Source organism: Benincasa hispida, chromosome 7 (assembly GCF_027475165.1).
Source record: "Benincasa hispida cultivar pf3 chromosome 7, pf3_genome.v1.1, whole genome shotgun sequence".
In the NCBI taxonomy this organism is placed as follows: domain Eukaryota; kingdom Viridiplantae; phylum Streptophyta; class Magnoliopsida; order Cucurbitales; family Cucurbitaceae; genus Benincasa; species Benincasa hispida.
Genome location: NC_143484.1, coordinates 20807905 through 20952083, shown reverse-complemented (window position 1 = coordinate 20952083; position 144179 = coordinate 20807905). Strand labels below are relative to the sequence as shown.

At 36.0% G+C, this 144179-nt stretch overlaps 3 protein-coding genes, 1 long non-coding RNA gene and 1 pseudogene across 10 annotated transcripts; 3 read left to right on the top strand and 2 right to left on the bottom strand.

The window, feature by feature from the left end:
- Nucleotides 1-45636: 45636 nt before the first annotated feature.
- LOC150035023 (uncharacterized) lies at nt 45637-64199 on the bottom strand. 3 transcript variants are annotated; one of them, XM_090315123.1, is made up of 9 exons: nt 63849-64155; nt 63195-63283; nt 62855-63041; nt 62585-62677; nt 62229-62373; nt 62008-62118; nt 61846-61928; nt 61679-61736; nt 61104-61451 (listed from the first exon to the last, which is right to left on the bottom strand). In XM_090315123.1, exons 3-9 carry the CDS (start codon nt 63023-63025, stop codon nt 61372-61374), a joined length of 741 nt encoding a protein of 246 aa, XP_090171249.1. In that variant the 5' UTR covers nt 63026-63041; nt 63195-63283; nt 63849-64155; the 3' UTR covers nt 61104-61371. The 3 variants fall into 3 exon arrangements, with proteins under 3 accessions (XP_090171250.1, XP_090171249.1, XP_090171248.1); XM_090315122.1 differs by lacking the exon at nt 63195-63283 and having other exon boundaries at nt 63849-64199; XM_090315124.1 differs by lacking the exons at nt 61104-61451; nt 61679-61736; nt 63195-63283 and adding an exon at nt 45637-45891.
- Nucleotides 51079-55688, top strand: LOC150035024 (uncharacterized). 4 transcript variants are annotated; one of them, XM_090315410.1, is made up of 10 exons: nt 51079-51122; nt 51194-51308; nt 51403-51509; nt 51811-52048; nt 52252-52344; nt 54372-54516; nt 54591-54701; nt 54780-54862; nt 54956-55010; nt 55392-55688. In XM_090315410.1, exons 4-10 carry the CDS (start codon nt 51836-51838, stop codon nt 55445-55447), a joined length of 756 nt encoding a protein of 251 aa, XP_090171536.1. In that variant the 5' UTR covers nt 51079-51122; nt 51194-51308; nt 51403-51509; nt 51811-51835; the 3' UTR covers nt 55448-55688. The 4 variants fall into 4 exon arrangements, with proteins under 4 accessions (XP_090171536.1, XP_090171535.1, XP_090171538.1 ...); XM_090315409.1 differs by having other exon boundaries at nt 55356-55688; XM_090315412.1 differs by lacking the exon at nt 52252-52344 and having other exon boundaries at nt 51104-51122.
- An 11579-nt stretch (nt 64200-75778) lies between the features above and the next one.
- LOC150035022 (uncharacterized) lies at nt 75779-85737 on the top strand (annotated as a pseudogene).
- A 14075-nt stretch (nt 85738-99812) lies between these two features.
- LOC150035021 (uncharacterized) lies at nt 99813-101311 on the top strand. The gene is made up of 4 exons (XR_016530834.1): nt 99813-100551; nt 100667-100770; nt 100905-100962; nt 101134-101311. It is a non-coding gene; the product is annotated as an uncharacterized LOC150035021 (long non-coding RNA).
- A 30294-nt stretch (nt 101312-131605) lies between these two features.
- On the bottom strand, nt 131606-134648 carry LOC150035020 (uncharacterized). Of its 2 annotated transcripts, none has more exons than XM_090315752.1 (8): nt 134342-134648; nt 133349-133535; nt 133079-133171; nt 132714-132858; nt 132493-132603; nt 132331-132413; nt 132164-132221; nt 131606-131936 (listed from the first exon to the last, which is right to left on the bottom strand). In XM_090315752.1, the coding sequence occupies exons 2-8, from the start codon at nt 133517-133519 to the stop codon at nt 131857-131859; spliced, it is 741 nt and encodes a 246-aa protein (XP_090171878.1). In that variant the 5' UTR covers nt 133520-133535; nt 134342-134648; the 3' UTR covers nt 131606-131856. The 2 variants fall into 2 exon arrangements, with proteins under 2 accessions (XP_090171878.1, XP_090171879.1); XM_090315753.1 differs by having other exon boundaries at nt 133688-134615.
- Nucleotides 134649-144179: the final 9531 nt, after the last annotated feature.

The window sequence follows — 144179 nt, the reverse complement described above, 5'->3', positions numbered from 1 at the left end:
TCTTGATTAGTTTTAATAATGGTGAACAACACTCAAAGATTCAAGAACAATTCAAAATAGAGAGAAAACGGAGAAAAACACACAAATGAAATAGATTAAAATACCTTAAACACAACCATCAAGGAAATTATCCTAAACATAATCCATCAAACACAATTATGAAAAGAGAACAAAGAAACCTTATTTTCACCATTAAAATCCCTAAACAAACCCTTATTTCACCATCAAAATACCTTAAACACAGCCATGAAAGAGAGAGAGATTACCTGAAACTGATTGACGACAGTGCAGTTTTCGATGACGTTCAACGACTCGACGCTGATCAATGTTTTAAGGGGAGAATCGTTCGAGCATATGGGAAAGGAAAAAGAAGAAAGGGGATTCCATGGAAGAAAAAGGCGATTTCAAATCTGATTGATTTCATATCTGATATTAGGGTTACTAACTCCCGACGCCTAAAATTACTCGTCAGGAGATATGCATAACGCCTAACGTCTTTATTGAATCGTCCGCGTCAGGAGATACTTATCTTTAAACTCGATGTCTCGTGAAACATATCTCTCAACAACGTAAAATTAACATCAAGAGTTATGCCATATTCAATCTCAATTCCCACCTATATCTCCCGACGATGAGGAAGAGTTGTCGAAAATTATGCATAACTCTCGACAGGTTAATTAACCCGTTGGGAGTTAGGTCAGATTGTACCAAAACTCTTGACGTTGGGTTAACTTCATCGAGAGTTACTTATAATTCCCAACGATTGTTGTACGGTGTCTGGAAATATTATATCTCCTGACAGTGGGTTTTAGCGTCGGGAGATCGTCTTTTTCTTGTAGTGTTTTGCATGGTTTAGATTTTTTTGCATGAATTAGAGTGATTTTGCAAGGTTTACCTTATTTGCACGATATTGCATGATTTTTTTTACTTTCACTAATTTAATTTCAAGTGAATGGTAATTAATTATATGAGATTAAAACTTAATTTATTTTTATTTTTTTTTAAATTATTGATTTCCCATTATTTTCCATTGACTTGGGATTATTGTGCTTGTTTGTATGATTTTGCATGGCTTTGGATTTGTTTTGCATGAATTAGAGTGATTTTGCAATGTTTTCCTTATTTGCACGATCTTGCATGATTTTTTTTCACTAATTCAGTCTCAAGTGAATGGTAATTAATTTTATAAGATTAAAAACTTAATTTCTTTTTCTTTTTTGTTTAAATTATTGATTAAAAAACTTATTTGCATGATCTTGCATTGACTTGGGATTATTGTGCTGCTTGTGATACGAAAGCATCTCGACTTAGATTCCACCGATCTATTGGAAGATTCTTGTACTCCATAACCCCACCAGTAGTGAGTAGATGGGGAAATTTTCGACATACCATCCTCAGCTCATGTTCCAAGTCTGCATTTGAGTGTCGTGAAACCAGTGAAGCGTACACAATTAACTCTTAGGCCTCAAAGTTTGCACATAGAAGTATCGAGTGAATCCCAGAAAGGTTGAAAGGTAACAAGCATAACGTGATTCATGAACTCCATCTCCTCGTCGGTTACCACAAGCTCTGGGTGTGATAATTGTCTACAACGAAAATAGAACAGTATTCATAAAGAAGCGGGGCACCCGTACCTCGCCTAGCCTCAGGCAACCCACTTTTGAGCCCTGGTACACTTCCAATTGAGGAGAGACCAGGTAACCCTCACCTCCCCCATCGCTAGGTCCCAACCTAACCTTAATGCCCAGTCCATACCCGGCCAGAGCTTGTACTGGGAAAATTCCCCAGTCCATACTTGCCCAAGGTAGACCGGAGAGCGTCATCGTCTCTTTGTTTACTCGCCTTTATCATGGCCCGGTTTGGCTTACATGAAGCCTGACTAGGTATTCATCATTTTCCAGAGATTAAAGGTTGGATTTTTATGTGAAAAAATCAAAATTTTTAGTCAATATCTTTTTAGAGAATGCCAAAAATGATATATAAATGCAAAAAGATTATGAAATCAAAGAAATTTCACTCGAAACCCTAAAAATCTGAGAACTTCTCGGAAACAAACAAAAATGAGGAAAAAAAAGGTTTGAACTAAACCTGTGAAGATGATGGAACTCAATCGATCCAGTCGAAAATGTGGAAGATGAAAATGGATGAAAAAAAATCGATTCAAAGTCGGTGAAAGAGGAAGATGAGAACTAAGAAGGGAAATGAGGAAACCGGGGAGAGGAGGGGAGAATGAAGAAGAAAGGGGGATTCTTAGTTTTTTTTTTTTTTTTTTGTGAATTTTTAAATCTGAAAGGTATAATTGTAATTTCTATTTTTTGAAAATTTGAAGGGACCAAAAAAACAACGTTTTTTAAAATGATCTAATTTCACAAATTCAAATATTAAAAGGGCTAAAATTTCAATTAACTCTCTCTCTCTATATATATATATATTCTCCTAAATAATTTAAGGGCTGACAATATAAGTAGCAAATTTTATAGTTTCATTAGGAAAAATGTCAAAAAGGTTTCAAAATTATAAAAATAGCAAGACGAATTATATAATAGAAAATAGTAATTAGTAAATGACAAAACTACCTTTAAACAACAAAATTAAGTACAAACAAGAATGCAAAGATACCCACTTCCAAAACAACTCGAATACCATAAATACACTACACGTGAACATTCTAGAATAGCAAATACACAATATCTTAACATTTCATTGGCAGAAATTAAAAATCACTCAATATGGTCCTTAATGCTTCCAGCTACCTATAGAACGCATTTATGCGAGGAAGAAGACGACCAGGCAATGAAGGTCATTAAAAACTTGTGGATGCCTACAATGATGGATTTCCTCTAAGGTGAGAAAGACCAAAGTTGATTGCACTAGGTAAAGTTGATGTTTGCAACTGAGTATTTGAAGGAATTGCAACACTAGTAAAGTTGTTGTTGGCAATTGAGTATTTGAAGGAATTGCAACTTCGAAACTTTGTGACTATTGAAAATATGATCACCTTTGACACCAAACCAGTTGTAGGGAGTTTCATCTTCTTCATTTCATGTGACCATTTTGCTCAAAGGATCTTGAAAACCAACTTTAAACATTATCAATCCTAGAATGTCATTGTTGAAAATGATATTCAAAATAGGAACAAAAGCAGAAAACATATGTGCGAGCGAAAAAGATCGGCGACCTGACGAGGGTGGTCATCAAAAGTTAGCGAAGATGATGAAATTCAAGAAAAGGGTTGTTGAACCAACAATCTCAGACATGAGATTGAGAACGAGAAAAAGAGATTTTGTGAGGCGACTAATTAAAGAAGATGAGATTTAGGGTTTTTTTGTTATCTAATAATGATAGTTATAATATTAATAATAAAGTGAACCACACACATGTTTCAAACATTTAAAGCTTAATTCTCATTTATATGTTTCTTTTTAACAAGCCATTTTTTTTTGTGTTCTATATGAAAAATTGAAAACATCGAAAATATGAAAAAAAAAAAAAACCAAATTAATTTGATACCAATATGTATAAAATAATGAAAAAAAACATTTAGATACAATTGAATTTATAACAAACATTTAAACAAAATTGAATGTTTGTTAGAAAATCAAATTTGATAATAAAAGATAAACTCAAATATAAATTGGAGAGAAAAATAAGGAAATTTTTGTTTATTGTGATTAATTTGATAAGTAGTTAGATAAAATCTAATTTGATAATAAAATATAAATTGAAATATAATTTGGGAGAGAAAAACAAGGAAGGGAGCTTTTTTATTTATAATTATACTATATGCATAATTCTATTCTCATCTTAGTTTCTACAATTACACTGTATTTATAACTCTATCAACCACAAAACCAAGAAGCCTAACTCGTTGTACAGGAATATAAAAAACAACAAAAGTGAATACTTATTTATTTGTCAAAAAGATAAATTAATGGTATATTAATATAATAAAGATGATAATGAATAAAAGAGGATCAAAAAGTACAAAAAGATGATAAAATTTAAATATATTATATAGTTTGTTAGATGATAATATGTATGAAATATTAAATAAAACCCTAACCAGAATAAAAAAAACATTTAATTTGAATTTAAAATAATAAAAAACTAATAAAATAATGTCAAATCTAAAGATATATTATAAATAAAAATAAAAATGGCGATAAATAAATTAAAGATTGATTAATATTGAATATTTTCAAAAAGTGGTTAAATCAAATCAAAATAGATATGAAATTGTCAATTCAAATTTTAAAATGAGAGAAAAATCTGGCAACTTTATTTCTTGAATTTGTTAGGTTGAAGTCTTATAACCAACGATATTCCATTTACATTGTATTTTTATTGAGAATTGATACACAATCTCATAACAGATGATTTCAATTGCATTGGATTTCTATTGATAATTTATACACAGTACTCAAAAAAACTGTTAATTGATCATATTAGGGGCAATTTGGGGATTAAAAAATATAAGTCATGTACGCGAGACACTTTTGCCAAAAAATTTATTATTTCTATTTTTTGACAAAATCAAAAGACATCCTCGATTTTGCTATTTTCTCCAATTAATCCTAATTTAATATTGGCTTTGGCACAAAATTCAAAATTAAATGGGTGGATTAGACAAATTACCAAAATAGAATAGCATTTCTAAAAAATGACCAAAACGACTTCAGTTTAGAAAAATGGCCAAACAACTAAATCTTCTACTTTTTAGAAACTAAAAATGGACAAATATAACTTTGTTGTCCAATCCTTAAATTATGGTGTGTTTTAAACAAATCTAATAAATTAAAATAAAATATCTATTGGTCTAACTACCTGACCAAAAATCCCCTAAAATTTATAAACTTAAGATAATATACTAATTTAACAAACTAAAAAAATGATGTTTTTAATTAAAAAAAAAAAAAAATCACTTAGAGTTGGTGTCCATGATAGCCTCCAAAGACAATAAGGTAACATGCTTAAAACTAGGCTACACAAATACTTCGTAACAACTAAAATTTTGTGGTTAAGTCTTGCAAATACAATAAAAATAAAATTAATCATCGTACAGATACTCTATAATAATAAATCACATATTGTGATGGAAATACTATATTCGATAAAATGATTTTCTATTGGATAACTTAATGTATACATTAAAAGTCTCAAATATTGGAATAATAAAAGGTAAATAAATAAAGAAGACTTTAATATATTTGAAAACAAAAACATGTAAATACCTTTACACATTTAAAAATCACTTACAATCTTTTTTTCAAAAAAAAAAAAAAAAAACATTTTGTGCATGCAAATACTTGATATTTGCAACTCATCAAAATTTGGAGGATTAGAATAATAAAAAGCAAGAGAATAGTGTAAAGAAGAGTTTAATATTGAAAAAAAATGTCAATACCTAGCATTTATAACATTCAAGACGTGGATTCAGTACTTAAGATAACAATCTTTCTTCTATCTCTAAATCAAGTAGGTGTGAATTCCGACTTGCACCCTATGTCTCCAGCTATCTACCCAGTCTTACCCCCGAAATGAGAGGCTTATTGAGCCAGTGTTGTTGAGCCAACCCTCACCCATCCAAATCTAAGGATAATCCTGGATAGACAAGAGTTCATAGTTAGCTTAAGATTAAGATCGAATTACCTAGGTCATTTAAGCGAAATAGTCAGTCTTAAACAGTAAACAACGTTATAAAGTAAGAGTGACTTATTTCTTGGTCCGATCTTATACAAACTCATTGCATAGGACGCCTCCACTCCTCATGTCAATACATGAATGAATTTGGATCACTTCGTTTGTAGTATCTTTACAATAACTTGTAACAGCTACAGAGTAGACCGCATCCAATAGTGTTACTAGAATAAGGTACCCAATCTTAATCATATACTATAGACCGTTTTGGCTATTTACTCGAACGTGATCCATCTCTATATCTCTACGTAAAGTTCAAGTATTCATATAATAACCATGGATCTTAGTTTATTTGATTTAGACTTTATGAATGCAATTAATAGATTCAATACCTTTATTGAACAAATGTTGAATAACATATTTATTAATAATAGAATATGTTGTTAAGCCCCCTCCCAAATTACCCTTTTATTCTGGAAGAGGATATGACCGTGATAGTTACTAGCCCTACTGCCAGCACCCACCACCCAAGCCTTCTAATCTAAATACCAACCTACTGAAAACATTAGTAATATACGCATACAACAAACCTCCCTTAAGGTTCTACAAACATTACATAAATACATGCATACATCTAAGACATTACATTTACAGAAAAATATTCACAGATGGCCCAAACATTCCTAAAGAAGCCCTAGTCCCTCTCAAAACATGTGTACATAAATAAATCATCAACCTAAGTCTTCTTAATAAGCCGAGTCTTTCAGTGGCAAGCAGCAGCGGGAATCAACATTGAGGAAACTGACCGCTACCTGAGAAGGGAAAACATAGAGGTTCCGTGAGCTTAAAGCCTAGTGAGTGACTATAAAATAGTATAACATTATGCATTACATTACTATAAACATGTAAATATATTAATGAGTGTTTCAAGCAATTGTCTCTAAATGTAGCTTTAAACCATTCTTAGATATCCTCAAACATCATTATTCTCTAGTTGAGAACGAGCCTAAATGCTCTAGCTCCCAACGTTTATTACCGACCAAGAGACCAATATTTCGGCCTCTCATTCAGAACTGCCTACGTGTACGTGGCCATACTAAGTACCGTCATACCTTAGGTACTTCTTATCACACCCCACCCCAGATCACCCTCTTAGCCTAGAGAAGGGCGTGACTGCAGCAGTTATCAACCCTTAGGCTGACACTTACTGCCTAAAAACTCTTGTGGAATAACTCTGATACCAAATACAAATTATATGCAATGGGATGGCTGTAGGCTTATAATTTATTAACTTAGAAACTTAATATGTTTAGAGTACTTACAACATTAGATTTACAAGTCCCAAAACCCACAAACCCTAGTCCTTATATGAACAATAGTAACATGTGTACAACATTAACAGTAACCACCTAGCAACGGTTATAAGTCTTTTGGTCCTTAAGTGGCAAAGCAGATACTGAGCTGTCTTCAGAGAATTTGACTGCTATCTGGGGGGGAAAAACAAAAACATTTGAAAACGGGGTGAGCTTATGCCCAGTGGGTGACCGAGAAAACATAGTAAATTCTCATGCATAATTTCAGAAAATAGTTTTATCTGAAATATAAACTTTTGCAGCATAAATATTTTCCAAGCGTAATATATATAAAACTGTTTTAAACATAAAACAGTATAATCATTTCTCAAGTCAAAGTACTGTATATCTAGTAAAATAATCCCAACACCAACTACTAGTCCAGAGAGAACCTTTTTGCTCAATCTCTGACTTTATTCACCTGTGGCCACACTAAGTACCTTCACACATTAGGTACTATTGCTTAGATACCTTCTCCTTATACTTCAGTATCGAGCTACTAGGATACCTTCTCCAACGTACTTCAGTATCCCATTGGCTTGGTACCTTCTCAAACGTACTTCAGTACCCATAGATACCTTCTCCTTGTACTTCAGTATCTAGTTGGGTGGATGCCTTCTCCTTGTACTTCGGCATCGCATTTTACCAAAACTATTTATAAACAACTTTTCTCTTTAAAGCACGTACAGTATAACACATATACAACATGGCTTTAAAGATGGTAACACATGTTGGATAAAATCAATACATATACATATGTAAATAGTTTTTCAACAATATGCATGCGTTCAAATCACAATTCAAACTTGCTTGGAACCACTTTATAAAACTAGTAGGCATGAGAATTATTTTCGCAAACATGCTTTCTGTAAAATGTTTGCAATCAAAACAGTTTAAAAACGTTTTAGTTCGAAAACATTTTAGCCACTCACCTCGAACTCTTAGGAACTTTTCACTCTAGTAGCTCCTTGGGTCCCTTTTTCACCCCTAGAATCCAGATTCAATTTACAATTTAGATTACTTATAGTTCCGAACCTTATTTGGAAATACTTCCTTCTATAAACTTATTCTAAAATATCTTAGGAATCTTACCCTAAACTTTCAGCTCAGAATTTTTCGTGGTTTTGTTGGAATCTCAAAATCTTCAAGACTGGCCTAGACTGATCTGACAGTCTGACCCTTCTGCATTCTTCTCAACCTCCAGCCCAGTTCCTTTGCGTATTTTCCTCCGGCAGCACTACTCTGAAAACTAGACTTCTAGAGCTTTTAGATGGCTTTGAAATCACTCCAAACGCACGAGTATATTGGAAGATCTTTTGGTCCAAAGTTGACAAATTCCTCTGAACCCTCACTGCCCTCTACTTTCTCTATGAAATTTATGATTTTTGTGTGATTTGAAAATGAAATCCCAACTCCCTATTTATAGGCATTCAAATTGGTCGTGGGATTGACAGCACCTACTTGGCTGCATGGCCAAATGTTTAATCCTCCCTTTATCAACGTAAGCTGACTTCACCTTGATTTAATGTGTTCTTCCCAAACGCATCAAACACAATTTCTTAGGGTTTAAGAATTTCTCTTAATCGGACACCTAAATTTTAATTGACGTTTGCCCTTACGTCTTCAAGCTTTGTTTTATTCAAATTAGGGTTTAACATGCATAATCCACCCCAACACGTCCAAATACATTGCCCAGAAGCTTGCTCGACCATTCAATGCATAGGCGAGGCATGGGCGTGACGTTCGAATTGGACAAAGCAAGGCTAACACATAGGTGCTCTCACTCTTTCCGCTCTCGGTAGTGTCGCTCACTCCACTCTCGACAGTGTCACTCTCTCCCATTTTCTCGCTGGTCTCACTCTCTCCAGCAATCTCGCTGGTCAGCTCTCTCCAATCTCGCTCTCTCCAGCTTTAACTTTTCTTTCCACTCTCGCTCTCTTCAGCTTTCCCGCTGGTCTCGCTCTCTCCACTCTCTCTCTCTCCAGCTTTCTCGCTGGTCTCGCTCTCTCCCATCTTCTATCCAATCTCGCTCTCTCCCATTTCCTGTCCAATCTCACTGGTCTCGATCTCAATGATCTCGCTCTCAACGATCTTGCTGATCCCACTCACAACGATCTCGCTCTTAGCTACTGCGAACATTGTTCTCCGTACACGTTTGCTCACCACTTTGTGATACTTTTACACGAATCTTCCAGGATAATTCCAAAATAATATTTTCTATATTTTTCCTTAATTCCTTACTCCGTACTTCACCTAATTTTTCATACTTAGCCGTATTCTTCCCCGAATTTTCCAAACTCAATATTCATATTATTCCACATTAATTCCACATACTTAATTTCTATATTTATTCCCACTTAATATTTTTTCCCAACTTTTCCAATATTATTTTCTCCTTTCAAATCTCCATTCCTTCTTTCACCAATCACACTAACTGTTTTCAACAACCTATTTATTATACAAATTTCATTACAATTTTACCAATTAAAGCTCCTAATTGGTAATCCGTCCTTAATCCTTTATCCACTTCTTTAGCTAACTTTTGAAGATCAGAATCCTTTAATTGTTCATGTAGAATATCTTCTTCGAGCGTAGCACGTACTTGAAATAAGGCTAGTAATTCTCCTTTTCGACCTACTGATAATGCTGCCCTAGCATTATACAACTCATAAATCAGTGTACCCTTCACTGAATTGATACTAGCTCTAGCTGATCTAGTTTTTCGACTTAAGGCATCAGCTACCAATTTGCTTTACCTGGGTGATAGTAAATTGTACAGTCATAATCTTTAATCAATTCAAGCCATCTTCTCTGTCTTAAGTCTAGTTCCTTTTGATCAAAGATATGCTTTAGACTCTTATGATCTGTAAATATATGACATCGCTCACCAAACAGGTAATGTCTCCACAATTTTAGAGCTAACACAACTGCTGCTAATTCTAAGTCGTGTGTAGGGTAATTACATTCATGCTTCTTTAACTGTCGTGAAGCATAGGCTACTACTTTTCCCTCCTGCATCAGCACACATCCTAATCCTTGTCGGGATGCATCACAATAAACTTCAAACTCTTTACCTAGTGTAGGTAGAGTTAATACTGATGCTGATATTAACCTTTGTTTCAGCACTTGGAAACTATGCTCGCATTTTGGCGACCATTCAAACTTCGCATCTTTTCTTGTCAGGTTTGTCAATGAAAGGGCTATCTTAGAAAAACCCTCCACGAATCTCCTATAATAACCTACTAAACCCAGAAAACTACGTACTTCGGTTACATTCAGGGGTCATTCCCAATTAACTATTGCTTCTATCTTTTGGGAATCAACACTAACTCCATCAACTGAAACTATATGCCCAAGAAATATGACTTGATTTAACCAAAAATCACACTTACTAAATTTGGCTTATAACTTCTTTTCTCTTAAAGTTTGTAATACCATCCTTAGATGTTTTTTGTGTTTTTCCGCACTACTGGAATACACTAGTATGTCATCTATGAATACTATCACAAACTGATCCAGATAAGAATGGAATATCCTATTCATCAAGTCCATAAATACCGCAGGAGCATTTGTTAATCCAAACGGCATTACTAAGAACTCAAAATGTCCATATCTAGTTCTGAATGCAGTTTTAGGAACATCTGTGTCTTTCACCTTCAACTGGTGATAGCCTGACCTCAAATCTATCTTAGAGAACACCGTTGCTCCCTTTAACTGATCGAAGAGATCATCTATACGAGGCAATGGGTACTTATTCTTAATGGTCACCCTATTCAACTGTTTATAGTCTATGCATAATCTAAGAGTACCGTCTTTCTTCTTAACAAACAAGACTGGTGCTCCCCAAAGTGATACACTGGGTCGAATGTACCCCTTATCCACAAGTTCCTGTAATTGAACTTTTAACTCTTTCAACTCCGTTGGGGCCATCCTATATGGTGCTTGGGATATAGGTACAGTACCAGGAATTACCTCAATAGTAATTTTCACTTCCTTATCAGGCGGTAAGCCTAGTAATTCTTCAGAGAACACATCTAAGAATTCTTGTACTACAGGTACATCCTCAGGTTTTAGTTTCTTATCTTGGGAAACTACTACAGATGCTAATAAGCTTCACATCCTTTACTCAACAGTTTTCTAGCTTTTACCGCTGATATTAAACTTCCTGGGAGTATTCTTTTACTTCCTACCAAAGATATTTCTTTTTCCCCAGGTTTCCTAAACACTATTTCTCTTCTAAAGCAATCCATAGTGGAATAGTGTTTACTTAGGAAATCCATACCTAAGATAACATCAAACTCTAATAATTCTAATGGAATTAAGTCGACCCAAAAACTTTGGTCTCCAAGAATTACTTCACAATTCCTATAATACTCATGTACCACTAGAGTATCTCCTACAGGCGTAGAGATAAATAATTCCTCATCCATACATTCAGGTATTTTATCTATATGTAATGCACACATACTAGATATGAATGAGTATGTAGCACTAGGATCAAATAATTCATAAGCGGATTGATTACATAAAGTTATCGTACCAGTTACGACATCTGGAGCTTCTTCCACTTACTGGTGTGTCATAGTGTACATTCTACCCTGCTGCTGCTGCAGTTGCTGTTGGGGTCATCCAGCTACCCCTTTCTGCTTAGCTACACCGGGTCCTTCACCTCTAGTTCTGATTGTTCTAGGCTGGTTCCTCATCTGTGTTACTTGTCTTTGTTCATTTTGTGTTCCACGACTTAGCTGAGGACAATCTCTTTTGAAATGCCCAGCTTGTCCGCACTTGAAACAAACATTCCTATTACCATAGCATACCTCTGTATGAGGCCTACCACAGTTTACACAAAGTGGTTTCCTCCCCGTACTAGCCACCGACTCACTAGCACGACTTGATGCTGATCTATCACTTTGTTTAGCTACAGGTCTGGACTTCTTTCGACTCAAACTTTGTTGGCTCATGCCCCCAAAATTCCTTATCACCGACTGTCCAGAGAACGAGGATCTAAATTTTTTACTTCTTGTTTCTCCAGGCACTCTAAACTATCCTTCTCTTGGTTGAAGTTCATCCTCCTTCGCTACACTCTGCTCTACTCGGATAGCGGTCTCAACTAACTGAATGAAATTCACCCAATTAGATGTAGAGGTAACAGGTGTACGTATTTTCTTCTTAGGCCACTCTCAAATCTCCTACACCTCTTCTTCTCTTCCGCGATGATCGGGAGGGCATACTGAGATAACTCAGTAAATTTTTGCTCATACTCAGCAACCGTCATTACTTCTTGAGTTAGCCTAAGGAATTCCTCCCTCTTCGCATCTCTAAAAGAACTAGGGTAGTATTTATCCTCAAATACTTGTCTAAACTCAGACCAAGTCATAGTTTCTGAACTACTCCTTCTAGCCTCTATCACTTTCCACCATTTCTCAACCCCTTTTTACAGCAAGAATACCACTAACTCGACCTTACGGTCCTCAGGGCATCTCATAACTTTAAAACACTTTTCAATCAAATCCAACCAGATTTCAGCATCTAATGGATCTGTGGCTCCATCGAACATCGTGGCTCATAAAGCTTTCAGCCTCTCGACGTCGAATTTCTTTTCTGGATCATTTTGAATCGATTCTACACTCGCCGCTAGTCTTTGAGTGATTCTATCGAACACTCGATCTTCCATCTCAGGATCTACACCTACCTTTGGTGTACTAGACTCGTTTTCAGAAGTTGCCTCCTGCTCTATTGAGTCTCTAACTTTTTTCCCCTTCGAATATGGGTCTGACGAGACCTCAGGACCTCCACTGGTAGGGTCAATATTCCTCTTCTCAGTCTGCTTGCTCGGTCTGCCTCTTTTCGTGAGCATCTTTGCCTAATTATTAGGTACACATGTTCGGAACTTATCTATGGGACTTAATCTAATGCATGAACTCTCTCTTTCACCCAAAGTATTATGTTTTAGTACTAAGCTAGCTTAAATCTTTCCCAAACTTACGTATAACCCATCCTTTAATACCAAGCTGGTATCAACTAATTCCTCAATTGTCCCAAAAACTTATGCTCTGATACCAAACTGTCACACCCCCACCCAGATCACCCTTTTAGCCTAGAGAAGGGTGTGACTGCAGCAGTTATCAACCCTTAGGCTAACACTTACTGCCTAAAAACTCTTGCGGAATAACTCTGATACCAAATACAAATTATATGCAATGGGACGGCTGTAGGCCCATAATTTATTAACTTAGAAACTTAATATGTTTAGAGTATTTACAACATTAGATTTACAAGTCCCAAAACCCACAAACCCTAGTCCTTATATGAACAATAGTAACATGTGTACAACATTAACAGTAACCACCTAGGAACGGTTACAAGTCTTTTAGTGGTTATTAGAGATAAAACAGAAAATAGCTTAAGTGAGTGACCGAGAAAACATAGTAAATTCTCATGCATAATTTCAGAAAATAGTTTTATCTGAAAGCATAAATATTTTCTGTATATCTAGTAAAATAATCCCAACACCAACTACTAGTCTAGAGAGAACCCTTTTGCTCAATCTCTGATTTTATTCACCTGTGGCCACACTAAGTACCTTCACACATCAGGTACTACTGCTCAGATACCTTCTCCTTGTACTTCAGTATCGAGCTACTAGGATACCTTCTCCAACGTACTTTAGTATCCCGTTGGCTTGGTACCTTCTCAAATGTACTTCAGTACTAATAGATACCTTCTCCTTGTACTTCAGTATCTAGTTGGGTGGATGCCTTCTCCTTCTACTTCGACATCGCATTTTACCAAAACTATTTATATACAAATTTTCTCTTTAAAGCATGTACAGTATAACACATATACAACATGGCTTTAAAGATGGTAATGCATGTTGGATAAAATCAATACATATACATATGTAAATAGTTTTTCAACAATATGCATGCGTTCAAATCACAATTCAAACTTGCTTGGAACCACTTTATAAAACTAGTAGGCATGAGAATTATTTTCGCAAACATGCTTTCTATAAAACGTTTGCAATCAAAATAGTTTTAAAACGTTTTAGTTCGAAAACATTTTAGCCACTCACCTCGAACTCTTAGGAACTTTTCACTCTAGTAGCTCCTCGGGTCCCTTTTTCACCCCTAGAATCCAGATTCAATTTACAATTTATATTACTTATAGTTCCAAACCTTATTTGGAAATACTTTCTTCTACAAACTTATTCTAAAATGTCTTAGGAATCTTACCCTAAACTTTCAGCTCAGAACTCCTCGTTTTTTTGCCGGAATCTCAAAATCTTCAAGACTGGCCTAGACTGATCTGACAGTCTGACCCTTCTACATTCTTCTCAACCTCCAGCCCAGTTCCTTTGCGTTTTTTCCTCCGGCAGCACTATTCTGAAAACTAGACTTCTAGAGCTTTCAGATGGCTTTGAAATCACTCCAAACGCACGAGTATATTGGAAGATCTTCTCGTCCAAAGTTGACAAATTCCTCTGAATCCTCACTGCCCTCTACTTTCTCTACGAAATTTATGATTTTTGTGTGATTTGAAAATGAAATCCCAACTCCCTATTTATAGGCGTTCAAATTGCTCGTGGGATTGACAACACCTATTTGGCTGCATGGCCAAATGTTTAATTCTCCCTCTATCAATGTAAGCTGACTTCACCTTGATTCAATGTGTTCTTCCCAAACGCATCCAACACAATTTCTTAGGGTTTAAGAATTTCTCTTAATCGGACACCTAGATTTTAATTGACATTTGTCCTTACGTCTTCAAGCTTTGTTTGTATTCAAATTAGGGTTTTTACATGCATAATCCACCCCAACGCGTCCAAATACATTGCCCAGAAGCTTGCTCGGCCGTTCAATGCATAGGCGAGGTGTGGGCGTGACGTTCGAATCGGACAAACCAAGGCTAACACATAGGCGCTCTCGCTCTTTCCGCTCTCGGCATGTCGCTCACTCCACTCTCGGCAGTGTCGCTCTCTCCCATTTTCTCGCTGGTCTTGCTCTCTTCACTCTCGCTCTCTCCAGCAATCTCGCTGGTCAGCTCTCTCCAATCTCGCTCTCTCCAGCTTTACTTTTCTCTCCACTCTCGCTCTCTTCAGCTTTCTCGCTGGTCTCGCTCTCTCCCATCTTCTATCCAATCTCGCTCTCTGCCATTTCCTCTCCAATCTCGCTGGTCTCAATCTCAATGATCTTGCTCTCAACGATCTCGCTGATCCCACTCTCAACGATCTCGCTCTTAGCTACTGCGAACATTGTTCTCCGTACACGTTTGCTCACCACTTTGTGATACTTTTACACGGATCTTCCAGGATAATTCCAAAATAATATTTTTTATATTTTTCCTTAATTCCTTACTTCGTACTTCACCTAATTTTTCATACTTAGCCATATTCTTCCCCAAATTTTTCAAACTCAATCTTCATATTATTCCACATTAATTCCACGTACTTAATTTCTATATTTATTCCCACTTAATATTTTCCCCAACTTTTTCAATATTATTTTCTCTTTTCAAATCTCCATTCCTTCTTTCACCAATCACACTAATTGTTTTCAACAACCTATTTATTATACAAATTTCATTACAATTTTACCAATTAAAGCTCAACTTAAATTATTCAAGGAAAATCTACTTAACACTTAGAAATTTCCTTCCCCTTAACTTAGGATTTAACTTTCACTTAGTTAATTCCTTTTATCACTTAGGATTTAACTTTCACTTAGTTAATTCCTTTTATCACTTGCTTAAGTAAGGAAAATAGAAATCCGGGTTTCACACTTCTGGTCAGATACCTTCTCAAATGTCCTTCGGTATCAAGTTGGTAGGTACCTTTTCAAATGTCCTTCGGTACCGGGGTATTTTGTATCATTAAGTTAAGTTTTGTTGCCTACCATCTGTACAAGAACTCATTCTCTCATAGCCTTCCTCTAGGAAGCATATTTTAACACTAGAACTTAACTGTTGAAATGACTACATGACATACCTTGGCCTGTGCTACACATATACAAGCTGGGGAACATGCATTAAGTTATTCTCCATCTATTTGTTGCTTGAGGAAGTATAAATTCATCACTAATGTTACTGTAACTTACTTGATCTTATATGCATAGGTACTGGAGACACTAATTCACTTAGTCACTCACCACTCGTCAAGCTCTTAATGGTTTATACGCCTCTTCTAGCTCTTCTTGGCCTGAAAGGACATAATTCTCGGTTAAACTACTTAGAATTCTTAGTAAAATACCTCAATTAATGCATTTATTAAAGGAACTTTCATCAACACAGACAACTTTACTAGCGAGATCCCCCTGAGTGAGGTCAGCGAGATCCCCCTGAGCGATGCTAGCGAGATCCTCTAGAGCGATGCTAGTGAGATCCTCTAGAGCGATGCCAACGAGATCCTCTAGAGCGATACCAGCGAGATCAAGCTTTTCTTGGCAATTTTTCATCCTAGCGATACTCACCTTACCAGTGATACTCAACCCAATTCCTAGCGAGATTTCCTTCTAGAGCAAGATTGGCGAGATTCTCTAGAGCGAGATCAGTGAGATTTCCTCTATAGGCGAGATCCTCATCCCCACATCTCGCTATAACTCCCATGGTAAACTGGTTGTTCGTTCAATCCAAGCAGCTGTCTGCTTATGCACCGATTCCCTGTTACAACTTTAAAAATTCATAACTCGAAATCTAGAGCTCTTTCCAAGAAACTTCCTTCTACAAACTTGTTTAGAATTGAGTAACTTTCTTACCTTAAAATTTCAGCCAAGAATTCCTTCTAGTTTGGCCTGGAACTTCCGATCTTCACCTCGGGCCCTGATTAACCCAAGATTCTGCCTTCGCTGTTCTTTCCTCACTTCTTGTTCTTTTCCTTGTGCAATCTTCCTCCGGAAAGACAACCTCGCAAACTAGCTTCTCTCAGTTTTCGAATGACACTGATTTTACTAAATTTGTTCATGTCAATTGCCGAAACCATGCTTTTGAAGTTCTTCCTCCAAAAGCTTCCCACCGCCTCCAGAGTTCTAGGATTAACCGCCACGTCACCCCTCATTTAGTATGTTTTTTCTTCCCTTCCATCATAACTCCTATAGACAAACATGAATTGCTACTTAATAAATATATAATATGACATTCCTTTAGCTAAACACGCTTATCTAGGAAACCTAGAGTTCGAGGTTTACATTTAATTTTTACAAACTGGGAGTTTTAGGACATAAAACCCAACACCTTGTAATGTTGTGTTGCAAAATATAAAAATTAAAATGCAGGTGAACTACATGATGAAGGTAGGGTTGAACAAGGGGCACGAGATGCAATCGTTTGGCATGGATCAAATTTACAGTCTGTGTTTGATGATTTTCCTGAAAATACTACAATAATAGGTATATTTATTTATATACATATATATATCATCAACAATTCAATTTTAATTATAATACGTCTCAATCATTTGCAATATCTGTCGGGAGAAGTGGAACATTTTATAAATGTTTTATTATTATTATTATTATTATTATTATTATTTTTTGGTATGAATATGAATATGTAGTGCTTGCTCAACTTAATGTTTATGTTTGTTTCTCTTGTTACGTACTCTTTTGTTTCAACATAAACATCTAGTGTTCTGCATTTCTCCATTTATGCATCCTTTCAAATTCATGAATTATGATGTCTTAATTTTACTTTTCTTTTTTTTATTGGATTAATGCATGTATCTTCTATATCGACATTCAATCAAGATTGATTTAAGTAAGTTAACTATATTTTTTATCCAAGTCAAACTAAAATAATAGTATAACTTGTACGTAAAACATGCAAAAAAACATTCACTCAATGCATGTGTGAATCAAGACATTAGTTAAACACTCTCGCTCTCGCTTGAAATTCCCTAGTTTGATGTGATTGATCGTCAGTGTACGAATGATTTGTCAATTTTCACGACTAAAGCCTCGATCAATAATACCTAAACACAATACAACGTTGATCTCTTTAAACTCTAAATTCCATTTCAACGGTGATTACTCCTCTGGTTTTCGACGGTGTTTTGTTGAACGGAGATTCTTCGAACAAGGATTTCCAAGAAAAAGCTTTTTCAGAACGGTATTTCATTATTTTGAGTCTATTTCATTATTTTTGTAGTATCATTTCTGGAAAGGTAGCATTACGAAATTTTGTATTGGGAGAGAGAGCGAGATTAAGAGAGAGTGAGATTAAGAGAGAGAGCAAGATTAAGAGAGATAGCAAGATTAAGAGAGAGCGAGAGTACACTTCAATTGCTTGTACAACTTAATGACAAATATTCTCTTGCTTTGTAGGATGATTGAAACGTGTCTACTTATTCAATATGGAGGTGATTGGGATGAGAATGAAAGTTCGTATATTGGGGGAGAATTGACTCGTATGAGAAATTCCTTTGGCACGTAGTTTCGTTTGATTGATGTGCCAGGCGATAAATTTAAGATTAGTTTTGAGGATTCTAAGACTGTTTACATCGAGATGCATGAGGATAAATAAGTTGATTGATTATATTTTGAAGCATGTTATGAGTGTCGACATTAACTAAGTTAATTTGTTATTATGATTTGCTAGATGAACATTAAGCATGATGATATGTATTTGCATGTTGTGGGACTATGTTTTATGATGCATGTGATGTTTATGATAGTGGTAGTTACCCCTACCCGTAATTAGATACCCACTTGAGGTGGTGATCTCCTTTGAGATTTTACCAGAGGTTTGTGTTTCCTCTAAAGGTTTGTGTTTCATTCGGGATTCACCAAAGGTGGTGATCTCCTTAGGGACTTCACCAGAGGTATTTTTTTCCTTTAGGATTCCCTAGAGGTTTGTGAGTACACCTAATCTACGGTCGAGTGGGTTCAACTAACCACTAGTTAACCATCCCATGGAAAGTAGAGGATCATGCACGTCCTACTTGAGAGTGGCATCTAGAGGACATAGATGCTTAGCCTGACCTCGTAGTTTACTTACTGTATTTTATACTAATTCTTTTTCATGTTATTTTTCAGTTAAGGGTAAGAACAGGCCGACGAATGACAAGCGGGATCCGTGATCGAGCCACTGGACCAGTCATATGCTTTCCCTCATGTTTTTAGGATTTTATGTTTCAAATTACTAGACTTGATGTTTGAACTTGAAATTTTGGTATTTGTACTTTTAAACTTTACATGAGAATTTTCTAGTTTTGTTTTATGGTTTTAAGGGTACCCTATTAAATGAATTTCAGTCATTTACTTTTAAGAAAGTTATTTATTTCATAGTATTTAGTTGGCTTTTACCAAATTATGAAAATGTGTCGATTTGAAATGTATGCATGCATGTAGTAACGACCTAGTATAAGCCCTAGGGAGTCGGGTTGTTACATCACAATTCAGATTATATAAAGTGGCTAGAATGCTTTCTTTGATCTTTTTTTTTTTTTTTTCTCTTTAGTTGTCCTTATTACCCTTTTATTTTTGCCTTGTTTTTTCCTTCTTCGTTTTATATTTCCTTATATCCTTGCCGTGGTCTCTTTTCATCCTTTGAATGAAAAGTTTTGTATCCTTTTAATAATAATAAAAAAAATAATGTCATAACAATTTATATCCAAGTATTGCTAAACACAATAGTCGTATGAAGTATACGAAAAAAAAATTTACCACCAAAATTTTCACTTAATATAAAATTTTAAGAATGACATCTTTATCATCATCACAACTATTATCATTAACAAAATTGATTTATACTACAAATATTTGACTTCGGTGTTTCTAAAGTCGCAGCAGTAAAAGTAGTCTTGGTTCAAATTGTCACAACTCAAACCTTAATATTTGTGAAGAATTAGGCAAATCACTCTTAATTTTCTAATCATTATACAAGACAGAGAATTTAAGTCTCGATGCATTTTCACAACGACATAAGCCTCTTAGTTCAACAAAAATGTAAGCCTCGAAGCTAAAATTTAGATGCTTGCCAAGAATATCTTTTTCAAACATTATTTGCAAGCCATTAAGGATAATTCATGTTCAAACCATGTTAACAATCCCACACTAAACTACAAAATTTAACTTATAGACAAGTATTAAAGGATAAATGAATTACAACAGGTTTACAAATTTGGAGCCTTAACCAGATTACACTATAATTACTAAATCATGCTCCCATCAAACTAAAGCAAGGCTTTATCTATTGAATGATGCCTACACTCTAAGAAAATTGAACAATTTGGGTAGACACGAAAGTTAGAAGGAAAAGGATAAATTGAACATTTTTTTGGATTAAATTGAACAATTTTCTTCAAAATTATTTCATTGGATGGCTTTGAGATGAAGGATTGGTAATATGGGCACGTGTTAAACCTCAAATTGATGCTGGAAATCGAAGATTGAGGCTAAAATTTAAGTTTTAAGTTGCACTAGCTTTAAAAGGGAGATGAAGAAAATAATATAATTAAGAGTTTCTGGTGGAGGAAAATTGAGCAAAACAGAGCCAAAATATCGAGGGATATGAGAGGAAGGTTGACGGGTGTTTTTATTGAAGAAATTTGGCCCAAAAAGCAAGGAAAACGAAGAAAAATAGTGGCAGTGAAAATCAGGCAGAAACAAAAGCTCTCGGTTTTTAACAAATTTGTGGATTTGTGGGTTAATTTGAAGCTCCAAATTCAAAGTTAAGCTATTTCTAAGGTCCTCTATGAAGGAAATCTAAAATGAAGATCTCTATGAGCAGCGGAAGTGGATCATTCCAGATCCCATTCAAAATGAACACAATAATCACAGTCTAATCGGAAACAAATAGATTATGTATAAACAGAAATTACAGCATGCTATAAGAGAATATAAGGGATAGAGTATGCGTACCTTTGAAGAACTATTCTTCAAGTATCCCTCGACCAGTCTCTAATGCATCCAAAGCAGCACTTGTATGCAATGAACAGACCAACCAACAACACGAACAACTTGATGCTTCTCGAACCCAATTGAGTCCAACTCAATTCACGAACATATATAGAACACCACCACAAGTGTTACCTTGATATTCTTAGTGTGAGAATCCAAGAGTTGTGGGCTCTGTATGATCTTGGATTGAGGAAGACAGGGGGTATACGATTGAGTAAGCGGGAGATATGAACATTGTCTATCGCATAGACGATGTACTCGATCGTTTAGAAGATGAAGCCTATCGCATAAACTTTGCTACTTGATCGTGTAGTAATGATCAACGAGTAACTACCGTATAGTCAACTCTTAACGATCGTGTATGCTCTCAACGGCTATTGCTTAGTAAAAAGTTTTTTTACTTGATAGCCTTTTTCCGTGAGATTTTACCAAATGAAATCAACTACTAATTTTTTGGAAAACAATTTTCCTTTTTATCTCACGGTTACCATAAAACTTCCAATAACCTCCCGCTCCAATCGGTTATTAGAGAAAAAAAATTAATTATCATATAATTAATATATTATAAATAAGTATGTTAACCAACTTATCATATTATATTTATAACCTATAGTTTTAATATTTCATCATATGAAACATAAAAACTATAATTATTTTTCTATTTTATGGTATTTAATATAAATAATATTTTATGGTACACCAATTATATCACATATAATTGAATTTCCTTTTGTTAAATTGAACCCTTCAAACTAACCTAAAATCTTATTCTTAACTTGAACCCATTGAGCTATTAAGGGGACCTCATGGACCTGTAGCTTGAAGCTCAAACGGTACGTGAATAACTGACTAAACTCTTTAGTCACGAGATCCACTGTCTGTTAACTGTTGGTCACTCCACTAAAGACCGACAACTGCACTCTTTGCACTACAGATATATTTCTGTATCCATACAACCAATCAACAGTGCGATAACCCTTCACAAATCGCTCGTAAGTACAGTTAGGCCAATCTACCATTTTGTCCCTGTAGTTACATCTAACTCTTTAAGTACCACTGATTCCTTTAATGAACAATAAGTCATAGTCCTACTATGACTGAGTCCTCTCCTCCAAAGAGAGGGTGTGTCCATTATGTTTAAGACCCAAAATCAGCCCTTAAGGGAGCAATTTATCTACTTACCCTTACTTCGGGAAAGGAGTGAATTTTGTCTTGTGTAGCTGAGTTTCCAACTCCCCAATCAGACGGATCCGTGGCAGGAGTCCCAACTCACTCAGGATTAAGGTCATGTCACCTATGGTCATTTTAGTAAAATGTAAGTCTCAATTATCAACGACATTATATAAAGAGACTAATCATCTCATGGTCTGGTCTTATACAAACTCTTTGTATAGGACACCCCGCTCGCATGTCTCCACATGAATGGTCAGGATCAGACAATTTATAGCACTTTACAACACTTGTAAAAATCTACAAAGTGGGTCGTATCTGTAGTGTCACTAGGATAAGGTATCCCTCCTTTATCCTTATACTAAAGACCATTTAGGTTATTACTTAAGACATGATCCACTTGTATGTCTCACATACATGCTTAAGTTACATGAAATAACCACGGATCATTGTCACACCCCCTCCCAGATTACCCTTTTAATTTAGATAAGGATATGACCTTGGTAGTTACTAACCCTAATGTCAGTTGCCACCACCAAAGCCTTCTAATCTAAATACCAACCTTTTTAACACATTAGTAGTATACGCATATAGCAAGCCTCCCTTAAGGTTCTACAAAGATACATAAACACATGCATACAACCATGACATAACATCTACGGAAAAATATTCACAAATGGCCCAAAACATTCCTAACAAAGCCCTAGTCCCTCTCAAAACATGTGTACATAAACAAGCCATCAACCTAAGTTCTTCTAAACAAGCCAGGCTTTTCAGTGGCAAGCAGCAGCAGGATCAACCTTGAGGAATCTGACCGCTAACTGAAAAGGAAAACATTTGAAAACGTGAGCTAGAAGCCCAGTGAGTGACTTAATAAAAACATAAATCTCATGCTTAAACTGAAAGCTCGAAAACATAATACTGGAACTAAAATATACCAAGCAAATGTGTACACAAAACCTTTAAAACCACCATTAAACATCATTATTCCTTAGTTGAGAATGAGCATACATCGCTCTAACTCCCAACGTCTGTTACCGGCCAAGAGACCCATACTTCGGCCTCCCTTTGCTGGTACATAGCCTAGAAGACCCATACTTCGGCTTCCCTTGCTGGTATATGGCCTAGGAGATCCATACTTCGACTTTCCTTTGCTGGTATATGGCCTAGGAGACCCATACTTCGACCTCCCTTTATCCTTAGTTGAGAGTGAACTACTAGATCTAACCCTTAACGTCAACCTTAGTCGGGGAGAACCATTTTGCTCAATCCCTCAACGTTAACCTTAGTCGGGGAGAACCCTTTCGCTCAATCCCTCAACATCAACCTTAGTCAGGGAGAACCCTTTTGCTCAATCCCTCGACGTCATATTACTAATGTGCACATGGTGTTTTCTATGTACCGTCAACACCTTAGGTACATTTATTCAAATACCTTCCTTACCTTTAGTATCCGGCTCACTTAAGCTATCAAGTTCTCGAAGAGCATTAAAAGAATAGTTTTCAAATATAGCATAGAAACTCTTTAGAATATCTTCCCTACCTTCAGTATCCCTTTTCATTATGTTTATGAATACCAATGTATATACTTTGACAACCTTAGGTATTTAAAGCATAGTACATCAGTACCGTCGTACCTTAGATACTTAGCTAGGATACTTTCTCATTGTCTTTCAGTATCCGTCATATAACTAGTCACAAATATTTAATTGAACACTAAGGCTTAGTGCTTAAATCATCATACCAGTTTATCATGAAAACGGAGTTACTAAAATATGCTGAAAGTATTTGGACAAGATAACATATTTAAATCGTGTCAATTTCCATGGAAAACATGCTTTACTTAGCATGAGACATAACTTCAAACATATGTTGCTTGGCACCTCATTTAAAACACTTAGCATGAGAAATAACTTCAAAGAAATCATAGTTTCTAAATCATTAAAACATTAAATCATCACATTGCCACTCACAGCTCGTTGGCCTCTTAACGGGTTATACATCTCTCCTAGCTCTTCTTGGCCTGAAAGGACATAATTCTCGGTTAACTACTTAAAATTCTTAGCAAAATACCTCAAATAGTTCATTTACTAATGGAACTTCCATCATCAAAGACAACTTTACTAGGAGATACTCATCATGAGTGCATTCTTTTCATGAGCGAGATCCTTATGAGCGAGATCCTCATGAGCGAGATCCTCCTCATGAGCAAGATCCTTCATCCTAGCGATACTCACATTTTCAGTGAGATTCAGCCCAATTTCTAGTGAGATTTCCTTCTAGAGCGAGATTCTCATCACAAAATTAGCAAGATTTCCTTCATTAGTGAGATCCTCAGCACAAAATTAGTTGTTTGCTTGTTCTTCCCAAGCAGCTGTCTGCTTATGCACAGATTCTCTATTACAACTTCAAAAATTTATAACTCAAAATCTAGATCTCTTTTGAAGAACCTTCCTTCTACAAACTTGTTTAGAATTGAGTTAACTTTTTTATCTTAAAATTTTAGCCAAAAATGCCTTATAATTTGGCCTAGAGCTTCCAATATTCACCTCGAGCCTTGATTAATCTGAGATTCTGCCTTCTCTGCACTTTCTTCACTTCTTATTCTTCTCCTCCTAAAATCTTTCTCCAGTAAGACAACCTCGAAAATTAGATTCTCCCATCTTTCAAATGACACTAATTTCACTAAATTTTCGCATGTAGTTTGCCGAAACCAAGCTTATGAATTTCATCTTTCTTTTAATCTTCCTGCCACCTCCCGAGTTCAAGGATCAACCGTCACGTCACTCCACATTTAGTGCCTCCAGCCCAAGCCAATAAATAGGCTTCCTTATTTAATATATTTTTTTTCCTTTCTCCACAACTCTTATAATTAACATGGATTTTCACTTATTAAATATTTAATATATCATAATTTTGGCTAAACATGCTTGTTTAGGAAACTTAGAATTCGGGGTTTACACTTAGCTACATAAGATCTTATTTTTTCTTGCTTCCATCCTCTATCCCTCCTAAAACATGGCTTCATTTAACTCACTAGAAGACATCACATTACTTACTCTTACTTAAAGTAATTAGGGTTTGGGTTTTACAATCATAGTTTATTGAATATGAGTAAATGCAAATAAAATAACATTTATTTTATTAATAACAATGTGTACAAAATGTTTACAAACTACGAGACCACCGAGAGAATTAGGACACCAATCCCAACACTCTAGAGTTTTATGGTCTTTGATTTGATTCTTATTAGATGTAATTGAAAATTTTAAACTCTAAATATTATACAACTTCTTGCCGGAAAATAGGAGTATCATGGAGAAATTGGTCGATTCCAGGAGTTCTAGGACATTTCGGACGTCCAAACTTTGAGGTAAACTAAATATAGTGATGGGTAAAAGGTTTATATATATTAATTAAGCTTTAAGTGGCCAAAAAAATGATGAATTTAAGTCTAAAAAGCTCACGGGAAAAATAGAGACTGAATTTGGAAATTCTGGGCTGGAGGTTGAAGATGACTCCTGCCTGTCATCTATTATCCATTATTAAAAGCTGGAAATTCAAATTCAGCTTAATTGAGGTGTTTTTAAGCATAATTTGTAGAATCTAAAGACAACACTCGAGAGAGAGAGGGGGGGAAGGAAGGGGGTGAATAGGGTTGACTACCAATTTTTTAAAAAATAATTTTATCTCCAAACAACGCTCAATAAAGTTAACTCACTAATTTGATTAAAGAAAATTTATGCAAGTCAAAACTTAAATCTTGCAAGCTATGATAACTTCAAATTTAAAGACAATTTAATCAAGGATAAATTTAAATAACACACAAGAAATTAAATCATGCAATTAGGAAAGATTAAAAAAATAACTGTGACAAGAAGCAAAAAATTGAAAACAAGAAATAAAAGAGAGAGAGGAAGAGAAAACACTGAGAATTATAGTTGTTCGGCAAATTGCCTACTCCACTCTCCAAGACTCCTTCTTGGGTATTTCACTAAGTGATCCTCTTGCAGGTGAGGACCAAACCGACACACGACCCTCTTTTTCCTAGGCTAAAGAGAAACCCAAGATCCTTTTTATTGGTTCAGGATCAAACCAATTTCTTTTTCTCACAACCCAAGGTGTACCCACACCTTAATACAATTCCCAAAAATTAAAAGAAAACCTCACAATATTACCTCTTGAAGGCTAAATACACAAGTTGAGCACTCAGAAAAAAAAAAAAAAAAACTCACAAAAATAACTCTAGGCCAATTTAGGAGCAAGGAGGACAAGAATTTGAGAGTAGAGAGAATTGAGAGCTTAAGACTTGATAGCTTTTGGTGTCTATGAAGAGTAAAATCAAGTCGAATTTATAGGCAAGGGGGATAAATTTTGGCCATTGGATATGATTACAAATGAAGGGTGGAGATTGAATAAAAATAGAAACGGAAAGGATTTGAAAAGGAATTTTGAAAGATTGGAATTATTAAGATTTGGAGAATAAAAAGGATTTGAAGGATGAAAATTTAGGAAGGAAATCAAATTTGAAAAGGCTGAAATTTAGTGAGAATTTGGAGAAAATTTGATTAGGAAATTAAAGGAAAATAAGAAAATAAAAATGAAAATAAAAAATAGTCGGATGATATGAGCACCACGCGCACAGCGGAGGAGATTAAGTGTCATGCGTCGCATTCTGTGAAGAAACTCAGGCACGTGCGGCGCATGCGCACGTCCACGCGTGAAGCTAGGTGACCGCCACTTGTCATTATCTCATTCGTCCACGGTCGCCACGTCACTACCACATCATGTGCCACGTCAGCAAAAAGTGACCGGTTGGAGTGTCACGTCATCCGCCACGTCAGCAATATTGACCGTTTGTGTGCCACGTCAATCGCCACGTCGGATGCCACATCAGCAAGGTGCCACGTGTCATTGCCATGTTGGATTTCCTCTCCAATCTTCTTTTGCTTATAACTTTCTCGTTTGAACTCCGATTTGAGCAATTCAAATTGCGTTGGAATCGTCTTTCCAAGCTCTACAAGAAGTGACTCTAAAACACTAAAAATGTTAGTACAAAAAATCTGAGATTGTTATCATCAAAATATTTGGTTTGATTGAAGCCCTAAAGCTAACATAATTAGGGGTCCAATTAGTAATGTTATGATACTTTAAACCTTAAATTAGAAGTACATGGGATCTTAAGTCAATTTTGAAGTTGATTAAGGGATTCATTTAAAGTAAACCCTAATTAGGGTTAATAGAAAAATTAGGCAAAATTGGAAAAAAAAAATTAAGGTTAATTAAGGTGTTCTTGAACATAACTGAAGTTCTAATAGATATCAATAAGATGTTTTGACCTTGGGATTAAATTAATTTAGAATCTCGGGTTAATTTTAAGATAATTTAAAGATTAAAGTGTAAGGAGAAATCCTAAAATTGGATGACATTAAGGTTTGGGGAAAAAGTAAGTGTACTCAAGCTTGATTTAAGTCCTAATTGGCATGATTAAAATACTTTGAGTTTAAATTGGATTAATTTCAGGGAATTAAGGTAATTTAAGTAATTAAAGGGACTTAATTGTGGGTAAACCCTAAATTGAGTGCAATTAGGGTTACATTGAAAGGGAAACCCTAAAATGGTCAATACTAAGGCTTAAGGAAATTTTATGTGGAATTAGTTCTTATTCGAGATTGATATTTTAGGATCTTAAGTTAATTTTAAAGTAATTAAAGGACCAAATTGCAAAGTTACATTGGATCAAATTAGGGTTTTGGGGAATTTTAAGTGAAATTGGTTGTATTTGAAGGTTAATTTTCAAATAATTGGATTATGTCATGTGGAGGATAACCAGGGGATTATCAATATGATTGCAGGATAAACGGGATTTGGAGGAACTTGAATAATTTTCAAATAATTGAATTATGTCATGTGGAGGATAAACAGAGGATTATCAATATGATTGTAGGATAAAAGGTAGTTGAAGGAACTAGAAATCTTAATTCTTCTACCCGAGAGATGGTTGTTTTCCTATGCTACTTGAATGTGTTTCAGTAGCATTGCTCAGGTGATTAGGGGGCTACCAGGGTCAGATGTGGCCAGAGTATGCCAAGAACTCCAGAGGAACGTGCCCCTATAACACCACTCAAGCTTTTAGGGGGATACTAGGGTCATATGTGGCTAGAGTATACCAGGAAGTCTAGAGTAACTTGGGTTGTGGTGTGTATCCTATATTTAGCCTTGAGGTAGCTTTGCATGCATTTATGACCTTGTTATCTGGTTTACATCGTGAGGGCATTCCTTGTCCAGAGTAACCTACCGTTGTAGATGAGTATTTGGGTATAGAGTTGGTGTTATTTTCTAATAACTCCTGAATGATTTATAATGTGCTTTCTATGAGATATAATCATGCCATTATTTTACTAGTACGTGTTTGAAATGTTATTGAATCTTATATACTTTGTCAATGATTTACTGAATGGTTTTGATAGTTTTTTTTTTATGTTTTAGAAAGAGAAAACTTGTGTTCATATTAAATTACCAGCATTAGGCTTTAGCTCATGCTGTCAATGTTTTATGTTCCCCCCCCCTCCAGGTAGCGAGAAATTTTCTGGTGCCTGTTGAGCCATCAAACGCCTCTATATTTGAGAGTATTATAGGATAGTTAAAACTTGTGAGTTGCATGTCAAGGGAGGTTCTATTAAATATAATCATTATTGTTGGTCTGTAAATCTTTTTTAACAGTAGTGTGATTTAAGCTGAGTTGAATTCTTAAACTTTGTTAACGATTGTAAACTATTTTTGAAAATTGGTTTGGAAGTCAAGGTTTGATCTTGAGTATAGGATATGTGTAACACCCCGTATTTTTTTAGTAATAATATAATTTCAGTAATTTTTATTATTTTGAGGGCATTTTTGGAATTTTGGACTTCAAGTGTAAGTGGAAGAATTTAATTGTTGGTGTGAAATTATTCAATTTAGAAATTAATGGCAGGAATTAATTTCTTTTTGAGAAGGAAAGGAATTTAATAGTATAAAGTGGAATAAGGAAAAAAAATAAAATATAGTTTATATTTATTTCCTTTTTAGTTTATTATTATTATTATTATTTTATACCGCCCCCCCAAAAAAAAATTCCCTTCTCCTTCACGCGCGACCAAACCCCCCTTCCATTTTTTTCGCCAGTCGCCGTCCTTCTTGCCGCCGACCTCGACCACCAGCTCAGATCTCCCCACCGCTCACCGCCGACCTTGACCGCCAGCCTAGATCTGAGCCGCAACCAGCCCAGATCTGACTTCGGCCTCTTCGCATCTCAACCGTTTGCGTCGCCCAGATCCAACTTCGGCCTCCCACGCCGAAGCCGCCCGCGTTCGAACCGCGAGTCCTTCCGCCGCTCGACTCGTCATGCCACCGCTTGCACCAGCTGTGACCTTGAGCGTTCCCCCTTTTCTCTTCAGCTCGTCGTCGATCGGAGCCTCCATCAGCCAGCCACATTGGTCTGACGCCACCCAACTCCTGTTGCTGCCATCGTTTCTTGTGCCATCATCAGATTTATCAACTTAGGTAAGATTTCTGTTGTTTGGGGTTGTTTTCAATTGATTCTTGACTGGCCATTTACTTTTGGCACCAATCGATTGAGGCCTTTATGTGTCAACTTTGGATTCATGTTCTTGAAGGTATTAAGGTGTTGTTAGGTGAAGTTAGAATTGTTTTAGCAGATTTGATGTGCCTCATATCACACCTTTGGTGAGTTTACCCAGATTTTTTGGCAGTACTTGGAGTATGTGTGATTAGGCCTTTGTTTTAATTTTAAAACTTGGTTGCGTTCTTATGTCAGGGTCTTACTTGGAGTTGTTGGTTTTGTTGGCTGTCTGAGATTATCTGCGGATTTTTTATTTAGGTAAAGTTAAATTGAAGATCTTTAAATAATTTGGTTAATTGTATTTAGACCCCAAAGATGAGTTTAGAACTTTGGATTTGTTATTTTTGGACCAAGGGTGCTAAATTAATATTTGTAATATATGTTATAGGGTGGATTCAAAGCCTTCCAAGAGTTGTAAGAGGGTTAATTACTTGGATTAAATTGTGACCAAATTTAAGGTAAGTAATCTTACTACTGGAACTGCCCACGGGCCAAACACTATATGTATGCTAGCATGATAGATGAATGTGATGGCAGAATGACAGCATGATAGATTGATAGTATAGTATAACCGATGATGTTCTTGTATGAGATCTGAAAGATTTATTTGTGCACGTAGATACTTGAATGCTAGCTTGAGGTGATATTTGATTCCATGAGGTTATATTTGATCTGAGGATGTTGAGATGTATATGTATGTCATAGAACCATGTTGTGATAGTTTTGATGTTAAGACTATGATAGTGTCTTTACTGATTAGTTAGATGCACACTAGAGATTGTGTCTCCTTCCGAATTCACCAGTTTGTGTTTCCTTCGGGATTCACCAGATTGTGTCTTCTTCGGGATTCACCAGATTGTGTTTCCTTCGGGATTCACCAGATTGTGTTTCCTTCGAGATTCACCAGTTTGTGTTTCCTTTGGGATTCACCAGTTTATGTTTCCTTCGGGATTCACCAGATTGCGTCTCCATCGGGATTCACCAGTTTGTGTCTCCTTCGAGATTCACCAGTTTTTGTTTCCTTCAGTATTCACCAGAGGTAGTGGGCATATTTAGCTACAGTAGGAGAGATATCAGTTTTTCATGTATGTATGTGTCTCATGAAGACTAGGACAGTTTATATGTTCCACCAGAGGTAGGCATCTAGAGGACATAGACGCCTAACCTTACCCCAGTAGTGGGGTTACTTACTGAGTATTTTATACTCATTCTTTCTCATGTTGTTGTTTTAGGTAAAGGTAAAGATGCACCGGCGATGGACAAACGGAATTCATGATCGAGCCACTAGGACTAATTTTATGCTTCCGCTCATGAGATTTAGATTTCTTTTCATGTTTTCTTAACTTTCAGCTTTGATGTTGAATCTTACTATTAAGAATCATTTTCAGACTTATTTATTATCATTTATGATTTTTTGGGTACCCTATTGTTGCTTTTAATATTTGAATTTAATGAAAGTCTTTCGAACTTACCTTATTTAATTAGTATTTATTTCACCATAAAAGAGTGTCAATTTAAGTTCCATGCATGCATGTATTTAGTAGCGGCCTAACTTAAGTCCTTGGGGGTCGGGTCATTATATTTGGTATCAGAGCCCATGTTTTGGGTTCCATAGACTGACTTACTACGTAAGTCTAGATAGTCCCTGTGGCCTAGTAACAGATCCCTCATCATCGCCAGGTATGTCATACTAATGAAAGTTTCAATGCATATATGAGATTAGTGATGTGGTGTTTTAATAGCATGATTTCTGAGAAAACCTAGAGATAGATAGTTAATTTATGAGTTCATGACAGGACATGACACCTAAACCTAGAACAAGAAAGACCGTTAGAGAAGGAGTGCAAGAAGAGGGAGCTGAGAGTAGCCAGACTATCCCGACAGCTCCAAATCCGCCTATGGCCCAAGTTGATGAGAAGGCAATGGAAGCGAGAATTAGTGAAGCTGTTGCATCCTCCCTAATGGGAAAACTACAGGAGCTGATTCGTAGCACGATGGCTGGACAGACTACCCAAACCCAAGCTTAGGAGGAACCAGTGCCACCCGAGCGGTTACAGCAGACCCGGCCACAACACAGAGACATGCCGGGTCTATCTCTTAGGCTAAGCATCTGAGGGATTTCAGGAAGTTTGACCCCCGCTCCTTTGATGGGTCGTTGGGGGACCCCACTAAAGTAGAGATGTGGTTGTCATCTATCGAGACGATTTTCTGTTTTATGAGGTGCCCAGAGGAGCACAAGCTTCAATGCGCAGTTTTCATGTTGACTGGTAACGCAGAAATCTGGTGGCGTTCAGTAGAGAAAATGATTGATACTAGAAGGGCTGAAGTCATCTTGACTTCAGAGCTAGTAGTGAGAGATTTTCCAGACGTTTTCCCAGAGGATCTTCCTAGACTGCCCTCGCAGCGGGAGATAGATTTTGCTATTGAGTTGGAGCCAGGCACAACCCGTATTTCGAAGGCTCCATACAGGATGGCCCTGACAGAGTTGAAGGAACTAAAGGTCCAATTGCAGGAGTTGTTGGACAAAGGTTTCATACGCCCTAGCGTGTCACCATTGGGTGCACCTGTTTTGTTTTTGAAAAAGAAGAATGGATCGTTACGTCTGTGCATTGATTACAGAGAGCTGAACAAGGTGATCATCAAGAACAATTATCCCCTCCCCAGGATTGATGATTTGTTTGACCAATTGCAGGGAGCTACGATATTCTCAAAGATTGATCTCCTGTCAGGATACCATCAGCTGAGAATAAAGGATAGTGACATACCCAAGACAGCTTTTCGTTCGAGGTATGGGCATTATGAGTTCATAGTGATGTCGTTCGGTCTAACGAATGCACCAGCAGTGTTCATGGATTTGATGAATAGGGTGTTCAAGGAATTCCTCGATACCTTTGTGATTGTTTTTATTGATGACATCTTGGTATATTCCAAGACAGAGGTCGAACATGAGGAGCATTTGCAAAAAATTTTGGAGACGTTGAGGGCCAATCAGCTGTATGCTAAGTTTTCTAAATGTGAATTTTGGTTGAGGCAGGTGTCCTTTGTAGGGCATGTAGTATGGAAGGAAGGTGTCTCTGTGGATCCTGCAAAGATTGAGGCAGTTACGAGTTGGGCTCGTCCAACCACAGTCAGTGAAGTATGCAGTTTCCTAGGGTTAGCAGGCTACTATAGACGATTTGTAAAGGACTTCTCTCGCATAGCCGCCCAATTGACCCAGTTGATCCAGAAGGGAGCGGCTTTTTTTTGGAATGAGGCTTGTGAATACAGTTTCCAAGACCTCAAGCAGAGGTTGGTTTCAGCCTAGTCCTTATAGTACCAGATGGATCAGGTGGCTTTGTCATTTACAGTGACGCGTCCAAGAAGGGGTTGGGATGTGTATTAATGTAGCAGGGCAGAGTAGTTGCTTACGCTTCACGTCAGTTAAAGAAGCATGAACAAAATTATCCCACTCACGACTTAGAATTAGCAGCAGTGGTTTTTGCTCTCAAGATCTGGAGGCATTACTTATATGGAGAGAAGATACAGATCTTCACCGACCACAAGATTTTAAAGTACTTTTTCATTCAGAAAGAGTTGAACATGAGGCAAAGAAGGTGGTTGGAGCTGGTGAAGGATTATGACTGTGAAATTTTGTACCACCCAGGAAAGGCAAATGTAGTGGCAGATGCTCTAAGCAGAAAGGTGGCTCATTCAATAGCCCTCATTACCAGACAAACTCATTTGTGCAGGGAGCTAGAGAGGGCAGAGATTGTAGTGGCAGTGGGAAAGATCATGACACAGTTAGCACAGTTGTCAGTGCGACCGAGTCTAAGGCAAAAGATTATTGATGCGCAACGATGTGACCCTTATCTAGAGGAGAGAGTTCGTAAGGTGGGGTTAGGCCAGGATGGCAAATTCTCAGTATCAGTGGAAGGTTGCCTTCTTTATTAGGGACGTTTGTGCGTGCCAGTAGTTAGTGATATTAAAGATGAGTTTGTTGTCAGAGGCTCATAGTTCCTTATTTTCGATACACCCCGACAACACCAAGATGTATCAGGACTTGAAACGTTACTATTGGTGGAATGATATGAAAAGAGAGATTGAAGAGTTCGTTAGTAAGTGCTTGGTGTGCCAGCAGGTGAAAGCCCTGAGGCAGAAACCAGCAGACTTGTTACAGCTATTGAGTGTACCAGAATGGAAGTGGGAGCATGTGTCTATAGACTTCATCGTGGGGTTGCCACGGATAGTCAAAGGTTTCACTGTGGTATGGGTTGTGATGGACAGACTTACAAAGTTAGCATATTTCATACCCAGGAAGTCCACCTTTTCAATAAATAAGTGGGCACAGATATAAATGAAGGAGGTGGTGAGATTGCACGAAGTGCCTGTGTCCATCATGTCGGACAAAGACCCTCGTTTCACGTCTAACTTCTGGAAAATTCTTCAGGCAGCTTTGGAGACCCGGTTAGATTTCAGTACAGCTTTCCACTCACAGACTGATGGGCAGACAAAGCGATTGAATCAGATATTGGAAGACATGTTGCGTGCCTGTGCCATAGAGTTTTTAGGAAGCTGGGATGCTCACTTGCATTTAATGGAGTTTTCTTATAATAACAGCTACCAGTCCACTATTGGGATGTCACCATTTGAGGACCTATATGGGAAGAGTTGCAGGTCCTCTGTGTGTTGGGATGAGGTTGGAGAGAGGAATTGTTAGGACATAAACCAGACCACGAATGAGGCAATACGGAAGATCAGGGCTCATATGCAAATAGCTCAGAGCAGACAGAAGAGCTATGCCGATGTAGGACGTAAGGACCTGGAATTTGAGACTTGTGTGAAAGTGTTCTTAAAAGTGGCACCCATGAAGGGTATTCTGAGGTTTGGTAGGAAGGGGAAGTTGAGTCCGAGATTCATTGGATCTTTCGAGGTCTTGGAATAAGTTGGCCCCCTAGCTTACCGTTTGACATTGCCCCCAGCACTGTCTTCAATTCATAATCTCTTCCATATTTCGATGCTAAGGAAGTATGTGACAAACCTATCCCATGTAGTTGACATCGAGCCCTTGTAGTTGAATGACAACTTGAGCAACGAAGAGAAACCTGTAGAGATCCTAGCCAGAGAAGTAAAGATATTGCGCCACCGGGAAATTGCATTTGTGAAAGTCCTGTGGCAGAATCACCAGTTCAAGGAGGCTACCAGGCTCTTTACCTTTAACTTCCATTGTTATTTTGTACTTCATTCATTTATCGAAATGGAATCTACTTCTCTATATTTGTTCACTCTTTGTTATTTACACATGAGTAGCTAAATTAGTTGAATGGGTTGAGAAGCATTTAGCTAGCACATCTAGGGAATCTTCATTCTATGCGTTTATCTTGTATTATGTTATGCTTCATTCGTCCATTAGAGATTCTCAGGAGGTTAGTCTAAGGACAGGATCTAGGCTTGGGAAGGTCGGGTTAGAATCTAGGCTTGAGAGAGTCAGATTAGACCGCATAATCAAGAGATAGAATCTTAGGAATAAGCACTATTTGTTATCAACGCATCGCATGCATCCTAGAGATAGGATATGATTATATGCGGTCACCTTGCCTTTATGCATTTTGTATCATCGCATAGGAAAAGAGTAGAGACTTAGGGATAAGCTCTATGGACACTTTTGCATTCAACACATGCGTCCTAGACTTAGAAGCATCGCATTTGCATTGGAAATGACATGATGTGCATGGTTGTAGCATGATCGCATAGTCTGACGCATTCCCAAGTAACGCTAGCTAAAGATCTCCTCAACCCGTTCATCCGCATACTCAGTGTATCTATCACACAATTGACTTTTCTCAAATCCGCCGCATTTGTTTATTTTCCATTAATGCAATCAACAACAAACCAACAATTTATTTATTTGGTCACCGCAAAGTTTTCCTAAAAATTACCAATGCAACCTGTTTTCACAAGTCCCTGAGTTCGACCCTGGACTTACCAGGAAACTCAGTGGAGTTTACACTTGGATTCTGCTGAGGAAACTTGAGTCCTTAACACAATTCCACCATCGCATATCTCCATAATTCACTTCATAAAATCAAGCATCAAGTTTTTGGCGCCGTTGCCAGGGACTTCGGCAAAATAGTGTGCTAACAGTAATTTTTCTGATTTCTTTGCAGACTCTCAATCTCTGGCGAATTACGACCCGGAGATTGAGAGGACGTTTAGACGAAGATTGAGAGACCACCAATAGCAACCACAGTCAGTAAAGAAAAGATGGTGGAGCAACCTGAAAATGGAGCACCAAATGATAAAAATGTCATGGCGAATCCAATCCTTCTGGCTAACGATCGCAATAGAACCATTAGGGACTATGCATCGCCAAACCTCTATGATTTCTCTCTAGAAATCATGAGGCCTGCCCTCGACGGAAGCAGATTCGAAATGAAACCGGTGATGCTGCAGATGATCTAGACTGTAGGACAATTCGGAAGAAGGCGTGGCGAGGACCCGCACGCCCACCTCCGAAGCTTTATTGAAATCTGCAATACTTTTGTGTTCCCAAACATCTCTGCCAAAGAAGTTCGACTAACTTTGTTCCCATTTTCTCTCTGTGATTAGGCAAGGAAATGGGCGTATTCTCTCGAGCTGGGAGAGATCACTTCATGGGAACAGGTCGTGGAGAAGTTTATGAAGAAATATTTTCCACCAACTGAGAATGCCAGACGAAGGAAACTAATTAAAATTTTTGAACAAGACATGGACGAATCACTCAGTGATGCTTGGGCAAGGTTTAAGAGGTTGGTCAGGGATTGTCCACACAATGGGTTGCCAGACTGCCTTCAAATGGAAATCTTTTATCATGGTTTGAATCCTGCTTCGCAGACTGCTGCCAATGCAGCAGCCGCTGGTGGTCTGCTTGATAAAACGTATGACAAGGTGAAGAACATCTTGGATCGCATCTCTAAGAACCATGAAGATTGGAGAGAGTGACTAGAGATTGAGACTCAAAGATAATGACACAAGTAATGGTGCTATTGCTTCACTACAAAATCAGATGACCGCAATGATGAACTTAATTCAAGGAATTGCGATCAGCCGCCCAACATCGCAAAATGGGCAAATCAACGCAATCAGTCAAAACACCGCAAGGTGTGCGACTTGCGGTGATGGGCATGCGATGGAAGATTGCTCGCAAAATCCACAGTCCATTTACTTTGTAAAGAATAACCCCTTTTCGAATACCTACAACCTCGGGTGGAGAAACCACCCCAATTTTGCTTGAAAGAATCATCAACAGAATTTTCAACCCGTGGCGCAGAAAGAAGGGCCACCAGGATTCTTCCCACGCAACAACGGTCAGACAAACAATCAAGCAAGTAGCTCAAAACTACCCCAATCCTCTTCCTTGGAAAGCCTATTGAATCAATACATAGAGAAAAACGAAACTGTGCTTCAAAGTCAGGCTACGTCCATCCGCAATCTAGAATTACAGATGGGCCAGATTGCGAGTGAGCTGAAAAGTAGACCGCGTTGAGTTCAACAGAACTCCCACGCAACCCGGGGGATCAGGTAAAGAGCAATGTAAAGTTGTGACATTGCGAAGTGGAAAGACTGTGGAGGGAGAAAAGAAGGAGCTTAGTCGGACAGCTCCCATTGCGGCTGAACATGAAATTGCAGTAACGTAAGAAGAAGAAAGAGAAAAAGAAGCAGTAGAACCAGAGGTTGCGTCGACCTCAAAGCCAACTAAGACGGGAACCGTGAAAGTGCAGTTACCCCCTTTCCCGCAAAGACTAAGGAAGAAAAAGAATGAAGAGGTGCAGTATCAACACTTCCTATTTATGTTAAAGCAATTACATATTAATATTCCTTTCAGTGAAACGATTGAGGAAATGCCTGCCTACGCAAAGTTTCTGAAGGATATGGTAACCAAGAAGAGGGGAGCTGGTAAGTTTGCCACGGTGGCACTAACACAAAGTTAAAAATCAATTATTCCACCGAAGATGAGAGATCCTGGGAGCTTTAATATTCCTTGCTCCATCGGAGGACTGTACATCGGGCAAGCCCTGTGTGACCTGGGAGCCAGCATAATTTTGATGCCTCTGTCAATCTTTAAGCAGCTGAATGTGGGGCAACTTGTGCCCACAACGGTGACTCTCCAACTGGTCGATAGATCTCTAGTTCATCCAGAGGGAAAGGTGAAGGACGTGCTTATAACCATTGACAAATTCATCCTACCAGCCGACTTCATCATTTTGGACTACGAGGCCGACAAAGATGTGCCCATCATTCTGATGCGACCATTTTTATCAACAGGTCGTGCTCAGATTGATGTGCATAAAGGGGAAATCACTTTGAGCATCAACGAACAGAAGCTCAAGTTCAATATAATTCGTGCCATGAAGTTTCCGAATGAAGAAGACCTACATGACTCAGATGATGACCAGAATTTGATTGAGGAAGAAAAGTTTGATGAAGAGAATGAAGAAGATGATGCCAGCGCATCCGTTGCTTCCTGTAATGCGATCATAACAAAAACAAACAAGGATGAAGAAATGATCGCAAATAAAAAAGAAGAGCCAACAGAAAAAGAAGAAAGAAAAACAATGCAACCATCCCTAGTAGAACCACCAACACTGGAATTAAAGACCCTGTCGAATCATTTAAAGTACGCATTTTTGGGGAAGAATGAGAAGCTGCCTGTTATTCCTCTGAGCTGAACGAAGACCAAGAGAATGCGTTGATGAGCATTCTAAGGAAACATGTGCGAGTAATTGGCTGGACGTTCGCCGACATTAGAGGAATTAGCCCATCGTACTGTATGCACTGCATTCATCTTTAAGAAGACTACAAAGCAACGATCGAACATCAACGTAGGCTCAACCCTGCGATGAAAGAGGTCGTCAAGAAGAAGATCATTAAATGGCTAGATGCGGGCATTATCTATCCTATAGCAGATAGCACGTAGGTCAACCCCGTGCAGTGTGTGCCAAAAAGGCGGCATGACGGTAGTCCCGAATGAAAACAATGAATTAATACCACAAAGAACCATCACTGGGTGGCGCATTTGCATGGACTATCGCAAGCTGAATGCGGCCACAAAGAAAGATCATTTTTCTCTGCCATTCATTGATCAAATGCTAGACCGACTAGCAGGAAATGACTTCTACTGCTTCCGGGATGGTTATGCCGAATACAACTAAATTATGATAGCTCCAGAAGACCAAGACAAGACCACAAAGAACCATCACTGGGTGGCACATTTGCATGGACTACCGCAAGCTGAATGCGGCCACAAAGAAAGATCATTTTTCTCTGCCATTCATTGATTAAATGCTAGACCGACTAGCAGGAAATGACTTCCGGGATGGTTATGCCGAATACAACTAAATTATGATAGCTTCAGAAGACCAAGACAAGACCACATTCACCTGCCCATATGGGACCTTTGCTTTTAGCTGCATGTTGTTTGGCCTCTACAATGTGCCAAGCACATTCCAAAGGTGCATGATGGCCATCTTTTCAGATTATCTTGAGGACTCTGTTGAAATCTTTATGGACGACTTCTCTGTTTATGGGAACACTTATAAAGTCTGTCTAGCCAACTTGGAGAAGATACTGAAGAGATGCGAAGAAACGAACCTGGTGCATAATTGGGAAAAATGTCATTTCATGGTGAAGGAGGGCATAGTGTTAGGACACAATATTTCCCGGGATGGGTTGGAGGTGGACAAAGAAAAAATCAAAGCAATTGAAACACTTCCACCTCCAACAAGCGTGAAGGCTGTATGAAGCTTCTTGGGGCACGCTGGATTCTACAGACTTTGTCAAAGACTTTTCCAAAATAGCACAACCATTGAGTGCATTGTTAGAGGCTCATAGAAGATTTGATTTTGATGATAACTGCCTTAATGCATTTAGGGTTTCGAAGAATGCGCTGATTACCGCACCCGTGTTAATTGCACCTGACTGGACACTTCCTTTTGAAATAATATGCGATGCAAGCGGGTATACGATGGGAGAAGCTTTGGCACAAAAGAGAAAAACAATCTTGCATCCCATCGTATATGCGAGTAAAACATTAAACCCTACTCAGACAAATTATACCACCACAGTTAAAGAGCTTCTGGCGGTAATTTTTGCGTTGGAAAAATTTCGAGCATATCTGCTGGGAAAAAGGTACTCATCCATACTGATCATTCGACAATAAAGTACTTAATGACAAAGAAGGACGCAAAGCCGAGGTTGATCAGATGGGTTCTTCTCCTTCAAGAATTTGACATAGAAATAATTGATCGGAAAGGGATAGAGAACCAGGTTGCGGATCACTTGTCTAGACTGGAAAATTCCGAGGTTGACCACAATGAGTCTGAAGTGAGTGTGGTGTTCCCGGATGAGCAGCTGTTTCATATTGAAGATTTTCCCTGGTATGCAGACATAGTCAATTATCTGGTTTGCGAGTAATTTCCTGAAGATTACACCTACCACTAACAGAAGAAGCTCAAACATGAATGCAGACATTATTATTGGGATGAGCCAAATCTGTATAAAAGAGGGGTAGACCAGATTTTTTAATTATGCGTACCAAATGCTGCTCAACAATGCATATTATCGCAATGTCACGACTCACCATATGGTGGGCACTTTGGAGGGCAGCGCATCGCAGCCAAAGTTTTATAGAGTGGATTCTTTTGGCCTACATTGTTCAAGGATGCAACTGACTACGCAATGAAGTGTGATCGGTGCCAATGCACAGGTAACATTTCATGGAAACATGCAATGCCAATGAACACCATCTTGGAGCTTGAATTGTTCGACGTATGGGGGATTGATTTCATGGGACCATTCCCTCCCTCGAATGGTAAACATTATATTTTATTAGTCGTCGATTATGTATCCAACTGGATAGAGGCAATAGCATGCGTCGTAAGTGATGCGGCGGTCATCTCCCAATTCCTTAAGAAATATATTTTCACTCGTTTTGGCACTCTCCGTGCCATCATAAGTGATGAAGGGTCCTACTTTCTCAACCATAATATCAAGGAGTTGCTACGCAAATACAACATTCTCCACAAAGTGGCCACCGCATTCCATCTGCAGAAGAATGGTCGAGTTGAAGTGTCCAATCGAGAAATTAAGTTGATACTTGAGAAGGTAGTAAGGCCTTCACGAACAGATTGGGCAACAAAGCTTGACGATGCATTATGGGCATATCGGACTGCATTTAAAACACCCATAGGTATGTCCCTATATGCGTTGGTATTTGGTAAAGCGTGTCATTTGCCTCTGGAGCTTGAATATAAGACATTGTGGGCGGTAAAGAAGCTAAACTTTTATTTGAAGAAAGCAGGAGAAGCGCGAAAAATACAATTGATGGAGCTAGAAGAATAGAGGATTAACGCATATGAGAATGCGAAGGTTTACAAAGAGCACACCAAGCACTGGCATGATAAACACATATGCGGCAAAAACACCCAAGTCGGGCAGAGGGTCTTACTCTTCAACTCACGTCTGCGGCTCTTCCCGAGAAAATTAAAATCACGCTGGTCCGAACCCTTCATCATTAAAAAAATATTCCCACATGGTGCGGTGATGCGTTATTTTATGTGGTGGAAATATGGATGATATGTGTTGATAGATTTACAGTTGTGCACTCAAGTTTCCCCAGCGAAATTCAAGTGTAAATTCCTTTGAGTTTCCTAGTAAGTCCAGGGTCACACAGGGACTTGTGAAAATAGTTTGCGTTGGTGATTTTTATGAAGACTTGCGGTAACCAGTTAAATAAATGAATCGTTGGGTTTGTTGTTTGCGTTGATGAAGAATAAATGACAAATGCGGCGGAGTTTTAAAAGAGTTTGTAAACGGGAGATGCGATGAATATGCGGTGAACGGGTTGAGAAGGGTTAGCTAACATTGCCTAGAATGCGTTCATGCTTTGCGATCATGCAACATGCATACAATAGTAAACCACCTCTCGGCGTGAATGCTACGGCTTCTAATACTAGAACGCATGTGATGTATGTGCAAAGGTATCTATAGGGCCTACACATAAACCTCTAATTCTTGTCTATGCGATGATACACAAACAAGGCGACCATGTATCATCAAACTCCCAAACTTTATTCCTTTCAAATTGATTTAATTCTTCTTGCATAACTAAAATCCAAAATTCATCATTTTCGGCATCTTTAAAACTTTTTTGTTCAATTTGAGAAACAAAAGCAAGATTATTAAACATATTAAGAGAGGAACGAGTTTTCACACCTTGTTCGGGATCACCAAGAAATAATTCTTTGGGATGGGAAGGAGCATACCTCCACTCTTTAGGCATGGATGAAGAATCAATTTCGTTCTTTTCGATTAAGCCCACCTCTTGCTTACTTGAAACAATTTCCTTGCCTTTGTCACTAACAAGTAAATATCCCAAATTTCCTTCTAAAACATCACTATAAATAGGCTCATTAGAAATAACATTGCAAGATTTATCAAATACTACATGCATAGATTCCTCAATTACTAAAGTTCTTTTATTGAAAACTTTATAAGCTTTACTAGTAGAGGAATAGCCAAGGAAAATACCAACATCTATCTTAGAATCAAATTTTCCAAATTTTTCTTTGTTATTCAAAATAAAACATTTGCAACCAAAAACTTTGAAATACCCAATATTTGGAATTTTGTTATGCCAAAGTTCATAAGGAGTTTTATCCAAAGAAGGTCTAATTAAAACTCTATTTAAAACATAACAAGCGGTGTTAACGGCTTCCACCCAAAAGTATATAGGTAAACCATACTCATGCAACATTGATCTAGCAAATTCTTGCAAAGTACGATTTTTCCTTTCAACTACACCGTTTTGTTGAGGAGTTCTTGGATCGGAGAAATTATGAGAAAAACCATTTTATTCACAAAAAGTTTCAAAAGCATTGCTATCAAATTTTCCTCCATGATCACTCCTAATTTTAGAAATCAAAAAACCTTTTTCATTTTGAACTCTTTTTGCAAAACTAGAAAAGCTTTTCAAAACATCATCCTTATGTTTTAGCATCAAAACCCAAGTAAATCTTGAAGAATCATCAACTATCAAAAAGGCATAATAGTTCCCTCCAAAACTAGCAATTCTAGAAGGGCCAGATAAGTCCATATGTAATAGTTGAAGGGGTCTAGTTGTAGAGATCACATTTTTAGATTTGAAAGAGGACTTAGTTTGCTTACCCATTTGACAAGCATCACAAACTTTGTCTTTTTCAAATTTAAATTTGGGAAGACCTCTAACCAAAGAATTCTTGGAAATATTTGAAATTAAGTGCATGCTAGCATGTCCTAGTCTTCTATGCCATAACCAAGAATCATTATGCAAAGTCGATAAACATTTATCATTAATAGGACAATCATTCAAATCAATAGTATAAACATTTTCATCTCTATTTCCAACAAATATAACTTTTCTATCACTAACATTTTCAATGATGCAATTCTTTTTATCAAACACAACTCTAAAGCCTTTATCACACAATTGACTAATACTAAGTAAATCATGCTTCAAACCATCAACCAAAAGTACATTTTCAATTAAAATAGAAGATTCATTACCTATACTACCTTTCCAATTATTTTACCTTTCTTGTTGTCACCAAAGGTTACAAGACCTCCATCCTTTTTGGAGAGAGAGACAAACTTGGATGGGTCTCCCGTCATGTGCCTCGAGCAATCACTATCCAAGTACCACTTTTTTTTTAAAGGCTTTCAAACAAACCTCATCATTTTGTCCATCCTCTTTGTCACTATGAGCCATGAAGTAAAAATTGGCCACTTCTTCATTATCACTTCCACTTTCGTTTTCATCGCTATCATCCCAAGTAGCTTTCATTGCTTTCTTCTTGGATTTCTTAGATGATTTGAGAAAAGGACAGTCGATTCTAATATGACCCGACTTCTTGCATTCATAGCATATTACCTCATCATTTTTGCTCTTTTCACCTTTTGACTCTTTTTGGTTGGAGAGATGCTTCTTGAATTGTTTCTTTCTCTTGATGAAGTTCTTATACTTACGTGAAAGATAGGCAACATCATCTTCATCAAGGTCATCTTCATCTTGGGAGTCAACTTCTAAAGAGACGGTCTTTAAAGCTATACTTCTTTCTTTTTCTTCTCATCCTCCATGTTTTTCTTGATCTTTATCTCATGCGTCAACAACGAGCCCATGAGTTCATCAATGGAGAGAGATTTGAGATCCTTTGCCTCTTGAATGGTGGTGACTTTAGGCTCCCATTGTTTAGGCAAAGACCACAATAGCTTCTTTATCTTCTCAAGATTTGAGTACTTTTTCCCAAGTCCTTCTAAAGCATTGACAATGTTAGTAAATCTAATAAACATATCGGAAATAGCTTCATTTTCATCAATTTTAAACATTTCATATTGATGAACTAACATGTCAATCTTTGTTTCTTTTACTTGACTAGTTCCTTCATGAGTAATTTCTAATTTATCCCATATCTCTTTAGCGGTTTTGCAAATAGACACTCTATTATACTCAACTTCATTCAAAGCACAAAATAAGCAATTAACAGCTTTGGCATTTAAAGAACATGCTTTCTTTTCATTTATTGACCATTATACCTTAGGTTTTATAGTGCTAACACCATCAACATCTTTTGTTGGAATTTTAAAGCATTCCTCAACAATATCCCATAAATCATAATCAATAGAAAGCAAGAAAAATCTCATTCTATTTTTCCAATAACTATAATTGGTACCATTAAAGAAATGAGGCTTTGTAATAGATTGACTATCAGTAAAAAGGATAAAACCTAAAGTTGCCATAGCTAAAAAACAATTAAGTTTATCAAGAAATAAATATTTCAAGAAAAGCAACCCGCTCTGGTACCAATTTGTTGGATCGATATGGCAACCCTAGAGGGGGTGAATAGGGTTTAATTAAACTTTTTTTTCTAAATTAACCCAATTAAACTAATTAATACACTTTTTATAGATAATAAGAAAAATTCAATTTATGCAACAAATAAGATGACAAAAAGTGTGATAATTTAATTCTATCAAATTTTAGCAAATAAATAAGAACAAACTAAAACATACAATAATTGCTTAAATTAATTGCAAAAATAAAAATGAAAGAGTTAGAGAAGAAGACACTAGTGGTTCGGTCAAACTCTACCTACTCCACTCTCCAAGCGCCTCTTGGGAATTTGAATAAAATCTTTCCGACTCTTTCCACGGATTAGAGCCCAAACGTTACACCAACGCTCCTTTTACGGGTTCAAGAGAAAACCCGATCCTTTCCACGGTTTAGGATCAAACCGTTACAAATATTGAAATTTTTTAAGAACACAATACAATTCTCACTAGAGTGGATTTACAAGTTTAAGCACTCAACAAATTTATCCTCACAATACAATAACACTCTCTCAAGAATAAGATGAAAAGAAAAAAAAATGGGAGCTTAGAGAGAGCAACAATGGAAACTTTTGAGTTTTGGAGGATTATGAAATGTAAATTTTGTTAGTTCAAAATTTGGAGAGGAAGATGGTTTATATAAAGATGGAAAAATTTTTAGAAACCACAATTAATTTAGACCATTAGATTTTGGAAAAGAAAAAACAATGGTGGAGATTTAAACTAAATTAGTCATTAGATACAAACAAGATATAATATTAAATTCTTTTTCTTTTGAAATTCATTTTCTTTTTAAAATTAATTTAAAAAATAAAAAACATACCATGTGTCAAAAACTAGCAGTTAGACAGAAACATAAAATAATATTAAATTCATTTTCCTTTTAATTCATTTTCTTTTTAAAGTCAATCCAAAAATAAAAAAAAACATACCATGTGTAAAAAAACTAGCCGTTAGACACAAATATAAAATAATATTAAACTTATTTTCCTTTTAAATTTCTTTTAAATTTTATTTTTTTAAAGTCAATCCAAAAATAAAAAAACATACCATGTGTAAAAAACTAGCCGTTAGACACAAACACAAAATAATATTAAATTTATTTTCCTTTTAAATTTCTTTTAAATTTCATTTTTTTTAAATCAATCCAAAAGTCAAAAGTTCATCATATGTTAATCTCTTGATGATCCACCTGTCAACCAATATGCTGCCACATGTCTACATGCAAATGGTCTAGTTATGCCACGTCATCCACCACGATATTTTTTCGGTCATATCGTCTTCGTTTTAGCTCCGATTTGAGTGATTCAAGAGGTGTTGGAATCATTGTTCCGAGCTCTACACTATGGACATATTAAAACACTAAAATTTTCAGTAATTAAAAATTGAGTTTGTTATCATCAAAACATTGATTAATTAATTAATTAAAATCAATTAATTTGAGATTAAGGGCCAAAAAGCCAACACATTTTAAGGGAGAAAGGGATTAAAAGTTAGATGCAAGGTCTGATTGAAGGAAGATTTTGGAGATTGGAATCTTAAGGGTGGTTGTTGCTAAGGTTTCGTTGGGGTACTGAATTCAAAGATTGATTATTGAAGACTATCGCTTGGATCGATATCTAAATCTAGTATTGAGGTAAGTAATTTTACTACTAGAACTACCCATGGGCCAAGCACAAGATATACGCTAGCATGATAGATGAATATTATGACATAACGATAGCATGATAGACGAATAGTATAGTATAACCAATGTATGTTCTTGTATGAGGATCTGAAAGATTTATTTGTGCACGTAGATACTTGCATGCTAGCATGAGATGATACTTGATTCCATGAGGTTGTATTTGATATGAGGATATTGAGGCATATATGTATGTTGTAGAGCCATGATGTTGAGGTATATATGTATGTTATAGAACCATGTTGTGATACTTGTGATGTTGAGACTGTGATAGTGTCCTTATTGATTAGTAAGATGCCCACTAGATATTGTGTTTCCTTCAGGATTCACCACATATTGTGTTTCCTTCGGGATTCACCAGATTGTGTTTCCTTCGGGATTCACCAGATATTGTGTTTCCTTCGGGATTCACCAGATTGTGTTTCCTTCGGGATTCATCAGATTGTGTTTCCTTCGAGATTCACCAGATATTGTGTTTCCTTCGGGATTCACCAGAGGTAGTGGGCATACTTAACTACAGTAGGATAGAAATCAGTTTTTCATGTATGTGTGTGCCCCATGAGGACTAGAGTAGTTTATATGTTCCACCAGAGGTAGTCATCTAGAGGACATAGATGCCTAGCCTGACCTCAGTAGTGGGGTTACTTACTGAGTATTTTATACTCATCATTTCTCATGTTGTTGTTTCAGGTAAGGTATAGACGCACCAACGATTGACAAGCAGAATTCGTGATTAGGGACCAGTTTTATGCTTCCGCTCGTGAAATTTAGATTTCTTTTCATGTTTTGCTTAACTTTCAGTTTTGATGTTTGAAACTTACTATTAAGAATTGTTTTCAGACTTATTTATTAACATTTATGATTTATGGGTACCTTATAGTTGTTTTTAATATTTGAATTTAATGAAGGGATTTTGAACTTACCTTATTTATTTAGCATTTATTTCACCATAAAAACGTGTCGTTTTAAGTTCATGCATGCATGTATTTAGTAACGGCCTAGCTTGAATCCTAGGCGGTCGGGTCGTTACACTTCCAAAACAATCAACCAAATAATTGTTCTCTATAAACACTAGAAATAGATCACCAAATAATCACCAAGTAATCAATAAATAATGGACAAAAATAAACCACAAAATTTTGGAAGACTAAAAACTAAAGAGCACACACGAATTATACGTGGAAAATCCCTTCGATATGAAGAGTAAAAACCACGGGACTTGTGAGTAGTGCACTCTTGTCAACTTCTCTTATTATGATAAAATTGGGGGAAAAAAACTCAAATTAGTCATACAAAGGTTCAATACCCACCAATACTTTCATACATAAAAGATGAACACTTGAGAGATAAAAAGAATGAAAAAACCAAGTTTAACAGGTTCTGTTTGGTAACCATTACGGACAAACTAGAGCTACAAACAACGATCCAACCGTTCAAAACGAGAGTCCCAAACAAGCTGACCAAATTTCAGCACGATCCGATGGTTCAAAATCCAATAATCGACACTTTGTGAAAGCTGCCGCTGAAAAACCGAACTGTTGTCTTCTCTCTGATTTTCTGCTTCTTTTTCCCGCTCTTAAAAGAAAACCTAAGGTTTTGAATATGGGCTTGATGGAACATGAGATATACGTAGCGGAATAAGGATCTAATTACACTCTAATTGCTTTTAATTAAAAGGAAAATAGCATGCAACCATACTTAATTAATTAGGGTTTTTTGAAAAAATTACCTTTGAAGCTCCTAAAACATTTTCATCTTCACCCGAACACGAACGGACCACCACTAGAGCTGACCTACTATCCTCTAGACTCAAAACCGGGTTGTAGGACCCGACGGATGAAGAACTCCGAGAGAGAGAAAGAGATGGAAAATAAAAGATGGATTTTTCTTTTAGGTTGGGTTTTTATTTTTTCAGCCCAATTTTAGAAACTAAAATTGGCAAAATGTCAAAAAAAAAAAATTCATCCAAATTGAAAGCCTAATTTATAGAAAAAAACTATGCAATAATTGCATGAAACAAATCCATAAAAACCTAACACCTAGAATCCACTATCTAAGTGGGCTTAATGTCTCCACTATAAGCCAACACCTAGTCCATTATTTTGTTAGTGGAATTATCCAACAAAAATTTGGATTTTCCCACTAACTTTAGTGAAAGGGCAAAATAGTCATTTTGTCAAAGTCAAACTTTGACCAAAAAGTCAACATTTTGACTTTTTATGATTTTTTCCTTGTTGACTAATTTTGACCTCCCGAGCATGAATCCGTATTCATTTTCTCGAAATTCAAATCACATTTGAATATAAGGTCGGTCAAAGTTTGACTTTTCAAAGTCAAAAGTCAACTCTTTGACTTTTTACATCTTTGACCATTTCCATTATTTCCGAGCTTTCGAATATAAACATATTCATATTCTTGATATTTAAATCACATTTAAATATTAAAGCTGTATCTCTAAACTAAAAAACCGATCACTATATCACATATACTTGTCGATTTCTCTCTCTTCACCTAATTCGAACAATTCGAATTATTCTATCATACTGTTCTAAGTTTATTCCATATGAGCTAGTAAGGGAACCTAATGGACCTATAGATCATGGGCTCCAACGATCCGAGATTAGCTGGCTAAACTCTTTAGACATAGCTAATCAGCGTTCGTTAACTAACGGGTCATTCCACTTAGTCTCGTAGTTGCACTCCCCTCACTATAGATATATTTGTGTCCATTTGATATAACCATGATTAGTAAACTAATCCTTCACAGGTTGTTCGTAATCTCGGCTGGGTCATAAAAATCGTTTTACCCCCAAGACTACATCTTGTTCCTTAAGTTTCACTGATCCTCCAATGTACAATTGGTTTAAGGTCCAACCTATAAACTGAACCCCTCTCGGGCCAAGGAGAGGGTGGGACCCCTTGTTCAAGACCTGGATTCAGTACTAAAGGAAACAACCTATCTACTATCCCTATAACGGGTAGGAGTGAATTCCGTTTTGTACCCTATATTCCTAGTTATCCACCTTATCTTACCCCTGAAATGGGAAACTTATTGGGCCAACGATAATGAGCTACCCTCACCTATACAGATCTAAGGATAATTCTGAATGAACAGGAGTTCATAGTTAGCTCAGGATTAAAATTAAGTTACCTAGGTCATCAATTAACGAAATAGTCAATTTTATACATAAAATGGCGTTTAGAACATAAAAAGTGACTATTTCATGGTTCAGCCTTATGTAAACTCTTTACATAGGATATCCCCACTTTCATGCCTCCACATGAACGATTTAGGATCACATCGTTTGTACTAACTACAAAATGGGCCGCATCCATAGTGTCCCTAGAATAAGGCGCCCAACCTTATTCATATACTATAGACCATTTTGGCTATATATTTGAACTTGATCCACATTTATATCACTACAACAAAATATGGATGAAAAAAAAAGAGCCAATGCTGAAGAAGGTAAAGTTTATTTGGGCTAAAGAAATCAAAGAAAGTATGGTCTGACAGAGGTCGACAATGCTTGGCAGATAAGATTGATTTAGAGTTGTCTTTTAATATTTTTAATATATATGTTAATTTTCCAACTAATTAAATGCAATAATTTCCACTATCTACCTTAGAACTTAGTGTTCTAGTCAATATTTTGTTAGTTTAAAGTTAAGTAAAAAACCAAATATAATCATTTTACAAATGTGAGGGACTAAAGTATATGTTTTGAAACCTTAGGGACCAAATAGACGTTGAATCCAAACCTGGGGGCAAAAAGTGCATTTTCCCATGTCTAGTTTCTTTGTAAAAATTTCATCAAGTTTGATTATTAGTTTGTTTGTATTTATTCTTTTGGGGACATTCGATAGTTCCTTGCATTTAGTTTCTTTGTATAAACGTTATCAACTTTATTCTTGTATATGAAAGTTCTTATATATGTTTGTATCAATTTTATGTTAAAATAAGTTTGTTGATGATGGAAATCATGTATGTAATGACAAGATTCAAAGAAATAACAAACTATGAAGACATGTACTTTATCGAAAATATAAAAGTGTCATAAATATAAAATTCCGTGACAATAAAAATTTGTCATGATAAAACATTTGTTGACATAAAATAGTTGTCATAGTTCAAATATTCTTGACAATACGGTGTCATAGTTCATATGTTCTTGACAAGAAAAAAAATGTCATTATATATTCTTTTTTAACATTTTATAACTATCGTGAATGCCCATAACACTACATAAAATATGCAATTTTGAGTCAATTGGTGATAATCTTCCATAATATATTTGACAATGACAGTTTATAATAGTCAATGATTATTTATGTTGACAATTAGTTATTGTCATGAGAAGACCAATTGTGATATGTTTCAAAACTGTCGTTGATGCATATACATTTATTATAAGCGATACAATGACTGAAAATAACTATCATGAATTTAAATCTGACAATTTTTAAATGTCGTAAAATTCAAATTATGTTATAATATCCTTTTTTGTGACGACATTGATCATATTTGTGCTATATTTTGGTGAGCTCAGTTGAAGATGAAAAGGAAAAGAAAAGAAAAGAACCATGGAATGAGGTTGAAAATGTGCTTATAAAAGGGTAATTGTTTTAAATAGTAAAATTACTTAAAATATTTATAAATAAAGCAAAATGTCATTGTCTATTCATAATATCTATAAGTGATAGAATGCCATAGATGTCCATCACGGTGGCATTTGACTAACTAAGTTGGGTAATTTTGGTATAATATTTTTATAAATAAATGAAAAATAACATATTCTCATAAAAACTTCCAAAATTTAGAATATAAAAAGAAAATCCGTATGAAGTCGGAGAAACTGGGGAAATTGGACCGAAAGAAAAGTGAAAATGGTGGGTTTTGACTAAGGTTTGACTTTTGATTTATTTTATTTTATTTTATTTTATTTATAATTTTATAATAGGGCCGTCAGCCCTCCTCGCCTTTCGCTCCACCATCTCCGTCCTCTCCGATCCATCCGATCATTGCCACCGCCACGCGCCTCCTCCCTTAGTTGTTGTCAAGACCGTTCGCCGGAGGTATGGCTTTTCGTTCGTTCTCCCTCTCTTCGTCTTCCTCTCTTCGGTTCTCTTTCTCCCCTTCACGTTCGTTTCGCCTTTTTCTCTTGCGCAGCACCCACTGCCGCTGCTCCGATTGGATTCCGATCGCTGCTCACGTGTCCAGCCGCCACCGCCGCCGATTTTGTACGGTGAACAAAACTCACATTGTCGGAATCTCGGGTAAGAGTCATCAGTTTGGTTCAGAATCCATTAGTTTTTAAATTAATAGATTATAACAGTTAAATCTCCATTAGTTATGATTGAAACTTGGAAGTGATATATTTGTTCTGCATAATGCTCTTTTGCACAAGGATGTTAATAGGCCGTATCGTTAGTAGGAGCCTATCATTGATGAGTCTATCACTAAATAATATTGCTATACACTCCATTAATATCCCTAGAAGTACTACCTTTGCAATTTCCCTACATTGTTATAACACCTAATCTTCATTAATTTTCTTTTTATAATGTAATATAATAGTTACAAATTGGTGCCAATTCCCAATATGCCTCCTCAGAAAAGGAGGAACTCTGAAAGTTCCTCTTCAAAGCTGGCAAGGTTGAAGCAGGAGAGAGTAGAAAATTTAGATGAACTGAAAAATGTAGAAGATGTTAATACGAATTCCGGTTTGTTGGATGTGATAAATGAAAAGCCTCAAGAGCATCGGGTAATATTTGTTCTGGATAATGCTCCTTTGCACAAGGGTCTTGTTGGGAAGGTACATGTACTTCTAATTAAATTATTTTTCCTCTAATTACATGGAACTATATTTGCAAACACATGATCCAAAAGAAACTATGGAGAGAAAATGAGTATTTTCATATCTGGAGGAATAGCGAGTACAAAGAAAGTCTTGTAGTTAGAATGTGTCTATTTTAGTAACATGTGACTATTTATCAATTGTTTTTATTTATGTTTTAGAAGTGGAAGATTCTTGATTCATGGAGAGATCAACAGTTCCTTCTCAAGCATAAGAAGAATCTTAAAGACTTTTGTCCTGAAAATGTTCGTCAGGTATGTTGATTCTTTTTAGCTTTTGTTCAACATACAACCTTTTGATGGTGCACAAACTACACCAAATTCTTTTGTAGTTATAGCCTTTTGATGAATTTTAACAATCAGAAGGCTCTTTTGTATTAGTCTCCTAGGGAGGGGTTCTTTCAACCCCTCGCCCTTAGGCTGTGTTCCTCCTTTTGATGGAAGGAAAAAAAAAGGGATATGTTGATGAAGAGAAATTACGCTGTTGTCTTAAATTAAAAATGTTTATGCAATGTTGCAAGTTATAATCTACATTTTGTTCCTCTCCACATTTCGAAATTTATCTTGCTCTATGTTTAACAATTCATTGAGAAGCTTTCATAATCCATAATATACAGAACTACTTTATAATCTAGGATATATATAACGATAACATTTATTTTTTGACAACCATACAAAACATTTTATTGTTATAAAAATTGCAAAAAGCAATGTTACAAAAGAACTAATTCTAACTGTGTTAACTAGGATCGACCTTTTTTTTTCATTTTTTTAACAATGAAAGTGGTTGTTAAAAGAAAGAATCCATACAAAAATTCTGATAGAGAGCTCGACCGAAGCAACACCATGAGAAGAATCTAGACTACTCTTCAAAATGCTATTAAAGAACAGAAACCTTATCTAAGTTACAGCCTTGAGAACAACCTTATATAGATGATAAAAAATGATAAGCAATGACCAACAAATCTAACCAACAGAGAAAATGAATTCCTAGTTAAAATAACTACAAACGATTCTTTCAATGGATCATAAGCTTAGCTAAGTCATACGTTTCTAAATTAGACAAAATTCTTACCCCAAGTTAAGGCTAGAAAACCAGCCGACCATCTTCTTTATTCTTCCTCGATGATTCACGGACAACCAGGTAGCCCTCAACCCTGTCCTCTCCATATAGCCTTAAAGACATTTGCATTAGCTTTTGTTTCTCCAGATGCATGGTCAGTGGATAAGGATTTTGTTGAAAAGGATGCCTTGTTATCTAGCTCCGAATCCAAACATCCTCCCACTGGGAGATCTGAAAGGGGAGGACAGCTGCTGAATTAGGGTGTGACCCATTTTGAAATTTCAGACTCCTTTGAATTCCTTCTCAAGACCCAACCCCAACAAGAGATCAGACCATTCCACATCTCCTTAATTTTAGCTTCTCTTCTATTGGACGGTGTAAATTGAAGGGGAAAGGTTGGCTTTAGAGGAGCATCACCTATCCAGTGATCAACCCAAAACATGTTAGTTGTGTGGTGTTTCCCATTCTGCAACTGCGACTGCAACGACTATTCTCATTAAAAAGAAGAATGAATTAGGGTGACCCATTTTGAAATTTCAGACTCCTTTGAATTCCTTCTCAAGACCCAATCCCAACGAGAGATCAGACCATTCCACATCTCCTTAATTGTAGCTTCTCTTCTATTGGACGGTGTAAATTGAAGGGGAAAGGTTGGCTTTAGAGGAGCATCACCTATCCAGTGATCAACCCAAAACATGTTAGTTGTGTGGTGTTTCCCATTCTGCAACTGCAACGACTATTCTCATTAAAAAGAAGAATGACTTTAAATAAGATTTCCGTGCTTCAAAATGTTATTCCAAGGTCCTTTACATGAGTGAATTATATATAGTAACCACCCTCAGTTTGAGACCAAGGTGAGTTGTGCTAAACTTTGCTCCAATAATCCTTCTCCATAAAGCAACCCTCTCCTTATGAAACCACAATATCCATTTAGGAAAGCACCATTTCAATGCGTCAAGCCAATGATGAAAGGAAGTGAAGTGCAGAGTCCTGTTTGGCTTTTCTCTTCCCTGTGTTGTTCTCTAAAGTATTTTTTTTTTTCCTATGAAGAATAAAGCAGCTTTCATGAAAAAGTATTTATGTAGCAATTATATAACACATCTCCTTTCAAGATTATCATAAAGCTTCTCTTGGAGCTTTGATATTCTAGGTTGTGTATTATTATTTTTATTTTTTAATGTAAATGTTGATTACAGTGATAATTGTTTGAAATGTCCAGCCACTCCTTGACATTTTTGACAGCCGAGTTAATAAAGCTGGAAAAGTAGGGGCTGTTTATGTCAAAATTGACGATGGAGTACTATTCGAAATCAAGCCACATGCTCGTATTCCAAGGACATATAATCGCTTTTGTGGACTGATATGTAAGTAGCATCTCGTTCGTCTATTTACAAGTAATAATGATTGGTTAATCATTTGATTTGTTCAATGCTTGCAGTGGACTTACTCAAGAAGAGATGCATTTGTGCTGAAGATACAAACGAAGTACTTTTTCGTGTCCTCAACGAACCATTGTCTCAACATTTGCCCAGAAACTCTCGTATTATAGGCAAGTATTATACTTTCATGGGCTCTATTCTAATGCAAATGATTTACTAGGAAGAACACTTGAAATATTGGACTGCAGGTGTCTCTAATGGTTTGGAAAAGTTGGTTGACATGGAGAACTATGTTTCTGCTACTAGTGATGATAAGAATCTCGTTTTTGTGGTATGTTATATTATATGCTTCTTGTTTCCTCTTTTGTCTTGAAGTATATTCAAAGTAAAATCTGAAACATGAGAGCTTCTTGTATGTTTATAGGTCAGTGCGACGGATCATAAGAAAATTAATATATGTACGGATGACATGATATCAGGTAAATTCTACCATTGTATATAGACATGTTTGGGAGGCTGGTATGTAATGGGTTGTAATTCTAAGCTCACGTTTGGGTCGAGGGCTTTAGACCCGGTTTGTAATCCCTATTACATTTCCCGATCTAACACTCTTTCTCACCATTTTCAAGCTTTCGATCTCATTCAAACATCAATTTTAATATTTTATTGTGATACTAATTTCCAATAATTCTGATTACATTCCAACATCTCAAACAGGCCTTATATTTACTCGAAAGACATTTCTTTTTTAAAATTTTTATTTTTCAATTATTTGTTGGGTTGGGGTGCTAATGGCTATTTTTTATTTTAATTTTGTGGTACAGTTTCACAGTATCCACTGGTGTCCATGAGTTGTGTAGGTATGATTTGTGAAGCATTGGAGCATAAATGGATCGTCGAACCTCCTTCACATTGACTGAACACACAATTTACAATCTACTTTTTATATTTCTTTTCTTTTCTTTTCTTTTACTTTTCTTATAGACATGATGTACAAGTAACATATTGCTATATCACATGGTGTATTGGTATATTAATTAAAGTTTAGTTTAGTTAATTTTATGAAAAAGTTGTTTAAGTTTAAAAAAAAAGTTACTTATTGAAAAAGGGACACTTGGATCGTCGAGCAACTATTATTGAACCCTTAGACAACACAATTCACCTCGAGCAACTATTATTGAACCCTTAGAAAATTTTCACTTACCATCACAAAAGGTATGTCAAAATCCTTCTTGATCAAGGACATTTGCAGACAACAAATCAAGGAATAAATCAGGAATATGACGCACATTCTTTAATGTAACCATGCACCCAACAATTGTCTTCACACGAATATTACCTAATCCAACTATGCTAACTGAGCTCTCATTTTCCATCTTCACACTACCAAAATCACTTGATTGATAGTTCATGAAATACTCCGTTCAAAACACAATGATATGAAGCACCTAAATCTACCACCGACTCTGTGTTTGAACTCTCTACATGGTAGCACTTATTGGTTGCACAAATCAAGGTGACAACATTATCACTCTGAGAAATAATTGTTGCAGTATTTTTATCATCTTCCTCTTTTTGTGAGTCTTGCTTCTTTGTTTTTTCTTCCGACGATAACAAAACTTTTTTATATGATCATGCTTGTTACAGTAATGACATGTCCTAACTGCTTCTAGAGCGGAGTTATTAATAGTCACAACTAAGGTTTCCTAACTGCTTGGCAAAGAACTCAACAAGAACAAAAGTCTACAATTCATCATCAAAATCAATCTTCATAATAGTCAGTTTATTAATAATATCCTAAAATTCACTCAAATACTCATAAACATACTTCCCGCTCTTCAATTTCAAATTAACAAGTTGCTTGATTAAAGAAGCTTTGTTATGTGCGGTCTTCCTTTCATAAAGGCCTTCCAATCTCTTCCATAACTCATATGGGTCAGACTGCTTGGACACATGGTTGAAAATGCTAATATCAACCCAATGCCTAATAGTCGCCAAGGTTTTTCTCTTTAACTTTCCCCAATTTGTTCTTCCATTTCCTTTGGTTTTTCAGGTTTATAAATTGTGTCATTTGCTTTTGTGGTTGTTTCAATTGGATCAAACAAATCTTTGCAATATAACAAATCTTCCATCATCGGTCCCTAAATGGAATAATTGATTGATGTTAATTTTATCGTTGAATTACCTTCACCATTACTAGTAGACTCCATAACAATGCTTAAACTAAAGTCCTGTTCTGATACCAACTGATAGGATCCAAACAATATAACAATGCATTAGGATCTTTTCCAAACAATCAACCAAATAATTGTTCTCCAGAAACACCAGAAATAAATCACCAAATAATCACCAATTAGTCAATCAATAATGGACAAAAATAAACCACAAAAAAATTTGGAAGATTAAAAGTAAAGAGCACACACACGAATTATACGTGGAAAATCCCTTTGATGTGAAGAGTAAAAACTACGGGACTTGTGAGTAGTCCACCCTTGTTAACTTCTCTTATTATGATAAAATTGATGAAAAAATAACCCAAATTAGTCCTATGAAGATTCACTACCCACCAATACTTTCATACATAAAAGATGAACACTTGAGAGATAAAGAGAATGAAAATCACCAAATTTTACAGGTTCTATTCGGCAACGATTATGGACAAACTAGAGTTGCAAACAATGATCCAACCATTCAAAATGAGAGTCCTAAACAAGCTGACCAAATTTCAGCACGATTCGACGGTTCAAAATCCGACAATCGACAACTTTGTGAAAGTTGTTGCTGAAAAACCGAACTGTTGTCTTCTCTCCAATTTTCTACTTCTTTTTCCCACTCTTTTTTTCCTTAGGTCATCTCATATCACATAAAAGAAAACCCAGGACTTTGAAGATGGGCCAACCCAAAAAATTAGGCCCAAATGGGCTCAGAAAACACAAGTTTAAAATAAAGTCTTGCTTGTGCAATAAGTGGACTGGACACCCACAACAAAATATGGATGAAAAAAAAAGGCTACACCGAAGAAGGTAATGTTTATTTGGCTAAAGAAATCGAAGAAAGTATGGTCTGGCGAAGGTCGACGGTGTTTAGCGGAAAGTTTGTTAATGATGGAAATGATGTATGTAATGACAAGATTCAAAGGAATAACAAACTATCAAGACATGTACTTTATTGACAATACAAAAGTGTCATAAATATTAAATTTTGTGACAATAGAAATGTGTCATGATAAAACATTTATTGACATAAAATAGTTATTATAGTTCAAATATTCTTGACAATAAGGTGTCATAGTTCATATATTTTTTACAAGAAAAAAAGTCACTATATATTCTTTTTTGACATATTATAACTGTCGTCAATGCCCACAACACTACATAAAATACGCAATTTTGAGTCAATTGATGATAATAATATTCTGCCATAATATATCTGGAAATGACAGTTTATAATTGTCAATAATTATTTAGGTTGACAATTATTATTGTCATGAGAAGACCAATTATGAAAATTTTCAAAAGTGTCATTGATGTGCATACCTTTATAGGTGATACAATGACTAAAAATAACTATCATGAATTTCAATCTGATAGTTTATAAATGTCATGAAATCCAAATTTTGTTGTAATATCCTTTTTGTGACGACATTGATCATATTTGTGCTACATTTTGGTGAGCTCGGTTGGAGATGAAAAAGAAAAGAAAAAAGAAAAAAGAAAAGAAAAGAACCATTGCATGAAGTTGAAAATATGTTTATAAAAGGGTAATTGTTTTAAATGGTAAAACTGCTTAAAAGTTTTATAAATAAAACAAGATGTAATTGTCTATAAGTGATAGAACGTCATAGATGTCTATCACGGTGGTATTTGACTAAATAAGTTGGACAATTTTGATATAATATTTTTATAAATAATTTTAAAATCATATATTTTCATAAAAACTTCCAAATTTTAGAATATTAAAAGAAAATCCGTATGAAGCTGGAGAAACCGGAGAAATTGGACCGAAAGAAAAGTGAAAATGATGGGTTCTGACTAGGGTTTGACTTTTGATTTATTTTAATTTATTTTATTATAATTTTATAATAGCGTCGTTAGCCCTCCTCGCCTTTCGGACCACCATCTCCGTCCGATCATTGCCACCGCCACGCGCCTCCTCTCTTAGTTGTTGTCAAGACCGTTCGCCGACAGGTATGCCTTTTTGTTCGTTCTCCCTCTCTTTGGAGGTCTGATGCACTGTGTTCTCTTTTTTCTTAACTTTTATAATATATCTCTCAAACCCTAATATATAAAAGAGGCATTTGGGGCGAGAATATCTAAACTATAATAACCAAATAAATATTATTTTGTAGTCTACATTTATCTAGAGTCAACACTATTTCAAAATCCTCATTTGTTACCTTATTTACTATTAACTACCGCTTTTATTATTTTACATTCAACATTTTTTTAATTATTTATTACAGTATTTACTATTTCCATTCTCAAATTAAAATAATGTACATCCCAAACACATACTTTTTTAACCCAAATTAAAATAATATATACCCAAACACAAACTATTATAACCAAACTATAATAATTTAGGATTATAATGACCAACTTCTTGCCCCTAAAAATAACATTGACAAAAAGACCCAATCCCACCTTATTTTTTTGAAAAAATGACACTTTAAAAAAAAAAAAAATCACTTTTTAACGAAGGAAAACTTAGTATGATTAATTACTTTTTTATCCTTCTAACCAATTAATTGCAATCTCATTCCATTATCTACCTCAATCACAATTACTAATAATAATAAAAAAAAAAGAATTCCTAATAAATTACTAATACTAATGAATTACCTACCTCAACCACTAATTAATTGCAATTTCATTCCATTATCCACAACAATAAGATTGAAAAAATGGAAATGAGTGAAAGAAAGAAATTAATTGGAAAAAATTAAAAAGCTATTAAAAAAATGAAGTGAAGAAACACAGTCGGGCTTCATGACATATACACCGGGTCCTTACCATATTGATGAGGTAGTGGGGACGGGTATCTCGCTGAGTTTTTCTCCCTCCCTCGCTTTTTTTTTTTGGATTCAGCACAGAGTCTGATCGAAATGACCAATTTCAGACTCAAATCGGGTATCTGTTGGATTTCTCTCTTTTTCTTTTTATTTTTTTTAATATCTTACCCATTACTAATACTTGTGTATATCCGGTCCACCATGAGAGATCTTGTGTTAAAGTTGACAGGTGGAGTGAGAAATACTTGACCAAAGACTAGTTAGCTATTGTTAGCAAAATTGAACCCTAGGTTGGGTCATTGATTAAAATTTTTTGTACTAAAAACAAGTAAAATATAAAAATTTTATATATTTTCATATATTGTATTAAGATTAATAATTCAATTTCAATTTATTTTATGAATATTGTTTTTCTATAGTGCAAAAATTTATTTTTCATGAGTTGGAGAATAAATTATCCAAAAAAATCATGAAATTAAATAAAAGTAATATATGTATGTATATATATATACACATATATCTATATATACATATATAAGTTAGAGTTGATTCAAGTTAATTTGGATTATTTTAGGTAAAATTTATGAGCCACCCAATCCATAAGATCGAGTTTTAGGTTCATGAAATTATTTGAACACCGCTCTTTTTCAAGTTGTACTATTTACATTTAGTCATTTTTCTTGTTACCCCTTTATTCTTTTCTTCCTATAATGGTCAGACTGTTTAAGCAATGAAGTATGTTTTTTTGTAGGCACTTTCATAATGGGTGCAAGCAATCAGTGAGGTTATGGATGTTGGGAAAGAATTTGACCAAGGAAGAGACAGGCAATAAAATAATAGGAAAAAACATCTAATTAATGTAGGGATGATACTTAAAACCTTCTTTCTTTTTCTTTTTTTTATTATAATTGAAGTACTAAATTGACCAAATTTTAATTTTAGGGACCAAATGCATCTATTTCTATGAGGAGGATTTTTAAAAATAGGAAAATAAGGGAAACTATTACACAAAATGACAAAAATTGTTATTTCTGTAAATAGTTTAACATTCTTTCTATCTATAAAAATTTTCCTTCCTACAAACTATGAGGAATACAAACACAAATTTCATAAACATAACACTAAAAAACAAATCCTTATAAAACAATGCCTAAATTTAGAAGTAAAAGAATCCAACTAGAAACCAATCTCAAACCTAAGAGATAAAAGCATCAAAGGAAGCCTAGATTTTAAAATAAGAACATCCAACAAAAAACCAATCTCAAACCTAAACTTAAAATATAAAGCCAACTTGAGTACTCACAAATAATTAATGCAATCAACACCAAACAATAAATTAAAAGATCGAATTCCCTCTTTAACTCCAAACAAATTGATAACCCAGTTCTTTTCTAAAAATGAAACAAAAAGCATTGAAAGGACAAATATAGCTAGTATAACTATACAAAAATCATCCATAAACTTTGATGTGTTTCAATTGACGTTCTAAGTGTTTAAATAAGTGTCCTTAAGTTAAAAAGAAAGTTTATACTCTTCAAAAATCATTCTAAACAACAAGCCCTTATAACGAACGACAAAATGTTAGATACTTCTCAATATTTTGAATTGCAATCTCAAATGTGGCTATTCAATACATTTTTTTGTTAAAAAGTACCCAAACTAGAGATCGCTCTATACATTATCTATTACAACAATTAGATATAGCACTTCCCCTCCAAAAAAAATCGATATATAATTCCAAAGTAAATAAATAAACAAAGACATGCTTTTGAGTATAATAGTGATGCTGCAAAATTTGGTGGCCTGTACAAGGATAGGATGTGGTTAGTTCACCAAATTCCATATTTCTTAGCCAAGCTCTCGTATATCATGCGTAGACAAACTCTGGCACTTAGATGATATCCAGAAACTGCATGCAAGCCCGTGAAAACAATTGAGTATTTCCAATTCATTTGCAGCAAATTTTGTCTACTTTTGTTATAAAGGAGAAAAAAGGAAGTTCGATAAAACAATTCGTTCTTTTGGGGGCAAAGAAAACCAATTAAATTATAAAGCGCTTACAGTTCAACACAAAAGACAAACTTTTATGCTAATTTGATAGGAGATAATGATCTAAATAACTTATAAAGAGCTAACCTGATATTAATTCATCTATGTTTTCATCATCGATTTTGCCATGAGCCATTGCACCAATCTAAATATCCATATAAGCATTTAGTTTTCACTCAAAATGACAAGTTTGAAAAGAATACTTGATGCATGGTATGAGAAATTGGAAAGTTCTACAATAACCAATCAGTTACCACAAATACTAGATTGACGTCGTTGCTGAACGTTTTGAGGTAGTCTCGTGGTTCAACCACCTTTTTGGAACTTGAAGAAAGACCTGGATTATTGTCATTATTCTAGGTTACAAAATGTTCTATAATATCATCAATCTTTCCAAATATGTTAGCTCAACTCACCGATCTTCAAGCAATTGATAGGTAAGTATTGGGTCACAGGATTTTTGACCACTTGCAATAGTTTTCCACGTTTGCCTTTAGCTTTAGTGCTAAGCTTTTGCAACAATTGAGCTGCAATATAATCATATGTTAGAAATTTAAATAGAAGCATCATAAGGAATTAGTTTCATTCACATCACTAGCTAATAATATTTTGTTATGCAAGAAGTTAAAGAACTAACACATCATTTCACAAAACTCGTCCAATGATTCTGGTACTCGAGTCCGTGGATCAACTTTGATGAGAACTCCTTCATCAGTTCTTATAAAGACTGCTTGAACTAAACCGGCCATACAGATTCGAGAATACATGATATGAACAAGAGCCTGACATAGAGAAAATGTAAGATTATATTTTGTTCAAAGATCACAAAACTTCTATTACTGTTCCCGAGTGTGGTGTCAATATTTAAAGGAGTTTCTTCTTTTTGATCTTCTAAAGAGAAATTTTTGTAATTGCTAAACTTGATCAACATTTCTTTTCATATAACTATAAAATGTAATTCTATTACAAAAAATAAATAAATAAGATACTCACCTCATGAACTATATCAGGTCTATACTTGTATGGGTCCATTCTCTTTCTCCTCAAGAATTCAGCATGTTTTTCTTGATTTAAAATCTGATAGTTCTGAAGAAACATATACACAACAATCATAGAAAAACAAGTACCATTATATACAAGTGGAAGAACAATTAATTTTTTAAACCTATAAACTACTTGCTAAGATTAAAGGGTTAAGCTCAAAAAATTAATAAATATTAGAGAGTATCAAGAAAGATGAAATGCAACATACAAAGCTTTTACCTTTCCAACCAAGGTAAGTGTCAAAGATGCCTTCTCAAGTACGAAAATAACTCTAGATTTCATGTGCATATTTGAAAGAGCCATTGGAATACCAACATCTGCATGTTCCTCTTCAACATCATCTCTATCCTTCCTTTTTCTCGAACAAGGGTGTAGGATCCCTCTTCCCATATTTCTCCGTTAAAGACTATTAAAACAAAAATGCGTAGAGCTTAAAGAATATTAAACTTTTGCAATATAACCATTCAAACAAAAGCTCATGATACACTACTAAAAAAAATTAAATAAATAATCATAACATTTTTTTATAAAAAAAAAAAAAAGTGGAAAGGCAACTTACTTGAACTAAACATGAAGGAGTGCAAGATGTTTGGTAATTTCTCTCCCAAATTTCGCACTAAACTAAGGAATAATACCAAACTTTCTTACCTAATTAACCCGAAGTTAGACATCAAACTTGATAGAATATTTGTTCACAGAACATCCACAACCTAAAACTTAAGGATTTAAACATTACACAAAACACCTGAGGAAATATTCAACATTCATAAGCCATTAAGAGTTTCAAATCATGTTGACAATCCCAATGCCAAACTTCCAAATTTAATTTGTGGATAAGTAATAAAGAATGAACAAACAACAAAAGGCCTACAAATTCAGAGCCTTAACCACCAAATTACACACTAAATCCACTAAAGCAAACATAAATTAGCTACTAAACAATGTCCAAACAGCTCAGAGACCTTGTTTCCTAGACAAACTAAACGACTCACTTTGACTTTTAATCAAATCATAAATTTCATCTAACATAAGTGAATTCAAGAAGGGGTTTTAGGGGTTTTAGAGGCTTAATACTTACTAAAATTACAGAAACGAGAGAGAACTCACGTTTGAACTTACTAAAATTAATCAAATCCTAAATCTTGAATCTATCATCAACACGTTATGAGTAACAAATTTATGCCAAACGGAAGCTGGACATTAGAGAACTCACCCGAACTCCAACCACTGCTTGAACCGGCGGCCGCGGGCGTGCGACAGGGACGGCGGCGAGAGTGATGCGCTAGAACAGAAACGAGAGAGATAGAGTGGCTGGAGCGGACGTGACGGAAGAAGAAAAACCCACCACCGGACGTGACGGCGACGGCCGTGAATGACGATCGGCGAGCTGGAGTGGCTGGAGCGGCGAGGTGGGCGGACCGACGGTAGACGAATGTGTCTGAGGGGGAGCGGCGGCTAGGGCCTGGCGAAGGTGTCTGCGCGAGAGTGAGAGAGAGGAGTGTTTTTTTATTAACTTTTATAATATATAACTCTAGAACCCTAATATATAAAATGGGCGTTTGGGCGAGAATATCTAAAATTATAATAGTCAAGTAAATATTATTTTGTATTTCATATTTAGCTACAGCCAATAATATTTCAAAATTCTCATTCGTTATCTTATTTATTATTTTACATTTATCATTTTTTTTAATTATTTGTTACAGTATTACTATTTATTATCTTTTTTATTATTTTACATTCATCATTTTTTTAATTATTTGTTACAGTATTTATTATTTTTTTAGTAAGCTGGTAAGTGGAATTTTCAAACGAGTAATTTAGTAAATAATTTAGTAAACATAAGGTATGAGTTAAAAAAAAATTAAATTAGATTGCCTCCTTATTATGAAAATAAAATGTGTGCACCAGATGCCACCACAAAGGGCTCCAACACGACGAGGTAGACCTCGAAGTGAATCCACAAGGGATCAAAATCAAGGACATGGACAGACGCCTTATGTGTTACTTACACCAGAGGCGCTACAACTACTAATACAAAATATGAGTAATGGAAACACAACCTCGTCCACCACACCAACAACCAACGATACAAATGACTCGAAGATCATTCGAGAATTCAGGAAGTTCAACCCTTCAACATTTGATGGATCATCTGTGGATCCAATTATAGTAGAGAATTGGATAACAGAAATAGAAACTATTTTCCGCCATATGAACATCCCAGAAGAACAGAAAGTAGATTGTGCCACCTTCATGTTAAGAGACGATGCAAAGTTCTAGTGGGACTCCACACAAAGAACAGTCAAAGGTACAGTCTCATGACAACAATTCAATCAGGCTTTTTACAACAGGTATTTCCTTTTGACAGTGAGATATCAAAAGGAAGTGGAATTTCTTAATCTTTGTCAAGAAAATATGTCAGTGGCAGAGTATGAACGGAAATTTGATCGCTTGTCTCACTTTGTTCCTTGACTAGTGGACACAGAAGAGAAGAAGGTTGAAAGGTTTACTTGGGGATTAAGAGAAGGCATTCGAGGCATTGTTATTGCTTTCCGACACAAAGAGTATGCCTTTGCCCTCGAGTCGGCCTTACTCATGGAAGTAGATCTTGTTGCCAAAACCTCAACTTCGGAACGAGGATTCATGTCGAATCAAAAGAGGAAATTCACCCAACAAGCTTCCAACGTTCACAAAGGCAAGCAAAAATTTCCCAAAGCACTCAGGGCATACAGTCACGACAGGAGAGCCGAACATTCACATATTCTAAGTGTAGAAATTGTGGAAAACACCATCAAGGGCAATGTTTTCGGAACATAAGGTTGTGTTTCAACTACGGCCAGACGGGTCACTATACAAGGGCTTGCCCAAAGTTCATCAACCAAGTATCAACTGACCAGACCACCCAGCCTACTAGTAACAAGCTTACCCAACAACAGAAAGGACGGGTGTTTGCTGTTACACGTCAAGAGGCAGAGGATCAAGATGCAGTGGTTATAGGTACATTACCCATCCTCGAGTATTATGCCTTCACTTTATTTGATTCGGGCTCTAGACATTCATTCATTTCTACAACATGTGCACAACATGCTCAATTAACATCAAAGCCCTTAGGCTACATTCTATCCGTAGCTACTCCTGCCGGAGGGAGTATCTATGTTGGCCCACTCAGTAGTAGAAAACTGTGAATTGTCAGTATCAGGACATAAACTAGGGGTGACCCTTATCATCCTAGACATAAGTGATTTTGACATAATACGAGGTATGGACTGGTTAGCAGCAAATTATGCAAGCATAGATTGCCATAATAAAGAGGTCATATTCACCTTTCCAGCAGGAACCAAGTTTAAGTTTAAGAGTTCTAACACACAATTAGTCCCAAGAATAATTTCAGTCTTAAAAACTAAACATTTTCTCAACCATAGAGCTGGGCATATTTAGCAAGCGTAGTAGATTTAAAATAGTTTACACTTCAAACCTATACTATTTTAATCCATACTAAAATAATCTATATCCAAACACAAACCTTATCCAATTAGAACCCAAGTATAATAACTATGATTATAATGACAACTTCTTATCCCAAATGCCCTCAAAGAGAACATTGACAAAAATACCCCTTCCAATTTATTTTTTGAAAAAATGACACTTAAAAAAAAAAAAAACTTATTTTTTTGAACCTCATGATTATGAAAATGATGTAAATGAAGGAGAACTTATTATGATTAATTACTTTTTATCCTTCCAACCAATTAATTGTCATCTCATTCCATTATCTTTACAATTACAGATAAAAAAAGAATTACTAATAAATTACCTACCTCAACCACCAATTAATTACAATCTCATTCTATTATGCACAACAATAAGATTGAAAACATGGAGATTAGTGAAATAAAGAAATTAATTAGAAAAAATCAAAAAGATTATAAAAAATGAAATGAAGAAGCCTGGTTGGGCTTCATGACACATACATCGAGTCCTTACCGGGTTGATGAGGCGGTGGGGACCGGGTATCCCACCGGTTTATAAAATAGAAAAAAAAATTGAAGTGAAGAAACCCGATTGGGCTTCATAAGGCGCATACACCAGGAACTTACCGAGTCGATGGGGATCAGGTATCTCGCTGGTTTTCCACCTTCCCTCACTTTTTTTTTTGGTTCAGCACCGAGTCGGATAGAAATGACCCGTTTCAAACTAAGATCGGATATCCACTGGGTTTCTCTCTCTTTTTTCTTTTCCTTTTTTTTTAATATCTTACCCAGTACTAATACCTTATTCTCTTTAATTGTAGGAAAAATCCTCGAGTTTGAGATTATTTTTTATTGTATTTGATTTTTTTTTCACTAATTCAATCTCAAGTGAATGATAATTAATTTTATAAGATTAAAACCTTTTTTTGTTTAAATTATTGATTTTCCATGATTTTCCATTGATTTGAGATTATTGTACTTGTTGTGCATGATTTTGCATGATTTTGTTTGGTTTAGATTCGTTTGCATGATTTAGAGTGATTTTGCAAGGTTTTCTTCATTTGCAGGATTTTTTTCATTAATTTAATCTCAAGTGAATAGAAATTAATTTTATAAGATTAAAACTTTTTTTTTTGTTTAAATGATTGATTTTCATGATTTTCAATGCTGTCAGGAGTTAGTGATAACTCCCAACGCCTGTGTACTGAGCTGGGAGTTATCTATTCCCGACGAATGTATATTTGTCGTTGGGAGTTCCTTGATCTCCCGTTTTCTATCATCGAGAGTTTGATTTGGAAACCCAATTTCCTGAAATCAAACTCTCGACAATTTACTAGCCATCGGGAGATAGCGGAACTCTCGATGCTATCATTGGGAAATCAAACTCTTACCCCTTTTCTATTTTTTTTTTTAATTTTGATATGAATAACCTAATATTTAGAACATTATTAAGCAAATCAAACGTATTCACATAAAACAAATAAACAAACAAAGTCTATAGTATTTTTTATTACATAAAAAAGAGAAATTTTGGCAAATATGGTATACAAAATAAATGTCTTGACGAATACATAGAAGAAAGCTTGATAACATCTCTAACAACATCTCTAACATCTCCAAACAGCATCTCCGAAACAGTAGTTTACCTATAATTACATTAATTAGAGGACATTATTATATATATCAAGGTTAAATATAAGAAGAATTATAAGACATAGTGAGTGAATAAAAAAAGGGTCATGTCAACAAAGTCCAAACAGAACCTCATAATCTAAGAGGGAAGTTAACATGAGTCAAACTGGCACATCGATCTCCTCCATGCTTTCAAATGGTCTAGGTTATATAGATCTCTCATGACCAACAAATGATCTCAAAATCACCACCTAAAATAAAATTGTTGGGAAAGATACAAATCTTCGACAAAGGTACTTGTTGCTTCCAAGCAAGAGGGTGACAGCAAGAAAGAACCTTCAATAATATCAATGACTGGATAGCCAAATCTTTCCAAAGAACATGACTGCATAAAGAGCTAATTTGAGAGAGGTGGTTTAACTACAATAACAACAACCAATGTACAAAAACTAAAGTAGATGCAAACTTTCCTCCAAACAATTCTAAAATGATCAAGCATGAACATTATAAAATGAAATCTAAATAGTTATTAAACGAAGTCTAAGTTAATTATTAACTATATGAATACTACACTATTTTTGTCAACAAAACTCGTCTTATTGATTAAAGAGAAAATGACATTACAAAAATTTGATTATTTACTATTGTTTAGGGAATACAACATTTAAGTTTAGATAACACGTTTAAATGTTTGACTACTGATGCGTTGTTTTATGCAATGAAATAATGGAAAGGATTGCGTTGGTGGAAAATGCGTTGTGCAAACAAGTTTTCTTAGCAAGACCCAAGTATAAATCCTACTGAGTTTTTTGGTAAGTCCAGGATCAAACTCAAGGACTAGGGAAAACAATATGCGGTAGTAATTTTTAGATCACTTTGCGATAACAAATAAATTAATGGTTTTGTTGGTTTGTTGTTTGAAGTATAAAAATTATACGATGGATTTGAGAAAAGATTGAATATGCGACAGATACACTGAGTATGCAGAGGAACGGGTTGAGAAGGTCTTTAGCCTGCGTTTCCTGAGGATGCGTTCAAACTATGCGATCATGCTACACTCATGCAACAACAAATAATTTTCGAATGCAAATGCGGTAGCTCCTAACTCTAAGACACATGCGATAAATGCGATAATGTCTATAGAGTTTATTCCTAAGTCTCTACTTTTTGCCTATGCGATGATGCAAGATGCACACAAGGACAAGGTGACTGCCTACAATCATAACCTATCTCTAGGATGCATGCGATGCGCTAATAGCAGATAACGCTTATTCCTAAGCTCCTATCTCTTGATTATGCGTTTCTAATCTGATCTCCCGAGTCTAGATTCTAACTTGACTTTTTCAAGCCTAGATTCTATCCTTAGACTACCCTCCCGAGTGTCTCTAATGGACGAATGACACATACATAATACAAGATAATCGCATAGAATGAAGATCCCCAGTTATACTAGCTAAGTGCTTCTCAACTCATTCGACAGATTTAGTTACTCATGCGTAATATACAGAGAGGGAACAGATATAAAGATGTGAATTCCATTTCTATAAATAAGTTCAAAGTACAAAATGACAATGGAAGATAAGGATAGAGAGCCTGGTAGCAATTCCTTACTTTCCAAGACTTTTACACTATTAACTCTATTCTCCTCAAAAGATGTTCCTGCTTCCGCAGAAGTTAGCCCTCTCTCTGATCTTGATGCTTCCGGAACTCTTCCAAGTTCACCAGAACGATCTCTCGGTATAATCTCCCTTCACTCACTTCAGCCTTCTAAGTAAAAGAAAACTATGAACAAGGCTACTTCTATCTATATGGAAAATTATCTAACTGAACGAACTCCTTCACTGAAGGCGGCCTCTGGTATTTATAGAGCTTTGGGGTGAAAGACTTATTCTCTCTTATGATTGTACTGATGTGATGACATTAATTCCCTGTCTGATGCACCGAATATTTGTCATCGAAAAGTTGAGTGTACTTGCTACACTAGTTCGTTAACGGCTTGTCAACTTAATTCGGAATCGACCGCCATAAGCTTTCTGTCCCATCGTGATTTATTACGCTTTTCACCCAGATGCGCCCCCCAAATTTAAACAATGCTTGTCCTCAAGCATAAGCTAAAGATTCTCTTTAGAGAGTCAACCGCCTTTTTTTTTCTAGATTTCTCAAGGATGCCTTATTCAAAACATATACACCAAAATCTCCTCAATTTTTATCTAGGTCTCTTCTTAAAATGTTTCTAAAATTTAGGGACCGCAAGTTTAACCTTCAAAAAGACTTTACCAGATTCCAGGGCATCGCATGATTTATTTCATAAAAAACTTTTTCATTGGCCATTTTCAAATGATTTTTATCCTTGCGTATTTTAGACATATATTTTATTATTTTTCTTTTTTTTATGACCTTGCGCTGGAGTGCCTAGCCTTCGTTTTGGCTTGCCCCCACGTGTGTCATGCGGACATCTAACTACGAGCAAGGTGCTCTTTCTCAGTCTAGACTCATGTCCATTTGGCAGCGAAGTTGCGATCATTTATTTATGCATTGATCACGATTCCTACCTTCATTTTGGCTTGCCCCCACATGTGTCATGCGGACATCCAACTACGAGTAGGATTCGATCACAACGTTGATTTTTTTTTATATATATATAAAAGGCTAAAAATAGCAAGGTCGAAAAATGAATACCGCACCCCCAAATTTAAAATGCAGCAATGTCCTCATTGCTAAAAGATTGAAAGAAGTCATGTGATGCTGTTGAAAAGTTTCGTAAAGGGTCAGTTTGAAAGAAAGCTAGCAGACTACGAACTTCTAGAAATATTTCATGAGGTGACTATCCTAAAATTAAATTGACTCTAGTATATACGAAAAAAATAGAAGCATGTGTTTCATCATTGAAATCATCATTGGCAAAGAGAAATAATGCGGTGACTTACTAAATTAATCGATGTTAAATGATTGCGCCAACTAAAGAGGATGCGGTGATAAAATTTTCAAAATTAAAATGCGATGCAATAGTGCAAAATTTGAAATAAAGTCAAGGAAAGATACAACCCCCAAATTTGCGTTGTGGCCCGTATTATTTGTGGACGCATCCTGCTTTGCGGCAATCTGCTTTCTTTGGATTGTGGTGACGAAATAAAGTGGTTGATGCGTTTTTGTATAGTGCCTCCACAATCGTTTACCTCGATCGTTTGCAAAGAAAAACATTGAGACGGTCAACCAAAAAAACAAATTTAACAATTTTTTTTTTTTTTAATAGTTAAGCAATAAGCAAATATGCGATAACAGATAACAACAAGGTAATGAAAGTTCATGAAGCATTGATATGAAACAAAAACGGATATTCAAAAGGATTGTGTCCCTGATGAGGTTGAGTCGCATAGTAACTCAAGGACTGCTTATTTCTTCTTCTTTTTTTTTTAATAGTTAAGCAATAAGCAAATATGCAATAACAGATAACAACAAGGTAATGAAAATTCATGAAGCATTGATACGAAACAAAAAAGGATATTCAAAAGGATTGCATCCCTGATGAAGTTGAGTCACATAGTAACTCAGGGACTGCTTATTTCAAGCTGGACTTTTTATGTCCACGGCGGCTTTTTCTTCTTTTCTCGGTCTTCTGGGATCTTGATTGCCTTGATCCAGAGCTTTTCCCTATTGATGTTCATTACGATTTCCCCCTTGTACACATCAATTTGAGCGCAACCGGTCGAGAAGAATGGTCGTCCCAATATGATGGGCGCATCTTCGTCCGCTTTATAGTCCGAAATGATGAAGTCTGCTGGCAAGATGAATTTGTCAATTGAGATTACAGCATCTTTCAACTCTCCTTCGGGATGTATTCGGATCTATCTGCAAGTAGGAAAGTCTCCGTCGTGGGCGTGAGTTTGCCCATATTCAATTGTTTGAAGATTGATAGCGGCATTACGTTTATACTCGCCCCAAGATCGCATAGTGATTGACCAGTATAGACCCCTCCAATTGAACATGGTATCGTGAAGATTCCTGGGTCGCACATTTTTGTGGGATCATAGCATTTTGCGTTATTGTCACTGTCGCGATCTTTTCTTCATCATTCTATTTCTTTTTCAATCTTTTCGGGAATGGTGGTAGCTAGACTTCTATCTTGTGTTCTAGAGGCTTGAAGGTGGACGCAGCTTCTAGGTTCATCTTCTCAGACTCTTCTGAATTATAAGTCAACGGGTCCTCCGTTGTTACCGCATTCAAGTTGATCGTGATGGGTTCCTCCCCTACTTCCGCAGTCATTTTTTCGCTTAGCAAAAAGATTCCTAAGTATTGTTCCTTTCCTGTACTTCCAGCATTGCAAGGGAGCTCAGTTGAGCTCGGCAAAGCTCCTTTACGATCTATTTTTTAGTTCGCCCACAATCTGTCCTAGCTGAATTTCGAGATTTCAGATGGACGTTGCTTGATTCTGAAGCACTGATTCATTCTTCTCAATATACTGCTTCAGCAAGCTCTCTAAGGATGAAGATTGCAGTGCCCGCGAACTGCTGGCTTGGTTATGTGTTGGATCGTTGGTTCGCGGAAAAATCCGGGTGGCCTTTCTTTTTGTGCCACTGGTTGAAAGCTTTGTTGTTGATTTTTCCACACGGAATTGGGGTGGTTTTTCCACCCGGGATTGTACATATCGGAATAGGGTTGTTCTTTATGAAGCATACTGACTGCAGATTTCATGGGCATTCAGCCATCAGATGGGCTTCTCCACAGATGACACAACTTGTGGTCGTTTGGGCAATTGCGTTGACCTGCCCTTTTTGCGCTCCCTTGCAATTAATTGCGATACCTTGTATCAAACTCATCATCGCAGTCATTTGGTTCTGTAGGGATGCGATGGCCCCGTTGTTCGCGTCATTGTCTTTAATTCTTAATCTTTGATCGTTTTCTCTCCGGTCCTTGTGATTTTTTTAAATGCGATCAAGTATATTTTTCGCCTCCTCGTAAGTTTTATCAAGCAGACCACCAGCTGCTGTCGCATTGACCGCTGTCTGCGATGCCGGGTTTAATCCTTGGTAAAAAAATCTCCATCTGTAAGCAGTCTGGTAAGCCGTTATGCGGGCAATCTCTTACCAGCCTCTAAAACCTCGCCCAAGCATCCCTGAGCGATTCGTCAATATCCTGATCAAATTTCTTCTTCTGGTATTCTCTGTTGGTGGAAATACATTGTGCAAACAATTTTTTTTAGCAAGACCCAAGTATAAATCCTACTGAGTTTCCTGGTAAGTCCATGGTCGAACTTAGGGACTAAGGAAAACAATATGCGGTAGTAATTTTTAGATCACCTTGCAGTAACAAATAAATTAATGGTTTGGTTGGTTTGTGGTTTGAAGTATAAAGAGTATGCGGCGAATTTGAGAAAAGATTGATTATGCGACAGATACACTGAGTATGCGGAGGAATGGGTTGAGAAGGTCTTTAGCTAGCGTTTCCCAAGGATGCGTTCAAACTATGCAATCATTCTACACTCATGCGACAGCAAATCATTTCCGAATGCAAATGCGGTAGCTCGTAATTCTAGGATGCATGCGATGAATGCGATAATGTCTATAGAGCTTAATCCTAAGTCTCTACTTCTTGCCTATGTGATGATGCAAGATGCACACAAGGATAAGGTGACCGCATACAATCATAACCTATCTCTAGGATGCATGCGATGCGTTAATAGCATACAACGTTTATTCCTAAGCTCCTATCTCTTGATTATGCGTTTCTAATCTGACTCTCCCGAGCCTAGATTCTAACCTGACTTTTCCAAGCCTAGATTTTATCCTTAGACTACCCTCCCGAGTATCTCTAATGGACGAATGACGCATACATAATACAAGATAATCGCATAGAATGAAGATCCCCAGTTATGCTAGTTAAGTGCTTCTCAACCCATTCGACAAATTTAGCTACTCATGCGTAATGTACAGAGTTAACTGTTTTGATGCGATGGATGCATGCGTCAACGCATATTCTGCACAAAAATACATAAGTTAACTGTTTTGATGCGATGGATGCATGCGATCGCAATATTATGAACTTAATGCTTTTGGACGCAATATTGTATATTTTTATCATTGCAATCCTGCATTGTTTTATAACTTAGCACGTAATAATGTGCATTTCTACCTGTTATCAACTACAATCAATGAAATTAAGACTTAAGAATTCTTGATTAGTTTTAATAATGGTGAACAACACTCAAAGATTCAAGAACAATTCAAAATAGAGAGAAAACGGAGAAAAACACACAAATGAAATAGATTAAAATACCTTAAACACAACCATCAAGGAAATTATCCTAAACATAATCCATCAAACACAGTTATGAAAAGAGAAAAAAGAAACCCTATTTTCACCATCAAAATCCCTAAACAAACCCTTATTTCACCATCAAAATACCTTAAACACAGCCATGAAAGAGAGAGAGATTACCTGAAACTGATTGACGATAGTGCAGTTTTCGACGACGTTCGACGACTCGACGCTGATCGATGTTTTAAGGGGAGAATCGTTCGAGCATATGGGAAAGGAAAAAGAAGAAAGGGGATTCCATGGAAGAAAAAGGCGATTTCAAATCTGATTGATTTCATATATGATATTAGGGTTACTAACTCCCGACGCCTAAAATTACTCATCAGGAGATATGCATAACGCCTAACGGCTTTATTGAATCGTCCGCGTCAGGAGATACTTATCTTTAAACTCGATGTCTCGTGAAACATATCTCTCAACAACGTAAAATTAACATAAAGAGTTATGCCATATTCAAACTCAATTCCCACCTATATCTCCCGACGATGAGGAAGAGTTGTCGAAAATTATGCATAACTATCGACGGGTTAATTAACCCATTGGGAGTTAGGTCAGATTGTACCAAAACTCTTGACGTTGGGTTAACTTCATCGAGAGTTACTTATAATTCCCAACGATTGTTGTACGGTGTCTGGAAATATTATATCTCCTGACAGTGGGTTTTAGCGTCGGGAGATCGTCTTTTTCTTGTAGTGTTTTGCATGGTTTAGATTTTTTTGCATGAATTAGAGTGATTTTGCAAGGTTTACCTTATTTGCACGATATTGCATGATTTTTTTTACTTTCACTAATTTAATTTCAAGTGAATGGTAATTAATTATATGAGATTAAAACTTAATTTATTTTTATTTTTTTTTTAAATTATTGATTTCCCATTATTTTCCATTGACTTGGGATTATTGTGCTTGTTTGTATGATTTTGCATGGCTTTGGATTTGTTTTGCATGAATTAGAGTGATTTTGCAATGTTTTCCTTATTTGCACGATCTTGCATGATTTTTTTTCACTAATTCAATCTCAAGTGAATGGTAATTAATTTTATAAGATTAAAAACTTAATTTCTTTTTCTTTTTTGTTTAAATTATTGATTAAAAAACTTATTTGCATGATCTTGCATTGACTTGGGATTATTGTGCTGCTTGTGATACGAAAGCATCTCGACTTAGATTCCACCGATCTATTGGAAGATTCTTGTACTCCATAACCCCACCAGTAGTGAGTAGATGGGGAAATTTTCGACATACAATCCTCAGCTCATGTTCCAAGTCTGCATTTGAGTGTCGTGAAACCAGTGAAGCGTACACAATTAACTCTTAGGCCTCAAAGTTTGCACATAGAAGTATCGAGTGAATCCCAGAAAGGTTGAAAGGTAACAAGCATAACGTGATTCATGAACTCCATCTCCTCGTCAGTTACCACAAGCTCTGGGTGTGATAATTGTCTACAACGAAAATAGAACAGTATTCATAAAGAAGCGGGGCACCTGTACCTCGCCTAGCCTCAGGCAACCCACTTTTGAGCCCTGGTACACTTCCAATTGAGGAGAGACCAGGTAACCCTCACCTCCCCCATCGCTAGGTCCCAACCTAACCTTAATGCCCAGTCCATACCTGGCCAGAGCTTGTACTGGGAAAATTCCCCAGTCCATACTTGCCCAAGGTAGACCGGAGAGCGTCATCGTCTCTTTGTTTACTCGCCTTTATCATGGCCCGGTTTGGCTTACATGAAGCCTGACCAGGTATTCATCATTTTCCAGAGATTAAAGGTTGGATTTTTATGTGAAAAAATCAAAATTTTTAGTCAATATCTTTTTAGAGAACGCCAAAAATGATATATAAATGCAAAAAGATTATGAAATCAAAGAAATTTCACTCGAAACCCTAAAAATCTGAGAACTTCTCGGAAACAAACAAAAATGAGGAAAAAAAGGTTTGAACTAAACCTGTGAAGATGATGGAACTCAATCGATCCAGTCGAAAATGTGGAAGATGAAAATGGATGAAAAAAAATCGATTCAAAGTCGGTGAAAGAGGAAGATGAGAACTAAGAAGGGAAATGAGGAAACCGGGGAGAGGAGGGGAGAATGAAGAAGAAAGGGGGATTCTTAGTTTTTTTTTTTTTTTGTGAATTTTTAAATCTGAAAGGTATAATTGTAATTTCTATTTTTTGAAAATTTGAAGGGACCAAAAAAACAACGTTTTTTAAAATGATCTAATTTCACAAATTCAAATATTAAAAGGGCTAAAATTTCAATTAACTCTCTCTCTCTTTATATATATATATTCTCCTAAATAATTTAAGGGCTGACAATATAAGTAGCAAATTTTATAGTTTCATTAGGAAAAATGTCAAAAAGGTTTCAAAATTATAAAAATAGCAAAACGAATTATATAATAGAAACTAGTAATTAGTAAATGACAAAACTACCTTTAAACAACAAAATTAAGTACAAACAAGAATGCAAAGATACCCACTTCCAAAACAACTCGAATACCATAAATACACTACACGTGAACATTCTAGAATAGCAAATACACAATATCTTAACATTTCATTGGCAGAAATTAAAAATCACTCAATATGGTCCTTAATGCTTCCAGCTACCTATAGAACGCATTTATGCGAGGAAGAAGATGACCAGGCAATGAAGGTCATTAAAAACTTGTGGATGCCTACAATGATGGATTTCCTCTAAGGTGAGAAAGACCAAAGTTGATTGCACTAGGTAAAGTTGATGTTTGCAACTGAGTATTTGAAGGAATTGCAACACTAGTAAAGTTGTTGTTGGCAATTGAGTATTTGAAGGAATTGCAACTTCGAAACTTTGTGACTATTGAAAATATGATCACCTTTGACACCAAACCAGTTGTAGGGAGTTTCATCTTCTTCATTTCATGTGACCATTTTGCTCAAAGGATCTTGAAAACCAACTTTAAACATTATCAATCCTAGAATGTCATTGTTGAAAATGATATTCAAAATAGGAACAAAAGCAGAAAACATATGTGCGAGCGAAAAAGATCGGCGACCTGACGAGGGTGGTCATCAAAAGTTAGCGAAGATGATGAAATTCAAGAAAAGGGTTGTTGAACCAACAATCTCAGACATGAGATTGAGAACGAGAAAAAGAGATTTTGTGAGGCGACTAATTAAAGAAGATGAGATTTAGGGTTTTTTTGTTATCTAATAATGATAGTTATAATATTAATAATAAAGTGAACCACACACATGTTTCAAACATTTAAAGCTTAATTCTCATTTATATGTTTCTTTTTAACAAGCCATTTTTTTTTGTGTTCTATATGAAAAATTGAAAACATCGAAAATATGAAAAAAAAAAAAAACCAAATTAATTTGATACCAATATGTATAAAATAATGAAAAAAAACATTTAGATACAATTGAATTTATAACAAACATTTAAACAAAATTGAATGTTTGTTAGAAAATCAAATTTGATAATAAAAGATAAACTCAAATATAAATTGGAGAGAAAAATAAGGAAATTTTTGTTTATTGTGATTAATTTGATAAGTAGTTAGATAAAATCTAATTTGATAATAAAATATAAATTGAAATATAATTCGGGAGAGAAAAACAAGGAAGGGAGCTTTTTTATTTATAATTATACTATATGCATAATTCTATTCTCATCTTAGTTTCTACAATTACACTGTATTTATAACTCTATCAACCACAAAACCAAGAAGCCTAACTCGTTCTACAGGAATATAAAAAACAACAAAAGTGAATACTTATTTATTTGTCAAAAAGACAAATTAATGGTATATTAATATAATAAAGATGATAATGAATAAAAGAGGATCAAAAAGTACAAAAAGATGATAAAATTTAAATATATTATATAGTTTGTTAGATGATAATATGTATAAAATATTAAATAAAACCCTAACCAGAATAAAAAAAACATTTAATTTGAATTTAAAATAATAAAAAACTAATAGAATAATGTCAAATCTAAAGATATATTATAAATTAAAATAAAAATGGCGATAAATAAATTAAAGATTGATTAATATTGAATATTTTCAAAAAGTGGTTAAATCAAATCAAAATAGATATGAAACTGTCAATTCAAATTTTAAAATGAGAGAAAAATCTGGCAACTTTATTTCTTGAATCTGTTAGGTTGAAGTCTTATAACCAACGATATTCCATTTACATTGTATTTTTATTGAGAATTGATACACAATCTCATAACAGATGATTTCAATTACATTGGATTTCTATTGATAATTTATACACAGTACTCAAAAAAACTGTTAATTGATCATATTAGGGGCAATTTGGGGATTAAAAAATATAAGTCATGTACGCGAGACACTTTTGCCAAAAAATTTATTGTTTCTATTTTTTGACAAAAATCAAAAGGCACCCTCGATTTTGCTATTTTCTCCAATTAATCCTAATTTAATATTGGCTTTGGCACAAAATTCAAAATTAAATGGGTGGATTAGACAAATTGCCAAAATAGAATAGCATTTCTAAAACATGACCAAAACGACTTCAGTTTGGAAAAATGGCCAAACAACTAAATCTTCTACTTTTTAGAAACTAAAAATGGACAAATATAACTTTGTTGTCCAATCCTTAAATTATGGTGTGTTTTAAACAAATCTAATAAATTAAAATAAAATATCTATTGGTCTAACTACCTGACCAAAAATCCCCTAAAATTTATAAACTTAAGATAATATACTAATTTAACCAAACTAAAAAAATGATGTTTTTAATTTTTTTTTTTTAAAAAAAATCACTTAGAGTTGGTGTCCATGATAGCCTCCAAAGACAATAAGGTAACATGCTTAAAACTAGGCTACACAAATACTTCGTAACAACTAAAATTTTGTGGTTAAGTCTTGCAAATACAATAAAAATAAAATTAATCATCGTACAGATACTCTATAATAATAAATCACATATTGTGATGGAAATACTATATTCGATAAAATGATTTTCTATTGGATAACTTAATGTATACATTAAAAGTCTCAAATATTGGAATAATAAAAGGTAAATAAATAAAGAAGACTTTAATATATTTGAAAACAAAAACATGTAAATACCTTTACACATTTAAAAATCACTTACAATCTTTTTTTCAAAAAAAAAAAAAAAAAACATTTTGTGCATGCAAATACTTGATATTTGCAACTCATCAAAATTTGGAGGATTAGAATAATAAAAAGCAAGAGAATAGTGTAAAGAAGAGTTTAATATTGAAAAAAAAATGTCAATACCTAGCATTTATAACATTCCAGTGAAAATCTTCTATCAAGAATACATTTTATTTCTAAAGAGAGAGCAAAACAACACCTTTCTTCCATCCTTAGTTCTTTTGACTAGGGTTTCAAATGTGTCTACACAAATTCGATGAGATTAGGAGAGCTTCTGTGTCCTCAAATATGTCTACAATCAAGCATTTGACAAAAATACTCAACATTTACTGTGTACTTTTAAACTTTTTCTTGATGCTACAAAACCCAAATCATTCATTCTACTCCATGCTCCTGAAAACGATCAACAAAATAATCTACTGATGAACAAAGGCTAGGGTTACCCACCGATTTCCCCATTGGACATTGTCCTATATTGTCAGCTGCTAACATTATTTCCTTTTGATAGATGTTGCACATAAATTTCTTTGAAGGTTATATATCAAGGTTTCGAAATCCTCACAGGGTTATTCATCGTCAATCTAACACCTTAGTCGACATCTAAAACTGTCCTATTAATTGAAATCCTCAAGAAGTAGGGAATGTCTCATATTGTAATCTTAATTCAATTATATTTAAAATTAAATCCCAAAATAATCTCCCTAAAGAAGTTTCAAAATTTCGTGGGTTTTCCTAAAATCATGAGATTTTTTTTATTTGTTACCTTGGATTTTCCTAAAATGAGGAAAAATATCCATCAACTGTGTATAGGAGGCATGGGCAAAATTGGAATTTTACATCTGCAGATGAGCCCTATACATCACGTTTTTTGCTATAAATCATACAATTCAAAAAATAATCATATATCCAATTGGATATTCTGTTTTGGCCATCTAGCACAATTTCTCAAATTAAATGGATATATAGTCTAAATAATTTAAGGGTTGACCAGATAAATGGAAAAACTAAAGGTTCCTCAGGTAGGAGGTGTTTCGTAGACCGTCAACTTAAGTACCTCCAGCCTTAGACATAATTATATACCGATTGAGTTTGTAACCAATGTTTTACAAGATAACGACCTATTTTAACTATTAAAACAAGCGGTTAACCTACATGAGCATGCAATTTATCTTTGTTATGGATTTTAAATGTCTAACTCAATTTTATAACAACTTATAAAACTTTAGACATGCTTTCATCCATAACAAACATCAGATATTTCATGATTTAATATAACACTTATATTGAAACAACTGAAACCCTAAACATGCATACTATATATTATATCTCTTTATAACATACTTTCAATGCATGTAACATGCTTCATATGGTGGGATTTTAGATCTACATGGCATACTACATGCACATACAAGATTTATTCAATTATAACATACATCACATGCATAAATGATTAAACATATATTGATATGGACAAGCTTTGGAATTTCAAGAAAGCAAAAGGCCTAAATTATTACAGAAGTTAGCAAAACCAACTCCAAAACTCTTATTGGTAGCACGAACTGGACTCGAACCACCCGAACCGGACCTCAAGAGCATCAAAATGGGCTGAATAGGTCTGGAAAGGGTTGAATCAGATCTTGTTTACCCAAACCGGCTCACTCGGACCGGTGGTTTGGGCTTGCACGCATCTTCTGGTATGAGATGAGTAGCGTTGCAATGCTCTAGGACGCCATGGGTTTAAGATGAGCAGCATTGCAATGTTGCCTGACAGTTACTGCAAGTCTAGTTTTCTGTTGCTGACCACCTTTGCTTCTTTCTTCAATTATATTATAATTCCAACTCTAATGACTTCAATTGAATTATAGATGCTTATACACACAAGGTCCATCAATCAAGAGCCAATTACAATAATTACAACATGATTGAAGAGAAATTAATGCCAAAATTGTGAAAAACCATATTAGTTCTTTATTTTCATACAACTTATGAAAAACATCCATCAAGCTAAAATTAACATGTATTGAGTGCTTAAATCATGTTCTGATACCAATTGTTGGTTTTAACAAATATACAGTGGAAGAAAACAAAATCATTAAGCACGCTAATTCATCAATTTTAGCTTCAAACTCAAGCATGTTCATCAAATGAAAAGAGGGTTTTAGAAATACCTGTGAAGATCTTCTTGAAACTTCAAAATCAGCTGCAATCTTTTCCTCTACTAGTCGTGAACTACCAGAAGATCTTCTCTGCTATCCTCTAGGAACCTTAGGTTGAGTTGCGAGACTCAAACCATGTTGAATCAAAAGGAATTTGGGAGGAGAAGGTGACTGGTTTTCAGAAACTAAAGATCTATTCTTCAGCAGAATTTCTCAGCAAAAAAACCTTTTGCATTCCCATCTAATTCAGTCAAAACTTATGAGTTTTATGCAAGAGATTCATGCAATCACATTGCATTTGAACAAGACAGCTCCCACTTCTCAAAATAGTGGGAATTGAATGGCAATTTAAGTAGAAAAACTCCAAACCCATTTTAGTGGGTTTTTCCAATGCCACTTTTTTCCCTCAAATTTTGGAAATCTTATTTTAAAAAATTAAAGACTTTCAGTTTTAGTTTCATTTAAATAAACTGAAAATCTAAAAAAAATCACTAATTTTACAAAAATTAATTCAATTAATTAAATTTTCAAAGAAAATAATAATTAATTAAATAATTTAATTAATTCTATTAATTTAATATCAAATATTAAATGAATTAAACACCAATTCCACTACCGTGAATCCTTGTTCATGAAAGTTATATTTAAATCATATTTAAATATTAATTGATTCTCCAATTTACTTTAATTCCATAATTAGACATGAAATTATATCACATATAATTACAAATTCATTTAATTCGAATTTGAACGTTTCAAATTAACTGATCATGCTATTCTAAGGTTTATTCTATTTGTAAACTAGTAAGGGGACCTAATGGACCTACAGATCATGGGCTCCAATGATTCGAGATTAATTGGCTAAACTCTTAAGGCGAATTAACCCTCATACGTTAACTACCGGGTCACTCCACTAAAGCCCAGTAGTTACACTCTCCTCACTATAGATATATTGTGTCCACTCGATATAACCATGACTAGTAAGTTAACCCTTCATGGGTTGTTCGTAATAACGGCTGGGTCAATAGCCGTTTTACCCTCGAGATTACCTCTTGTTCCTTAAGTTCCACTGATCCTCTAATGAACAATTGGTTTGAGATCCAATCATCAAACCGAATCCCTCTCGGGCCAATGTGAGGGTGGGGCCCCTTGTTCAAGACCTAGAGTCAGCACTTAAGGGAACAACCTCTCTACTATCCTGAGAAATCGGGTAGAAGCGAATTTCATCTTTCATCCTATGTCCCTAGCTATCTACCCGATCTTACCCCTGAAATGGGAGGCTTATTGAGCTGGCGCTGTTGAGCCAACCCTCACCCATGCAAATCTAAGGATAATTCCGAATAAACAGGAGTTCGTACTTAGCTCAGGATTAAGTTTAAGTTAGCTAGGTCACCACTTTGAAATAGTCAGTCTTAAATAGTAAACATCGTTATAAAGTAATAGTGACTTATTTCTTGGTCCGATCTTATGTAAACTCATTGCACAGGATGCCCCTACTCCTCATGTCAATACATGAACGAATCAGGATCACTTTGTTTGTAGCAGTTAACAACAAGTTGTAACAACTACAGAGTGGGCCGGATCCGATAGTGTTACCAGAATAAGGTACCCAGCCTTATTCATATACTATAGACCGTTTTGGCTATTTACTGAACTTGATCTACTCTTATGTCTCCAAATAAAGTTCAAGTATTCATATAATAATCATGAATCTTTAGTTTATTGGATTTAGTCTTTACAAGTGCAATTTACATATTCGACAATAGTTTTATTGAATAAACGTCAATAACATCTTTATTGATAATAGAATATGTTTAACATTACAAACTGCGAGTTTTATGACATATAACCCAACAATAAAAAATAAATAACTTACATACGAGGCTAGTAATGGGAATACTGGGATTATACACTATTTAGTGTATATACTTTTACACATAGTACCTGCACCATACAGAATCTAATTGATGGGGCCACTGCATGTAAAGAAATTGAAAACAATTATTCTTATGTTTGAATAAAAATCACTTGTTAAAGTATGAATGAAAATTTACCTTTATAGTTTTCCATTTTGGAGAAGACCGAGGACTTTGATATCAATGCAACATATGTACGATCAAATTGTTAAGGCACATGGATACCTACATACATTTTATGGGTAGGTTATATATTGTGTAATATGATAATTGTTTTTTTAATTTATAATTTTTATTAATTATATTTGATTTTTTGTTTGCTTAATATGTATACAATGCTAATTGTTTCTTAAATTTGATTGCAGTTTTTGATTTATACACCAGATAGAGCATAGTATAGCGGGTGACGAAGATTTAGAGTTTGGTGACAAAGAAATAGTAGTTGTTAGGTCAAATGAAACCACCAATCAAAAGAAGAGAGAACGGGGAGCTACTATTATGAATGATGTAACACGTATTAGGAGTGCGGGAGAAAAGAAGTTTGTGGAATACAATGAAGATGGTGTACCCATTGGTGAAAATGGAGCTAAGTTAAAGTCTTTAATTGGGTTCTCTACGCATTAATGTGTACCTATTATATATACATCTTGGAAACGTGTGCCTACTGAGTTGAAAGATAAGATATATAGTATAGTTGAGGTATATATATTCAACTTTTTATCTTGATAATATTGTAGATGTATATAAAATGTTTTCACTAACTTTTCAATGTTTAGGCCGCCTTTGTAATTGATACAAGATCTAGGAAGAACATTATGAAAACTCCAGGCATAGCTTTTTTTCAGTTTAAGAATTGGTTAACAACAAAATACATTATGTCATTTGAAGATGAACCTCAGCTTCTAATAAATCCACCCAAAAAGTATTCATTTATTGACCAAAGTCATTGGGAAGAGTTTGTAAGATCGAGATTGTGTGTAAAGTTTCAGGTAAATTATTAATTTATTTTTATAGATATTTGTTATGTCATTCCCTACTAATAATCATTATGTTTGTATAGGAAAAAAGATGCTTGCAACAAGAACGTCGATCTAAGAATAAGTACAATCATCGAATTTCAAGGAAAGGTTATGCTAACCTTGTTGAGGAGATGGTAAGAATTTAATATATGTTCTACGATTCCTAAATTTATCACAATATCTAATTTTTTCTTCATTTGAATGTAGAAGAAAGTATCTTCAAATTAAAGTAATTTCGATCGAGCTAACCTGTGGAAGAAGGCTCAAGTTAATAAGAAAGGAGAATACAACAATGAAGATTTTCAAGAAGTCGTCAATCGAATAATAAGACAAGTATTAAATTTACATGAAGTATATGACATATAGCTTAATTATATTAAATTTCATTTCTTTTTAGGATGAGATTTCAAAGAATAATACAGATCCATTGTACCACAAACACCAATCTCCTAATGATATCTTAACACAAGCTTTGGATACTCAACAAAGGCACAGGCGTGTACGTGGGGTTGCTGGTTTTTTTACTCGAACGGCTTACTTTCATACAGTGAAATGAAAGTCAAAACATGGGAAGGATGAAAACAAGGAAATCATAAGTGAGAATGAAGCACTTCGTCAATGTGTTAGAGAATTAGAAGCTCGTCTTCAAATGTCATCTTTTACTACATTTTCAGGATATGGAAGTTGCTCAAAGCAATTTTTAGCAGATGAGATCGAATCTCAAGATAAACTAAAAGACAAGATGAAGACTGCATATGAAAAGAAACAGAAAGAGAAGATTAAGGTGGAGGAGATTAAGTCTCTAGAGAAATGAAGAGATAGGATAAAGGTGAATGTAAATTGTAATGCAGAAGATTTGAAAATCTTCAAGGTAAGTGACACTAATAAAATCAATTAAGTTCATCAAATGTCTAATTTTTCTGCTTTATATACTTTTGTTGTTATGATTTTGCTGCATTAGGAGAAATCTTCAATGGAAATGACTAAGAAAAAAGAAGTTAGTGACTCAACATCGGTTCTTCCAGTATCTTTGAAATCCATTCTTAGATATGCTGAGAAGGTAATGGTCAAAAAGTCTAGTATTTCTTTACAACTTTCAGTTGGAATTTTTGGCATTAGTCCAAAGAGTTGTGTCCTACGAGAGGACATAATTAACTTTTGTAATATGGATGAAGTCAAGACAATGACTTTGGTGTCTTACACAGTGTAAGTAATGTTATTACTTTTCTAGACTTCAGTTATGACGTTTCTTTCTAATTTTGGTCGTCTATATTTATGTTATAAATCTTTTGTAGATACTCATCCTTTATTGATTCAAAGGAAAGTTCACAATACACTTTTGTAGATCAATCTCTCATTTCCTCTGGACATAACTCTCAAGAAGTTAAAACTCGAAACCTGCGTAGTAGATGATGGTCTCAGAAGTAAATCAATTAGTTCTTGCTCCTTTTGATGGAATACACAAGCATGCAACGGAAGAAAAAAGAATCAGTAAGTACTATAATTACATTTAATTTGAGTTCAAAAACATGCTATTTTAGAAAATTAAAGAAGGTTTCAGGATGAACATACATTTGATGATTTCTCCCAAATCCAAGCTACTCTTCACGTGTTTTTAGCTCCAAATTGACAATGAACCACCAAGAGATCTTCTCTACTATTCTCAGCCTTGAATTTGGGTGGTGGAACTCGAATTTGAGTGAATTTGTGAAGTGAAATTTTGGATATGAGAGGGAGATGAAGATGAACTTCAGAAAACCATTTTCTTCAGCCAAAAATACATTCTCTCTCTTCAATTCGAAGAGCTTTTATCAACCTTCAGTATGCAAGCACTTCATTAATGGAATTGGCCAATAGTTGCTTCAACAATTGAAATGAGAATTTGTGTGATTGTGCATGAGAAGCACCTCATGCTTGAGAAAAATGGAAAAAACCCACTTTCTCAAATTTAAAATTTAATTTCCAAAAAATCTAATTAATTCTAAATTAATTAAATTTAATTTGATTAATTCCTAATTAAACAAATTCAACATTTCAATATTCAATTTCTCAAATTTAATTTTAAAATTGAAATTAATTTGATTTTTAATGGATTAAACATATTTATTTAATTAATTAATTTAATATCGAATATCAAATCAATCATACATCTAATTTTAAACATGAATCCTATTCATGTAATTAATATCTAAATCAATATTTAAATATTATAAACTCTCCAATTTCGTAATAAATTAAACGTTAATTATATCGAATATAATTAAACAAACCCTAATTTGATTTTGAACTTATTCGAATTCAAACCCTAATTCAATTTGAACAATTCAAATTGATATCATTCCAAATTTACTCAATTTATTAATTCAAGGTGTTCATCTTTTACGAGCTAGTAGAGGGACCTTATGGACTTACAAATCATGAGCTTCAATGATTAAGATTAATTGGCTAAAACTCTTTCGACCAAATTAATCAGTCTTCATTAACTATCAAGTCACACCACTATAGCTCGATAATTGCACTCTTCTCACTGTAAATATATTTGTGTCCACATGATTTAAACATAACCAGTAAGTCGACCCTTCACAAGTTGTTCGTAATAACGGTTGGGTCAATATATTGTTTTATCTCCGATATTACGCCTTGTTCCTTAAGTTCCTATTGATCCTCTAATAAACAATTGGTTTATGATCTAATCACTAAACTGGATCTCTCTTAGGCTAGTAAGAGAGTAGGGCCACCCCTTATTCAAGACCTGAATTCAGTACTTAAGATAACAATCTTTCTCCTATCTCTAAATCAGGTAGGTGTGAATTCCGACTTGCACCCTATGTCTCCAGCTATCTACCCAGTCTTACCCCTGAAATGAGAGGCTTATTGAGCCAGTGCTGTTGAGCCAACCCTCACCCATGCAAATCTAAGGATAATCCTGGATAGACAAGAGTTCATAGTTAGCTCAAGATTAAGATCGAATTACCTAGGTCATTTAAGCGAAATAGTCAGTCTTAAACAGTAAACAATGTTATAAAGTAAGAGTGACTTATTTCTTGGTCCGATCTTATACAAACTCATTGCATAGGACGCCTCCACTCCTCATGTCAATACATGAATGAATTTGGATCACTTCGTTTGTAGTATCTTTACAATAACTTGTAACAGCTACAGAGTAGACCGCATCCAATAGTGTTACTAGAATAAGGTACCCAATCTTAATCATATACTATAGACCGTTTTGGCTATTTACTCGAACGTGATCCATCTCTATATCTCTACGTAAAGTTTAAGTATTCATATAATAACCATGGATCTTAGTTTATTTGATTTAGACTTTATGAATGCAATTAATAGATTCAATACCTTTATTGAACAAATGTTGAAGAACATATTTGTTGATAATAGAATATGTTGTTAAGCCACCTCCCAAATTACCCTTTTATTCTGGAAGAGGATATGACCGTGATAGTTACTAGCCCTACTGCCAGCACCCACCACCCAAGCCTTCTAATCTAAATACCAACCTACTGAAAACATTAGTAATATACGCATACAACAAACCTCCCTTAAGGTTCTACAAACATTACATAAATACATGCATACAGCTAAGACATTACATTTACAGAAAAATATTCACAGATGGCCCAAACATTCCTAAAGAAGCCCTATTCCCTCTCAAAACATGTGTACATAAACAAATCATCAACCTAAGTCTTCTTAATAAGCCGAGTCTTTTAGTGGCAAGCAGCAGCAGGAATCAACCTTGAGGAAACTGACCGCTACCTGAGAAAGGAAAACATAGAGGTTCCGTAAGCTTAAAGCCTAGTGAGTGACTATAAAATAGTATAACATTATGCATTACATTACTATAAACATGTAAATATATTAATGAGTGTTTCAAGCAATTGTCTCTAAATGTAGCTTTAAACCATTCTTAGATATCATCAAACATCATTATTCCCTAGTTGAGAACGAGCCTAAATGCTCTAACTCCCAACATTTATTACCGACCAAGAGACCAATATTTTGGCCTCTCATTCAGAACTGCCTACGTGTACGTGGCCATACTAAGTACCGTCATACCTTAGGTACTTCTTGTCACACCCCACCCTAGATCACCCTCTTAGCCTAGAGAAGGGCGTGACTGCAGCAGTTATCAACCTTTAGGCTAACACTTACTGCCTAAAAACTCTTGCGGAATAACTCTGATACCAACGACAAATTATATGCAACGGGACGGCTGTAGGCCCACAATTTATTAACTTAGAAACTTAATATGTTTAGAGTATTTACAACATTAGATTTACAAGTCCCAAAACCCACAAACCCTAGTCCTTATATGAACAATAGTAACATGTGTACAACATTAACAGTAACCACCTAGCAACGGTTATAAGTCTTTTGGTCCTTAAGTGGCAAAGCAGATACTGAGCTGTCTTCAGAGAATTTGACTGCTATCTGGGGGGGAAAAACAAAAACATTTGAAAACGGGGTGAGCTTATGCCCAGTGGGTGACCGAGAAAACATAGTAAATTCTCATGCATAATTTCAGAAAATAGTTTTATCTGAAATATAAACTTTTGCAGCATAAATATTTTCCAAGCGTAATGTATATAAAAATGTTTTAAACATAAAACAGTATAATCATTTCTCAAGTCAAAGTACTGTATATCTAGTAAAATTAGGTACACCAACTACTAGTCCAGAGAGAACCCTTTTGCTCAATCTCTGACTTTATTCACCTGTGGCCACACTAAGTACCTTCACACATTAGGTACTACTGCTTAGATACTTTCTCCTTGTACATCAGTATCGAGCTACTAGGATACCTTCTCCAACGTACTTTAGTATCCCGTTGGCTTGGTACCTTCTCAAACGTACTTCAGTACCAATAGATACCTTCTCCTTGTACTTCAGTATCTAGTTGGGTGGATGCCTTCTCCTTCTACTTCGGCATCGCATTTTACCAAAACTATTTATAAACAACTTTTCTCTTTAAAGCATGTACAGTATAACACATATACAACATGGCTTTAAAGATGGTAACGCATGTTGGATAAAGTCAATACATATACATATGTAAATAGTTTTTCAACAATATGCATGCATTCAAATCACAATTCAAACTTGCTTGGAACCACTTTATAAAACTAGTAGGCATGAGAATTATTTTCGCAAACATGATTTCTGTAAAACGTTTGCAATCAAAACAGTTTAAAAACGTTTTAGTTCGAAAACATTTTAGCCACTCACCTCGAACTCTTAGGAATTTTTCACTCTAGTAGCTCCTCGAGTCCCTTTTTCACCCCTAGAATCCAGATTCAATTTTCAGTTTAGATTACTTATAGTTCCGAACCTTATTTGGAAATGCTTCCTTCTACAAACTTATTCTAAAATGTCTTAGAAATCTTACCCTAAACTTTCAGCTCAGAATTTCTCGTGGTTTTGCCGGAATCTCAAAATCTTCAAGACTGGCCTAGACTAATCTGACAGTCTGACCCTTCTGCATTCTTCTTAACCTCCAGCCCAGTTCCTTTGCGTCTTTTCCTCCGACAGAACTACTTTGAAAACTAGACTTCTAGAGCTTTCAGATTGCTTTGAAATCACTCCAAACGCACGAGTATATTGGAAGATCTCCTCGTCCAAAATTGACAAATTCCTCTGAACCCTCACTGCCCTCTACTTTCTCTACGAAATTTATGATTTTTGTGTGATTTGAAAATGAAATCCCAACTCCCTATTTATAGGCGTTCAAATTGCTCGTGGGATTGATAGCACCTACTTGGATGCATGGCCAAATGTTTAATCCTCCCTTTATCAACGTAAGCTGACTTCACCTTGATTTAATGTGTTCTTCCCAAACGCATCAAACACAATTTCTTAGGGTTTAAGAATTTCTCTTAATCGGACACCTAGATTTTAATTGACGTTTGACCTTATGTCTTCAAGCTTTGTTTGTATTCAAATTAGGGTTTTTACATGCATAATCCACCCCAACGCGTCCAAATACATTGCCCAGAAGCTTGCTCGGCCATTCAATGCATAGGCGAGGCGTGGGCGTGACGTACGAATCGGACAAAGCAAGGCTAACACATAGGTGCTCTCGCTCTTTCCGCTCTCGGTAGTGTCGCTCACTCTACTCTCGACAGTATCGCTCTCTCCCATTTTCTTGCTGGTCTTGCTTTCTTCACTCTCGCTCTCTCCAGCAATCTCGCTGGTCAGCTCTCTCCAATCTCGCTCTCTCCAGCTTTAACTTTTCTCTCCACTCTCGCTCTCTTCAGCTTTCTCGCTGGTCTCGCTCTCTCCACTCTCTCTCTCTCCAGCTTTCTCGCTGGTCTTGCTCTCTCCCATCTTCTATCCAATCTCGCTCTCTCCCATTTCCTCTCCAATCTCGCTGGTCTCGATCTCAATGATCTCGCTCTCAACGATCTCGCTGATCCCACTCTCAACGATCTCGCTCTTAGCTACTGCGAACATTGTTCTCCGTACACGTTTGCTCACCACTTTGTGATACTTTTACACGAATCTTCTAGGATAATTCCAAAATAATATTTTCTATATTTTTCCTTAATTCCTTACTCCGTACTTCACCTAATTTTTCATACTTAGCCGTATTCTTCCCGAATTTTCCAAACTCAATATTCATATTATTCCACATTAATTCCACATAATTTCTATATTTATTCCCGCTTAATATTTTCCCCAACTTTTCCAATATTATTTTCTCCTTTCAAATCTCCATTTCTTCTTTCACCAATCACACTAACTGTTTTCAACAACCTATTTATTATACAAATTTCATTACAATTTTACCAATTAAAGCTCCTAATTGGTAATCTGTCCTTAATCCTTTATCCACTTCTTTAGCTAACTTCTGAAGATCAGAATCCTTTAATTGTTCATGTAGAATATCTTCTTCGAGCGTAGCACGTACTTGAAATAAGGCTAGTAATTCTCCTTTTCGACCTACTGATAATGCTGCCCTAGCATTATACAACTCATAAATCAGTGTACCCTACACTGAATTGATACTAGCTCTAGCTGATCTAGTTTTTTGACTTAAGGCATCAGCTACCAATTTGCTTTACCTGGGTGATAGTAAATTGTACAGTCATAATCTTTAATCAATTCAAGCCATCTTCCCTGTCTTAAGTTTAGTTCCTTTTGATCAAAGATATGCTTTAGACTCTTATGATCTGTAAATATATGACATCGCTCACCAAACAGGTAATGTCTCCACAATTTTAGAGCTAACACAACTGCTGCTAATTCTAAGTCGTGTGTAAGGTAATTACATTCATGCTTCTTTAACTGTCGTGAAGCATAGGCTACTACTTTTCCCTCCTGCATCAGCACACGTCCTAATCCTTGTCGGGATGCATCACAATAAACTTCAAACTATTTACCTGGTGTAGGTAGAGTTAATACTGATGCTGATATTAACCTTTGTTTCAGCACTTGGAAACTATGCTCGTATTTTGGCGACCATTCAAACTTCGCATCTTTTCTGGTCAGGTTTGTCAATGAAAGGGCTATCTTAGAAAAACCCTCCACGAATCTCCTATAATAACCTGCTAAACCCAGAAAACTACGTACTTCGGTTACATTCGGGGTCGTTCCCAATTAACTATTGCTTCTATCTTTTGGGAATCAACACTAACTCCATCAGCTGAAACTATATGCCCAAGAAATATGACTTGATTTAACCAAAAATCACACTTACTAAATTTGGCATATAACTTCTTTTCTCTTAAAGTTTGTAATACCATCCTTAGATGTTTTTTGTGTTTTTCCACACTACTGGAATACACTAGTATGTCATCTATGAATACTATCACAAACTGATCCAGATAAGAATGGAATATCCTATTCATCAAGTCCATAAATACTGCAGGAGCATTTGTTAATCCAACCGGCATTACTAAGAACTCAAAATGTCCATATCTAGTTCTAAATGCAGTTTTAGGAACATCTGTGTCTTTCACCTTCAACTGGTGATAGCTTGACCTCAAATCTGTCTTAGAGAATACCGTTGCTCCCTTTAACTGATCGAAGAGATCATCTATACGAGGCAATGGGTACTTATTCTTAATGGTCACCTTATTCAACTGTTTATAGTCTATGCATAATCTAAGAGTACCGTCTTTCTTCTTAACAAACAAGACTGGTGCTCCCCAAAGTGATACACTGGGTCGAATGTACCCCTTATCCACAAGTTCCTGTAATTGAACTTTTAACTCTTTCAACTCCGTTGGGGCCATCCTATATGGTGCTTGGGATATAGGTACAGTACCAGGAATTAACTCAATAGTAATTTCCACTTCCTTATCAGGCGGTAAGCCTAGTAATACTTCAGAGAACACATCTAAGAATTCTTGTACCACAGGTACATCCTCAGGTTTTAGTTTCTTATCTTGGGAAACTACTACAGATGCTAATAAGCTTCACATCCTTTACTCAACAGTTTTCTAGCTTTTACCGCTGATATTAAACTTCCTGGGAGTATTCTTTTACTTCCTACCAAAGATATTTCTTTTTCCCCAGGTTTTCTAAACACTATTTCTCTTCTAAAGCAATCCATAGTGGAATAGTGTTTACTTAGGAAATCCATACCTAAGATAACATCAAACTCTAATAATTCTAATGGAATTAAGTCGACCCAAAAACTTTGGTCTCCAAGAATTAGTTCACAATTCCTATAATACTCATGTACCACTAGAGTATCTCCTATAGGCGTAGAGATAAATAATTCCTCATCCATACATTCAGGTATTTTATCTATATGTAATGCACACATACTAGATATGAATGAGTATGTAGCACTAGGATCAAATAATGCATAAGCGGATTGATTACATAAAGTTATCGTACTAGTTACGACATCTGGAGCTTCGTCCGCTTCCTGGTGTGTCATAGTGTACATTCTACCCTGCTGCTGCTGCGGTTGCTGTTGGGGTCATCCAGCTACCCCTTTCTGCTTAGCTATACCTGATCCTTCACCTCTAGTTCTGATTGTTCTAGGTTGGTTTCTCGTCTGTGTTACTTGTCTTTGTTCATTTTGTGTTCCACGACTTAGCTGAGGACAATCTCTTTTGAAATGCCCAGCTTGTCTGCACTTGAAACAAACATTCCTATTACCATAGCATACCCCTGTTTAAGGCCTACCATAGTTTACACAAAGTGGTATCCTCCCCGTACTAGCCACCGACTCACTAGCACGACTTGATGCTGATCTATCACTTTGTTTAGCTACAGGTCTGGACTTCTTTCGACTCAAACTTTGTTGGCTCATGCCCCCAAAACTCCTTATCCTCGACTGTCCAGAGAACGAGGATCTAAATTTTTTACTTCTTGTTTCTCCAGGCACTCTAAACTGTCCTTCTCCTGGTTGAAGTTCATCCTCCTTCGCTACACTCTGCTCTACTCGGATAGCGGTCTCAACTAACTGAATGAAATTCACCCAATTAGATGTAGAGGTAACAGGTGTACGTATTTTCTTCTTAGGCCACTCTCAAATCTCCTACACCTCTTCTTCTCTTCCACGATGATCGGGAGGGCATACTGAGATAACTCAGTAAATTTTTGCTCATACTCAGCAACCGTCATTACTTCTTGAGTTAGCCTAAGGAATTCCTCCCTCTTCGCATCTCTAAAAGAACTAGGGTAGTATTTATCCTCAAATACTTGTCTAAACTCAGACCAAGTCATAGTTTCTGAACTACTCCTTCTAGCCTCTATCACTTTCCACCATTTCTCAACCCCTTTTTGCAGCAAGAATACCACTAACTCGACCTTACGGTCCTCAGGGCATCTCATAATTTTAAAACACTTTTCAATCAAATCCAACCAGATTTCAGCATCTAATGGATCTGTGGCTCCATCGAACGTCGTGGCTCATAAAGCTTTCAGCTTCTCGACGTCGAATTTCTTTTCTGGATCATTTTGAATCGATCCTACACTCGCCGCTAGTCTTTGAGTGATTCTATCGAACACTCGATCCTCCATCTCAGGATCTACACCTATCTTTGATGTACTAGACTCGTTTTCAGAAGTTACCTCCTGCTCTACTGAGTCTCTAACTTTTTTCCCCTTCGAATATGGGTCTGATAAGACCTCAGAACCTCCATTGGTAGGGTCAATATTCCTCTTCTCAGTCTGCTTGCTCGGTCTACCTCTTTTCCTCAGCATCTTTGCCTAATTATTAGGTACACATGTTCGGAACTTATCTATGGGACTTAATCTAATGCATGAACTCTTTCTTTCACCCAAAGTCTTATGTTTTAGTACTAAGCTAGCTTAAATCTTTCCCAAACTTACGTATAACCCATCCTTTAATACCAAGCTGGTATCAACTAATTCCTCAATTGTCCCAAAAACTTATGCTCTGATACCAAACTGTCACACCCCCACCCCAGATCACCCTCTTAGCCTAGAGAAGGGTGTGACTGTAGCAGTTATCAACCCTTAGGCTGACACTTACTGCCTAAAAACTCTTGTGGAATAACTCTGATACCAAATACAAATTATATGCAACGGGATGGCTGTAGGCCCATAATTTATTAACTTAGAAACTTAATATGTTTAGAGTATTTACAACATTAGATTTACAAGTCCCAAAACCCGCAAACCCTAGTCCTTATATGAACAATAGTAACATGTGTACAACATTAACAGTAACCACCTAGCAACGGTTACAAGTCTTTTGGTCCTTTAGTGGTAGAGCAGATATTAAGCTGTCTTCAGAGAATTTGACCGCTTCCTGGGGGGGGAGGGGGGGGGGGGGAACAAAAACATTTGAAAACGGGGTGAGCTTATGCCCAGTGAGTGACCGAGAAAATATAGTAAATTCTCATGCATAATTTCAGAAAATAGTTTTATCTGAAATATAAACTTTTGCAGAATAAATATTTTCCAAGCATAATATATATAAAACTGTTTTAAACATAAAACAGTAAAATCATTTCTCAAGTCAAAGTACTGTATATCTAGTAAAATAATCCCAACACCAACTACTAGTCTAGAGAGAACCCTTTTGCTCAATCTCTGACTTTATTCACCTGTGGCCACACTAAGTACCTTCACACATTAGGTACTACTGCTCAGATACCTTCTCCTTGTACTTCAGTATCGAGCTACTAGGATACCTTCTCCAACGTACTTTAGTATCCCGTTGGCTTGGTACCTTCTCAAATGTACTTCAGTACCAATAGATACCTTCTCCTTGTACTTCAGTATCTAGTTGGGTGGATGCCTTCTCCTTCTACTTCGACATCACATTTTACCAAAACTATTTATAAACAAATTTTCTCTTTAAAGCATGTACAGTATAACACATATACAACATGGCTTTAAAGATGGTAACGCATGTTGGATAAAATCAATACATATACATATGTAAATAGTTTTTCAACAATATGCATGCGTTCAAATCACAATTCAAACTTGCTTGGAACCACTTGATAAAACTAGTAGGCATGAGAATTATTTTCGCAAACATGCTTTCTATAAAACGTTTGCAATCAAAATAGTTTTAAAACGTTTTAGTTCGAAAACATTTTAGCCACTCACCTCGAACTCTTAGGAACTTTTCACTATAGTAGCTCCTCGGGTCCCTTTTCACCCCTAGAATCCAGATTCAATTTACAATTTAGATTACTTATAGTTCCAAACCTTATTTGGAAATACTTCCTTCTACAAACTTATTCTAAAATGTCTTAGGAATCTTACCCTAAACGTTCAGCTCAGAATTTCTCGTGGTTTTGCCGGAATCTCAAAATCTTCAAGACTGGCCTAGATTGATCTGACAGTCTGACCCTTCTACATTCTTCTCAACCTCCAGCCCAGTTCCTTTGCGTCTTTTCCTCCGGTAGCACTACTCTGAAAACTAGACTTCTAGAGCTTTCAGATTGCTTTGGAATCACTCCAAACGCACGAGTATATTGGAAGATCTCCTCGTCCAAAGTTGACAAATTCCTCTGAACCCATACTGCCCTCTACTTTCTCTACGAAATTTATGATTTTTGTGTGATTTGAAAATGAAATCCCAACTCCCTATTTATAGGCGTTCAAATTGCTCGTGGGATTGAGAGCACCTATTTGGCTGCATGGCCAAATGTTTAATCCTCCCTCTATCAATGTAAGCTGACTTCACCTTGATTCAATGTGTTCTTCCCAAACGCATCCAACACAATTTCTTAGGGTTTAAGAATTTCTCTTAATCGGACACCTAGATTTTAATTGACATTTGTCCTTACGCCTTCAAGCTTTGTTTGTATTCAAATTAGGGTTTTTACATGCATAATCCACCCCAACGCGTCCAAATACATTTCCCAGAAGCTTTCTCGGCCGTTCAATGCATAGGCGAGGCGTGGGCGTGACGTTCGAATCGAACAAACCAAGGCTAACACATAGGCGCTCTCGCTCTTTCCGCTCTCAGCAGTGTCGCTCACTCCACTCTCGGCAGTGTCGCTCTCTCCCATTTTCTCGCTGGTCTCGCTCTCTTCACTCTCGCTCTCTCCAGCAATCTCGTTGGTCAGGTCTCTCCAATCTCGCTCCCCCTCTCGCTCTCTCCAGCTTTACTTTTCTCTCCACTCTCGCTCTTTTCAGCTTTCTCGCTGGTCTCGCTCTCTCCACTCTCGCTCTCTTCAGCTTTCTCGCTGGTCTCACTCTCTCCCATCTTCTATCCAATCTCACTCTCTCCCATTTCCTCTCCAATCTCGCTGGTCTCGATCTCAATGATCTCGCTCTCAACGATCTCGCTGATCCCACTCTCAACGATCTCGCTCTTAGCTACTGCGAACATTGTTCTCCGTACACGTTTGCTCACCACTTTGTGATACTTTTACACGGATCTTCTAGGATAATTCCAAAATAATATTTTTTATATTTTTCCTTAATTCCTTACTTCATACTTCACCTAATTTTTCATACTTAGCCGTATTCTTCCCCGAATTTTCCAAACTCAATCTTCATATTATTCCACATTAATTCCACGTACTTAATTTCTATATTTATTCCCACTTAATATTTTTCCCCAACTTTTCCAATATTATTTTCTCTTTTCAAATCTCCATTCCTTCTTTCACCAATCACACTAACTGTTTTCAACAACCTATTTATTATATAAATTTCATTACAATTTTACCAATTAAAGCTCAACTTAAATTATTCAAGGAAAATCTACTTAACACTTAGAAATTTCCTTCCCCTTAACTTAGGATTTAACTTTCACTTAGTTAATTCCTTTTATCACTTGCTTAAGTAAGGAAAATAGAAATCCGGGTTTCACACTTCTGCTCAGATACCTTCTCAAATGTCCTTCGGTATCAAGTTGGTAGGTACCTTTTCAAATGTTCTTCGGTACCGGGGTATTTTGTATCATTAAGTTAAGTTTTGTTGCCTACCATCTATACAAGAACTCATTCTCTCATAGCCTTCCTCTAGGAAGCATATTTTAACACTAGAACTTAACTGTTGAAATGACTACATGACATACCTTGGCCTGTGCTACACATATACAAGCTGGGGAACATGCATTAAGTTATTCTCCATCTATTTGTTGCTTGAGGAAGTATAAATTCATCACTAATGTTACTGTAACTTACTTGATCTTATATGCATAGGTACTGGAGACACTAATTCACTTAGTCACTCACCACTCGTCAAGCTCTTAATGGTTTATACGCCTCTTCTAGCTCTTCTTGGCCTGAAAGGACATAATTCTCGGTTAAACTACTTAGAATTCTTAGTAAAATACCTCAATTAATGCATTTATTAAAGGAACTTTCATCAACACAGACAGCTTTACTGGCGAGATCCCCCTGAGCGAGGTCAGCGAGATCCCCCCGAGCGATGCTAGCGAGATCCTCTAGAGCGATGCTAGTGAGATCCTCTAGAGCGATGCCAACGAGATCCTCTAGGGCGATACCAGTGAGATCAAGCTTTTCCTGGAAATTTTTCATCCTAGCGATACTGACCTTACCAGCGATACTCAACCCAATTCCTAGCGAGATTTCCTTCTAGAGCAAGATTAGCGAGATTCTCTAGAGCGAGATCAGTGAGATTTCCTCTATAGGCGAGATCCTCATCCCCACATCTCGCTATAACTCCCATGGTAAACTGGTTGCTCGTTCAATCCAAGCAGCTGTCTGCTTATGCACCGATTCCCTGTTACAACTTTAAAAATTCATAACTCGAAATCTAGAGCTCTTTCCAAGAAACTTCCTTCTACAAACTTGTTTAGAATTGAGTAACTTTCTTACCTTAAAATTTCAGCCAAGAATTCCTTCTAGTTTGGCCTGGAACTTCCGATCTTCACCTCGGGCCCTGATTAACCCAAGATTTAGCCTTCTCTGTTCTTTCCTCACTTCTTGTTCTTTTCCTTGTGCAATCTTCCTCCGGAAAGACAACCTCGCAAACTAGCTTCTCTCAGTTTTCGAATGACACTGATTTTACTAAATTTGCTCATGTCAATTGCCGAAACCATGCTTTTGAAGTTCTTCCTCCAAAAGCTTCCTGCCGCCTCCAGAGTTCTAGGATTAACCACCACGTCACCCCTCATTTAGTATGTTTTTTCTTCCCTTCCATCATAACTCCTATAGACAAACATGAATTGCTACTTAATAAATATATAATATGACATTCCTTTAGCTAAACACGCTTATCTAGGAAACCTAGAGTTCGAGGTTTACATTTAATTTTTACAAACTGGGAGTTTTAGGACATAAAACCCAACACCTTGTAATGTTGGGTGAGTTAAAAGACGTTTTATTTTTATCAATTTTCATTAGCAATAAAAATACTAATTATATTTTATTAACTAGTGGTCATTGGGCACTACTTGCTATAAATGCATACGATGATACTGTGTACTACCTAGACTCAATAAGGACAACATAATGGATAGATATACGATATATATAACTGACACGTAAGTTAACCCTTTTCATTTGTAGTATTTGTTTTAAAGTGTACTTTATTTTAGAATAATTTGTAGTTATTTCTTGACAAATAGGGCAATTGCGATGTTTCAATCTCAAAAGCATATTAAAAAAAGCCGGAAGTAAACCTTATGGAGAACAGTAAAGGCAAGTATAAATTAACATTGACTACTTATTCATCATATTGAGTAGACATCTAGTGTGTAAGGATTACTTCATTCTTATTTATTGGTTTTTTCTCTGTAGTGTCCTCTACAAGTTGGGAGCACTAAATGTGGATACTATGTCATGGGGTATATGAGGGATATTGTGACCAAAAGAAGCATTGTCATCTCAGATTTGGTATGCTATCGTTACTTCGATATTTCAAATAGCATAGAGAAAAATAGAATTTATTATAATATTTGGATTTTATATTTATAGATTGATACAAGGAAACCGTACTCACAAATCAATATATAAAATCTAATCAAGTTTTGAAGGATGACCAAGAGAGAAAAAGTCAATCATTTACATCATTATCAAAGATCAGTATATATTACTTTAATTTCACAGTGGAAAGATTTTGACAATTATTATTCCTTTTAAAAAATCAATATCTAATTTAATATAAGAGACATTGCTTTCAATCTCAAATATCTTATTTCCCTAATTGTCTCTCTGTCCACTCTTTAATTTCTCTTCACACTCCTTCCCCATATAAGCAAATTTCTGAGCCCTTATTAATTGGCCATGAAGTAGTAGTTGGTGCCATTATCATTTGGCTTTCATCGAAAAAACCATACATACATATATAGGGAAGTGATTCATTTGGACATCCCGTGGGTTAATTATTTGACTTTTCAACGGCTTAAAAATATATATCTTTTCTATTTACAAAGACCACGTTTGATAACTATTTTGTTTATAACTGTTTTTGGAAATGAAGCCTATGAACACTACTTCTACCTCCAAACTACTTTTTCTTTCGTTATCTACTTTTCACCAATGGTTTTAAAAAACAAAGCCAAATTTTGAGAACTAAAAAAGCGTAGCTTTCAAAAAGTTATTTTTTGTTTTTGTAATTTGACTAAGAATTCATCCATTGTACTCAAGAAAGATGCAAATTATTATAAAAAATGTGAATGATATAAGCTTAACCACATAAATCGGTGTTGAAGTAGATTTTTCCTTGTATTGGTATGTTGTAATTTGTGTTGCAAAATATAAAAATTAAAATGCAGGTGAACTACATGATGAAGGTAGGGTTGAACAAGGGGCACGAGATGCAATCGTTTGGCATGGATCAAATTTACAGTCTGTGTTTGATGATTTTCCTGAAAATACTACAATAATAGGTATATTTATTTATATACATATATATATCATCAACAATTCAATTTTAATTATAATAATATATCTATTTATGTAATTAATTAAAACTTAAAAATTAACTCCTTTTCATCATCTCAGGTTGTTTGCTTGGCACCGCGAGAACAAATATTAATACACAACAAATTCGCATTCATGATTTTATGCAAACTCGAGTTCATGGGAATCAAAATTTAGTGTTTGTGGTATCTACATTTATCGATATAGCTTAAAAAACAAAAAAAAAAGGCTTGTTTTTGTCTAAATTTTCTTGCTATGATTTTTATCTTTCTTATCCCAAACATGGTTGGATTTTAAGTAGATTTATTATTTGGTGCAGCTCGGTAACTTTCTCAACTATAGTGATATTGAGGAGAAGATTGATAGCTACATACACGGTAATAAGTTATTTCATGAAATTCAAAATTGTTATTTTCATGAATTAAAAACGTGGGAATCGGGGAATCAAACCTTTACTATGGAGTTGAGTTATGGTTTTGTTTTGCTATTTTGTTATTTTTTTTTATTGATTTATTGATTTATTTATTATGATAATTATTTGTTTGTAGTTACGAACCTTGAAGTACCTCCAAGCACATACGTCTCAATCATTTGCAATATCTGTCGGGAGAAGTGGAACATTTTCTAAATGTTTTATTATTATTATTATTATTATTTTTTTGGTATGAATATTAATATGTAGTGCTTGCTCAACTTAATGTTTATGTTTGTTTCTCTTGTTACGTACTCTTTTGTTTCAACATAAACATCTAGTGTTCTGCATTTCTCCATTTATGCATCCTTTCAAATTCATGAATTATGATGTCTTAATTTTACTTTTCTTTTTTTTATTGGATTAATGCATGTATCTTCTATATCGACATTCAATCAAGATTGATTTAAGTAAGTTAACTATATTTTTTATCCAAGTCAAACTAAAATAATAGTATAACTTGTACGTAAAACATGCAAAAAAACATTCACTCAATGCATGTGTGAATCAAGACATTAGTTAAACACTCTCGCTCTCGCTTGAAATTCCCTAGTTTGATGTGATTGATCGTCAGTGTACGAATGATTTGTCAATTTTCACGACTAAAGCCTCGGATCAATAATACCTAAACACAATACAACGTTGATCTCTTTAAACTCTAAATTCCATTTCAACGGTGATTACTCCTCTGGTTTTCGACGGTGTTTTGTTGAACGGAGATTCTTTGAACAAGGATTTCCAAGAAAAAGCTTTTTCAGAACGGTATTTCATTATTTTGAGTCTATTTCATTATTTTTGTAGTATTATTTCTGGAAAGGTAGCATTACGAAATTTTGTATTGGGAGAGAGAGTGAGATTAAGAGAGAGTGAGATTAAGAGAGAGAGCAAGATTAAGAGAGATAGCAAGATTAAGAGAGAGCGAGAGTACACTTCAATTGCTTGTACAACTTAATGACAAATATTCTCTTGCTTTGTAGGATGATTGAAAAGTATCTACTTATTCAATATGGAGGTGATTGGGATGAGAATGAAAGTTCGTATATTGGGGGAGAGTTGACAAGAATCATTGTGCCTGTTACATTGAAGTATGAAGAACTTAAATCTCACATTTACAGAGTTACAAATGTCAGTTCTTCAGAGTTTGATCTTAAAATGAGAGTTAAATATAAGTTTGAATATGAAACCCCTCCACAATACATAAGGAATGATGATGATGTTCGCTTCCTTCTTTTTTGAGAAGAGATTTTTGGGAACTTTGGCACGTGATATATGAGTAAAGTGAATTTGGATCTTTTTGGAATGGGTTAAGATACTGGAAAATTGATTTTAAATTCCTAATTATGGGTTATGAATAGATTGGTATCTCCGTGCTAAGCTTGGAACCAATTTTTGGATCAAAGCATATTTTGGGTAAGTTGTTTTGTGGCGTTTGGGGTATTTTCGTATTTGGAATTTGGTCCTAAATGTTGGAATTAATTTTGATTATTGGTATAGGATTTAATTCAATAATTTCACTCAAGTTAAAGGATAGATTAGATTGCTAATTTGTTTGGGCATAAATATAAGGTAAGTAATCCTATTACTAGAACTGCTTATGTGCTAGGCAATAAATTTAAGATTAGTTTTGAGGATTCTAAGACTGTTTACATCGAGATGCATGAGGATAAATAAGTTGACATTGATTATATTTTGAAGCATGTTATGAGTGTCGACATTAACTAAGTTAATTTGTTATTATGATTTGCTAGATGAACATTAAGCATGATGATATGTATTTGCATGTTGTGGGACTATGTTTTATGATGCATGTTATGTTTATGATAGTGGTAGTTACCCCTACCCGTAATTAGATACCCACTTGAGGTGGTGATCTCCTTCGAGATTTTACCAGAGGTTTGTGTTTCCTCTAAAGGTTTGTGTTTCATTCGGGATTCACCAAAGGTGGTGATCTCCTTAGGGACTTCACCAGAGGTATTTTTTTCCTTTAGGATTCCCTAGAGGTTTGTGAATACACCTAATCTACGGTCGAGTGGGTTCAACTAACCACTAGTTAACCATCCCATGGAAAGTAGAGGATCATGCACGTCCTACTTGAGAGTGGCATCTAGAGGACATAGATGCTTAGTCTGACCTCGTAGTGGGTTACTTACTGAGTATTTTATACTAATTCTTTTTCATGTTATTTTTCAGTTAAGGGTAAGAACAGGCCGACGAATGACAAGGGGGATCCGTGATCGAGCCACTGGACCAGTCATATGCTTTCCCTCATGTTTTTAGGATTTTATGTTTCAAATTACTAGACTTGATGTTTGAACTTGAAATTTTGGTATTTGTACTTTTAAACTTTACATGAGAATTTTCTATTTTTGTTTTATTGTTTTAAGGGTACCCTATTAAATGAATTTCAGTCATTTACTTTTAAGAAAGTTATTTATTTCATAGTATTTAGTTGGCTTTTACCAAATAATGAAAATGTGTCGATTTAAAATGTATGCATGCATGTAGTAACGACCTAGTATAAGCTCTAGGGAGTCGGGTTGTTACATCACAATTCAGATTATATAAAGTGGCTAGAATGCTTTCTTTGATCATTTTTTTTTTCTCTTTAGTTGTCCTTATTACCCTTTTATTTTTGTCTTGTTTTTTCCTTCTTCGTTTTATATTTCCTTATATCCTTGCTGTTGGTCTCTTTTCATCCTTTGAATGAAAAGTTTTGTATCCTTTTAATAATAATAAAAAAAAATAATGTCATAACAATTTATATCCAAGTATTGCTAAACACAATAGTCGTATGAAGTATACGAAAAAAAAATTTACCACCAAAATTTTCACTTAATATAAAATTTTAAGAATGACATCTTTATCATCATCACAACTATTATCATTAACAAAATTGATTTATACTACAAATATTTGACTTCGGTGTTTCTAAAGTCGCAGCAGTAAAAGTAGTCTTGGTTCAAATTGTCACAACTCAAACCTTAATATTTGTGAAGGATTAGGCAAATCACTCTTAATTTTCTAATCATTATACAAGACAGAGAGAATTTAAGTCTCGATGCATTTTCACAACGACATAAGCCTCTTAGTTCAACAAAAATGTAAGCCTTGAAGCTAAAACTTAGATGCTTGCCAAGAATATCTTTTTCAAACATTATTTGCAAGCCATTAAGGATAATTCATGTTCAAACCATGTTAACAATCCCACACTAAACTACAAAATTTAACTTATAGACAAGTATTAAAGGATAAATGAATTACAACAGGTTTACAAATTTGGAGCCTTAACCAGATTACACTATAATTACTAAATCATGCTCTCATCAAACTAAAGCAAGGCTTTATCTATTGAATGATGCCTACACTCTAAGAAAATTGAACAATTTGGGAAGACACGAAAGTTAGAAGGAAAAGGATAAATTGAAAATTTTTTTGGATTAAATTGAACAATTTTCTTCAAAATTATTTCATTGGATGGCTTTGAGATGAAGGATTGGTAATATGGGCACGTGTTAAACCTCAATTTAAATTGATGCTGGAAATCGAAGATTGAGGCTAAAATTTAAGTTTTAAGTTGCACTAGCTTTAAAAGGGAGATGAAGAAAATAATATAATTAAGAGTTTCTGATGGAGGAAAATTGGGCAAAACAGAGCCAAAATATCGAGGGATATGAGAGGAAGGTTGACGGGTGTTTTTATTGAAGAAATTTGGCCCAAAAAGAAAGGAAAACGAAGAAAAATAGTGGCAGAAACAAAAGCTCTCGGTTTTTAACAAATTTGTGGATTTGTGGGTTAATTTGAAGCTCCAAATTCAAAGTTAAGCTATTTCTAAGGTCCTCTATGAAGGAAATCTAAAATAGAGATCTCCATGAGCAGCGGAAGTGGATCATTCCAGATCCCATTCAAAATGAACACAATAATCACAGTCTAATCGGAAACAAATAAATTATGTATAAACAGAAATTACAGCATGCTATAAGAGAATATAAGGGATAGAGTATGCGTACCTTTGAAGAACTATTCTTCAAGTATCCCTTGACCAGTCTCTAATGCATCCAAAGCAGCACTTGTACGCAATGAACAGACCAACCAACAACACGAACAACTTGATGCTCCTCGAACCCAATCGAGTCCAACTCAATTCACAAACATATATAGAACACCACCACAAGTGTTACCTTGGTATTCTTAGTGTGAGAATCCAAGAGTTGTGGGCTCTGTATGATCTTGGATTGAGGAAGACAGGGGGTATACGATTGAGTAAGTGGGAGATATGAACATTGTCTATCGCATAGACGATGTACTCGATCGTTTAGAAGATGAAGCCTATCGCATAAACTTTGCTACTTGATCGTGTAGCAATGATCAACGAGTAACTATCGTATAGTCAACTCTTAACGATTGTGTATGCTCTCAACGACTATTGCTTAGTAAAAATTTTTTTACTTGATAGCCTTTTTCCGTGAGATTTTACCAAATGAAATCAACTACTAATTTTTTGGAAAACAATTTTCCTTTTTATCTCACGGTTACCATAAAACTTCCAATAACCTCCCGCTCCAATCGGTTATTAGAGAAAAAGAATTAATTATCATATAATTAATATATTATAAATAAGTATGATAACCAACTTATCATATTATATTTATAACCTATAGTTTTAATATTTCATCATATGAAACATAAAAACTATAATTATTTTTCTATTTTATGGTATTTAATATAAATCATATTTTATGGTACACCAATTATATCACATATAATTGAATTTCCTTTTGTTAAATTGAACCCTTCAAACTAACCCAAAATCTTATTCTCAACTTGAACCCATTGAGCTACTAAGGGGACCTCATGGACCTGTAGCTTGAAGCTCAAACGGTACGTGAATAACTGACTAAACTCTTTAGTCACGAGATCCACTGTCTGTTAACTGTTGGTCACTCCACTAAAGACCGACAACTGCACTCTTTGCACTACAGATATATTTCTGTGTCCATACAACCAATCAACAGTGCGATAACCCTTCACAAATCGCTCGTAAGTACAGTTAGGCCAATCTACCGTTTTGTCCCTGTAGTTACATCTAACTCTTTAAGTACCACTGATTCCTTTAATGAACAATAAGTCATAGTCCTACTATGACTGAGTCCTCTCCTCCAAAGAGAGGGTGTGTCCATTATGTTCAAGACCCAAAATCAGCCCTTAAGAGAGCAATTTATCTACTTACCCTTACTTCGGGAAAGGAGTGAATTTTGTCTTGTGTAGCTGAGTTTCCAGCTCCCCAATCAGACGGATCCGTGGTAGGAGTCCCAGCTCACTCAGGATTAAGGTCATGTCACCTATGGTCATTTTAGTAAAATGTAAGTCTCAATTATCAACGACATTATATAAAGAGACTAATCATCTCATGGTTCGGTCTTATACAAACTCTTTGTATAGGACACCTCGCTCGCATGACTCCACATAAATGGTCAGGATCAGACAATTTATAGCACTTTACAACACTTGTAAAAATCTACAAAGTGGGTCGTATCTGTAGTGTCACTAGGATAAGGTATCCCTCCTTTATCCTTATACTAAAGACCATTTAGGTTATTACTTAAGGCATGATCCACTTGTATGTCTCACATACATGCTTAAGTTACATGAAATAACCACGGATCATTGTCACACCCCCTCCCAGATTACCCTTTTAATCTAGATGAGGATATGACCTTGGTAGTTACTAACCCTAATGTCAGTTGCCACCACCAAAGCCTTCTAATCTAAATACCAACCTTTTTAACACATTAGTAGTATACGCATACAGCAAGCCTCCCTTAAGGTTCTACAAAGATACATAAACACATGCATACAACCATGACATAACATCTACGGAAAAATATTCACAAATGGCCCAAAACATTCCTAACAAAGCCCTAGTCCCTCTCAAAACATGTGTACATAAACAAGCCATCAACCTAAGTTCTTCTAAACAAGCCGGGCTTTTCAGTGGCAAGCAGCAGCAGGATCAACCTTGAGGAATCTGACCGCTAACTGAAAAGGAAAACATTTGAAAACGTGAGCTAGAAGCCCGGTGAGTGACTTAATAAAAACATAAATCTCATGCTTAAACTGAAAGCTCGAAAACATAATACTGGAACTAAAATATACCAAGCAAACGTGTACACAAAACCTTTAAAACCACCATTAAACATCATTATTCCTTAGTTGAGAATGAGCATACATCGCTCTAACTCCCAACGTCTGTTACCGGCCAAGAGACCCATACTTCGGCCTCCCTTTGCTGGTACATAGCCTAGGAGACCCATACTTCGGCTTCCCTTGCTGGTATATGGCCTAGGAGATCCATACTTCGACCTCCCTTTATCCTTAGTTGAGAGTGAACTACTAGATCTAACCCTTAACGTCAACCTTAGTCGGGGAGAACCATTTTGCTCAATCCCTCAACGTTAACCTTAGTCGGGGAGAACCCTTTCGCTCAATCCCTCAACATCAACCTTAGTCAGGGAGAACCCTTTTGCTCAATCCCTCGACGTCATATTACTAATGTGCACGTGGTGTTTTCTATGTACCGTCAACACCTTAGGTACATTTATTCAAATACCTTCCTTACCTTTAGTATCTGGCTCACTTAAGCTATCAAGTTCTCGAAGAGCATTAAAAGAATAGTTTTCAAATATAGCATAGAAACTCTTTAGAATATCTTCCCTACCTTTAGTATCCCTTTTCATTATGTTTATGAATACCAACGTATATACTTTGACAACCTTAGGTATTTAAAGCATAGTACATCAGTACCGTCGTACCTTAGATACTTAGCTATGATACTTTCTCATTGTCTTTCAGTATCCGTCATATAACTAGTCACAAACATTTAATTGAACACTAAGGCTTAGTGCTCAAATCATCATACTAGTTTATCATGAAAACGGAGTTACTAAAATATGCTGAAAGTATTTGGACAAGATAACATATTTAAATCGTGTCAATTTTCATGGAAAACATGCTTTACTTAGCATGAGAAATAACTTCAAACATATGTTGCTTGGCACCTCATTTAAAACACTTAGCATGAGAAATAACTTCAAAGAAATCATAGTTTCTAAATCATTACAACATTAAATCATCACATTGTCACTCACAGCTCGTTGGCCTCTTAACGGGTTATACGTCTCTCCTAGCTCTTCTTGGCCTGAAAGGACATAATTCTCGGTTAACTACTTAGAATTCTTAGCAAAATACCTCAAATAGTTCATTTACTGATGGAACTTCCATCATCAAAGACAACTTTACTAGGAGATACTCATCATGAGTGCATTCTTTTCATGAGCGAGATCCTTATGAGCGAGATCCTCATGAGCGAGATCCTCCTCATGAACAAGATCCTTCATCCTAGCGATACTCACATTTTCAGCGAGATTCATCCCAATTTCTAGTGAGATTTCCTTCTAGAGCGAGATCCTCATCACAAAATTAGCGAGATTTCCTTCATTAGCGAGATCCTCAGCACAAAATTAGTTGTTTGCTTGTTCTTCCCAAGCAGCTGTCTGCTTATGCACAGATTCTCTATTACAACTTCAAAAATTTATAACTCAAAATCTAGATCTCTTTTGAAGAACCTTCCTTCTACAAACTTGTTTAGAATTGAGTTAACTTTTTTACCTTAAAATTTTAGCCAAAAATGCCTTATAATTTGGCCTAGAGCTTCCAATATTCATCTCGAGTCTTGATTAATCTGAGATTCTACCTCCTCTGCACTTTCTTCACTTCTTATTCTTCTCCTCCTGCAATCTTTCTTCAGTAAGACAACCTCGAAAATTAGATTCTTCCAGCTTTCAAATGACACTAATTTCACTAAATTTTCTCATGTAGTTTGCCGAAACCAAGCTTTTGAATTTCATCTTTCTTTTAATCTTCCTGCCGCCTCCCCAATTCAAGGATCAACCGTCACGTCACTCCACATTTAGTGCCTCCAGCCCAAGCCAATAAATAGGCTTCCTTATTTAATATATTTTTTTTCCTTTCTCCACAAATATTATAATTAACATGGATTTTCACTTATTAAATATTTAATATATCATTCCTTTGGCTAAACATGCTTGTTTAGGAAACTTAGAATTCGGGGTTTACACTTAGCTACATAAGATCTTATTTCTTCTTACTTCCATCATCTATCCCTCCTAAAACATGGCTTCATTTAACTCACTAGAAGACATCATATTACTTACTCTTACTTAAAGTAATTAGGGTTTGGGTTTTACAATCATAGTTTATTGAATATGAGTAAATGCAAATAAAATAACATTTATTTTATTAATAACAATGTGTACAAAATGTTTACAAACTACGAGACCACCGGGAGAATTAGGACACCAATCCCAACACTCTAGAGTTCTATGGTCTTTGATTTGATTCTTATTAGATGTAATTGAAAATTTTAAACTCTAAATATTATGCAACTTCTTGCCGGAAAACAGGAGTATCATGGAGAAATTGGTCGATTTCAGGAGTTCTAAGACAATTCGGACGTCCAAACTTTGAGGTAAGCTAAATCTAGTGATGGGTAAAAGGTTTATATATATTAATTAAGCTTTAAGTGGCCAAAAAAATGATGAATTTAAGTCTAAAAAGCTCACGGGAAAAATAGAGGCTGAATTTGGAAATTCTGGGCTGGAGGTTGAAGATGACTCCTGCCTGTCATCTATTATCCATTATTAAAAGCTGGAAATTCAAATTCAGCTTAATTGAGGTGTTCTTAAGCATAATTTGTAGAATCTAAAGACAACACTCGAGAGAGAAAGGGGGGGGGGAAGGTGGTGAATAGGGTTGACTACCAACTTTTTAAAAAATAATTTTATCTCCAAACAATGCTCAATAAAGTTAACTCACTAATTTGATTAAAGAAAATTTATGCAAGTCAAAACTTAAATCTTGCAAGCTATGATAACTTCAAATTTAAAGACAATTTAATCAAGGATAAATTTAAATAACACACAAGAAATTAAATCATGCAATTAGGAAAGATTAAAAAAATAACTGAGACAAGAAGCAAAAAATTGAAAACAAGAAATAAAAGAGAGAGAGGAAGAGAAAACACTGAGAATTATAGTGGTTCGGAAAATTGCCTACTCCACTCTCCAAGACTCCTTCTTGGGTATTTCACTAAGTGATCCTCTTGCAGGTGAGGACCAAACCGACACACGACCCTCTTTTTCCTAGGCTAAAGAGAAACCCAAGATCCTTTTTATTGGTTCAGGATCAAACCAATTTCTTTTTCTCACAACCCAAGGTGTACCCACACCTTAATACAATTCCCAAAAATTAAAAGAAAACCTCACAATATTACCTCTTGAAGGCTAAATACACAAGTTGAGCACTCAGAAAAAAAAAAAAAAAAAACTCACAAAAATAACTCTAGGCCAATTTAGGAGCAAGGAGGACAAGAATTTGAGAGTAGAGAGAATTGAGAGCTTAAGACTTGAGAGCATTTGGTGTCTATGAAGAGTAAAATCAAGTCGAATTTATAGGCGAGGGGGATAAATTTTGGCCATTGGATATGATTGCAAATGAAGGGTGGAGATTGAATAAAAATAGAAAAGGAAAGGATTTGAAAAGGAATTTTGAAAGATTGGAATTATTAAGATTTGGAGAATAAAAAGGATTTGAAGGATGAAAATTTAGGAAGGAAATCAAATTTGAAAAGGCTGAAATTTGGTGAGAATTTGGAGAAAATTTGATTAGGAAATTAAAGGAAAATAAGAAAATAAAAATGAAAATAAAAAATAGTCGGATGATATGAGCACCACGCGCACAGCGGAGGAGATTGAGCGTCATGCGTTGCATTCTGTGAAGAAACTCAGGCACGTGCGGCGCATGCACACGTCCACGCGTGAAGCTGGGTGACCGCCACTTGTCATTATCTCATTCGTCCACGGTCGCCACGTCACTACCACATCATGTGCCACGTCAGCAAAAAGTGACCGGTTGGAGTGTCACGTCATCCGCCACATCAGCAATATTGACCATTTGTGTGCCACGTCAATCGCCACGTCGGATGCCACATTAGCAAGGTGCCACGTGTCATTGCCATGTTGGATTTCCTCTTCAATCTTCTTTTGCTTATAACTTTCTCGTTTGAACTCCGATTTGAGCAATTCAAATTGCGTTGGAATCGTCTTTCCAAGATCTACAAGAAATGACTCTAAAACACTAAAAATGTTAGTACAAAAAATCTGAGATTGTTATCATCAAAATATTTGGTTTGATTGAAGCCCTAAAGCTAACATAATTAGGGGTCCAATTAGTAATGTTATGATACTTTAAACCTTAAATTAGAAGTACATGGGATCTTAAGTCAATTTTGAAGTTGATTAAGGGATTCATTTAAAGTAAACCCTAATTAGGGTTAATAGAAAAATTAGGCAAAATTGGAAAAAAAAAAATTAAGGTTAATTAAGGTGTTCTTGAACTTAACTGAAGTTCTAATAGATATCAATAAGATGTTTTGATCTTGGGATTAAATTAATTTAGAATCTCGGGTTAATTTTAAGATAATTTAAGGATTAAAGTGTAAGGAGAAATCCTAAAATTGGATGACATTAAGGTTTGGGGAAAAAGTAAGTGTACTCAAGCTTGATTTAAGTCCTAATTGGCATGATTAAAATACTTTGAGTTTAAATTGGATTAATTTCAGGGAATTAAGGTAATTTAAGTAATTAAAGGGACTTAATTGTGGGTAAACCCTAAATTGAGTGCAATTAGGGTTACATTGAAAGGGAAACCCTAAAATGGTCAATATTAAGGCTTAAGGAAATTTTATGTGGAATTAGTTCTTATTCGAGATTGATATTTTAGGATCTTAAGTTAATTTTAAAGTAATTAAAGGACCAAATTGCAAAGTTACATTGGATCAAATTAGGGTTTTGGGGAATTTTAAGTGAAATTGGTTGTATTTGAAGGTTAATTTTCAAATAATTGGATTATGTCATGTGGAGGATAACCAGAGGATTATCAATATGATTGCAGGATAAACAGGATTTGGAGAACTTGAATAATTTTCAAATAATTGAATTATGTCATGTGGAGGATAAACAGGGGATTATCAATATGATTGTAGGATAAACGGTAGTTGAAGGAACTAGAAATCCTAATTCTTCTACCCGAGAGATAGTTGTTTTTCTATGCTACTTGAATGTGTTTCAGTAGCACTGCTCAGGTGATCAGGGGGCTACCGGGGTCAGATGTGGCCAGAGTATGCCAAGAACTCCAGAGGAACGTGCCCCTATAACACCACTTAGGCTTTTAGAGGGATACTAGGGTCATATGTGGCCAGAGTATATCAGGAAGTCTAAAGTAACTTGGGTTGTGGTGTGTATCCTATATTTAGCCTTGAGGTAGCTTTGCATGCATCTATGACCTTGTTATCTGGTTTACATCGCGAGGGAATTCCTTGTCCAGAGCAACCTACCGTTGTAGATGAGTATTTGGGTATAGAGTTGGTGTTGTTTTCTAATAACTTCTGAATGATTTATAATGTGCTTTCTATGAGATATAATCATGCCATTATTTTACTAGTACGTGTTTGAAATGTTATTGAATCTTATATACTTTGTCAATAATTTACTGAATGGTTTTAATAGTTTTTTTGAACTTAAGGCAGAATTCTTGAACTTAAGGCAGGGAGTTATGTCGGTGGAGGAGTATGAGCAGGAATTTGATAAGTTGTCTTGCTTTGCTCTTAAACTAGTAGTCACCAAGGCAACGAGGACAGAGAGATTCAACTAGGGTCTGAGGAGCAAACTGTGAGGTATGGTACATGCTTTGAACCTCAAGACGTATGCTGCGGCACTACGAGCCGCTGTGAGGATTGATGTTGACTCCCAGGTGGGAGAGGAATACAGAAGGTCGCTCGGGATTGCGACCTCCGCATGTTAGAAAAGGAAGGCTGAGCCCAGGGCGCTTAAGCATCAGCAGAAAAACCAGAACATAGTGAATGCTCCACATCAGTGGGGACAGCAGGGTTCCCAAGTTGTGACTGGCAGGGAGGATAGGCCGATATGTACTACTTGTGGTAAGCGACACTGTGGACGTTGCCTAGCCGGCTCTGGGGTCTTTTTTTGATGTGGTCAGAAGGGGCATATGTTAGAGAGATGCCCAACGAGGAACACACCTGAACACAGAGGCCAGCCCGTAAGCTCGTTTCAGAGGGGCCCAAGTCGTCAGCAGTAGCAGGGTAAGGTATTCTCTACCACTCAGCGTGAGGCCGATAAGTCAGGCACAGTGGTGATAGGTACGCTTCCCATTTTTGGCCACCATGCTTTAGTTTTTTTTTTTTTTTTTTTTTTTTTTTTTTTTTTTTTTTTTTTTTTTTTTTTTTGCTCTGGCGCTTTGCATTTGTTTATATCTTCTGCATTTTTAAGGCATGCCATGTTAAAGTCAGAACCTTTGCCATTTGCACTGTCCATTTCCATCCATCAGGAGAGATCATGTTAGCTACAGAAAAGATAAAAGCATGTCAGGTAGAGAAAGCAAATCGTGCATTAGATGTAACCTTGATAATTTTAGATATGCGTGATTTTGATGTGATATTGGGCATGGATTGGTTAGTTGCTAATCATGCCAACATAGATTGCTCCCGTAAGGAGGTCATCTTTAACCCTCCTACAGGAGCCAGTTTTAAGTTTAGAGGGGTTGGGACTGTGGTCCTACCCAAAGTGATTTCAGCATTAAAGGCCAGTAGACTGTTTGACCAAGGAGCCTGGGGTTTTATGGCTAGTGTGGTTGACACTAGAGGGGCTGAAGTCATCTTGACTTCAGAGCTAGTAGTGAGAGATTTTCCAGACGTTTTCCCAGAGGATCTTCCTGGACTGCCCTCGCAGCGGGAGATAGATTTTGCTATTGAGTTGGAGCCAGGCACAACCCGTATTTCGAAGGCTCCATACAGGATGGCCCCGACAGAGTTGAAGGAACTAAAGGTCCAATTGCAGGAGTTGTTGGACAAAGGTTTCATACGCCCTAGCGTGTCACCATTGGGTGCACCTGTTTTGTTTGTGAAAAAGAAGAATGGATCGTTACGTCTGTGCATTGATTACAGAGAGCTGAACAAGGTGATCATCAAGAACAATTATCCCCTCCCCAGGATTGATGATTTGTTTGACCAATTGCAGGGAGCTACGATATTCTCAAAGATTGATCTCCTGTCAGGATACCATCAGCTGAGAATAAAGGATAGTGACATACCCAAGACAGCTTTTCGTTCGAGGTATGGGCATTATGAGTTCATAGTGATGTCGTTCGATCTAACGAATGCACCAGCAGTGTTCATGGATTTGATGAATAGGGTGTTCAAGGAATTCCTCGATACCTTTGTGATTGTTTTTATTGATGACATCTTGGTATATTCCAAGACAGAGGTCGAACATGAGGAGCATTTGCAAAAAATTTTGGAGACGTTGAGGGCCAATCAGCTGTATGCTAAGTTTTCTAAATGTGAATTTTGGTTGAGGCAGGTGTCCTTTGTAGGGCATGTAGTATGGAAGGAAGGTGTCTCTGTGGATCCTGCAAAGATTGAGGCAGTTACGAGTTGGGCTCGTCCAACCACAGTCAGTGAAGTATGCAGTTTCCTAGGGTTAGCAGGCTACTATAGACGATTTGTAAAGGACTTCTCTCGCATAGCCGCCCAATTGACCCAGTTGATCCAGAAGGGAGCGGCTTTTTTTTGGAATGAGGCTTGTGAATACAGTTTCCAAGACCTCAAGCAGAGGTTGGTTTCAGCCTAGTCCTTATAGTACCAGATGGATCAGGTGGCTTTGTCATTTACAGTGACGCGTCCAAGAAGGGGTTGGGATGTGTATTAATGTAGCAGGGCAGAGTAGTTGCTTACGCTTCACGTCAGTTAAAGAAGCATGAACAAAATTATCCCACTCACGACTTAGAATTAGCAGCAGTGGTTTTTGCTCTCAAGATCTGGAGGCATTACTTATATGGAGAGAAGATACAGATCTTCACCGACCACAAGATTTTAAAGTACTTTTTCATTCAGAAAGAGTTGAACATGAGGCAAAGAAGGTGGTTGGAGCTGGTGAAGGATTATGACTGTGAAATTTTGTACCACCCAGGAAAGGCAAATGTAGTGGCAGATGCTCTAAGCAGAAAGGTGGCTCATTCAATAGCCCTCATTACCAGACAAACTCATTTGTGCAGGGAGCTAGAGAGGGCAGAGATTGTAGTGGCAGTGGGAAAGATCATGACACAGTTAGCACAGTTGTCAGTGCGACCGAGTCTAAGGCAAAAGATTATTGATGCGCAACGATGTGACCCTTATCTAGAGGAGAGAGTTCGTAAGGTGGGGTTAGGCCAGGATGGCAAATTCTCAGTATCAGTGGAAGGTTGCCTTCTTTATTAGGGACGTTTGTGCGTGCCAGTAGTTAGTGATATTAAAGATGAGTTTGTTGTCAGAGGCTCATAGTTCCTTATTTTCGATACGCCCCGACAACACCAAGATGTATCAGGACTTGAAACGTTACTATTGGTGGAATGATATGAAAAGAGAGATTGAAGAGTTCGTTAGTAAGTGCTTGGTGTGCCAGCAGGTGAAAGCCCTGAGGCAGAAACCAGCAGACTTGTTACAGCTATTGAGTGTACCAGAATGGAAGTGGGAGCATGTGTCTATAGACTTCATCGTGGGGTTGCCACGGATAGTCAAAGGTTTCACTGTGGTATGGGTTGTGATGGACAGACTTACAAAGTTAGCATATTTCATACCCAGGAAGTCCACCTTTTCAGTAAATAAGTGGGCACAGATATAAATGAAGGAGGTGGTGAGATTGCACGAAGTGCCTGTGTCCATCATGTCGGACAAAGACCCTCGTTTCACGTCTAACTTCTGGAAAATTCTTCAGGCAGCTTTGGAGACCCGGTTAGATTTCAGTACAGCTTTCCACTCACAGACTGATGGGCAGACAAAGCGATTGAATCAGATATTGGAAGACATGTTGCGTGCCTGTGCCATAGAGTTTTTAGGAAGCTGGGATGCTCACTTGCATTTAATGGAGTTTTCTTATAATAACAGCTACCAGTCCACTATTGGGATGTCACCATTTGAGGACCTATATGGGAAGAGTTGCAGGTCCTCTGTGTGTTGGGATGAGGTTGGAGAGAGGAATTGTTAGGACATAAACCAGACCACGAATGAGGCAATACGGAAGATCAGGGCTCATATGCAAATAGCTCAGAGCAGACAGAAGAGCTATGCCGATGTAGGACGTAAGAACCTGGAATTTGAGACTTGTGTGAAAGTGTTCTTAAAAGTGGCACCCATGAAGGGTATTCTGAGGTTTGGTAGGAAGGGGAAGTTGAGTTCGAGATTCATTGGATCTTTCGAGGTCTTGGAATAAGTTGGCCCCCTAGCTTACCGTTTGACATTGCCCCCAGCACTGTCTTCAATTCATAATCTCTTCCATATTTCGATGCTAAGGAAGTATGTGACAAACCTATCCCATGTAGTTGACATCGAGCCCTTGTAGTTGAATGACAACTTGAGCAACGAAGAGAAACCTGTAGAGATCCTAGCCAGAGAAGTAAAGATATTGCGCCACCGGGAAATTGCATTTGTGAAAGTCCTGTGGCAGAATCACCAGTTCAAGGAGGCTACCAGGCTCTTTACCTTTAACTTCCATTGTTATTTTGTACTTCATTCATTTATCGAAATGGAATCTACTTCTCTATATCTGTTCACTCTTTGTTATTTACACATGAGTAGCTAAATTAGTTGAATGGGTTGAGAAGCATTTAGTTAGCACATCTAGGGAATCTTCATTCTATGCGTTTATCTTGTATTATGTTATGCTTCATTCGTCCATTAGAGATTCTCAGGAGGTTAGTCTAAGGACAGGATCTAGGCTTGGGAAGGTCGGGTTAGAATCTAGGCTTGAGAGAGTCAGATTAGACCGCATAATCAAGAGATAGAATCTTAGGAATAAGCACTATTTGTTATCAACGCATCGCATGCATCCTAGAGATAGGATATGATTATATGCGGTCACCTTGCCTTTATGCATTTTGTATCATCGCATAGGAAAAGAGTAGAGACTTAGGGATAAGCTCTATGGACACTTTTGCATTCAACACATGCATCCTAGACTTAGAAGCATCGCATTTGCATTGGAAATGACATGATGTGCATGGTTGTAGCATGATCGCATAGTCTGACGCATTCCCAAGTAACGCTAGCTAAAGATCTCCTCAACCCGTTCATCCGCATACTCAGTGTATCTATCACACAACTGACTTTTCTCAAATCCGCCTCATTTGTTTATTTTCCATTAATGCAATCAACAACAAACCAACAATTTATTTATTTGGTCACCGCAAAGTTTTCCTAAAAATTACCAATGCAACCTGTTTTCACAAGTCCCTGAGTTCGACCCTGGACTTACCAGGAAACTCAGTGGAGTTTACACTTGGATTCTGCTGAGGAAACTTGAGTCCTTAACACAATTCCACCATCGCATATCTCCATAATTCACTTCATAAAATCAAGCATCAAGTTTTTGGCGCCGTTGCCAGGGACTTCGGCAAAATAGTGTGCTAACAGTAATTTTTCTGATTTCTTTGCAGACTCTCAATCTCTGGCGAATTACGACCCGGAGATTGAGAGGACGTTTAGACGAAGATTGAGAGACCACCAATAGCAACCACAGTTAGTAAAGAAAAGATGGTGGAGCAACCTGAAAATGGAGCACCAAATGATAAAAATGTCATGGCGAATCCAATCCTTCTGGCTAACGATCGCAATAGAACCATTAGGGACTATGCATCGCCAAACCTCTATGATTTCTCTCTAGAAATCATGAGGCCTGCCCTCGACGGAAGCAGATTCGAAATGAAACCGGTGATGCTGCAGATGATCTAGACTGTAGGACAATTCGGAAGAAGGCGTGGCGAGGACCCGCACGCCCACCTCCGAAGCTTTATTGAAATCTGCAATACTTTTGTGTTCCCAAACATCTCTGCCAAAGAAGTTCGACTAACTTTGTTCCCATTTTCTCTCTGTGATCAGGCAAGGAAATGGGCGTATTCTCTCGAGCTGGGAGAGATCACTTCATGGGAACAGGTCGTGGAGAAGTTTATGAAGAAATATTTTCCACCAACTGAGAATGCCAGACGAAGGAAACTAATTAAAATTTTTGAACAAGACATGGACGAATCATTCAGTGATGCTTGGGCAAGGTTTAAGGGGTTGGTCAGGGATTGTCAACACAATGGGTTGCCAGACTGCCTTTAAAATGGAAATCTTTTATCATGGTTTGAATCCTGCTTCGCAGACTGCTGCCAATGCGGCAGCCGCTAGTGGTCTGCTTGATAAAATGTATGACAAGGTGAAGAACATCTTGGATCGCATCTCTAAGAACCATGAAGATTGGAGAGAGAATGACTAGAGATTGAGACTCAAAGATAATGACACAAGTAATGGTGCTATTGCTTCACTACAAAATCAGATGACCGCAATGATGAACTTAATTCAAGGAATTGCGATCAGCAGCCCAACATCGCAAAATGGGCAAATCAACGCAATCAGTCAAAACACCGCAAGGTGTGCGACTTGCGGTGATGGGCATGCGATGGAAGATTGCTCGCAAAATCCACAGTCCATTTACTTTGTAAAGAATAACCCCTTTTCGAATACCTACAACCTCGGGTGGAGAAACCACCCCAATTTTGCTTGAAAGAATCATCAACAGAATTTTCAACCCGTGGCGCAGAAAGAAGGGCCACCAGGATTCTTCCCACGCAACAACGGTCAGACAAACAATCAAGCAAGTAGCTCAAAACTACCCCAATCCTCTTCCTTGGAAAGCCTATTGAATCAATACATAGAGAAAAACGAAACTGTGCTTCAAAGTCAGGCTACGTCCATCCGCAATCTAGAATTACAGATGGGCCAGATTGCGAGTGAGCTGAAAAGTAGATTGCGTCGAGTTCAACAGAACTCCCACGCAACCCGGGGAATCAGGTAAAGAGCAATGTCAAGTTGTGACATTGCGAAGTGGAAAGACTGTGGAGGGAGAAAAGAAGGAGCTTAGTCGGACAGCTCCCATTGCGGCTAAACATGAAATTGCAGTAACGTAAGAAGAAGAAAGAGAAAAAGAAGCAGTAGAACCAGAGGTTGCGTCGACCTCAAAGCCAACTAAGACGGGAACCGTGAAAGTGCAGTTACCCCCTTTCCCGCAAAGACTAAGGAAGAAAAAGAATGAAGAGGTGCAGTATCAACACTTCCTATTTATGTTAAAGCAATTACATATTAATATTCCTTTCAGTGAAACGATTGAGGAAATGCCTGCCTACGCAAAGTTTCTGAAGAATATGGTAACCAAGAAGAGGGGAGCTGGTAAGTTTGCCACGGTGGCACTAACACAAAGTTAAAAATCAATTATTCCACCGAAGATGAGAGATCCTGGGAGCTTTAATATTCCTTGCTCCATCGGAGGACTGTACATCGGGCAAGCCCTGTGTGACCTGGGAGCCAGCATAATTTTGATGCCTCTGTCAATCTTTAAGCAGCTGAATGTGGGGCAACTTGTGCCCACAACGGTGACTCTCCAACTGGTCGATAGATCTCTAGTTCATCCAGAGGGAAAGGTGAAGGACGTGCTTATAACCATTGACAAATTCATCCTACCAGCCGACTTCATCATTTTGGACTACGAGGCCGACAAAGATGTGCCCATCATTCTGATGTGACCATTTTTATCAACAGGTCGTGCTCAGATTGATGTGCATAAAGGGGAAATCACTTTGAGCATCAACGAACAGAAGCTCAAGTTCAATATAATTCGTGCCATGAAGTTTCCGAATGAAGAAGACCTACATGACTCAGATGATGACCAGAATTTGATTGAGGAAGAAAAGTTTGATGAAGAGAATGAAGAAGATGATGCCAGCGCATCCGTTGCTTCCTGTAATGCGATCATAACAAAAACAAACAAGGAAGAAGAAATGATCGCAAATAAAAAAGAAGAGCCAACAGAAAAAGAAGAAAGAAAACAATGCAACCATCCCTAGTAGAACCACCAACACTGGAATTAAAGACCCTGTCGAATCATTTAAAGTACGCATTTTTGGGGAAGAATGAGAAGCTGCCTGTTATTCCTCTGAGCTGAACGAAGACCAAGAGAATGCGTTGATGAGCATTCTAAGGAAACATGTGCGAGTAATTGGCTGGACGTTCGCCGACATTAGAGGAATTAGCCCATCGTACTGTATGCACTGCATTCATCTTTAAGAAGACTACAAAGCAACGATCGAACATCAACGTAGGCTCAACCCTGCGATGAAAGAGGTCGTCAAGAAGAGGATCATTAAATGGCTAGATGCGGGCATTATCTATCCTATAGTAGATAGCACGTAGGTCAGCCCCGTGCAGTGTGTGCCAAAAAGGCGGCATGACGGTAGTCCCGAATGAAAACAATGAATTAATACCACAAAGAACCATCACTGGGTGGCGCATTTGCATGGACTATCGCAAGCTGAATGCGGCCACAAAGAAAGATCATTTTTCTCTGCCATTCATTGATCAAATGCTAGACCGACTAGCAGGAAATGACTTCTACTGCTTCCGGGATGGTTATGCCGAATACAACTAAATTATGATAGCTCCAGAAGACCAAGACAAGACCACAAAGAACCATCACTGGGTGGCACATTTGCATGGACTACCGCAAGCTGAATGCGGCCACAAAGAAAGATCATTTTTCTCTGCCATTCATTGATTAAATGCTAGACCGACTAGCAGGAAATGACTTCCGGGATGGTTATGTCGAATACAACTAAATTATGATAGCTTCAGAAGACCAAGACAAGACCACATTCACCTGCCCATATGGGACCTTTGCTTTTAGCTGCATGTCGTTTGGCCTCTACAATGTGCCAAGCACATTCCAAAGGTGCATGATGGCCATCTTTTCAGATTATCTTGAGGACTCTGTTGAAATCTTTATGGACGACTTCTCTGTTTATGGGAACACTTATAAAGTCTGTCTAGCCAACTTGGAGAAGATACTGAAGAGATGCGAAGAAACGAACCTGGTGCATAATTGGGAAAAATGTCATTTCATGGTGAAGGAGGGCATAGTGTTAGGACACAATATTTCCCGGGATGGGTTGGAGGTGGACAAAGAAAAAATCAAAGCAATTGAAACACTTCCACCTCCAACAAGTGTGAAGGCTGTATGAAGCTTCTTGGGGCACGCTGGATTCTACAGACTTTGTCAAAGACTTTTCCAAAATAGCACAACCATTGAGTGCATTGTTAGAGGCTCATAAAAGATTTGATTTTGATGATAACTGCCTTAATGCATTTAGGGTTTCGAAGAATGCGCTGATTACCGCACCCGTGTTAATTGCACCTGACTGGACACTTCCTTTTGAAATAATATGCGATGCAAGCGGGTATACGATGGGAGAAGCTTTGGCACAAAAGAGAAAAACAATCTTGCATCCCATCGTATATGCGAGTAAAACATTAAACCCTACTCAGACAAATTATACCACTACAGTTAAAGAGCTTCTGGCGGTAATTTTTGCGTTGGAAAAATTTCGAGCATATCTGTTGGGAAAAAGGTACTCATCCATACTGATCATTCGACGATAAAGTACTTAATGACAAAGAAGGACGCAAAGCCGAGGTTGATCAGATGGGTTCTTCTCCTTCAAGAATTTGACATAGAAATAATTGATCGGAAAGGGATAGAGAACCAGGTTGCGGATCACTTGTCTAGACTGGAAAATTCCGAGGTTGACCACAATGAGTCTGAAGTGAGTGTGGTGTTCCCGGATGAGCAGCTGTTTCATATTGAAGATTTTCCCTGGTATGCAGACATAGTCAATTATCTGGTTTGCGAGTAATTTCCTGAAGATTACACCTACCACTAACAGAAGAAGCTCAAACATGAATGCAGACATTATTATTGGGATGAGCCAAATCTATATAAAAGAGGGGTAGACCAGATTTTTTAATTATGCGTACCAAATGCTGCTCAACAATGCATATTATCGCAATGTCACGACTCACCATATGGTGGGCACTTTGGAGGGCAGCGCATCGCAGCCAAAGTTTTATAGAGTGGATTCTTTTGGCCTACATTGTTCAAGGATGCAACTGACTACGCAATGAAGTGTGATCGGTGCCAATGCACAGGTAACATTTCATGGAAACATGCAATGCCAATGAACACCATCTTGGAGCTTGAATTGTTCGACGTATGGGGGATTGATTTCATGGGACCATTCCCTCCCTCGAATGGTAAACATTATATTTTATTAGTCGTCGATTATGTATCCAACTGGATAGAGGCAATAGCATGCGTCGTAAGTGATGCGGCGGTCATCTCCCAATTCCTTAAGAAATATATTTTCACTCGTTTTGGCACTCTCCGTGCCATCATAAGTGATGAAGGGTTCTACTTTCTCAACCATAATATCAAGGAGTTGCTACGCAAATACAACATTCTCCACAAAGTGGCCACCGCATTCCATCTGCAGAAGAATGGTCGAGTTGAAGTGTCCAATCGAGAAATTAAGTTGATACTTGAGAAGGTAGTAAGGCCTTCACGAACAGATTGGGCAACAAAGCTTGACGATGCATTATGGGCATATCGGACTGCATTTAAAACACCCATAGGTATGTCCCTATATGCGTTGGTATTTGGTAAAGCGTGTCATTTGCCTCTGGAGCTTGAATATAAGACATTGTGGGCGGTAAAGAAGCTAAACTTTTATTTGAAGAAAGCAGGAGAAGCGCGAAAAATACAATTGATGGAGCTAGAAGAATAGAGGATTAACGCATATGAGAATGCGAAGGTTTACAAAGAGCACACCAAGCACTGGCATGATAAACACATATGCGGCAAAAACACCCAAGTCGGGCAGAGGGTCTTACTCTTCAACTCACGTCTGCGGCTCTTCCCGAGAAAATTAAAATCACGCTGGTCCGAACCCTTCATCATTAAAAAAATATTCCCACATGGTGCGGTGATGCGTTATTTTATGTGGTGGAAATATGGATGATATGTGTTGATAGATTTACAGTTGTGCACTCAAGTTTCCCCAGCGAAATTCAAGTGTAAATTCCTTTGAGTTTCCTAGTAAGTCCAGGGTCACACAGGGACTTGTGAAAATAGTTTGCGTTGGTGATTTTTATGAAGACTTGCGGTAACCAGTTAAATAAATGAATCGTTGGGTTTGTTGTTTGCGTTGATGAAGAATAAATGACAAATGCGGCGGAGTTTTAAAAGAGTTTGTAAACGGGAGATGCGATGAATATGCGGTGAACGGGTTGAGAAGGGTTAGCTAACATTGCCTAGAATGCGTTCATGCTTTGCGATCATGCAACATGCATACAATAGTAAACCACCTCTCGGCGTGAATGCTACGGCTTCTAATACTAGAACGCATGTGATGTATGTGCAAAGGTATCTATAGGGCCTACACATAAACCTCTAATTCTTGTCTATGCGATGATACACAAACAAGGCGACCATGTATCATCAAACTCCCAAACTTTATTCCTTTCAAATTGATTTAATTCTTCTTGCATAACTAAAATCCAAAATTCATCATTTTCGGCATCTTTAAAACTTTTTTGTTCAATTTGAGAAACAAAAGCAAGATTATTAAACATATTAAGAGAGGAACGAGTTTTCACACCTTGTTCGGGATCACCAAGAAATAATTCTTTGGGATGGGAAGGAGCATACCTCCACTCTTTAGGCATGGATGAAGAATCAATTTCGTTCTTTTCGATTAAGCCCACCTCTTGCTTACTTGAAACAATTTCCTTGCCTTTGTCACTAACAAGTAAATATCCCAAATTTCCTTCTAAAACATCACTATAAATAGGCTCATTAGAAATAACATTGCAAGATTTATCAAATACTACATGCATAGATTCCTCAATTACTAAAGTTCTTTTATTGAAAACTTTATAAGCTTTACTAGTAGAGGAATAGCCAAGGAAAATACCAACATCTATCTTAGAATCAAATTTTCCAAATTTTTCTTTGTTATTCAAAATAAAACATTTGCAACCAAAAACTTTGAAATACCCAATATTTGGAATTTTGTTATGCCAAAGTTCATAAGGAGTTTTATCCAAAGAAGGTCTAATTAAAACTCTATTTAAAACATAACAAGCGGTGTTAACGGCTTCCACCCAAAAGTATATAGGTAAACCATACTCATGCAACATTGATCTAGCAAATTCTTGCAAAGTACGATTTTTCCTTTCAACTACACCGTTTTGTTGAGGAGTTCTTGGATCGGAGAAATTATGAGAAAAACCATTTATTCACAAAAAGTTTCAAAAGCATTGCTATCAAATTTTCCTCCATGATCACTCCTAATTTTAGAAATCAAAAAACCTTTTTCATTTTGAACTCTTTTTGCAAAACTAGAAAAGCTTTTCAAAACATCATCCTTATGTTTTAGCATCAAAACCCAAGTAAATCTTGAAGAATCATCAACTATCAAAAAGGCATAATAGTTCCCTCCAAAACTAGCAATTCTAGAAGGGCCAGATAAGTCCATATGTAATAGTTGAAGGGGTCTAGTTGTAGAGATCACATTTTTAGATTTGAAAGAGGACTTAGTTTGCTTACCCATTTGACAAGCATCACAAACTTTGTCTTTTTCAAATTTAAATTTGGGAAGACCTCTAACCAAAGAATTCTTGGAAATATTTGAAATTAAGTGCATTCTAGCATGTCCTAGTCTTCTATGCCATAACCAAGAATCATTATGCAAAGTCGATAAACATTTATCATTAATAGGACAATCATTCAAATCAATAGTATAAACATTTTCATCTCTATTTCCAACAAATATAACTTTTCTATCACTAACATTTTCAATGATGCAATTCTTTTTATCAAACACAACTCTAAAGCCTTTATCACACAATTGACTAATACTAAGTAAATCATGCTTCAAACCATCAACCAAAAGTACATTTTCAATTAAAATAGAAGATTCATTACCTATACTACCTTTCCAATTATTTTACCTTTCTTGTTGTCACCAAAGGTTACAAGACCTCCATCCTTTTTGGAGAGAGAGACAAACTTGGATGGGTCTCCCGTCATGTGCCTCGAGCAATCACTATCCAAGTACCACTTTTTTTTTAAAGGCTTTCAAACAAACCTCATCATTTTGTCCATCCTCTTTGTCACTATGAGCCATGAAGTAAAAATTGGCCACTTCTTCATTATCACTTCCACTTTCGTTTTCATCGCTATCATCCCAAGTAGCTTTCATTGCTTTCTTCTTGGATTTCTTAGATGATTTGAGAAAAGGACAGTCGATTCTAATATGACCCGACTTCTTGCATTCATAGCATATTACCTCATCATTTTTGCTCTTTTCACCTTTTGACTCTTTTTGGTTGGAGAGATGCTTCTTGAATTGTTTCTTTCTCTTGATGAAGTTCTTATACTTACGTGAAAGATATGCAACATCATCTTTATCAAGGTCATCTTCATCTTGGGAGTCAACTTCTAAAGAGACGGTCTTTAAAGCTATACTTCTTTCTTTTTCTTCTCATCCTCCATGTTTTTCTTGATCTTTATCTCATGCGTCAACAACGAGCCCATGAGTTCATCAATGGAGAGAGATTTGAGATCCTTTGCCTCTTGAATGGTGGTGACTTTAGGCTCCCATTGTTTAGGCAAAGACCACAATAGCTTCTTTATCTTCTCAAGATTTGAGTACTTTTTCCCAAGTCCTTCTAAAGCATTGACAATGTTAGTAAATCTAATAAACATATCGGAAATAGCTTCATTTTCATCAATTTTAAACATTTCATATTGATGAACTAACATGTCAATCTTTGTTTCTTTTACTTGACTAGTTCCTTCATGAGTAATTTCTAATTTATCCCATATCTCTTTAGCGGTTTTGCAAATAGACACTCTATTATACTCAACTTCATTCAAAGCACAAAATAAGCAATTAACAGCTTTGGCATTTAAAGAACATGCTTTCTTTTCATTTATTGACCATTATACCTTAGGTTTTATAGTGCTAACACCATCAACATCTTTTGTTGGAATTTTAAAGCATTCCTCAACAATATCCCATAAATCATAATCAATAGAAAGCAAGAAAAATCTCATTCTATTTTTCCAATAACTATAATTGGTACCATTAAAGAAATGAGGCTTTGTAATAGATTGACTATCAGTAAAAAGGATAAAACCTAAAGTTGCCATAGCTAAAAAACAATTAAGTTTATCAAGAAATAAATATTTCAAGAAAAGCAACCCGCTCTGGTACCAATTTGTTGGATCGATATGGCAACCCTAGAGGGGGTGAATAGGGTTTAATTAAACTTTTTTTTCTAAATTAACCCAATTAAACTAATTAATACACTTTTTATAGATAATAAGAAAAATTCAATTTATGCAACAAATAAGATGACAAAAAGTGTGATAATTTAATTCTATCAAATTTTAGCAAATAAATAAGAACAAACTAAAACATACAATAATTGCTTAAATTAATTGCAAAAATAAAAATGAAAGAGTTAGAGAAGAAGACACTAGTGGTTCGGTCAAACTCTACCTACTCCACTCTCCAAGCGCCTCTTGGGAATTTGAATAAAATCTTTCCGACTCTTTCCACGGATTAGAGCCCAAACGTTACACCAACGCTCCTTTTACGGGTTCAAGAGAAAACCCGATCCTTTCCACGGTTTAGGATCAAACCGTTACAAATATTGAAATTTTTTAAGAACACAATACAATTCTCACTAGAGTGGATTTACAAGTTTAAGCACTCAACAAATTTATCCTCACAATACAATAACACTCTCTCAAGAATAAGATGAAAAGAAAAAAAAATGGGAGCTTAGAGAGAGCAACAATGGAAACTTTTGAGTTTTGGAGGATTATGAAATGTAAATTTTGTTAGTTCAAAATTTGGAGAGGAAGATGGTTTATATAAAGATGGAAAAATTTTTAGAAACCACAATTAATTTAGACCATTAGATTTTGGAAAAGAAAAATCAATGGTGGAGATTTAAACTAAACTAGTCATTAGATACAAACAAGATATAATATTAAATTCTTTTTCTTTTGAAATTCATTTTCTTTTTAAAATTAATCTAAAAAATAAAAAACATACCATGTGTCAAAAACTAGCAGTTAGACAGAAACATAAAATAATATTAAATTCATTTTCCTTTTAATTCATTTTCTTTTTAAATTCATTCTTTTTAAATTCATTCTTTTTAAAGTCAATCCAAAAATAAAAAAAACATACCATGTGTAAAAAAAACTAGCCGTTAGACACAAATATAAAATAATATTAAACTTATTTTCCTTTTAAATTTCTTTTAAATTTTATTTTTTTAAAGTCAATCCAAAAATAAAAAAACATACCATGTGTAAAAAACTAGCCGTTAGACACAAACACAAAATAATATTAAATTTATTTTCCTTTTAAATTTCTTTTAAATTTCATTTTTTTTAAATCAATCCAAAAGTCAAAAGTTCATCATATGTTAATCTCTTGATGATCCACCTGTCAACCAATATGCTGCCACATGTCTACATGCAAATGGTCTAGTTATGCCACGTCATCCACCACGATATTTTTTCGGTCATATCGTCTTCGTTTTAGCACCGATTTGAGTGATTCAAGAGGTGTTGGAATCATTGTTCCGAGCTCTACTCTATGGACATATTAAAACACTAAAATTTTCAGTAATTAAAAATTGAGTTTGTTATCATCAAAACATTGATTAATTAATTAATTAAAATCAATTAATTTGAGATTAAGGGCCTAAAAGCCAACACATTTTAAGGGAGAAAGGGATTAAAAGTTGGATGCAAGGTCTGATTGAAGGAAGATTTTGGAGATTGGAATCTTAAGGGTGGTTGTTGCTAAGGTTTCGTTGGGGTACTGAATTCAAAGATTAATTATTGAAGACTATCGCTTGGATCGATATCTGAATCTAGTATTGAGGTAAGTAATTTTACTACTAGAACTACCCATGGGCCAAGCACAAGATATACGCTAGCATGATAGATGAATATTATGACATAACGATAGCATGATAGACGAATAGTATAGTATAACCAATGTATGTTCTTGTATGAGGATCTGAAAGATTTATTTGTGCACGTAGATACTTGCATGCTAGCATGCGATGATACTTGATTCCATGAGGTTGTATTTGATATGAGGATATTGAGGCATATATGTATGTTGTAGAGCCATGTTGTTGAGGTATATATGTATGTTATAGAACCATGTTGTGATACTTGTGATGTTGAGACTGTGATAGTGTCCTTATTGATTAATAAGATGCCCACTAGATATTGTGTTTCCTTCGAGATTCACCACATATTGTGTTTCCTTCGGGATTCACCAGATTGTGTTTCCTTCGGGATTCACCAGAGATTGTGTTTCCTTCGGGATTCACCAGATTGTATTTCCTTCGGGATTCATCAGATTGTGTTACCTTCGAGATTCACCAGATATTGTGTTTCCTTCGGGATTCACCAGAGGTAGTGGACATACTTAACTACAGTAGGATAGAAATCGGTTTTTCATGTATGTGTGTGCCCCATGAGGACTAGAGTAGTTTATATGTTCCACCAGAGGTAGTCATCTAGAGGACATAGAAGCCTAGCCTGAGAAAAAAAAAAAAGAAAAAAGAAAAGAAATGAACCATTGCATGAAGTTGAAAATATATTTATAAAAGGGTAATTGTTTTAAATGGTAAAACTGCTTAAAATATTTATAAATAAAACAAGATGTAATTGTCTATAAGTGATAAAACGCCATAGATGTCTATCACGGTGGTATTTGACTAAATAAGTTGGACAATTTTGGTATAATATTTTTATAAATAATTTTAAAATCATATATTTTCATAAAAACTTCCAAAATTTAGAATATTAAAAGAAAATCCGTATGAAGCTGGAGAAACCGGAGAAATTGGACCGAAAGAAAAGTGAAAGTGATGGTTCTGACTAGGGTTTGACTTTTGATTTATTTTAATTTATTTTATTATAATTTTATAATAGCGTCGTTAGCCCTCCTCGCCTTTCGAACCACCATCTTCGTCCGATCATTGCCACTGCCACGCGCCTCCTCCCTTAGTTGTTATCAAGACCGTTCGCCGGCAGGTATGGCTTTTTGTTCGTTCTCCCTCTCTTTGGAGGTCTGACGCACTTCGTTCTCTTTTTTCTTAACTTCTATAATATATAACTCTCAAACCCTAATATATAAAAGATCATTTGGGGCGAGAATATCTAAACTATAATAACCAAATAAATATTATTTTGTAGTCCGCATTTAACTACAGTCAACACTATTTCAAAATCCTCATTTGTTACCTTATTTACTATTAACTACCGTTTTTATTATTTTACATTTAACATTTTTTAATTATTTATTACACTATTTACTATTTCCTTCTCAAATTAAAATAATGTACATCCCAAATACATACTTTTTTAATCCAAATTAAAATAATATATACCCAAACACAAACTATTATAACCCAACTATAATAATCTAGGATTATAATGACCAACTTCTTACCCCAAATGCCCCTAAAGATAAGATTGACAAAAAGACCCAATCCCACTCTATTTTTTGAAAAAAGGACACTTCAGAAAAGAAAAAAAAAAAAAAAAAATTCACTTTTTAACGAAGGAAAACTTAGTATGATTAATTACTTTTTTATCCTTCTAACCAATTAATTGCAATCTCATTCCATTATCTACCTCGATCACAATTACTAATAATAAAAAAAAGAATTCCTAATAAATTACTAATACTAATGAATTACCTACCTCAACCACTAATTAATTGCAATTTCATTCCATTATCCACAACAATAAGATTGAAAAAATGGAAATGAGTGAAAGAAAGAAATTAATTGGAAAAAATTAAAAGATATTAAAAAAATGAAGTGAAGAAACATAGTCGGGCTTCATGACGTATACACCGGGTCCTTACCAGATTGATGAGGTAGTGGCGACGGGGTATCTTGCTGGGGTTTTCTCCCTCCCTCACTTTTTTTTTTTTTGGTTCAGTACAGAGTCTGATCGAAATGACCAATTTCAAACTTAGATCAGGTATCCGTTGGGTTTCTCTCTTTTTCTTTTTTTTTTTTAATATCTTATCCACTACTAATACTTGTGTTTATCCGGTCCACCATGAGAGATCTCGTGTTAAAGTTGATAGGTTGAGTGAGAAATACTTGGCCAATGGGTCATTGATTAAAATTTTTGTACTAAAAACAAGTAAAATATAAAAATTTTATATATTTTCATATATTGTATTGAGTTAATAATTCAATTTCAATTTATTTTATGAATATTGTTTTTCTATAGTGCAAAAATTTATTTTTCATGAGTTGGAGAATAAATATCCAAAAAAATCATGAAATTAAATAAAAGTAATATATGTATGTATATATACATATACACATATATCTATATATACATATATAAGCTAGAGTTGATTCAAGTTAATTTGGATTATTTTAGGTAAAATTTATGAGCCACCCAATCCATAAGATCGAGTTTTAGGTTCATGAAATTATTTAAACACCGCTCTTTTTCAAGTTGTACTATTTACATTTAGTCATTTTTCTTGTTACCCCTTTATTCTTTTCTTCCTATAATGGTCAGACTGTTTAAGCAATGAAGTATGTTTTTTTGTAGGCACTTTCATAATGGGTGCAAGCAATCAGTGAGGTTATGGATGTTGGGAAAGAATTTGACCAAGGAAGAGACAGGCAATAAAATAATAGGAAAAAACATCTAATTAATGTAGGGATGATACTTAAAACCTTCTTTCTTTTTCTTTTTTTTATTATAATTGAAGTACTAAATTGACCAAATTTTAATTTTAGGGACCAAATGCATCTATTTCTATGAGGAGGATTTTTAAAAATAGGAAAATAAGGGAAACTATTACACAAAATGACAAAAATTGTTATTTCTGTAAATAGTTTAACATTCTTTCTATCTATAAAAATTTTCCTTCCTACAAACTATGAGGAATACAAACACAAATTTCATAAACATAACACTAAAAAACAAATCCTTATAAAACAATGCCTAAATTTAGAAGTAAAAGAATCCAACTAGAAACCAATCTCAAACCTAAGAGATAAAAGCATCAAAGGAAGCCTAGATTTTAAAATAAGAACATCCAACAAAAAACCAATCTCAAACCTAAACTTAAAATATAAAGCCAACTTGAGTACTCACAAATAATTAATGCAATCAACACCAAACAATAAATTAAAAGATCGAATTCCCTCTTTAACTCCAAACAAATTGATAACCCAGTTCTTTTCTAAAAATGAAACAAAAAGCATTGAAAGGACAAATATAGCTAGTATAACTATACAAAAATCATCCATAAACTTTGATGTGTTTCAATTGACGTTCTAAGTGTTTAAATAAGTGTCCTTAAGTTAAAAAGAAAGTTTATACTCTTCAAAAATCATTCTAAACAACAAGCCCTTATAACGAACGACAAAATGTTAGATACTTCTCAATATTTTGAATTGCAATCTCAAATGTGGCTATTCAATACATTTTTTTGTTAAAAAGTACCCAAACTAGAGATCGCTCTATACATTATCTATTACAACAATTAGATATAGCACTTCCCCTCCAAAAAAAATCGATATATAATTCCAAAGTAAATAAATAAACAAAGACATGCTTTTGAGTATAATAGTGATGCTGTACAAGGATAGGATGTGGTTAGTTCACCAAATTCCATATTTCTTAGCCAAGCTCTCGTATATCATGCGTAGACAAACTCTGGCACTTAGATGATATCCAGAAACTGCATGCAAGCCCGTGAAAACAATTGAGTATTTCCAATTCATTTGCAGCAAATTTTGTCTACTTTTGTTATAAAGGAGAAAAAAGGAAGTTCGATAAAACAATTCGTTCTTTTGGGGGCAAAGAAAACCAATTAAATTATAAAGCGCTTACAGTTCAACACAAAAGACAAACTTTTATGCTAATTTGATAGGAGATAATGATCTAAATAACTTATAAAGAGCTAACCTGATATTAATTCATCTATGTTTTCATCATCGATTTTGCCATGAGCCATTGCGCCAATCTAAATATCCATATAAGCATTTAGTTTTCACTCAAAATGACAAGTTTGAAAAGAATACTTGATGCATGGTATGAGAAATTGGAAAGTTCTACAATAACCAATCAGTTACCACAAATACTAGATTGACGTCGTTGCTGAACGTTTTGAGGTAGTCTCGTGGTTCAACCACCTTTTTGGAACTTGAAGAAAGACCTGGATTATTGTCATTATTCTAGGTTACAAAATGTTCTATAATATCATCAATCTTTCCAAATATGTTAGCTCAACTCACCGATCTTCAAGCAATTGATAGGTAAGTATTGGGTCACAGGATTTTTGACCACTTGCAATAGTTTTCCACGTTTGCCTTTAGCTTTAGTGCTAAGCTTTTGCAACAATTGAGCTGCAATATAATCATATGTTAGAAATTTAAACAGAAGCATCATAAGGAATTAGTTTCATTCACATCACTAGCTAATAATATTTTGTTATGCAAGAAGTTAAAGAACTAACACATCATTTCACAAAACTCGTCCAATGATTCTGGTACTCGAGTCCGTGGATCAACTTTGATGAGAACTCCTTCATCAGTTCTTATAAAGACTGCTTGAACTAAACCGGCCATACAGATTCGAGAATACATGATATGAACAAGAGCCTGACATAGAGAAAATGTAAGATTATATTTTGTTCAAAGATCACAAAACTTCTATTACTGTTCCCAAGTGTGGTGTCAATATTTAAAGGAGTTTCTTCTTTTTGATCTTCTAAAGAAAAATTTTTGTAATTGCTAAACTTGATCAACATTTCTTTTCATATAACTATAAAATGTAATTCTATTACAAAAAAATAAATAAATAAATAAATAAGATACTCACCTCATGAACTATATCAGGTCTATACTTGTATGGGTCCATTCTCTTTCTCCTCGAGAATTCAGCATGTTTTTCTTGATTTAAAATCTGATAGTTCTAAAGAAACATACACACAACAATCATAGAAAAACAAGTACCATTATATTCAAGTGGAAGAACAATTAATTTTTTAAACCTATAAACTACTTGCTAAGATTAAAGGGTTAAGCTCAAAAAATTAATAAATATTAGAGAGTATCAAGAAAGATGAAATGCAACATACAAAGCTTTTACCTTTCCAACCAAGGCAAGTGTCAAAGATGCCTTCTCAAGTACGAAAATAACTCTAGATTTCATGTGCATATTTGAAAGAGCCATTGGAATACCAACATCTGCATGTTCCTCTTCAACATCATCTCTATCCTTCCTTTTTCTCGAACAAGGGTGTAGGATCCCTCTTCCCATATTTCTCCGTTAAAGACTATTAAAACAAAAATGCGTAGAGCTTAAAGAATATTAAACTTTTGCAATATAACCATTCAAACAAAAGCTCATGATACACTACTAAAAAAAATTAAATAAATAATCATAACATTTTTTTATAAAAAAAAAAAAAGTGGAAAGGCAACTTACTTGAACTAAACATGAAGGAGTGCAAGATGTTTGGTAATTTCTCTCCCAAATTTCGCACTAAACTAAGGAATAATACCAAACTTTCTTACCTAATTAACCCGAAGTTAGACATCAAACTTGATAGAATATTTGTTCACAGAACATCCACAACCTAAAACTTAAGGATTTAAACATTACACAAAACACCTGAGGAAATATTCAACATTCATAAGCCATTAAGAGTTTCAAATCATGTTGACAATCCCAATGCCAAACTTCCAAATTTAATTTGTGGATAAGTAATAAAGAATGAACAAACAACAAAAGGCCTACAAATTCAGAGCCTTAACCACCAAATTACACACTAAATCCACTAAAGCAAACATAAATTAGCTACTAAACAATGTCCAAACAGCTCAGAGACCTTGTTTCCTAGACAAACTAAACGACTCACTTTGACTTTTAATCAAATCATAAATTTCATCTAACATAAGTGAATTCAAGAAGGGGTTTTAGGGGTTTTAGAGGCTTAATACTTACTAAAATTACAGAAACGAGAGAGAACTCACGTTTGAACTTACTAAAATTAATCAAATCCTAAATCTTGAATCTATCATCAACACGTTATGAGTAACAAATTTATGCCAAACGGAAGCTGGACATTAGAGAACTCACCCGAACTCTAACCACTGCTTGAACCGGCGGCCGCGGGCGTGCGACAGGGACGGCGGCGAGAGTGATGCGCTAGAACAGAAACAAGAGAGATAGAGTGGCTGGAGCGGACGTGACGGAAGAAGAAAAACCCACCACCGGACGTGACGGCGACGGCCGTGAATGACGATCGGCGAGCTGGAGTGGTTGGAGCGGCGAGGTGGGCGGACCGACGGTAGACGAATGTGTCTGAGGGGGAGCGGCGGCTAGGGCCTGGCGAAGGTGTCTGCGCGAGAGTGAGAGAGAGGAGTCCTTTTTTCTTAACTTTTATAATATATAACTCTAGAACCCTAATATATAAAAGGGGCGTTTGGGGCGAGAATATCTAAAATTATAATAGTCAAGTAAATATTATTTTGTATTTCAAAATTCTCATTCGTTACCTTATTTATTATTTTACATTTATCATTTTTTTTAATTATTTGTTACAGTATTACTATTTATTATCTTTTTTATTATTTTACATTCATCATTTTTTTAATTATTTGTTACAGTATTTATTATTTTTTTACCTTTTTCCCCTTTTTTTTAAAAAAAAATTGATATGAATAACCTAATATTTAGAACATTATTAAGCAAATCCAACATATTGACATAAAACAAATAAACAAACAAAGTTCATAGTAATTTTTGTTACATAAAAGAGAGAAAAGTTGGCAAAGATGGTGTACAAAACAAATGTCTTGACGAATACATAGAAGAAAGTTTGATGACATCTCTAACAGCATCTCCAACATCTCCAAACAGAATCTCCAAAACAGTAGTTTACTATAATTACATTAATTAGACTGTAACAACTCAGATTTGTACGCATATACTACAGGAAATTAAATATTGAAATTTATTGGATGATAAATATAAATACCCTAACCTTAATTTAGGAAGTAGAGAAACAATTAAAAAAATAATATTATTAATAAATAAATAAATAAAAATAAAAGAAAATTGGAAAGAACGAAGGTGGAAAGAGCGAGACTCTAATCGAATGATAAATAAATAAGTAAATAAAAGAAAATTGGAGAGATAAAGAAAGATGGAGAGAGCAAGATTGAAGAGAAAATTGGAGAAAGCGAGAGTGGAGAAAACGAGATTCCTGGAGAAAACGAGATTTAAAGAGAAAATTGGAGAAAACAGAGAGCGAGATTAAAGGAAAATTGGAGAGAGCGAGAATTGCAGCGAGAAAACTGGAGAGAGCGAGATACTGAGAAGAGAGTTGCGCGATCGAAGAGAGAATTGGAGAGCGAGAAAAGTGGAGAGAGCGAGATACTGAGAAGAGAGTTGCGCGATCGAAGAGAGAATTGGAGAGCGAGAAACCCCAGCAAGCGAGGCTAGCGAGATTGAGGCTGGCGAGAGTAGAGAGAGCGAGATTGAAGGAAAAATCGGAGAGAGCGAGATTTGTAGCGAGAAAGCTGGAGAGAGCGAGACGGAAGAGAAAATTTGAGAGCGAGAGTGGAGAGAGCGGGATTCCCAGCGAGAAAGCTGGAGAGAGCGAGATTCCTAGCGAGAAAGCTGGAGAGAGCGAGATTCTGAGAGCAGGGAGAGCGAGATTTGGACAAAGCGAGATTTGGACAAAGTGAGAGTGGACAGAGCGAATTCCTAGTGAGAAAACTGGAGAGAGCGAGATTCTGAGAGCAGAGTGACCGAGATTTGGACAGAAGCGTGAATTATGCATTGAATTTGGTCACGATATTATAGATTATACATAGAAAAACCGTAAAATTGAATACAAACAAAGAATGATGACGTAAGGGCAAACGTTAGCCAAGATTAGGTGTCTTATTGAGAGGAAACCTTAAACCTTAAGTAATTTTAAAAAAGCCACCCGTACGATGATTTATCACACTGAGAAGAGCTGAAAACTACTATAAATAGGACCCTTTGCCTAAAGATTTAACCCATTCTCAAACAAATCTCAATAACAAAGAATCGTGTGAAAGAGTAAGTGTGAGTGAGGAAGTTTTGTGAGGTTAAAAGAGAAAAGCTCGGGTAAGGTGCTGCCCAAATTTCTGCCCAAATATTCTTCTAGTTTAAAAATGGAAAGCTCTACTGATCAAATCATAAAGAATAATAAGGAATAACTAGATCACGGTAAGTAGTTTATCTCACCTTCTCTTTAAGTGTTCTATGATACTGTACCTTTATTATGTTGCATGATTATGTTAATTGTTATATTGCATTACATGTTTAGAACACGTTTCTCTACAAGGACCCCATGCATTATGTTTGTTCACGATTACGTTAAAATCAAGTTTTAATTAGGTGTAAGTTATGCTTCCAATCTAATCTTACGTTTATGTTAATGGTTGATCTTGGATGCGACTCTGGCCCTACTGACTGCATGACTCGCTAATCATCAGATGGGTTAGTTTCCGCTTAAGTCCTCATCTTCCTATCAGGGCGGAGAAATTTATGCTTCCAGGGCTGGCAGGGCATGTATGGTTGCACCCCTCCAGCCCTAATCTTACGTTAAGTTTATGCTAGGGACTAGCAGGGTATGTATGGTTACACCCCTCTAGTCCAATATTACATTTATGCTAATGGTTGATGTTGGATGCGACTCTGACTCTACTGACTGCATGACCCGCTAATCATCAGATGGGTTAGTTTTCGCTTAGGTCCTCATCTTCCTATCAGGGCGGAGAGATTTATGTTGGAAGCATAACCGACCACCACATGTTATTATACATTTTTGGTCCTGATCATATGTTTTCATGACATGTTGCTTGTGATTGTGCATTTGGTCACTACCCTACGTGAGAACTACTTACTGGATATATTATATACTCATCCTATATTTTTACAGACTTTGTAGGTAAGGACACAGCGTAGATGGCAGAATTGGACGTCGCTCAAATGGCCAACCATCAAACTCACTATTATAGACATATGCATTTTGTACCACCACACTAATGTTTTATGGATCCTGATGTTTTGATAAATAAACCTTTTATATAGTTTTATTATCTAATTAATAAAATTTAGATATGTTCTTTGAAATTTCAACCAAAACTCATCTCATGATAGAAAAGTCTAAGTATGCATGTCGTAGCGGTCGGATCATAATGTGTAAGGATCCGGTCGTTACAGTTTGATATCAGAGCGTTTGGGCCAAATAGGCTCTATTGCATTAGAAGAGTCGTGGTGTTTGATGGTTAGGCCTGTTAAGTGATGCCCATAGCCATGCCAAATACGCTGGTAAGTGAAATTTTCAAACGAGTAATTTAGTAAACATAAGGTATGAGTTAAAAAAAAAAATTAAATTAGATTGCTTCCTTATTATGAAAATAAAATGTGTGCACCAGATGCCACCACAAAGGGCTCCAACACGACGAGGTAGACCTCGAAGTGAATCCACAAGGGATCAAAATCAAGGACATGGACAGACGCCTTATGTATTACTTACACAGAGGCGCTACAACTACTAATACAAAATATGAGTAATGGAAACACAACCTCGTCCACCACACCAACAACCAACGATACAAATGACTCGAAGATCATTCGAGAATTCAGGAAGTTCAACCCTTCAACATTTGATGGATCATCTGTGGATCCAATTATAGCAGAGAATTGGATAACAGAAATAGAAACTATTTTCCGCCATATGAACATCCCAGAATAACAGAAAGTAAATTGTGTCACCTTCATGTTAAGAGATGATGCAAAGTTCTGGTGGGACTCCACACAAAGAACAGTCAAAGGTACAGTCTCATGACAACAATTCAATCAGGCTTTTTACAATAAGTATTTCCCTTTGACAATGAGATATCAAAAGGAAGTGGAATTTCTTAATCTTCGTCATGAAAATATGTCAGTGGCAGAGTATGAACGGAAATTTGATCGCTTGTCTCACTTTGTTCCTCGACTAGTGGACACAGAAGAGAAGAAGGTGGAAAGGTTTACTTGGGGATTAAGAGAAGGCATTCGAGGCATTGTTACTGCTATCCGACACAAAGAGTATGCCCTTGCCCTCGAGTCGGCCTTACTCATGGAAGTAGATCTTGCTGCCAAAACCTCAACTTCAGAACGAGGATTCATGCCGAATCAAAAGAGGAAATTCACCCAACAAGCTTCCAACGTTCACAATGGCAAGCAAAAATTTCCCAAAGCACTCAGGGCATACAGTCACAACAAGAGAGCCGGACATTCACATATTCTAAGTGTAGAAATTGTGGAAAACACCATCAGGGGCAATGTTTTCGGAACATAAGTGTGTGTTTCAACTACGGCCAGACGGGTCACTATACAAGGGCTTGCCCAAAGTTCATCAACCAAGTATCAACTACCCAAACCACCCAGCCTACTAGTAACAAGGTTACCCAACAATAGAAAGAACGGGTGTTTGCTGTCACACATCAAGAGGCAGAGGATCAAGATGCAGTGGTTACAGGTACATTACCCATCCTCGGGTATTATGCCTTCACTTTATTTGATTCGGGCTCTAGTCATTCATTCATTTCTACAACATGTGCACAACATGCTCAATTAACATCAAAGCTCTTAGGCTACATTCTATCCGTAGCTACTCCTGCTGGAGTATCTATGTTGGCCCATCAGTAGTAGAAAACTGTGAATTGTCATTATCAGGACATAAACTAAGGGTGACCCTTATCATCCTAGACATAAGTGATTTTGACATAATACTAGGTATGGACTGGTTAGCAGCAAACTATGCAAGCATAGATTGCCATAATAAAGAGGTCATATTCACCTTTCCAGCAGGAACCAAGTTTAAGTTTAAGAGTTCTAACACACAATCAGTCCCAAGAATAATTTCAGTCTTAAAAACTAAACATTTGCTCAACCATGGAGCTTGGGCATATTTAGCAAGCGTAGTAGATTTACGAAACCAAAAGGATGAAATTAAGGCCATCCCTGTAATAAGAGAATTTGAAGATGTATTCCCAGAAGAGCTACCAGGTTTACCACCGAATCGAGGAATAGAATTTTGTATAGATCTAATTCCCAGAGCTGAACCAATATCGAAAGCACCATATAGAATGGCACCTACGGAATTAAAAGAACTCAAAATACAATTACAAGAATTGTTAGATAAGGGATTTATACGCCCTAGCGTGTCTCCATGGGGAGCACCTGTTTTATTTATTAAGAAAAAGGATGGATCAATGCGTTTATGTATAGATTATCGGGAGTTGAATAAGTTGACAATAAAGAATAAGTATCCACTCCCACGCATTGATGACCTATTTGACCAATTACAAGGAGCCTCAGTATTCTTCAAAATAGACTTACGATCTGGATATCATCAACTACGAATCAAGGAGTCGGATATACCCAAGATTGCTTTCCGAACAAGATATGGGCATTATGAATTCGTTGTGGCCCTTTGGATTAACGAATGCTCCCGCAGCCTTCATGGACTTGATGAATAGAATTTTTAAGGACCATCTTGATAACTTCGTGATCATATTTATAGAAGATATTTTGGTCTATTCCAAGTCTGAGGCAGAACATGAAAAACATCTTGGGGACGTCCTTTCCATATTAAGAAATGAAAAGTTGTATGCCAAATTCTCTAAGTGTGAGTTTTGGACGCGACAAGTTGCCTACATAGGGCATATTGTAAAGCAAGAAGGAATCTCAGTGGATCTTGCTAAGACTGAAACAGTTAGCAAGTGGCCTCGCCCAACAACAGTCAGCGAAGTGCGCAGCTTCCTTGGATTAGCAGGATATTATAGACGATTTGTGAAGAATTTCTCAAGTATAGCATTACTCTTAACCAACCTCACCAAGAAGAATAATCCTTTTGTCTGGAACCAAACATGTGAGCAAAGCTTCTAGGAACTAAAAGAAAGGTTGACCACAACCCCTATTCTCACTATACCTGACGGGTCAAGGGGTTTAATTGTGTACAGTGACGCATCGAAGATGGGGCTTGGTTGTGTATTGATGCAACACGGAAAGGTAATAGCATATGCTTCAAGACAACTAAAACCTTATGAACAAAATTATCCCGTTCATGACTTGGAATTAGCTGTCGTAGTCTTTACCTTAAAGATATGGAGACATTACTTATATGGGGAAAAGATCCAAATTTATACAGACCATAAAAGCCTTAAGTACTTCTTTACCCAAAAAGAGTTAAATATGAGGCAACGAAAATGGTTAGAATTAGTCAAAGACTATGACTGTGAGATCCTCTATCATCCAGGAAAAGCTAACATTGTTGTTGATGCTCTTAGCAGAAAGTCAGCACATACAACAGCTCTAAGTACCATCTCCAAACACATAATAGATGATCTTGAAAGAGCTGAGATCTCACTAATACCAGAAACCTTCACAACTCAGATAGCACAGTTAATTGCAAGACCTGCATTAAGGCAAAGGATAATTGATGCACAACAAATAGACAAATACCTAAACAAACAACGACAATCAAAGAATGGAGAAACCAGTCAATTCTCTACAGTCCCAGACTTTGCACTCCTCTATCGTGGACGTCTATGTGTACCAGATGATGAAAAAATCAAGAAAGAACTATTGAAAGAAACTCATGAATCATGCTTTTCAATACATCTTGGGAGTACCAAAATGTATCGAGACTTGAAAGCACATTACTGGTGGGATAACATGAAAAAGGATATAGCCGACTATGTAAGTAAATGTTTGGTTTGTCAACAGGTGAAAGCTCTACAGCAACGACCACAAGGACTCCTCCAGCCTCTAAATGTTCCAGAATGGAAATGGGAACATATTTCTATGGACTTCATCTCAGGACTCCCGAGAATTGTTAAAGGCCACAACATGATTTGGGTGATTGTAGATCGACTCAGCAAATCGGCCCACTTCCTACCATGCAAAACTACTCACACTATGGAAGCACTAGCTCAAATGTACTTAAAAGCGGTCATCCGGTTACATGGAATCCCAGTATCAATTGTTTCAGATCGAGACCCTCGTTTCGTATCCAAGTTCTGGAAAAGTTTACAGAAAGCAATGGGCACACAGCTAAATTTCAGCACAGCCTTCCACCCACAAACTGATGGCCAAACAGAACGAGTTAATCAAATCCTAGAAGACATGTTGAGGGCATATACTTTGGATTTTATTGGAGCATGGGATTCGCAGATACATCTCATAGAATTTTCTTATAATAATAGTTATCAGGCGACAATTGGTATGGCTCCCTTCGAAGCCTTATACGGAAAGAAATGCAGATCCCCTGTACACTGGGATGAAATCGGGGATCGAACACTACTAGGACCTGAATTGGTGCAGCAAACATCAGAGTCAATTAAGCTAATTCAGGAAAGAATGCGAACAGCTCAAAGCAGACAGAAGAATTATGCTGATAACCGTCGAAAAGAGTTGGAATTCAAAGTAGGAGATCACATATTTCTAAAGGTAGCACCAATGAAGGGCATTATGCGTTTTGGACGAAAAGGCAAGCTTAGCCCTCGCTTCATTGGACCCTTTGAAATATTAGAACGTATTGGCCAAGTAGTTTACCGATTGGCATTACCACCCACCCTTTTTACAATACATAATGTCTTTCATGTATCGATGCTTTGAAAATACGTGTTTGACCCATCACACATAGTAAATTATGAACCTCTACAAATAAGTGAAAACTTGGAATATGAGGAGACTCCGGTTTGCATCCTAGCAAGAGAGAAGAAGTCGCTTCGTAATCAGGAGATAGGTTTAGTGAAGTTTCTCTAGAAAAATCAGCAAGTGGAAGAAGCTACATGGGAATGAGAAGAAGAGATGAAAGACAAATACCCTTATCTATTTAAGAACCAAGAAACTTTCGAGGATGAAAGTTTTTAAGGGGTGAAGAATGTAACAACCCAGATTTGTACGCATACACTACAGGAAATTAAATATTGAAATTTATTGGATGATCAATATAAATACCCTAACCTTAATTTAGGAAGCAGAGAAACAATTAAAAATAATAATAATAATAATAATAAATAAATAAAAATAAAAGAAAATTGGAAAGAACGAAGGTGGAGAGAGCGAGACTCTAATTGAATGATAAATAAATAAATAAATAAATAAGTAAACAAAAGAAAATTGGAGAGAGCGAGAGAGAAAGATGGAGAGAGCGAGATTGAAGAGAAAATTGGAGAAAACGAGAGTGGAGAGAACGAGATTCCTGGAGAAAACGAGATTTAAATAGAAAATTGGAGAAAGCAGAGAGCGAGATTGAAGAAAAATTGGAGAGAGCGAGAATTGCAGCGAGAAAACTAGAGAGAGCGAGATACTGAGAAGAGAGTTGCGCGATCGAAGAGAGAATTGGAGAGCGAGAAACCCAGCAAGCGAGGCTAGCGAGATTGAGGCTGGCGAGAGTAGAGAGAGCGAGATCCCTGGAGAGAGCGAGATTGAAGAAAAAATTGGAGAGAGCGATAATTGTAGCGAGAAAGCTGGAGAGAGCGAGACGGAAGAGAAAATTTGAGAGCAAGAGTGGAGAGAGCGAGATTCCTAGCGAGAAAGCTGGAGAGAGCGAGATTCTAAGAGTAGGGAGACCGAGATTTGGACGAAGCGAGAGTGGACAGAGCGAATTCCTAGTGAGAAAACTGGAGAGAGCGAGATTCTGAGAGCAAAGTGAGCGAGATTTGGACAGAAGCGTGAATTATGCGTTGAATTTAGTGACGATATTATAGATTATACATAAAAAACCCCTAAAATTGAATACAAACAAAGAATGATGACGTAAGGGCAAACGTTAGCCAAGATTAGGTGGCTTATTGAGAGGAAACCTTAAACCTTAAGTAATTTTAAAAAAGACACCCGTACGATGATTTATCACACTGAGAAGAGCTGAAAACTACTATAAATAGGACCCTTTGCCTAAAGATTTAACCCATTCTCAAACAAATCTCAGTAACAAAGAATCGTGTGAAAGAATAAGTGTGAGTGAGGAAGTTTTGTGAGGTTAAAAGAGAAAAGCTCGGGTAAGGTGCTGCCCAAATTTCTGCCCAAATTTTCTTCTAGTTTAAAAAGGGAAAGCTCTACTGATCAAATCATAAAGAATAATAAGGAATAACTAGATCACGGTAAGTAGTTTATCTCACCCTCTCTTTAAGTGTTCTATGGTAGTGTACCTTTATTATGTTGCATGATTATGTTAATTGTTATATTGCATTACATGTTTAGAACACGTTTCTCTACAAGGGACCCCATGCATTATGTTTGTTCACGATTACGTTAAAATCAAGTTTTAATTAGGTGTAAGTTATGCTTCCAATCTAATCTTACATTTATGTTAATGGTTGATGTTGGATGCGACTCTGGCCCTACTGACTGCATGACCCGCTAATCATCAGATGGGTTAGTTTCCGCTTAAGTCCTCATCTTCCTATCAGAACGGAGAAATTTATGCTTCCAGGGCTGGCAGGGCATGTATGGTTGCACCCCTTCAGGCCTAATCTTACATTATGTTTATGCTAGGGACTAGCAGGGTATGTATGGTTACACCCCTCTAGTCCAATATTACATTTATGCTAATGGTTGATGTTGGATGCGACTCTGGCTCTACTGACTGCATGACCCGCTAATCATCAGATGGGTTAGTTTTCGCTTAGGTCCTCATCTTCCTATCAGGGCGGAGAGATTTATGTTGGAAGCATAACCGAACACCACATGTTATTATACTTTTTGGTCCTGATCATATGTTTTCATGACATGTTGCTTGTGATTGTGCATTTGGTCACTACCCTACGTGAGAACTACTTACTGGATATATTATATACTCATCCTATATTTTTACAGACTTTGTAGGTAAGGACACAGCGTAGATGGCAGAATTGGACGTCGCTCAAATGGCCAACCATCA

What these genes read in the sequence shown, in the direction of transcription:
- LOC150035024 (XM_090315409.1), top strand. Translation starts at nt 51,836, where the DNA reads ATGCCTCCTCAGAAAAGGAGGAACTCTGAAAGTTCCTCTTCAAAGCTG. An exon ending in ACAAGGGTCTTGTTGGGAAG is followed by an intron (nt 52,049 to 52,251) that starts GTACATGTACTT and finishes TTTATGTTTTAG; the next exon opens with AAGTGGAAGATTCTTGATTC. An exon ending in TACGGATGACATGATATCAG is followed by an intron (nt 55,011 to 55,355) that starts GTAAATTCTACC and finishes TTTGTGGTACAG; the next exon opens with TTTCACAGTATCCACTGGTG.
- LOC150035023 (XM_090315122.1), bottom strand. Translation starts at nt 63,025, where the DNA reads ATGGGAAGAGGGATCCTACACCCTTGTTCGAGAAAAAGGAAGGATAGA. An exon ending in CGAGTTTTGTGAAATGATGT is followed by an intron (nt 62,119 to 62,228) that starts GTTAGTTCTTTA and finishes ATTATATTGCAG; the next exon opens with CTCAATTGTTGCAAAAGCTT. An exon ending in ACGTCAATCTAGTATTTGTG is followed by an intron (nt 61,737 to 61,845) that starts GTAACTGATTGG and finishes ATGGATATTTAG; the next exon opens with ATTGGTGCAATGGCTCATGG.
- LOC150035020 (XM_090315752.1), bottom strand. Translation starts at nt 133,519, where the DNA reads ATGGGAAGAGGGATCCTACACCCTTGTTCGAGAAAAAGGAAGGATAGA. An exon ending in TATCAATTGCTTGAAGATCG is followed by an intron (nt 132,414 to 132,492) that starts GTGAGTTGAGCT and finishes ACAATAATCCAG; the next exon opens with GTCTTTCTTCAAGTTCCAAA. An exon ending in CATAGATGAATTAATATCAG is followed by an intron (nt 131,937 to 132,163) that starts GTTAGCTCTTTA and finishes GCTTGCATGCAG; the next exon opens with TTTCTGGATATCATCTAAGT.